Source organism: Cetorhinus maximus, unplaced genomic scaffold, assembly GCF_964194155.1.
Source record: "Cetorhinus maximus unplaced genomic scaffold, sCetMax3.hap1.1 HAP1_SCAFFOLD_961, whole genome shotgun sequence".
Taxonomy (NCBI): Eukaryota; Metazoa; Chordata; class Chondrichthyes; order Lamniformes; family Cetorhinidae; genus Cetorhinus; species Cetorhinus maximus.
Window position 1 is genome coordinate 1 of NW_027596903.1, and position 131854 is coordinate 131854.

At 50.5% G+C, this 131854-nt stretch overlaps 1 protein-coding gene across 1 annotated transcript; it reads right to left on the reverse strand.

Moving 5' to 3' along the window:
- Positions 1-21403: 21403 nt before the first annotated feature.
- On the reverse strand, positions 21404-113417 carry LOC144675345 (sodium channel regulatory subunit beta-1-like). The gene is made up of 5 exons (XM_078536177.1): positions 113256-113417; positions 97351-97594; positions 36745-36886; positions 34011-34122; positions 21404-21957 (listed from the first exon to the last, which is right to left on the reverse strand). Exons 1-4 carry the CDS (start codon positions 113355-113357, stop codon positions 34056-34058), a joined length of 555 nt encoding a protein of 184 aa, XP_078392303.1. The 5' UTR covers positions 113358-113417; the 3' UTR covers positions 21404-21957; positions 34011-34055.
- Positions 113418-131854: the final 18437 nt, after the last annotated feature.

Genomic DNA, 131854 nt, shown 5'->3' on the forward strand with positions numbered 1-131854 from the left:
TTTGTTTGGCTCTGTTCTGCTCTGTTTGGCACTCATTGGCTTTGTTTAGCTCTGGTTTTCTCTGTTTTGCTCTGTTTGGCTCTGTTTAGCTCTGTTTCACTCTGTTGTCTCTGTTTGGCTTTGTTTGGCTCTGTTCTGCTCTGTTTGGCTCTGTTGTGCTCTGCTTTGCTCTCTTTGACTCTGTCTTGCTCTGTTTGGCTCTGTTTGGCTCAGTTCTGCACAAATTGGACGTGCAATGCTCTGTGTGGCCCTCATTGGCTCTTTTTGGCTCTGTTTTGCTCTGTTTGGATCCATTTGGGTCTGTTTGGCTCTGTTGGGATCTGTTCGGCTCTGCTTTACTCTCTTTGTCTCTGTTTGGCTCTGTTCGTTTCTCTGTTGCTCTGTTTCGCTCTGTTTGGCTCTGTTCTGCTCTCCTTGTCTCTGTTTGGATCTCTTTGGCTCTCTTTTTCTCTGTCTGGCTCTGTTTTGCTCTGTTCTGCTCTGTTTGGCTCTGTCATGCTCTGTTTAGCTCCCTTTTGCTCTGTTTGGCTCTGTTTGACTCTGCTTGGCTCTGTTTTGCGCTGTTTGGCTCTGTTTGGCTCTGTCACGCTATGTTCTGCTCTATTTGGCTCTGTTTAGCTTTGTTAGGCTATGTTTTGCTCTTTTTGGCTCTGTTTGGCTATGTTCTGCTCTGTCTGGCTCTGTTTGGATCTGTTTGGCTCTGTTTGGTTCTGCTTTGCTCTGTTGTGCTCTGTTTAGCTCTGTTTTGCTCTCTATTGCTCTGTTTGGCTCTATTTTGCTCTGTTTGACCTTGTTGTGCTCTGCTTAGCTCTCTTTGGCTCTGTTTCACTCTGTTTGTGTCTGTTTGGATCTGTCCGGCGCTCTTTTGCTCTGCTTGGCTCTGTGTTGCTCTGTTTGTCTCTGTTTCACTCTGTTTGGCTCTGTTCTGCTCTGTTTGGCTCTGTTTGGATCTCTTTGGCTCTGTTTGTCTCTATTTGGCTCTGTTTTGCTCTGTTCGGCTCTGTTTTGCTCTGTTTGGCTCTGTTCTGCTCTGTATGGGTCTGTTTGGATCTCTTTGGCTCTGGTTGGCTCTGTTATGCTCTCTTTCGCTCTGTCAGGTGCTGTTCTGCTCTGTTTGGCTCCCTTTGGCTCTGTTTGGCTCTGTTAGGCTCTGTTTGACTCTGTTAGGCTATGTTTTGCTCTGCCTGGTTCTGTTTGGCTCTTTTTGGCTCTGTTACGCTCTGTTTGGCTCTGTTGCCGCTGTTTGGTTCTGTTTTGCTCTATTTGGCTCTGTTGGGCTTTGTTTGGCTATGTTAGGCTCTGTTTTGTTCTGTTTGCATCTGCGTGGCTCTGTTTGGCTCTGTTTAGATCTGTTCAGCTCTGTTTTGCTCTCTTTGGCTCTGTCTGGCTCTGTTTTGCTCGGTTTGGCTCTGTTTGACTCTGCTGGGCTTTTTATGCCTCTGTTCTGCCCAGGTTGGCGGTGCCATGATCTGTTTGGCACTCATTGGCTCACTTTGTCTCTCATTGGCTCTGTCTTGTTCTTTTCGGCTCTGTTTGGCTATATTTTTCTCTGTTGTGCTCGGTTTGGATCTGTGTGGCCTAGTTTTCCTCTATTTTGCTCTTTTTGGCTCTGTTTGGTTCTGTTTGGATCTGTTTTGCTCCGTTTGGCTCTGTTTTGCTACGTTGTGCTCTTTTTTGTTCTGTTTGGCTATGCAGGGCTGAGTTTTGCTCTGCTTGGCTCTGTTCTGCTCTGCTTGGCTCTGTTTCTCTCTGTTTGGCTCTGTTTTGTTCTGGCTTGAACTGTTTGGCTCTGTTTTGCTCTGTTTGGCTCTGTTTTGCTCTATTCGGCTTTGTTTGGCTTTGTTAGGCTGTGTTTCGCTTTGTTTGGCTCTGTTTGGCACTGTTTAGCTCGGTTTTGCTCTGTCTCGCACTGTTTGGCTCCGTTTTGCTCTGATTGGCTCTCTCTTGCTCTGTTTGGCTCTGTTTGGTGCTTTTTTGCTCTGTTTTGCTCTGTTCTGCTCTGTGTGGCTCTGCTTGCCTCTGTTGTGCTCTGTTTGACTCTGTTTTGCTATGTTTGGCTCCGTTTGGCTCTGTTGGGCTTTTTTTGCCTCTGTTCAGAACAGGTTGGCTGTGCCATGCTCTGTTTGGCACTCATTGGCTCTGTTTAGCTCTGGTTTCCTCTGTTTTGCTCTGTTTGGTTCCGTTTAGCTCTGTTTGACTCTGTTTGGCTTTGTCTGGCTCTGTTTTGCTCTGCTTGGCTCTGTTGTGCTCTGCTTTGCTCTCTTTGACTCTGTCTTGCTCTGTTTGGCCATGTTTGGCTCTGTTCTGCACAGGTTGGACGTGCCATGCTCTGTGTGGCACTCATTGGCTCTGTTTGGCTCTGTTTAGCTCCCTTTGGCTCTGTCTGGCTCCGTTAGGCTCTGTTTTGACTCTATTTGGCTCTATTTCGCTTTGTTTGGCTCTGTTAGGCTATGATTTACTCTGCTCGGCTCTGTTTGGCTCTATTTGGCTCAGTTATGCTCTGTTTGGCCCTGTTTGGCTCCGTTTGGCTCTGTTTTCCTCTGTTTGGCTCTCTTTTGCTCTGTTTAGCTCTGCATGCCTCTGTTAGGCTCTGTTTGGCTCTATTTGCTCTGTTTGGCTCTGTTTTACTCTGTTTTACTCTGTTTTGCTCTGTTTTGCTCTGTTTTCCTCTCTTCTGTTCTGTTTAGCTCTATTTGACTCCGTTTGGCTCTGTTTTGCTCTGCATTGCTCTGTTTGGCTCTGTTTGGCTCTGTTTGGGTCTGTTTTGCTCTGTTTGGCTCTGCTTTGATCTGTTCGGCTCTGTTTGTCTCTGTTTGGTTCTGTTTGTCTCTTTTTGGCTCTGTTTTGCTCTGTTGTGCTCTGTCTGGCTCTGTCTGATTCTGTATGGTTCTGTTTGGCTCTGCTTGGCACTGTTTTGCTCTGCTTTGATCAGGTTGTCTCTGTTTGGCTCTGTTTTGCTCTGTTTGGCTCTGTTGGGCTTTGTTTGGCTCTGTTCAGCATTGTTTGGCTCTCTTTTGCTCTCTTTGGCTCTGCCAGGCTCTGTTCTGCTCTGTGTAGCTCCCTTTGTCTCTGTTTGGCTCTGTTAGGCTCTGTTAGGCTATGTTTCGCTCTGCTTGGCTCTGTTCGGCATTGTCTGGCTCTGTTATACTCTGTTTTGCTCTGCTTAGCTCTCTTTGGCTCTATTTGCTCTGTTTGGCTCTGTTTGGCTCTTTTTAGCTCTGTTTTGCTCTATTTTGCTCTGTTTTGCACTCTTTTACTGAGTTTAGCTCTAACTGCCTCTGTTAGGCTCTGTGTGGCTCTATTTGCTCTGATTGGCTCTGTTTGGCACTGTTTGGCATTGCTTGGCTCTGTTTTTCTCTGTTTGCCTCTTTTCTGCTCTGTTTGGCTCAGTTTGCCTCTGTTCCGCTCTGTCTGGCCCTGTTGTGCACTGTCTGTCTCTATTTTGCTCTTTTTGGCTCTGTTTGTCTCTGTTTGGTTCTGTTTGGATCTGCTTTGCTCCGTTTAGCTCTGTTTTGCTACGTTGTGCTCTGTTTTGTTCTGTTTGGCTATGCAAGGCTCAGTTTTGCCCTGTCTGGTTCTGTTCTGCTCTGCTTGGCTCTGTTTCTCTCTGTTTGGCTCTGTTTTGTTCTAGCTTGAACTGTTTGGCTCTGTTTTGCTCTGTTTCTCTCTGTTTTGCTCTATTCGGCTTTGTTTGGCTCTATTTGGCACTGTTTAGCTCGGTTTTGCTCTGTCTCGCACTGTTTGGCTCCGTTTTGCTCTGATTGGCTCTCTCTTGCTCTGTTTGGCTCTGTTTGGCTCTGTTTGGTGCTTTTTGCTCTGTTTTGCTTTGTTCTGCTCTGTGTGGCTCTGCTTGCCTCTGTTTTGCTCTGTTTGTCTCTGTTTGGCTCTGGTTGGCTCTGTTTTGCTAGGTTTGGCTCTGTTTGGCTCCGTTGGGCTTTGTTTGACTCTGTTCAGCACAGGTTGGCTGTGCCATACTCTGTTTGGCACTCATTGGCTCTGTTTAGCTCTGGTTTTCTCTGTTTTGCTCTGTTTGGCTCTATTTAGCTCTGTTTGACACTGTTTGGCTCTGTTTGGCATTGTTTGGCTCTGATTTGCTCTGTTTGGCTCTGTTATGCTCTGCTTTGCTCTCTTTGACTCTGTCTTGCTCTGTTTGACTCTGTTAGGCTCTGGTCTGCACATGTTGGACGTGCCATGCTCTGTGTGGCACTCATTGGCTCTGTTTGGCTCTGTTTTGCTCTTTCTGGCTCTGTTTTGCTCCGTTTTGCTCTATTGTGCTCTGTTTGGCTGTGCCAGGCTCTGTTTTGCTCTGTTTGGCTCTGTTTTGCTCTCTTTGGCTCTCTTTGGCTCTGTTTGGCTCTGCTTTGCTCTGTTTGGATCTGATCTGCTCTGTTTGCCTCAGTTTCTCTCTGTTTGTCTCTGTTTGGCTCTGTTTGGCTCTGCTTTGCTCTGTTTGGCTCTGTCAGGCTCTGTCTGGTTCTATTTGCTCTGTTTAGCTCTGTTTGGCTCTCTTTTTCTCTGCTTAGCTCTGTTTGGCTCTGGTAGACTCTGTTCCATTCTGTTTGGCCTTGCTTAGCTCTGTTTGGCTCAGTTTAGCAATGTTTGGCACCGTTGGGCTTTGTTTGGCTCTGTTCAACACAGGTTGGCTGTGCCATGCTCTGTTTGGCACTCATTGGCTCTGTTTGGCTCTGGTTTTCTCTGTTCTGCTCTGTTTGGCTCTGTTTAGCTCTGTTTGACTCTGCTTTGCTCTGTTTAGCTCTGTTTGGATATGTTTGTCTCTGTCTTGCTCTGTTTGGCTTTGTTTGGCTCTGTTTTGCTCTGTTTGGCTCTGTTGTGCTCTGCTTTGCTCTCTTTGACTCTGTCTTGCTCTGTTTGGCTCTGTTTGGCTCTGTTCTGCACAGGTTGGACGTGCCATGCCCTGCGTGGCACTCATTGGCTCTGTTTAGCTCTGTTTGGATCTGTTCAGCTTTGTTTTGCTCTCTTTGTCTCTGTTTGGCTCTGTTCTGCTCTGTTTGGCTCTGTTTAGTTCTGGTTATATCTGTTTGGTTCTGTTTTGCTCTGTTTTGCTCTATTCGGCTCTGTTCTGCTCTGTTTGACTCTGCTTGCCTCTGTTTTGCTCTGTTTGGCTCTGCTTGGCTATGTTCAGCTCCCTTTTGCTCTGTTTGGCTGTGTTTGGATCTGTTTAGCTCTGTTTGGTTCTGCTTTGCTCTGTTGTGCTCTGTTTGGCTGAGTTTTGCTCTCAATTACTCTGTTTGGCTCTGTTTTGCTCCTTATGGCCTTGTTGTGCTCTGTTTGGCTCTGTTGTGCTCTGTTTGTCTCTGTTTTGCTCTCTATTGCTCTGTTTGGCTCTATTTTGCTCTGTTTGGCCTTGTTGTGCTCTGTTTGGCTCTCTTTGCCTCTGTTTGGCTCTGTTTTTGTCTGTTTGGATCTGTCCAGCGCTCTTTTGCTCTGCTTGGCTCTGTGTTGCTCTGTGTTGCTCAGTTTGGCTCTGTTCTGCTCTGTTTGTCTCTGTTTGGATCTCTTTGGCTCTGTTTGTCTCTGTTTGGCTCTATTATGCTCTGTTCGGCTCTGTTTTGCTCTGTTTGGCTCTGTTCTGCTCTGTTTAGGTCAGTTTGGATCTCTTTGGCTCTGGTTGGCTCTGTTTTGCTCTGTTTGGCTCCGTTGGGATTTGTTTGGCTCTGTTTGACTTAGTTTGGCTCTGTTTTGCTCTGTATGGCTCTATTTGGCACTGGTAGGATATGTTTAGTTCTTTTTGGCTCTGTTTGGCTCTGTTCGGCTCTGTTTGGCTCTGCATGCCTCTGTTTTGGTCTGTTTGGCTCTGTTTTGCTCTCTATGGCTCTGTTTGGCTCTGTTTTGCTCTGTTTGGCATTGTTTTGCTCTGTTTGGCTCTCTTTGGCTCTGTTTCGCTCTGTTTGGCTCTGTTCAGCTCTGTTTTGCTCTCTTTGTCTCTGTTTGGCTCTGTTCTGCTCTCTTTGGGTTTGTTTGGATCTCTTTGGCTCTGGTTTGTTCTGTTTTGCTATTTTTGACTCTGTTGGGATTTGTTTGGCTCTGTCTGACTCTGTTTGGCTCTGTTTTGCTCTGTATGGCTCTATTCGGCACTGTTAGGCTATGTGTAGCTCTGTTTGGCTCTGTTCTGCTCTGTTTTGCTCTTTTTGGATCTGTTCGGCTCTGTTTGGCTCTGCTTGCCTCTGTTTTGGTCTGTTTGGCTCTGCTTTACTCTTTATGGCTCTGTTTAGCTCTGTTTTGCTCTGTTTGGCATTGTTTTGCTCTGTTTGGTTCTCTTTGGCTCTGTTTCGCTCTGTTTGGCTCTGCCTGGCTCTGTTTGGCTCTGATGGGCTTTGTCTGGCTCTGATCAGCACTGTTTGGCTCTGCTTGGCTCTGCCAGGCTCTGTTTCGGTCTCTGTAGCTCTGTGTAGCTCTGCTTGTCTCTGTTGTACTCTGTTTTAATCTGTTTTGCTCTGTTTGGCTTTGTTTTGCTCTGTTTGGCTCTAGATGACTCTGTTTGGCACTGTTGTGCGATGTTTAGCTCGGTTTTGCTCTATTCGGCTTTGTTTGGCTCTGTTAGGCTGTGTTTCGCTCTGTTTTGCTCTCTTTGGCACTGTTTAGCTCGGTTTTGCTCTGTCTCGCACTGTTTGGCTCCGTTTTGCTCTGATTGGCTCTCTCTTGCTCTGTTTCGTTCTGTTTAGCTCTGTTTGGTGCTTTTTTGTTCTGTTTTGATCTGGTCTGCTCTGTGTAGCTCTGCTTGCCTCTGTTTTGCTCTGTTTGTCTCTCTTTTGCTCTGTTTAGCACTGGTTGGCTCTGTTTCGCTCTGTTTGGCCTTGCTTAGCTCTGTTTGGGTCTGTTTTGCTATGTTTGGCACTGTTTGGCTCCGTTGGGCTTTGTTTGGCTCTGTTCAGCACAGCTTGGCTGTGCCATGCTCTGTTTGGCACTCATTGGCTCTGTTTGGCTCTGGTTTTCCCTCTTTTGCTCTGGATTTATCTGTTTTGCTCTGTTTGGCTCTGTTTAGCTCTGTTTGACTCTTTCTTGCTCTGTTTGACTCTGCTTGCCTCGGTTTTCCTCTGTTTGGCTCTGCTTAGATCTGTTCAGCTCTGTTTGGCTCTGTTTTGCTCTGTCTAGCTCCCTTTTGCTCTGTTTGACTCTTTTTGGCTCTGTTCTGCGCTGTTTGGCTCTGTTTGGTTCTGCTTTGCTCTGTTGTGCTCTGTTTGGCTCTGTTCTGCTCTCTATTGCTCTGTTTGTCTCTATTTTGCTCTGTTTGGCCTTGTTGTGCTCTGTTTGGCTCCCCTTGGCTCTGTTTGGCTCTGTTTGTGTCTGTTTGGATATTTCCAGCGCTCATTTGCTCTGCTTGGCTCTATGTCGCTCTGCGTTGCTCTGTTTGGCTCTGTTTCGCTCTGTGTGGCTCTGTTCTGCTCTGTTTGGCTCTATTTGAATCTCTCTGGCTCTGTTTTTCTCTGTTTGGCTCTGTTTTGCTCTGTTCGGCTCTGTTCTGCTCTCTTTGGGTCTGTTTGGATCTATTTGGCTCTGGTTTGTTTTGTTTTGCTCTGTTTGGCTCTGGTGGGATTTGTCTGGCTCTGTCTGACTCTGTTTGGCTCTGTTTTGCTCTGTATGGCTCTATTTGGCACTGTTAGGCTATGTGCAGTTCTTTTTGGCTCTGTTTAGCTCTGTTTGGCTCTGTTCTGCTCTGTTTTGCTCTGTTTGGTTCTGCTTGCATCTGTTTTGGTCTGTTTGGCTCTGCTTTGCTCCTTATTGCTCTGTTTAGCTCTGTTTTGCTCTGTTTGGCATTGTTTTGCTCTGTTTGGCTCTCTTTGGCTCTGTTCCGCTCTGTTTGGCTCTGTTTTGCTCTGTTTGGCTCTGTTGTGCTCTGTCTGGCTCTGTTTCGATCTGTTTGGCTCTGTTTGGTTCTGCTTTGCTCTGTTGTGCTCTGTTTGGCACTCTTTGGCTCTGTTTCGCTCTGTTTGGCTCTGTTTTGCTCTGTGTGGCTCTGTTGTGTTCTGTTTGGCTCTGTTTGGCTCTGCTTGGCTCTGTTGTACTCTGTTTTGATCTGTTTGGCTCTGTTTTGCTCTGTTTGGCTTTGTTTTGCTCTGTTTGGCTCTGGATGACTCTGTTTGGCTCTGTTGTGCGCTGTTTGGCTCTGTTTGGCTCTGTTAGGCTATGTTTTGCTCTGATTGGCTCTGTTTTGCTCTGTGTGGCTCTGTTTTTCTCTGTTTGGATCTGTTTGGCTCTGTTTGGTTCTGTTTTGCTCTGTTTTGCTCTGTTTGCCTCTGTTGCGCTCTGCTTTGCTCTGTCTTGCTCTGTTTGGCTCTGTTTGACTCTGTTCTGCACAGGTTTGACGTGCCATGCTCTGTGTGGCACTCATTGGCTCTCTTTGGCTCTGTTTTGCTCTGTTTTGCTCTGTTTGGCTCTGTTGGGGTTTGTTTGGCTATGTTAGGAACTGTTTTGTTCTTTTTGCATCTGCTTGGCTCTGTTTGACTCTGTTCTGCACAGGTTTGACGTGCCATGCTCCGTGTGGCACTCATTGGCTCTCTTTGGCTCTGTTTTGCCCTGTTCTGATCTGTTTGGCTCTGTTGGGGTTTGTTTGGCTATGTTAGGCTCTGTTTTGTTCTTTTTGCATCTGCTTGTCTCTGTTTGGCTCTGTTTAGATCTGTTCAGCTCTGTTTTGCTCTCTTTGGCTCTGTTTGGCTCTGTTGTGCTCGGTTTGGTTCTTTTTGGCTCTGTTGTGCTTTGTATGGCTCTGTTCTGCACAGGTTAGCGGTGCCATGATCTGTTTGGCACTCATTGGCTCCGTTTGGCTCACATTGGCTCTGTTTTGCTCTGTTTGGCTCTGTTTGGCTATGTTTTGCTCTGTTGTGCTCTGTTTGGCTCTGTGTGGCCTTGATTTCCTCTATTTTGCTCTTTTTGGCTCTGTTTGTCTCTGTTTGGTTCTGTTTGGCTCTGTTTTGCTCTCTTTGGCTCTGTTTGGCTCTGTTGTGCTCGGTTTGGCTCTGTTTGGCTCTGTTGGGCTTTGTATGGCTCTGTTCTGCACAGGTTGGCCGTGCCATGGTCTGTTTGGCACTCATTGGCTCTGTTTGGCTCTCATTGGCTCTGTTCCGCTCTGTTTGGCTATGTTTTGCTCTGTTGTCCTCTTTTTGGCTCTGTGTGGCCTTGTTTTCCTCTATTTTGCTCTTTTTGGCTCTGTTTGTCTCTGTTTGGGTCTGTTTCGCTCTGTTTTGCTCTGTTCGGCTCTGTTTGGCTCTGTTTGCCTCTGTTTTGCTCTGTTTGGCTCTGTTTTGCTCTGTTTGGCTCTGTTGTGCTCTGCTTTGCTCTGTTTGTCTCTGTCTTGATCTGTTTGGCTCTGTTTGGCTAAGTTGGGCTTTGTTTGACTCTGTGCAGCACAGGTTGGACGTGCCATGCTCTGTGTGGCACTCATTGGCTCTGTTTGGCTCTGTTTGTCTCTGCTTTGCTCTGTTTGGATCTGTTTGGCTCTGTTCAGCTCTGTTTTGCTCTCTTTGTCTCTGTTTAGCTCTGTTTGGCTCTGTTTGGCCTGTGTATCTCTGTTTGGTTCTGTTTTGCTCTGTTTTGCTCTATTTGACTCTGTTCTGCTCTGTGTGACTCTGTTTGCCTCTGTTTTGCTCTGTTTGGCTCTGTTTGGCTCTGTTTTGCTATGTTTGGCTCTGTCTTGCTGTGGAGGAATAAAATACGCGTATAATTGTGAATGATTAAAATACACGTATAATTGTGAATGAAATAAGCTACACTTATAAATGGGAAAGGAAATTAAAATACATGTATAATGAAATCACTGTAGAATGTCCCCAAACAGTCACGCAGCCAGCACATAAATTAGCAAATCAAAGGGCCAGAGCTACCTTCCCAGACTAAGGGGCTCTGGATGTCAGATACGGTGGCAAAATCTAAGATTTAAAAAAAACTATTGTGTGAGCATTGCCCAGGATATGTAACCATTAACACTATCTATTTGCTGAACCATCAACATTGTCCTGTCTAATCGTTAAATTGTTAACACTGATCGCTATCCTTTGAAGCCATTTGAAACTATTGTAATTGCCCATGTTTCTGTCACGAACCTTTTGCTATATCTATGTGTGTAAAGAGGTGTTAGTTAGAGACTGGTTCACTCCGTTGTATGCGACTAGGCTCTCCATGATATCACGACTTTAATAAAGACTTCCTAGACAAGCCTCCAGGCTCTGAGTGTTCACTCCGTTTTTCCGTGACAAGGTCGAACTCTCCCGAGGCTAAGAGCTCTGTGCTTGCTCACAAGCAGGGCAGAGAGCTCATACTGAGTGAGACACAGCCAGGGTGAATGTGGCCATTGGCAATTTGGTGCTTAGTGGGAATTTGGTACGGAGGGGAAGAGGTGCTCTCTGCATTTTTTCTTTGCTATCCAACTTCTTAAATCTTCAGAGAGTGGTCTTGCCCTGCTACAGGATTAGAGTCTACAAGGGAGAAGAATGACTGGTAAGTAGTGGGTAAGGCCGAGTAAGTAGTTACTACTTTTATTGCTTAGAGTTTAAGGTATTTTTGTGGGTTATATGACACTAGGAAGTTCTGAGGAACAAAGGGACCTTGGCGTGTGTGTCCATAGATCTCTGAAGGTGGAGAAGCATGCTAGTGGGGTGGTGAAAAAGGCATATGGGACAAATGCCTTTATCAATCGAGGCATAGCTTACAAAAGTAGGGAGGTCATGTTGGAGTTGTATAGAACCTGGGTGAGGCCACAGCTGGGGTACTGTGTGCAGTTCTGGTCACCACGTTATAGGAAGGATGTGATTGCACTGGAAGGGGTGCAGAGGAGATTCACCACGATGTTGCCTGGGATGAAACATTTAAGTTATGAAGAGAGGTTGGATACATTTGGGTTGTTTTCATTGGAGCAGAGAAGACTGAGGGGCGACCTGATCGAGGTGTACAAGATTATAAGGGCAAGGATAGGGTGGATAGGGAGCAGCTGTTCCTCTTAGCTGAAGGGTCAGTCACAAGGAGGCATAAGTTCAAGGTGAGGGGCAGAAGGTTTAGGGGGGATGTAAGGGAAAACTTTTTTACCCAGAGGGTGGTGATGGCCAGGAATGGACTGCCTGGGAGGGTGGTGGAGGCGGGTTGCCTCACATCCTTTAAAAAGTACCTGGATGAGCACTTGGCACGTCATAACATTCAAGGCAATTGGCCAAGTGCTGGTAAATGAGATTAGGTAGGTAGGTCAGGTGTTTCTCACATGTCAGTGCAGACTCAATGGGCCGAAGGGCCTCTACTGCACTGTGATTCTGTGTGATTTTGTGATAGTTTGTATATTCTGTAGTAACGAGGAGTTGGCGCAGGAGGGAGGGTTTTAGATTCCTGGATCACTGGGACCATTTCTGGGGAAGGTGGGACCTGTACAAGCGGGACAGTCTACATCTGAACCAGAGCAGGACTAACATCCTTGCGGGCAGGTTTGCTAGTGCTGTTGGGAGGAGTTTAAACTAATTTGGCAGGGGAGGGGACACAGAGTTTTAGCAGAATAGGGATATGTCATAATACAGTAAAACAATCAAGTCAGAGGGAGCACAGCTGCATTAAGTTTCAGGGGAGAAAGGCAAGGCTGGATGTCCTCTACTTTAATGCCAGGAGTAATGCAGGTAAAACAGATGAGTTAAGGGTGAAGATTGACATGTGGAATTGTGATACTGTAGCCATTCCAGAGATGTGGTTGAGGGAGGGGCAGGATTGGCAGCTCAATATTCCGGGATATAGAATCTTCAGGCGAGGCAGGGAAAGGGGTAAAAAATGAGGAGGCGTTGCATTATTAGTTAAGGAATCAGTTACTGCAGTAAGGAGAGATGATATCTTGGAGGGGGCATTGAACGAAGTTTTGCAGATAGAGCTTAGGAATAAAAAAAGGGCTAACCACATTGTTAGGTGTTTATTATAGACCCCCAGATAGTCAGCAGGAAATTGAGGAGCAAATATGTGCACAATTTGCAGATGTAAATTGTGTAAAAACAATAACAATAGACTAATTATATTAGGTGATTTCAACATTAATTGGGATAGACACGCACTGCGGCCATCAGAGGCAGGGTCTCTAACACCACCAGCTGCCAGCAAGGTACTTTAGAAAGAGTCTGGAGAGTCCGAGGTCTGCAACTGGATGAAAAAGGAATGTTTAGCCATTCAGAAATCTGAAGAAATGAAGAATGCCTTAAACAACAACGTGGAAGAACAACAGGAGAAGATCAGGGAGACTCTGCTGAATTACAGAATTCAAGAAGAAGCGGCTTTCACAAAGAAATGGAAAACCTGTTAAAAGACGTTCACAGACTACAAGAATCCCTCAGGTCAAAGTCTGTCCCTCTGGAAAATTATGAAGAGAAACAGGAAAAATTTAAGGTCACTCTGAGCAAACTGAAGGACCAGTTGGCAGAGAAGATGCAGCAATGTTCAAGGTTCCAGGAGGAAGCCAACAGATACAAGAAGGAGACAGAAGAGCTGATGAATCAGCTGAGTGAAGCTAAAGAGGCTTTGATTACAAAGTAAAAGAACTTCCCAAGATTCGAGTAGATAATGAAATCATGGGGAGCTCAAATACCAAACTAAGACAAGTTGAGATTTCATCTGAGAGAAGTTTGGCTGACAGTGAAGTTAAAAATAAGATTAAGACTAAAGTCCGCGGTAGAAAGAAGACTAAAAGGGAAATGGTTCTGAAAAGATAATAAAAGGTGGGAATGAAAAAGTTTAACAGGTGAATCACTGGAAACTAAACTTGCTTGTTTCCTATTTCACTACAGAACAACACCGCCTCCCACAGACACACACACACACACACATACTACGACAGGAGCAACACCTGCAGAATTACTGATGTGAGGCTCTGTCTTCGAACAAGACTGATCCTGATACTTCCCAACTTGGAGGGGAAGGTGGAGAAAAGTCATGGAAACCACAAAGCAACTTGCGATTTGCATAGCCTTGAGAGACAATTTACTGTTGGAGAAGCAGTATGTGTAAGGAATTTCGGTGAAGGACCGAATTGGTTACCTGGTAAAGTGAGCCCTGTGACCAGACTATTGTCGTACCGTGTGGAAGTGCAGGGTTGGATCAACCATAAGCATGTGGATCATTTAAGAAGAAGGGAGATACCCCAACAAAATCATGTTCCATCTGTAACCATTGTTGAACGTGTGATTCTTGTTGAAGTTGCTCAACCAAGCATAGACATGCCCGCTGTCTCTGTCGGAGTGGAAGACACAGAACTGCCTGTGCCTAATGAGGTACTTGATTTTAATGCAGTTCCAGAGAATGTGGTTCCTGATAAAGAATCGGAAGTCGTGGGGCTACAACATTCCACGCGGATCAGGAAACCACCTGAAAGACTGAACTTGTAATTTCATAACCTGTGTAACCATTGTAATTTAATGAGATAAATATTCTTGTAAATACAAAATGTACAAAATAGTTAAAGGAGGAGGAAGTCTGTAATTATAGCTTTTATAAACGTTAGGGCTGTAGCTTTAAGAACAATCCTGTTGTAAGATCACATGATCGGTGTTAACCAATCAGTTAGCAGCATGGGGAATCTCTTAGGGAGAGTTCTTCTTTAGTTACAGAGCTTGATGCACAGGTGTAGCTGCTGCTGCAATCTTATAAATAAAGTTCAACATTTCCACCAAGAACGGTTGCCTGGAAAGCCAGCTCTATAATAATTTCGCAGCCTTTAACACTTCACTACACTGATCCATGCCAACACAGTACTCACCCTTCATGAGCGCAGCAAGTCGTTGAATCTTTTGCTGCACTGCACCCGTGTGCACCGCACAATGGTGTGGCTGCCAGCCTCTTTTTCTTAGGCCTCCTCCTTCCATCTCTGGGGACGAGGGTGTCCCTCTTGGCAGCCACCTCCTCCAAGAGCACCATGAGGCACTCATCCGAAAACCGGTGGGGGGGTGGAGGAGAGGGGGGGCCGAGTGCCCACCGGACCTGCCCTCCCGCCTGGCATCTCCAGCCGCTGTTGATGCCATAGCTTCTCTCGACAGAACGTAGAAGATATGTTCTTCCCTCGCAGCTGCCTGTGTCATTTTTAAACCACCCACCGGGTTGCCATTGGACCCGGTGCCCAACAGGACCCTAACCCGTCCGGCCCTTCCAGACCTTTGGGAAGGGGCGTTTCACGCTGGGCAGACCTTTATTGTCCATGTGCTGCCCTGTCTTTGACCCCACTGTGATACTCCTCTCTTTGTGATTCCCAATGTGCTGTTCCTGACCTTGTCCCCATTGTGCTTTTCCTGACCTTGTTTTTCCCAATGTGCTTTTCCTGACCTTGTTCCCATTGTGTTGTTCCTGACCTTATGATTCCCATTGTGCTTTTCCTGTCCTTGTTCTCATTGTCCTGTTGTGGACCTTCTGATTCCCATCATGTTCTTGCTGTCCTTGATTCCCATTGTGTTGTCCCTTTCCTTGTAATTCCCAATGTGTTGTTCCTGACCTTGAGATTCCCATTGCGCTGTTCCTCTCCTTGTGGTTCCCATTGTGCTTTTCCTGACCTTGTAATTCCTAATGTGTTGTTCCTGACCTTGTGATTCCCAATGTGCTTTTCCTCTCCTTGTTATTCTCACTGTCTTGTTCCTGACCTTGTGATTCCCAATGCTTCCCCTTTCTCTCCAGAGTTGGAATTCCCATGAATCACAATCGATCCATTTCTGGCCTTACCAATTCTTGAAGGAGTTTGGTGTCTCTACATTCACTCACTGGGGAATCCGCAAATATATTTCAAACACAGATTGATGGGGTTTTTTGTAATACGTCTTCCCAATTCTCAGCTGGTGGCCTGGGAGAGATAGTGGCGAGAGGCTGAGAGAGACTGAAGGTGCAAGACTGTGTGGGATGTGAGGCATGGGAGAGAAACTGATGGAGGGAGGGGTACAAAGACTGGGGGAGGGTGAGAGACTGGGGAAAGGAGGAGAAGGAAAGACTGGGGAGCAAGGGGGAGAGAGAGACTGGGGGAGGCGGGAGACAGACTGGGGGGTTAGGGGGAGACCGAGACTGAGGGAGAGAGGGGGAGAGTGAAAGAGACTGGTGGAGTGTGGGTCAGGGGGGCGGGGGGGGGGGAGAGAAATTCACTGGGAGAGGAAGGGGGAGAAACGAAGATTAAAAACAAAATACTGTAGATGTTGGAAATCTGAAATAAAAACAGAAAACACTGGAAAAACTCTGCAGGTCTGACAGCATCTGCGGAGAGAGAAATAGAGAGACTGGAGGAGAGAGGGGGAGCTAGGGAGACTGGGGTAGGGAGAGAGATAAAGAGGCTGGGGAAGTGAAGAGGAAGAGAGAGTGACTGGAGGCAGGTGGGGGAGAGAGAAAGATTTGGGGAAGGAGGGGGAGGGAGATAGCGGCTGGGAGAGAGAGAGAGACTGAGGGAGGAAGGGTGAGATAGAGACACAGGGGGAGGGAATTACAGACAGACTGGGGGGGGAGGGGAGAGAGAGATTGGTGGTGGGTGGGGCAGAGAGACTGGGGAAGGGAGGGATGTGTTGTGGGGAGGAGGGGAAGAGTGAGAGAGACAGAGTGTCTCAGGAGAAGAGACTTAGGAGGAAAGGGTGTGGTACGGAATGGAGAGAGTGAGGAGAGACAGGCTGAGAGAGAACGTAGAGAGACTGAGGGAGGAAGGAGGGAGAGTCTGAGGGAGGAGGGGGTGTGGTGGGATGCCCCATGCATGTGGGACAAGCGAGGAAGGGAGACTTGCTCCAATCTGAGTAATTTTCCTGTTACTTTTGTTTAAAAGTTTGCATATTAATTATTTCTGATGTTCCTCCCTGTCATATATTCCCAGAGATTATCCCAACATCTCACTATCAGCAGTATAGGCTGTACATCTTTTAACTACTGTGTTAGAAATGACAGTATTGTAGACGCAAGTGTTTATTGCTTATATTGTTGAAACAAATGTTTCTTGATTTATTTGTAAAGAAGGCGAGAGGATTTATGATGAAATTTTGTTTGATACCAGTAATACACCAGAATCAAGTTTCACTAGGGAAGAGCTGACTGCTGCAAGGAGGGCCCCTGACCCTCCCTCTGACCCCTAACTCTCACTCTGACCCTTGACCATCACTCTGGCCCCTGACCCCCACTCTGGGTTCTGATCCTCACTCTGACCCCTGACTCTCACTCTGACCCTTGACCATCACTCTGGCCCCTGACCCCCACTCTGGGTTCTGATCCTCACTCTGACCCCTGACTCTCACACTGAACCTGACACCCGTCTTCACCCACACCATGAAGCCCATTCTGACCCGACCCCTACACTGATCCCTGACCCTCAACCCCTGAACCCCTCTCTGACACATGACCACCACTCTGACCCTCACTCTGACCCCTGATCCCTGACCTTCACTCAGATCCCTAACCTTGATCCCTGAGTCACATACTGACTTCTGACCCTCACCTGCCCCATTAATGTCACTCTGGCATTCAATCTGATGCTGACCCGTAGTGTGACCCCTGACCCACACAAAGACCCCTGGCCCTCACTCTGACCCTGACATCCCCACCCTCACCCACATCCTGACCCCCTGATCTTCACTCTGACTCTTGATCTCACTCTGACCCCTGACCTCCATTCTAAACCCTGACCCTCACTCTGACCTTGACGTCCCACTCTCACCTACACCCTGGCCCCTACTCTGACCCCACTCTGACCCTAACCCTCACTTTGACCCCTGACCCCCATCCTGACACTCACCCTGACTCTCAATCTGGCCCTGACCCTCACCCATACCCTGCCCTGCACCTTGATCCCTCACCCTGATTCTAACTCACCCTCATTCTGGCTCTGACCTCCACCCTGACCCTAACCTTAGTTAATCCTTACCCTGATCCTCACCATATCTGCCCCTGGGAGGGGCCTATGACTGCCCGCAGGAGGTGCCCTTGTTTCCCCACAGTAGTGGTCACTCGCTGCCCTCTGCTCACAGGAGGAGCCCTTATCTGCTCTCTAACTGACCTGGGAGGAACCCCCAGCTGCCCCCAGAAGTGGTCCCTATCTGCTCTCTAACTACCCTGGGAGGGACCCGTAAAGCTGTTGGGAAAGCACTATGACCAGCTCTATGACAGAAAAGTTGGAGAGGCTTGCTGCACAAGTGGATTGGGAGCGTGAGGATGATGTATAAAACTGTCTGTTCACCAATACAGAACTTGTAAACCCTTCCTCCCTTCTGAAATTTTACTGATGTTAATGCCCAACCTTTGATCTGCCCATTTCTAGTTTAGCTTCTCACTCAACTACAGATTCCTGCACAGATTTGAACATCAGTACATATGAACAAGGAGCAAGAGAAGGCATTTCGGTCCCTCGAGCCTGCTCCACCATGTTATAAGGTCATGGCTGACCTGATAGTAACCTTAAATCTGCATCTCACTTACCCCCAATAACCTATCACCCCATCGCTTACCAAAAATCTATCCACCTCTGCATTAAAAATATTCAAAGACTCTGCTTCCACCGCCCTTTCTGGAAGAGAGTTCCAAACACTCACGACCCTCTGAGAGAAAGAATTTTGCCACATCTCCATTTTAAATGAGTGACGTCTTATTTTTAAACAGTGACCCCTAGTTCTAGATTCACCCTCAAGAGGAAACATCCTCTCCACATCCAGCCTGTCAAAACCCCTCAGGATCTTATATGTTTCAATCAAGCTGCCTCTTACTCTTCTAAACTCCAGTGGATACAAGCCTAACCTGTCCAGCCTTTCCTCATAAGACAACCCACCCATTCCAGGTATTAGTCTGGTAAACCTTCTCTGAACTGCTTCCAACGCATTTACATCCTTCCTTAAATAAGGTGACGAATACTGTACACAATACTCCAGATGTGGTCTCACCAGCGCCCTGTACAACTGAAGCATAACCTCCCTACTTTTGTATTGAATTCCCCTCACAGTAAATGATAACATTCTGTTAGCTTTCCTAATTTCCTGCTGTACCTGCACACTAACCTTTTGTAATTAATGCACTAAGACACCCAGAACCCTCTGTATCTCAGAGCTCTGCAATCTCTCGCCATTTAGATAATAAGCGTCTTTTTTATTCTTCCTGCCAACATGGACAATTTCACCTTTTCCCACATTATACTCCATTTGCCAGATCCTTGCCCGCTCACTTAACCTATCTATATCTGTTTGTAGCCTCCTTATGTCCTCTTCACAATTTACTTTCCTACCTATCTTTGTATCATCAGCAAATTTAGCAACCATCCCTTCAATCTCTTCATCTAAGTCATTTATATAAATTGTAAACAGTCGAGGTCCCAGCACTGATCCCTGTGGCCACACCATTCATTATATCTTGCCAACCTGAAAAAGAACCATTTATGCCTGCTCTCCACTTCCTGTTAGCCAGCCAATCTTCTATCCAGGCCAATATGTTAGCCCCTACACCATGGACCTTTATTTTCCGCAATAACCTTTGATGTGGCACCTTATCAAATGCCTTCCAGAAATCTAAGAACATGGTAAAATCATGGGACAGATTGTAAGTGCCTATTGGGAAAGTTGCCCAGGCTGGGGGAGAAAGGGTAGCGGCTGGGACGTGCTGAATAAAAGTGGAAAGTGGGTGGGGTGGGAAGGAGGGTGTGGGGGTTGAATAGTAGCGGGGAGTGGGTGGGAGTGAGGAGGGAATGAGGAGATGGGAGTTGAATGGTAGCAGGGATTGGGTGGGCTGGAGATGAGTGGAATATTGTTTAAATGAAGAGGGATTGCAGAACTCTGTGAAATAGAGGGATCTGGGTGTCCTTGTACATGAATCACAAACAGTTAGTATGTGGGTACAGCAAGTGATTAGAAAGGCAAATGGAAAGTTGCTGTTTATTGCGAGGGGTATGGAGTATAAAAGCAGAGATGTTTTACTGCAGCTGTAAATGTGACCACATCTGGAGAACTGTGTATAGTTTTGGTTTCCTTATTTAAGAAAGGCTATAAATGTGTTAGGAGAAGATCAGAGACGGTTCACTTGGCTAATTCCTGGGATGGGAGTTTGTCTTATGAGGAAAGGTTGGACAGGTTGCGCCTCTATTCACTGGAGTTTAGAAGAATGAGAGGTGATTTTATTGAAACATATAAAACCCTGAGGGGACTTGACAGAGTAGATGATGAGAAGATGTTTCCCCTTGTGGAAGAGGCTAGATCCAGGGGACATAGTTTAAAAATAAGGGGCCTGCCTCCCTGTTAAGACCGAGATGGGGAGGAAATTCTTCTCTCAGAGGCTGGTCAGTCTGTGGAATTCTCTTTTCCAGGGAGCAGTGAATATATGTAAGGCTGCGTTAGACAGATTTTTCATTGACAAGGGAGGGGTTATGGGGGGGTGGGGGGGGGGGGGGGTCGTCAGATCGGAAAGTGGAGGTAAGGCCACAATCAGGTCAGCCATGACCTTTGTCCCTGTTCTTTCTGCCACCTCTTTCTCTCACTCTCATCCTTTTCTCTGTCTGCAAAAACTTTGATTATTTGGCAACTTCGATGCAAGACTCATCCTAAAGTGCTGCATGAAAATATGTCCATCTAGGAGACTGAGGTACCCAGCCCACTGTTAGCATGTACTGTCTCTTTGTCTCCCTTTCTCTCCCTGTCTCTCTCCATGCCTCTTTTTTGCCTTCATCTCCCTTATCTCTGTGCCTCTCACCCTCGATCAGTTAACCTCTGTCTCTAACCCATCCCCATCACTCTTCAGTCTATTTCTTATCTTTGACCCTTCCTTTCCTCTTCACATATTTCGCTTTCATAAATACGCTGTCTATTTCCCTCCCTTCCCCCTCTTTGATGACTTTTCTCTTTCTTCATCCTCTCGTTCACTCTGTCTGTCCCTCGCTCTCACCTCCAACGCGTTTTCATTCACTCCACCTTCCAGCTCCAGTCTGGACTCCTGCCTCAAATCCTCACGTTCTGCTCCCTCACTGCCCACCTACCCAATGTGTCAGCTCTCTGCAGTCTCTAACCCTGTTTTCATCGCCCCCTTATGTTTGCTTCAAATAAAGATATAACAGGAGCACCGTACACCATTTATTTTTGTTATGAAAATTAAATGTATTTGTTCTGAGGCCAGTGGTCTGGCCAGGGTTCTAATGAAACAGTGTTTTACAATCATATCAAACCATGCTGCCTGTGTGGTCGAACACAAGCGCCACTCACCGAGGCGCTGTTACCGGATGACTTTGCGTTTCAGGGAAGCTACACAATTCACGGACATAACTGTGAGGCACAGAACTTGCCTACAATTCAGATATCGGCACAGCACAAGCCTTGAAGTTGCACATAGCTTCTGAAAAGTAGCAGCGCTGATGCCAACTCAGACAAGAGGTGAAGTTTGACATTGTTGTTTTGTGGATTAAACCATTGCTTGTTGTGCAGAAGGACATGGGCAAGGGACTTTGAACTTTCACCTCTGGTCAATCGCCCATTGGATAATATGAAGAAACTGCCAGCCTTTCACACCTTTACCCTAGGGTAGGGGACAGTCCTATTTCTGAATCACAACACATGCACTGGGCTGGGAGGTAGCATGTACCTGTGCTAAAAGGGGCATGGCATAAACATGGTGGTACAGCAAGTTGACCGGGAAGGTTCCAGAATTTGCCTCGGGCTTGAGAGAACTGCCCATTTACAATGCAGACTGAACTTGGGTAAAGGGCTAGCACCTGTAACCAGACAGTGAGACTGAGTGTGAGCAAGCAACCAGGACCTCAAGCCTGCACTTATAACCAAGCAAGCAGAGTAGGATCTGTGTGTATAATATAGGTGACCTAAGAAAAGAGACATAGTGTATCCTGTATCTCTGTATCCTGAAACCAGACTCATGGAGCCTGTGCGAAGGAACATAGTTCTGCTTGTAGCCTATGCAAGTTGCACTCACGGAGCCCGTGCTGAGGGTCATTAATACACTTTGAGGATGGGGGATTATCAATAACTCCAAAATATATCAGTTAGTACAGGAATAATTAAGATGCTGTTGTTGAAAGGACAATCTCTTTCCCCGTCTCTGGGACACAGCAGATTTCCTCTCCCGGTACTGAAACGCATACAGACAGCCGACTAGCTGCAGGTCAGTTTGTGGCTCTGCCCCTTCCCGGTTCAGTCCTAGTGTTCCTGAGCAGGAATCGATGTGACGTGTTAATCTGCTGCCAATTGAGAGTGTAGCCTATTTCCTCGGGAAGTACTTCAAATCTACATGTGAAAAGTTAACTGGTTTGCTAAAAGCCCCTGAGGACATTTGGAAGGTTTCTCTGATTGGACGGTTGGAATAAACTGAAATTTAAATAATTAATGGCCTAATCCTGGAAAACTGAGTTTCAGGAGTGGAAATAAACCATTCGGTTTCTTGAATGTCTTCTTCCCAATACTCATCCACCTGTCTTGTGTTCCCAGGACTTTGGGTTTATTTCAGATTTACAGGGTTTTTTTTTAACTTTACCATTTATATCTCATTCCAGACAACCCACCTGTGATTGTGGAGAGTGAGGAATGAAGAGAGAGACAGAGATGAATGAATGGTGTGAAAGTCTTTAACACAACAAGCAAGGAATGCATTTTATACAAGAACATTGCACAGACCCTAAAACTCTGCAGTGAATTAATTGGCAACTTCACCAAAAGAAAAAAAATTCAGCTTTTTTTGTCCAAATTTTTCAAGCATTTTTGTGGCATAAACAATTTGTTTAAAAAAAAAATCAAACTTGCATTGCAAGGTTGCTGCTAGATTGCTATCCTGTAGTGCAGTTCCAAGGCCACAGCTTATTCAGGTTGGCAAATTAGGAAGACCTTGTCAAGTGCAGTACTGTTTGCATTCGAACATGCTTGTTTTAATGTCTTAAACATTCTCTTGGAAGTGAAACTTGAATGGCATAAAAGAGTCGAGATGATGAAGTTTAGCTCCTCCAGGAAGCCGGAAGCTGATCACTCACACGGCCATTTCCTTTCTCAAGTCCTTTCTCTCTATTCCCAACATCTGCAAAAGAAGAAGGAGTAAACACTCATCATCGTTGCGATGCTCTCCGATAACTCCAAATATAGAAAATATCACACCAATGGGACATAAAAGTGCTAACCTGGGCTTTCTAGACACGATTGTCTCTGGCCTGGCATTTAACCCTCTCTACTTCCATTCATCATATATTACAGCAACAAACCGTCTTACTGATTAGTGCAATAGTTACACTGTGGGCTCCTGTATTTATTACACTGTGGGCTATTAACATATTACTGGTGCTTGTAGTAATTACACTGCAGGACATTAACATGTTACTGGTCACAGTAGGGATTACATTGCGGGATATTAACATAATCCAGATTATTGTAGTAATTTTGCTGTGCGCTATTAACACACTACCGGTTACCATAGTAATGATACTATGGGATAGTACATTCTATTGGTTAGGGCAGACTCGCCATCTTTGCTACAGCAAAATCCAGGCCAGTTTAATTTCAGAGCCAGTGTTGTCAGGGGTTGTGTCAAAAACTGTGCCCAGGTTTGAAGTTGCACACAGCTGCTTCTTAGTGCCGCGAGGTTGTGACCGAAGCCCTCTCTCTCTGCCTGCAGCAAGGCATCAGGGGCTAATGTTACTGCAGGAGGATGAGATGTCAGAGAGGCTCAAGTCCCCTCATGTACTTTCATGGAGCAGTTTGGGCCGGATTTTCACAAATCGAGGGGACTTGGGAGTCCTTTAAAAACGGCGGACAGGTTCCAGTTCTGGAATTCCCGACCCATCCCTGGGCTATCTGATGTTCAGCCGTGCCTGTAAATCGTGCCAGCTGGTTTGGAGCAATAGTCTGCACTCGGCACTCCAGACCCCGCTGGCTCCATTGTGGGGATAGTCGCGGCCGAATCTTCAATTTAAACAAAGCCAATTACATCGATCTGAAGGGGAAACTGGCTAAGGTTAATTGGGTAAATAGACTAAAAGGTAAGGAGGGAAATGAACAGTGGGGAACATTTAAAGAGACAATTCAAAATGTTCAACAAAAATACATTGCATTGAAAAACAAAAACTCAATGAGAAAGGCCCAAGGAGGAAGTTAAGGATAATATTCGATTCTATTATTAATATTAGAATGTTACAAGAACAGTAACGTGTCTGAGGATTGGGGGTGTTTTAGAAACCGGCAAAGGGCCACCAAAAATTGACAAAAAGGGAAAAAAAATAGAACGTGAGAGTAAAGTAGCCAAGCAAATAAAAACAGAATGCAAGAGCTTTTATAAATATATATAAAAAAGGAAAAGAGCCACGAAAGCCAATGTCCCTTAGAAGCAGAAACAGGGAAAATTATTATGGGGCCTGAGGAAATGACAAAGATACCAAACAAATGTTTGTGTGTGTCTTCACAGTAGAAGACACAAGCTTCACACCAGAAACGGAAGGTCACCTAGGGGTTAAAGGGAGCGAGGAAATCAAAGAAATTAATATCAGCAGAGAAAAAGTGTTGAAGTAATTTAAGGGACTAAAACCCAACCCAATCCCCAGGCCCTGATGACCTACACCCTCGGGCACTGAAAGAGATGTCTGCAGAGATCGTGGATGCGCTGGCTATGATTTTCCAAAATTCCCTAGATTCGGGAACTGTCCCATCAGATTGGAAGTTGGCAAATGTTCCACTGCCTTTCAAGAAAGAAGGAAGAGGGAAAACAGGGAACTCCAGGCCTGTTCGCCTAATATCAGTTGTTGGGAAAACGCTAGAATCTGTTATTAAGGAAGTCTTAAGAATGCACACAGAAACACAAAGTATTATTAGAACAAACAGTTTTACTGAAGGGAAATTCTGTCTGACAAATTTATTAGAGTCTTTTGAAGATGTAACTACAAGGGTAGATAATGGGGAACCAGTAGATGCAGTATACCTGGATTTCTAAAAGGATTTGATAAGGTGCCACAGCCACACAAAAGGTTAATAGGCAAGAGAAGGACTCATGGACTTGGGGGCAATATTTTAGCCTGGACAGAGGATTGGTTAACAGAGAGAAAGCAGAAAGTGGACATAAACAGGGCTTTCTCTACCTGGCAGGCAGTGAATAGTGGAGTGTCGCAGGGATCAGTGCTGGGGCCTCAGTTATTTACAGTCTATATTAATGACTTAGATGAAGAGACAGAGAGTAATATACCTAAGTTTGCTGATGATACCAAACCAGGTGGGAAGGTAAGCTGTGGGGAGGACACAGAGAAGCTGCAAAGAGATATAGACAGGTTAGATGAGTGGGCAACAAGATTGTAGATGGAGTATAATGTGAGGAAGTGTGAAGCTATTCACTTCGGTCGTAAGGATAGGAAATCAGTATTTTTTTTAAAGATTTGAAACTTGTAATATGTTGATGTTCAAAGAGACTTGGGTGTATTTGTACAAGGAACACAAAAAGTTAGCATGCAGGTACAGCAAGCAATTAGGAAGGCAAATAGCACGTTGGCCTTTACTGCAGGGGATTGGAGTACAACAATAAAGAAATCTTGCTGCAGTTGTACAGGGTTTTGGTGAGACCACATCTGGAATACTGTGTGCAGTTTGGGTCTCCACATTTAAGAAAGGATATATTTGTATTGGAGATGGTGCAGTGAAGGATCACTAGGTTGGTCCCTGGGCTGAGGGGGCTGTCCTATGATGAATTGGGCTCATATTCTCTGGGGTTTAGGAGAATGAGAGGCGATCTCATTGAAACATATAAAATTCGGAAGGGGTTTGATAGGGCACTGAGAGATTGTTTGTGCTGGTTGGGAAGTCTAAAACAGGGGGGCACAGTCTCAGGATAAGGGGCCGATCATTTAGGACTGAGATGAGGAGAAATTTCTTCACTCACAGGGTTGTGAATCTTTGGAATTCTCTACCCCAGAGGGTTGTTGATGCTCCAACATTGAATATATTTAAGGTTGATGTGGACAAATCTTTGGTCTCTCAGGGAATTAAGGGACATGTGGAGTGGGGGGAAATGGAGTTGAAGCCCAAGATCAGCCATGATCGTATTGAATGGTGGAGCAGACTCGATGAGCCGTATAGCTCCTGCTTCTTTCTCTGCCTACTGCTCTGCAATTTTCATTGAGTCGGACCAGGTTTTTAAAGAGTCACGATTCACAGCCCCTCAGAGGAGTTGTGAACCCTAGTCTGCATGAGAGGACCATTTAAAAGATGTTCAAAAGGTCCTCCTCATGACCCCCATGCCAAGGGTAGAACCCTCCACCCATCCCCCATGGCCCTTCATGCCCCCTATGCCAAGCTATGGTACTTCTATGCCCACTGACTTCCACCTCTTTGAGCTCAACTTTTCCAAAATATAAAAATCTTTCATGTTTTCCTATTGCTTCCACTTTCAGGTCAAATAAAGTTGAACAAACTTCCCTTGGTTACTTTTTTAAATTTTAATTCACAAGATGTGGGCTTCATTGGCTGGGCCAGCAATTATTGCCCATCCCTAGTTGCCCTTGAGAAGGTGGTGGTGAGCTGCCTTCTTGAACTGCTGCAGTCCATATGATGCAGGTACACCCACAGTGCTGTTAGGGAAGGAGTTCCAGGATTTTGACCCAGCGACAGGGAAGGGACAGCCATATATTTCCAAGTCATGAGGATGAGTGACTTTGTCCTTCTCCTTCTAGATGGTAGTGGTCATGGGTTGGGAAGGTGCTGTTGAAGAAGTCTTAGTGAATTCCTGCTGTGCAGGACTTATGAAACTTTTGAAAGTTGTACAAGCCCCTTAAGCTCTTTGAAAATTGGCATCTGAAAAGTCAATTCCTTACCTAATGCAAATTTCAACCCAATTTATTTACTTGTAATTCCAACTTCACCATAGCCTCTCATTACAAATGCATGCATCCAGCCCCTTTACCTTTCATCTCTCAACTCCCACAGACAAGCTGTCTTTACTAACCTTCCCCCAGTGTAATCACCCATGGACACACACACACAGCCTTCTATACAGAATACCACCATATTTCCAAAAATACATAAAAGAAGGTAACATCCATCTTCCCATCTCCCTCAATGCAAAAAAAAACATATTTCAAAAGACATTTTCATTTTCTCAGCTCATTTCATAATACTTTTTACACTTATCTATGCACAAAAAATATTGTACTATGGTCTACAAGCATCAACCATGAAAATATATAAATACAATATACAATTCTCTTGTAAGGATAACGTTCATTCCAGTCCATTCTCAATTTTCTAACATCCAAGTCCTTTAGAATTTAGGTTCTTGACAATGCATCTTCCATTAAATTCTCTCATCCAGCCTCATGTATAATTTTTAAATTGAGTAGTTGTAGCAACAAACTCCGGCAGAACAGCCTGGCATTTTTACCTCAAAACTTTTCCAGAAACTTCAAAGGATTGCGGTCCCTATAGAACCATAGAGCCATAGAAAGGTTACACTACAGAAGGAGGCCATTCGGCCCATCTTGTCCATGCCAGCCCGAGGACACCCAGGTGCCCTTTCTAAGCCCAACTTCCTGCACCCGGCCCATAGCCCTGCAGCTTACAGCACTTAAGGTGCAGATCCAGGTCATTTTTAAAGGAGCTTAGAGTTTCTGCCTCTACTACATACAAACGATTCTGAAGAGTTGCTTACAAAATGCTGCAAAGCTAAAAGCAAATTTAAAGTCTCTTTTTTTTAATGGCTGAATATTTCTTCTGATGCACATTCGACTTCTGTGAGAAATTCCCCACTGGTTTCTCAAGTCCCAGTTCATCTTCCTGTCACAACACAGACCAACACCCACATCACTGGCATCAACAGCCATCTTAAACTGCTTTGTATAATCGGGAGCGGAGGGAACAGGTGTAGTGGTTAGTGCAGCTTTCAAGGTGTAAGACGCAGTCTGACCCTCCTGTGTCCATTGGAATCTCCTGTTCCTTTGTAATAATGCAGTCAGTGGAGCAACTACTCTACTGACATTTGGCACACATTTCTGATAAGATCCACTCATGCCCAGAAATCTCCAAACTTCCCATTTCATTTAGGGCACTGGGAACTCTGCAATAGTTTTCACTTTTGTACCTCAGGGGGCTACTTGGCCATGTCCAACAGTGTGGCCTAAATATGTAACTTTTGCTTTCACAAATTCACCTTTAGCCAAATTTACAACCAAACTGGCTTCCTGTAGTTGGTCCTTCAAATGTCATGGATGTTCCTCCCAGGTTTGATTGAATACCATCAATATAGGCAGCACAATTGCTCAGTCCTTCATCACTTTGTTTTTTAGTCTCTGAAATTTTGCTGGTGCATTTTTCATGCCAAAGGCCATAACTTTGCATTGATATAGACCATCCAGTGTCACAAAGCTGATATGTCTTTTGCCCTTTCTAACAAGGGTACTTGCCAATATCCTCACAGCAAATCAATTTTTGGGATAAACGCTGACTGTCCCACTCTTTCGATACAATCCTCCAATCGTGGACTAGGATATGAATCCACCTTTGTTACTGTGTTTACTTTTCAGTAATCAATACACAGCCTTTGTGATCTGTCTGGTTTTGGCACCATTATAATTGGTGATCTCCAATTCCTGTGGCTGGGCTCTACGGTGTCATTTTCAAGCATAAATTCAATTTTTTTCCCGCACTTGAGCCAATTTTACTGGAATACTATTTCTAAATTCTTCCATAGTCATCATTTCGCTGACATTTTCAAAAGTCTTGCCTAACTTCAATGACCTAAACCATTGATCCCAGAGAGTAGCTTTTTCTCTTGAAAACTCTACAAATATCTGATGAGGTCCCTTTCTTATAGTCCCAAACTTAACTGATAAGCCTCAGGGTCAAGTTCATAAACATTTACTATTGCCCTTTTAACTACCCCGTAGTCGGCAGATTGCTACTCTGATAAGCTAGCATTCACAGTCATTGCTGTACCTAACAAAACACTCTGCAACATTATCATCCACGCATCTCTTGGCCAATTCCATTTTACAACTATCTTTTCAAATGAGGTGAACTATCATTCAACTCCATCCTCCATAAATTTAGGCACTAACCGAAGAGTTTTAATTAATTCAAAATCCTCAAAGGGATCAAAGTCCCCACCTGAATCACTATCTCTCCTTTCCTCCTTTTATCTAAGTTTCACCTTAGACAATTCATACTGCCTGGCGTCTTTCTCTCTCTGAAGCTCTTTATCTCTTTCCTCTCTTTTCCCTCAATTGTTAACTTCTCTCTCTGAAATTCAAGTTCAAGCCTTCGTGTTTCGATCTTTTGCAATCTCTTTATTTATCCAACTTTATTTCTTTTGCTTTCACAATTTCTCCTGCAATAACACACCTGGACAGCAGATGGCACCATCCCACAACATTTCCTTGGGTAGGTTCCCTAGGCTAACACTGACTTTTCCTCTCTCACCTGGACAAAGGTGACTGGTTTGTCCTGCACTTGGGTCTCAGAACCCACAGCACTTTTACTTACAGAACTCTTCTGAGTTTCTATCACTGCAATCGCTTTTCCATTTAATCTCCAACAGTTTGATCTTGCATCTCCAACTTTGTTACCATGGTAACATGCCTCCATTCTTCCTTCACCTCTACCTTCTACCTTTCCAACTTTAACTGGCTCCTTGTTTCTAACACTTTCACCATCACTAGGTAAATCATTTTCCTACTGCTCCATTCCCATTAGAGCTTTTTGTTTCTATTTCCTTTTTTCTATTTCCTTTAATCTACCCTTTTCCTTTCAAAGTTTTTCCATTTTTCTTTTTGTTTTTCTTCCAATTCAAGTCTTTTCAGTTCCATTTCTTTTTCAAGTTCAAACTTCTGCCTTTCTCTGTCACTTTCTATATCAAGCTGCTTCATTTTCCACTGACGTCTTACCACCCCCAGCTGTGACAGAATAGTTCTAGGTATCTCTTCCTCCAACTGTAAATGCTGAGTCAGTACATTAACTATATCAGCCTTATGGAATTCTGCTTTGATTTCTACCTGCACTTTGTCTGCTAGGTCTCTCAGCTCTCTCTCAGTCAGAGATTTCAAACACTCTACAGTCACATCTTCCATTCCCAGAAAAGTCTTGGCAGTTGCCAAAACCATGTTGCAGTCCGACCACTTTAAAAATCCCTCAACACAAAACTCCTGAGTTGATAACTCTCCTCATACACGTATCCTTTAAATTCACAAACCCAATTCAATCAAGGAATTTTAAATCCCACAAAGAGCCCCCAAATTTGTTACAGCCACAGCTGAAGATATTCGCTGAGCAGGCCAAATCCCAGAAAGAAGTTTGACTTACGTCAAAGCTCTTTGTTTCTGCTTTTTTTTTTAAATTAGGGGAAAACTACTAATCCCAAAAGCATAGAAACCCAGTAACACTTTTAGGGTTTTAAAATTAAAAGATTCATTAACAAGAAGAAAAAAATCTTAAACACACAAAGATGAAACTTACACAGTTCAAATGGCCTTACAAAACATTCCCCCAAAAAACACACGTGGTCAGAACACACATGTAAACTACATGGTAACAGCTCCCTTTTATTAACCTTAAAAATCCAGTAATATTACCCAAAGCAAAAAAACTGTGGCTACTTTAATAAAGTATACCACATGACTTCTCACTCTCTTCCACTCTGCTGTGAAAACCTGAAGGGTGTTCAGAAACAGGCTGCTTTCTGGAAACAAAGACGACTCTGGCTTGGAACTGGGTGGCTGCTTCAAAATCACAACTTTGCTCAGCACAGCGCTGGTCTCAGGACATCTCACATACACAGCCCCCTCAACTCAGCTGAACACCTCGCTTAAATATCCCCCCTCCCCCGTCAAACAGCCACCTCAACTCCGTTAAACATCTTCCTTTTATTTCCCTTTCATCCTAGGCCCCATTGTCCTAAGCACCTCTTTGAACACAAATTTTCCAAAGTATAAAAATCTTTCATGTTTTCCTATTGCCTCCACCATCAGGTCAAATAAAATGTAATAAGCTTCCCTTGTTACTTATGAAATTTTTGTAATCTGTAAGAGTCCCTTGAATTCCTTTTGAAAGTTGACAGCTAAAAACTCAAGACCTTACCTAGCAACTAATGTAAATTTTAAAACCCAACTTAGTTATTTCTAATTCCAACTTCACCATAGCCTCTCATTACACATGCATGCATCTAGCTCCTTTACCTTTCATCTCCCGGTTCCCTCAAACAAGCTTTCTTACTAACCTTCCCCCAATTTAATTACCCATGGACACACACACTCTCTCTCTCTCTCTCAAACATTCCTTACAGAATGCCTCCATATTCCCAAAAATACTTTGAAATGTTACATCCATCTTCACACAGCACAACCCGTTGGTAACTACCCAATTATGTAGAAAATTGTCCAGCTATGTCTTTTACACAAAGAGCAGGACAAATCCAACCTGGCCAATTACTGCCCCATCAGTCTACTCTCCATCATCAGTAAAGTAATGGAAGGGGTCATCAACAGTGCTATCAAGCGGCACTTGCTTAGCAATAACTTGCTCACTGACACCCAGTTTGGGTTCCGCCAGGGCCACTCAGCTCCTGACCTAATTACAGCCTTGGTTCAAACATGGACAAAAGAGCTGAATTCCCGAGGTGAGGTGAGAGTGACTGCCCTTTACATCAAGGCAGCATTTGATCGAGTGTGGCATCAAGGAGCCCTAACAAAACTGGAGTCAATGGGAATCAGGGGGAAAACTCTCCACTGGTTGGAGTCATAACTAGCACAAAGGAAGATGGTTGTGGTTGTTGGAGGTCAGTCATCTCAGCTCCAGGATATCACTGCAGGAGTTCCTCAGGGTAGTGTCCTTGGCCCAACCATCTTCAGCTGCTTCATGAATGACCTTCCTTCCATCATAAGGTCAGAAGTGGGGATGTTCGCTGATGATTGCACAATGTTCAGCACCATTTTCCACTCCTCAGACACTGAAGCAGCCCATGTCCAAATGCAGCAAGATCTGGACAATATCCAGGCTTGGGCTGACAAGTGGCAATAACATTCACGCCACACAAGTGCCAGGCAATGACCATCTCCAACAAGAGAGAATCCAACCCTTGCCCAATGATGTTCAATGTCATTACAATTGCTTAGTCCACACTATCAACATCCTGGGGCTTACCATTGACCAAAAACTGAACTGGACCAGCCATATAAATACTGTGGCTACAAGAGCAGGTCAGAGGCTGGGAATCCTGCGGTGAGTAACTCCACCTCCTGACTCCCCAAAGCCTGTCCACCATCTACAAGGCACAAGTCAGGAGTGTGATGGAATACTCCCCACTTGCCTGGATGAGTGCAGCTCCCACAACACTCAAGAAGCTCGACACCATCCAGGACAAAGCAGCCCCGCTTAATTGGCACCACATCCACAAACATTCACTCCCTCCACCACCGATGCACAGTGGCAGCAGTGTGTGTACCATCTACAAGATGCACTGCAGGAATTCACCAAGGTTCCTTAGGCAGCACCTTCCAAACCCATGACCACTACCATCTAGTAGGACAAGGGCTGCAGAGACATGGGAACACCACCACCTGGAAGTTCCCCTCCTAGTCACTCACCAACCTGACTTGGAAATATATCGGCCGTTCCTTCACTGTCACTGGGTCAAAATCCTGGAACTCCTCTCTAACAGCACTGTGGGTGTACCTACAACACATGGACTGCAGCAGCTCAAGAAGGCAGCTCACCACCACCTTCTCAAGGGGCAATTAGGGATGGGGCAATAAATGCTGGCCCAGCCAGTGATGCCCACATACTGAGAAATGAAGAAAAAAGATTATACAGGATTAAGTGATTTCAAGTGCTTGCAGTGTTTATTACTGATACTTTAAAGGATCTGGATAATTGACAGTTTTATTATGATTTTGCTCGAAATTGGGAGCATAAGGGGCCATGGTGGGTGGGTGGGGTGCCATAGCTTGGCATGGGGTGATGAGGGGCCATTGGGTGCAGGTGGGTGCATGGTGTCGGGCATGGGCAGTATGTGAGGGCTGGAGGACCATTTTAATCTGATAAGGGCCCACAGCAGCAAGGTTAGCAATTTAAACAGTCCGCCTCTCCAGCCGGCAGCCCCTGTGGCTGCTCCCCAGCTTGGCTGGTCTGGCTCCAGCCACAGCTGCCTCCCTGGCAATGAAATCGAGCCTTTGTGGGCGTTTCTCCTGAGGTGGATGAGCTAAGCTGGGAATTGTCTCAGCTTCTTGTGTCCACATCGAAGGTTAAAATCCAACCCATTCTCTTTGATCTAGAGACCCAGCTTGCGAATGAAGAACTACTTGCAATGTGTGTCTGAACGTGTTTCAAATATACAGAATTAGTTTCAATAATTGTTTGAATGTGATGGCCGACAGAGAACAAAGCTCCAAATAACAGGAATAAGGGTGTCGAACTGTGTTTTGCGACTGATGAAGGAACGTTGATCAGGTCACGAGAATCTACCCCATGGAATAAAAGGGACAGTAGAGACGTGAATACAGAATAAGAAGCAGAGAGTAATGGTCAATGGGTATTTTTCGGGCTGGAGGAAGGTTTGTAGTGAAGTTCCCCAGGGGTCGGTATTGGGACCCTTGCTTTTCCTGATATATATTAATGATACAGATCTTGGTGTGCAGGGGACAATTTCAATGTTTGTGGATGATATGAAGCTTGGGAGTGTTGTGAACTGTGAGGAGGACAGTGTGGAACTTCGAAAGGACATAGACAAGTTGGTGGAGTGGGCAGATAGGAGGCAGATGGCGTTTAATGTGGGGAAGTGTGAGGTGATGCATTTTGGTAGGAAGAACATGGACAGACAATATAAAATAAGGGGTGAAATTTTGAAGGGGGTGCAGGAGCAGAAAGACCTGGGGGTATATGTGCATAGATCATCGAATGTGTCAGGACAGGTGGAGAGAGCAGTTAATAAAGCAGATAGTATCCTGGGCTTTATTAATAGGGGCATAGAGTACAAGAGCAGGGAGGTTATGCTGAATTTATATAAGACACTCATTAGACCTCAGCTGGAGTATTGTGCACAGTTCTGGGTGCCACATTATAGGAAGGATGTGAACACGTTGGCGAGAGAGCAGAAGAGGTTTACAAGAATGGTTCCAGGGATGAGAAACTTCAGCTATGGGGATAGATTGGAGAGTTTGGGACTGTTCTCCTTGGAGAGGAGAAGGTAGCTGAGAGGAGATTTGATACAGATGTTCAAAATCATGAGGGGGCTAGACAGAGTAGATAGGGAGAAACTGTTCCCACTCGTAAAAGGATCAAGAATGAGAGGGCACAGATTTAAAGTGATTTGCAAAAGGAGCAAGTGTGAGGTGAGAAAAAACTTGTTCACACGGCGAGTAGTTGGGGTCTGGAATGCACGGCCTGGAAGTGTGGAGGAGGCAGGTTCAATCGAGGCATTCGAGAGGGCAGTGGATGATTATTTGAATAGAAACAATGTGCAGGGGGACGGGGAAAAGGCAGGGCAATGGCACTAGGTCATAATGCTCATTTGGAGGGCTGGTGCAGACACGATGGGCTGAATGGCCTCCTCCTGTGCTGTTAGAATTCTGTGAAGATTATTGCTGAGATGTCAGAACACGATATGAAACTCAGGATTTCTGATACCCGAGTGATGAGATCAGTTGAAATTAGGTCACTTTGGCCTCCAACTATTGCTTTCTTGCTGCTAACACAACCTACTTTTCATGATACAAATGAGATCTCAGCTTAACTTCTACTGGTCCCCCTCTCATCTCGGAACCAGGACAAGCCCCAGTTCCTGAGTTCTGATGTACGTTGATGTAGAGGGAATCTCTGAGGGAGTGCTGCATTGTTGAAGTGTTAAACTTCAGATACAAAGCTGTGATACCCTAATCTCCAGGCTCAGGCCCTCAAACACCAGCAAGAGCAGATTACGTGGCCATTTTGCACAGTTACTGTTTGTGGAACTTTGCTGTGAGCAAATGGGCCCAAATAACAGCACAAAGTGGACTTGAGAAAAGCATTTTGAATGGAAACACTTTTAGGATATCCTCTAACAGCGTGATAAGCTTCTGGAAGTGACTGTTTCTATTACACAAGGACATTCTGTGGATTGCAGCATTTTCCTCTACATACCCATGTTTAAAAATCCTCAGAAAACGTGATGTTGTCTGGCTGATGCTATTCCTCCACCTGCACCGCTGTACAGTTCTCTTTACTCTCAGACGTGATTGCCAAGTAATCCGAGCTGTGCGAGAAATCAAAACATTACACAACACTTACCACTGAGTTACAATTGTTCAACATGAACACAGCCTGTAGATCTATCGATCTGTAGATGTGAATTGCAACTTACTCCAGCCTCTTGTGGTGTTCTATTTTTTCCCATTGTCCCATGTTTAGAAGAGAATAAATTCACCTGTTTATTTGCTTTGCTATGTTGGGCTCCATTGGTTTAAAAACTTGCTCTCCTGATGTATTTTTCATTAAGACAATCATTACAGTTTTTGGCCATCTCCGAAATCTATTTAACCTACTCAGGGGGAGATGGTAGCGTAGAGCTCATATCACTGGACTCGTGATTCAGAGGTTCGGGGGACATGGGCTCCAATCCCATCGTGGCAGCTGGAATTGAAAGTGAGCCTCAGTCATTGGGACAATGAAACTACCATCAGTTGTCGTAAAAACTCATCTGGTTCACTAATGCCCTTTCGGGAGTGAAATCTGCCGTCCTTACCCGGTCTGGCCTACATGTGTCTCCAGATCTGCAGCAATGTGCTTGATTCTAAATCGGCCTAGCAAGCCATTCAGTTCAATGGCCATTAGGTACAGGCAATATATGTTGGCCATGTCAGTGATGCCCATATCCCAGGAGAAAATAATTTTATAATTTATCTCCCGCACAATTGCAGATACTTCACTCACATCCTGTTCAGTTTGTGTGCTAAAACTTGCAATTTAACACTGCGGTGAATAAGGGCAAACCTTCAGGGATGATAATATACCCTTGTCCCACCACATTACAGTAGAAGGTATATGGGTTGCCTCTGGATTGCACCTGGCCAGTTTGTTAGATATATCAGATTATATGCTCAAGCTAAATAACAAGTCTGTCTTATAAGTTAAAAAAAGGTCAGCAGATAACTTTCAAGTATTTCTGGAACCAAAATGGCAAAGTATTACAACGTTTAAAATCCTTTAAATCCTGAATTGGTATTAGAATATTAGAATACATCCCAAAGGTAAGACAGAACCAGAAAGACGCAATTCAGCCTCCCTCCATTCAGTGACATCCTCAATGATCCAGCTCCATAACCATTAAAAAAGACTTACCTAACAAAAATCTTTCAACCTTGTTTCCATATTTTCCATTGACCCCTCCCAGCACTGATAGCTTTTTGAGGGAGAATATTCCGGATTTGTACACCCCATGGCGTGAACGAGTTTTTCCTGACATAACCCCGAGTTACTTCAGTCTGAGTTTAAGGCCTTTCCCCCTTATTCTGGACTCACTCCTTCCCCAGTCCCAATGCAAATAGTTTCTCTTTATCGACCCTATTGAATCCTTTAATCATCTTAATCCCCTCAATTAGATCATCGCTTAATCTTCAAAATGTCCTCACAAACAAGGGTCTTACTAAACATGGTCTTGGGGATGAAACTTGGTTGCCAGGTGGTGCCATTGTCCTGAAGCTATTAATGTATGTAACATTATTGGAAACTATTTTTCTTTTAAAATAGAGGTTTAGTCTGTGGGTGTGTCTTAATTTGATTAAAGCCAGATAGTCTGGGTGCTTCAATGGGTACTAGTTTTGATATGGAAGAGAGATAGTGCGCATTTGGATTTTTTGAATAGAGCATTCAAGAAGTGGGGTGAAAATGGACACCTATCTAGCAGCTACCGAGCAATATGTTTCTATTACTATTCAAATTGGTACTATGAAAGGGGTTTTATTGTTAGAGAGGTTTAGTTCAGAGGCTGTTGATACAATGAGAATTTACATTCAATCGGTAGTGGTTGGTATAACTTCATCAGTTTTCGGGTGTGCAGGGCAGAGGCAATGTGAGGTGAACAGCAGCTGTAAGCCTCCAACTGGCACCACAGGAACCAAAGTGAAAAGAACCTCATTTTGAATTTGTCGGGTGAAAATGCTTTGCCTGGTGTTTGGTTAAGTCTATGGGTTGCTGTTGTGTTAATAGAGATTAATTTGGAAATTTGTTCAAAATTATGATAGTAGTAATTTGTAGTCATGTGTATATATATTTTAACCTGTGTAAATTAATAAAACGTTTCAATTAGTTTAATGTAAAGCCTCTAGAGATGGTGTTCTGATTCCTGAGTTTAGAGTCGCATCTCAAGCATCACATGTAAAATTATAGGTTATGACAGTTGTTTCAAGTTTCCCTCTGGGATTTTTAAATAACTCCACTTCACCAACTGCATCGGTCATAACAGCCAGTTTGTCAGTTCAGTGGCAATTCATAACAAGGCTGGTCACAAACATATTCCAGATGTAACTCTTGCAATGAACAGAGACTGGAAACTCTGAAAGTACAATATGCAACTTAAATTGTAGTAAGGGTAAAAATACCTGAGGTTTTTTTTTCAAACTGCTTCTGGTATACATCATTGCCAATAGGATTAAGCGTGTTCGCACTGTTAGCAACAAACACTAAAGACAATTTCAGTGCTCCCCTGTATTCTGAAGCAACACATTTAATGCATAGCTCATCTGCCACATTTCTGCATGTCAATATCTGATGGGAACTGCCCAGTAAACGATGGACCTGAGCCACATCTGTCACATCCATTGACAAGACTGAACTTGTCTCCAATGGCTCCCAATCCCACTGTTACTTTGATACTCACGCATTTTCTTGAATAGCTTCCTCCCCAGCTGCTGCAATCTTCTTATAACAGTAAAGCATCTCTGCAAACAGCCACAAGGTCAGGACCACATTCAGAAAGTACATCATAATTTCTCCAATGGTGGACGCAAGTTTTTTGTTTTCTGGATAAAAACAGAACGTGTTTCAAATAAAAATGATCAAACATTTAAGTGGTCAGAAAAATCACCTGAATCTCCAACAAGGTTGACATCAGCTAAGGAAAAACACTGGTGGGGGGTCTCACAGTATCTTCAAACGGGATCTGGGCATTGTTTGCTAGGCCAACATTTATTACCCAACTCTAATTTCCCTTCAGAAGTTCGTGTTGAGCTGCCTTCTAATCCTAAATCCAATCCTAATCCTAAACCCAATCCTAATCCTAAACACACCCCTAATCCTAAACCCAATCCTAATCCTAAACCCTATCCTAATCCTAAACCCAATCCTAATCCTAAACCCAATCCTAATCCTAAACACACCCCTAATCCTAAACCCAATCCTAATCCTAAACCCAATCCTGATCCTAAACCAAATCCTAATCATAAACCCAATTCTAATCCTAAACACACCCCTAATCCTAAACCCAATCCTAATCCTAAACCCAATCCTAATCCTAAACCCAATCCTAATCTTAAAAATACTCCTAATCATAAACCCAATCCTAATCCTAAACTCTATCCTAATCCAAAACCCAATCCTAATCCTAAACCCAATCCTGATCCTAAACCCAATCCCGATCCTAAACCCAATCCTAATCCTAAACCCAATCCTGATCCTAAACCCAATCCTGATCCTAAACCCAATCCTGATCCTAAACACTATCCTAATCCTAAATACAATTCTAATCCGAATCCTAAACCCAATCCTAATCCTAATCCTAAACCCAATCCTAAATCTAAATCCAATCCTGATCCTAAACCCAATCCTAATCCTAAACACTATCCGAACCCTAAACCCAATCCTAATCCAAAACCCAATCCTAATCCTAAACCCTGTCCTAATCCTAAACCCAATCCTAATCCTAAACACGCTCCTAATCCCAAACACACTCCTGATCCTAAACCCAACCCTAGTCCCAATCCTAAACACTATCCTAATCCTAAACACACTCCTAATCCTAAACTCAATCCAAATCCTAAACACACTCCTGATCCTAAACCCAATCCTGATCCTAAACCCTATCCTAATCCTAAATGAAATCCTAATCCGAATCCTAAACCCAATCCTAATCCTAATCCTAAACCCAATCCTAACTCTAAATCCAATCCTGATCTTAAACCCAATCCTAATCCTAAACACTATCCGAAACCTAAACACACTCCTGATCCTAAACCCAATCCTAATCCCAATCCTAAACCCTATCCTAATACTAAACACACTCCTAATCCTAAACTCAATCCAAATCCTAAACACACTACTGATCCTAAACCCAATCCTAATCCAAAACCCAATCATAATCCTAAAGCCAATCCTGATCCTAAACCCAATCCTAATCCTAAACCCAATCTTAATCCTAAACCCAATCCTAATCCTAAACCCAATCCTGATCCTAAATCCAATCTTAATCCTAAACCCATCCTAATCCTAAACACACCCCTAATCCTAAACCCAATCCTAATCCTAAACCCAATCCTAATCCTAAACCCAATCCTAATCCTAAACCCAATCCTAATCCTAAACACACCCTTAATCCTAAACACAATCCTAATCCTAAACCAAATCCTAATCCTAAACCCAATCCTAATCCTAAACCCAATCCTAATCATAAACACACCCTTAATCCTAAACACAATCCTAATCCTAAACCAAATCCTAATCCTAAACCCAATCCTAATCCTAAACCCAATCCTAATCATAAACACACCCTTAATCCTAAACCCAATCCTAATCCTAAATCCAATCCTAACCCTAAACCCAATCCTAATCCTAAACCCAATCCTAATCCTAAACCCAATCCTAATCCTAAACACACCCTTAATCCTAAACCCAATCCTAATCCTAAACACTATCCGAAACCTAAACACACTCCTGTTCCTAAACCCAATCCTAATCCCAATCCTAAACCCTATCCTAATCCTAAACTCAATTCAAATCCTAAACACACTCCTGATCCTAAACCCAATCCTAATCCTAAACCCAATCCTAATCCTAAACTCAATCCTGATCCTAAACCCAATCCTAATCCTAAAACCTATCCTAATCCTAAATCCAATCCTAATCCTAAACCCAATCCTGATCCTAAATCCAATCCTAATCCTAAACCCATCCTAATCCTAAACACACCCCTAATCCTAAACCCAATCCTAATTCTAAACCCAATCCTAATCCTAAACCCAATCTTAATCCTAAACCCAATCCTAATCCTAAACCCAATCCTAATCCTAAACACACCCTTAATCCTAAACACAATCCTAATCCTAAACCCAATCCTAATCCTAAACACAATCCTAATCCTAAACCCGATCCTAATCCTAAACCCAATCCTAATCCTAAACCAAATCCTGATCCTAAATCCAATCCTAATCCTAAACCCATCCTAATCCTAAACACACCCCTAATCCTAAACCCAATCCTAATCCTAAACCCAATCCTAATCCTAAACCCAATCCTAATCCTAAACACACCCTTAATCCTAAACACAATCCTAATCCTAAACCCAATCCTAATCCTAAACACAATCCTAATCCTAAAACCAATCCTAATCCTAAACCCAATCCTAATCATAAACACACCCTTAATCCTAAACCCAATCCTAATCCTAAATCCAATCCTAATCCTAAACCCAATCCTAATCCTAAACCCAATCCTAATCCTAAACACACCCTTAATCCTAAACCCAATCCTAATCCTAAACCCAATCCTAATCCTAACTCCAATCCGAATCCTAAACACAATCCTAATCCTAACCCCAATCTGATTCCTAACCCCAATCCTAACCCTAAACCCAATCCGAATCCTAAACGCAATCCTAATCCTAACCCGAATCTGATTCCTAACCCCAATCCTAACCCTAAACACTATCCTAATCCGAATCCCAAACCCCATCCTAATCCTAATCCTAAACCCAATCCTGATTCTAAACACACTCCAAATCCAACCCCAATCCTAATCCTAAACCCAATCCTAATCCTTAACCGCTCTCAAATTTAAAAAAACATTTCTAACTCTAAACTCATTCTAACTTCAAATGAGAGAGCAGAAAATAAAACACTGAGACTTTGGCAGACGATAAGAGAAGTTGTACTTTTGCATATGAGTGAGATCATCAACTGTGCTATCAAGCGGCACTTGCTTAGCAATATCCTACTCACTGACGCCCAGTTTGGGTTCTGCCAGGGTCACTCAGCTCCTGACCTCATTACAGACTTGGTTCAAACATGGACAATAGAGCTGAACTCCCGAGGTGAGGTGAGAGCGACTGTCCTTGACATCAAGGCAGCATTTGACCGAGTGTGGCATCAAGGATCCCGAACAAAACTGGAGTCAATGGGAATCAGGGGGAAAACTCTCCGCTGGTTGGAGTCATACCCAGCACAAAGGAAGATGGTTGTGGTTGTTGGAGGTCAATCATCTCAGCTCCAGGACATCACTGCAGGAGTTCCTCAGGGTAGTGTCCTCGGCCCAACCATCTTCAGCTGCTTCATCAATAACCTTCCTTCCATCATAAGGTCAGAAGTGGGGATGTTCGCTGATGATTGCACAATGTTCAACACCATTCACAACTCCTCAGATGCTGAAGCAGTCCATGTCTAAATGCAACAAGACCTGGACAATATCCAGGCTTGGGCTGACAAGTGGCAAGTAACATTTGAATCTCACAATTGTCAGGCAATGACCATCTCCAACAAGAGAGAATCTAACCATCGGCCCTTGACACTCAATGGCATTACCATCACTGAATCCCCCACTATCAACATCCTGGGGGTTATGATTGGCCAGAAACTGAACTGGACTAGCCATAGAAATACTGTGGCTACAAGAGCAGGTCAGAGGCTGGGGATGTGCAACGAGTAACCCACCTCCTGACTCCCCAAAGCCTGTCCACCATCTACAAGGCACAAGTCAGGAGTGTGATGGAATACTCCCCACTTGCCTGGATCAGTGCAGCTCCCACAACACTCAAGAAGCTCAACACCATCCAGGACAAAGCAGCCGCTTGATTAGCACCCCATCCACAGACATTCACTCCCTCCACCACCGACGCACAGTAGCAGCAGTGTGTGTACCATCTACAAGATGGTAGTAGGAGGGAAAATGCTAGAATCTATTATAAAGGATATGATAATCCTTGGATAATACTCTTCACTTTCTAATCTCTTACCATTTAGGAAATACTCTGCACATCTGTTCCCTCCACCAAAGTGGATAACCTCACATTTTTCTACATCATATTCTATCTCCCATGTTCTTGCCCACTCATTAAGTCTGTCCAAATCCTCCTGTAGCAGCTTTACATCTTCCTCACAACACACATTCCCACCCAGCTCTGTATCATCCACAATCAAATGTAGATCTGACTGGGCAGAGTTGGCATGGATCTGCCAATGGGAAATCATGTTTGATGAACTTGCTGGAATTTTTTGTGGATGTTACTAACAAAACTGATAAAGGAGATTCGATGGACGTGATACACTTGGATTTTCAGAAGGGCTTTTGATAAAATCCCCCACAGGAGGTTAATGAGCAAGATAAAAGCACATGGGATAGGAGGCAGTATACGGGCGGGGATAAGGATTGACTGACAGGCAGAAAACAGAGAGTAGGGATAAACGGGTCATTGTCACATTGAAAGGCTGTGCCTAGTGGGGTATCACAAGGACCAGTATTCAGGCTCCAGCTGTTTACCATCTATATCAATGATCGGGATGTGGGGGTTCAATGTAATATTTCCAGGTTCCCGGATGATACAGAGCTGGGTGGGAATGTGTGTTGTGAGGAAGATGTAAAGCTGCTACAGGAGGATTTGGACAGACTTAGTGAGTGGGCAAGAACATGGGAGATGGAATATAATGTGGAAAAATGTGAGGTTATCCACTTTGGTAGGAGGAACAGATGTGCAGAGTATTTCCTAAATGGTAAGAGGTTAGAAAGTGTGGATGTACAAAGGGACCTGGGTGTCCTTGTCCATAAGTCACTGAAGGTTAACAGGCGGGTGCAGCAGGCAGTTAGGAAGCTAATGGAGTGTTAGCCTATATCACAAGAGGATTTGAGTACAGGAGCAGTGAAGTCTTCCTTCAGTTGTATAGACGCTGGGTTAGACCGCACCTGGAGTACTGAGTGCAGTTTTACCCCATACCTCAGAAAGGGTATTATTGCCATAGAGGGAGCGCAACAAAGGTTCACCAGACTTGTTCCCGGGATGGCGAGACTGATGCTCCAATAATACAGCACTCCCTCAGTACTGACCCTCCGACAGTGCAGTGCTACCTCAGCACTGACCCGCCGACAGTGTGGCGCTCCCTCAGCACTGACCCTCCAACAGTGCAGCGCTCCCTCAGTACTGACCCTCCAACAGTGCAGCACTCCCTCAGTACTGACCCTCTGACAGTGCAGCGCTCCCTCAGTACTGACCCTCTGACAGTGCAGCACTCCCTCAGTACTGACCCTCTGACAATGCAGCACTCCCTCAGTACTGACCCTCTGACAGTGCAGCACTCCCTCAGTACTGACCCTCCGACAGTGCAGCACTCCCTCAGTACTGACCCTCTGACAATGCAGCACTCCCTCAGTACTGACCCTCTGACAATGCAGCACTCCCTCAGTACTGACCCTCTGACAGTGCAGCACTCTCTCAGCACTGACCCTGTGACAATACAGCACTCCCTCAGTATTGACCCGCTTGACAGTGCAGCTCTCTTATGAAGAGAGATTGGGGAAACTGGGCCTGGATTCTCTAGAGTTTCGAAGAATGAGAGGTGATCTCATTGAAACCCACAAAATACTTAAAGGGACAGACAGGGTGGGTGCAGCTGAGATGTTTCCCCCTGGCTGGGGAGCCTAGAACCAGGGGACACAATTTCAAAATAAGGGGGAAGACACTCAGGACCGAGAAGAGGAGAAATGTCTTCACTCAGAGGGTTGTGAATCTTTGGAATTCTCTGTCCCAGAGACTGTGGAAGCTCAGTCACTGAGTCTGTTTAAAACAGGGATTGGTAGGTTTCTAAATACCAATGATGTCAAGGGATATGGGGAGAGTGTGGGGGGAAAAGGCATTGAAGTGGATGATCAGCCATGGTCAAATTGAATGGTGGAGCAGGCTCGATGGGCTGAATGGCCTCCTCGTTCCTATGTTCCTATGTCCTAAGACAGGCGGCAGAAACTCACCAAGCCTCCTTAGACAGCACCTTCCAAACTGACTAACGCTACCATCTAGAAGGACAAGGGCAGCAGACACATGGGGAACATCACCACCTGGAAGTTCCCCTCCAAGTCACTCACCATCCCGACTTGGAAATATATCGGCCGTTCCTTCACTGTCGCTGGGTCCAAATCCTGGAACTCCCTCCCTAACAGCACTGTGGGTGTACCTACACCACAGGGACTGCAGCGGCTCAAGAAGGCAGCTCACCCACCACCTTCTCAAGCGGAAAATAGGCATGGGCGATATTGGGGGAGATGGTGTCACTGAACTAGTAACCCAGAGACCCAGTGTAATTCTCTGGGGATTTGGGTTCGAATCCTGCCACGGCAAATGGTGAAATTTGAATTCAATAAAAATCTGGAATTAAAAGTCATAAAAACCCATCTGGTTCACTAATCACTTTTAGGGAGAGAAATCTGCTGTCCTAACATCCTTGACTCCAGACCCACAGCAATGTGGTTGGCTCTTAACTGCCCTCTGAAATGGCCTAGCAAGCCACTCAGTTGTATCAAACCACTAAAAAGCCTAAAGGCACTGGAAACGACAACAGCAATCGCAGCCCTGTCGACCCTGCAAAGACCTCCTTACTAACATCTGGGGGCTAGTGCCAAAATTGGGACAGCTGTCTCACAGACTAGTCAAGCAACAGCCTGACACAGTCATCCTCTCAGAATCATACCTTACAGTTAATGTCCCAGACACCACCATCACCATCCCTGGGTATGTCCTGTCTCACCAGCAGGACAGACCCAGCAGAGGTGCCGGCACAGTGGTATATAGTCAGGAGGGAGTTGCCCTGGGAATCCTCAACATCAACTCTGGAACCCATAAAGTCTCATGGCATCAAGTCAAACATGAGCGGGGAAACCTCCTGCTGATTACCACGTACCGCCCTCCCTCAGCTGGTGAATCAGGGCTCCTCCATGTTGAACATCACTTGGAGGAAGCAATGAGGGTGGCAAGGGTGCAGTATGTACTCTGGGTGTGGGGACTTCAATGTCCATCGCCAAGAGTGGCTCGGTAGCACCACTACTGACCGAGCTGGCCGAGTCCTAAAGGATATGGCTGCTAGACTGGGTCTGCAGCAGGTGGTGAGGGAACCAACAAGAGGGAAAAACATACTTGACCTCATCCTCACCAACCTGCCTGCCTCAGATGCATCTGTCCATGACAGTATCAGTAGGAGTGACCACCGCACAATCATTGTGGAGACAAAGTCCCGTCTTCACATTGAGGATGCCCTCCATCGTGTTGTGTGGCACTACCACCATGCTAAATGGGATGGATTTCGAAAAATGCTAAGACTGGGCAACCATGAGGCGCTGTGGGCCATCAGCAGCAGCAGGGATGGAGAGTCAGGGTCGATGTTGAGGGTCAGGGTGGGCATTGAGGGTCAGGGTATGTGTTGAGGGTCAGGGTGGCCATTGAGGGTCAGGGTGGGTGTTGAGGGTCAGGGCTGTTGCAGAGGGTCAGTGTTGGAGTGTTGAGGGTTAGGGTGCTTGCTGAGGGTCAGGGCTGGTGTTGAGGGTGAGGATCTGTGCTGAGAGTCAGGATAGGTTTTGAGGGTCAGGATGGGTGCTGAGGGTCAGGGTGGGGGTTGAGGGTCAGGGTTGGTGTTGAGGGTCAGGGTAGGTGCTGAGGGTCAGTGCTGTTGTGGAGGGTCAAGGCAGGTGTTCAGGGTCAGGGTTAGTGTGCTGAGGGTCAGGATTGATGTTGAGGGTCAGGGTATGTGTGGAGGGAAAGGGAAGGTGTTGAGGGTCAGGGTGGGTGTTAAGATTCAGGGAAGATGTTGAGGATCAGGGTACTTGCTGAGGGTCAGGGTAGGTGTTGAGGGTCAGGGTTGGAGTGTGGAGGGTCAGGGTTGGGGTGTTGAGGGTCAGGGTTAGACTGTTGAGGGTCAGAGTTGGAGTATTGAGGATCAGGGTTGGAGTGTTAAAGGTCAGGTGTGGAATGTTGAGGGTCAAGGTTAGAGTGTTGAGAGTCAGAGTTGGAGTTTTGAGGGTCAGGGTTTGAAGTGTTGAGGGTCGGGGTTAGAGTGTTGAGGGTCGGGGTTGGGATGTTGAGGGTCAGGGTTAGAGTGTTGAGGGTCAGGTATGGGGTGTTGAGGGTCAGAGTTGGAGTATTCAGGGTCGGGACTTGGAGTGTTGAGGGACAGGGTTTAGAGTGTTGAGGGTCAGGGTTTGGAGTGTTGAGGGTCAGGGTTGGAGTGTTGAGGGTCAGGGTTGGAATGTTGAGGGTCAGGGTTGGAGTGTTAAGGGTCAGGGTTGGAGTGTTGAGGGTCAGGGTTGGAGTGTTGAAGGTCAGGGTTGGAGTGTTGGAGGTCAGGGTTTGGAGTGTTGAGGGTCAGTTTTGGAGTGTTGCAGGTCAGGGTTGGAGTGTTGCGGGTCAGGTTTGGAGTGTTGAGGGTCAGGGTTGGAGTGTTGAGGGTCAGGGTATGGAGTGTTGAGGGTCAGGGTTGGAGTGTTGAGGGTCAGGGTTGGAGTGTTGAGGGTCAGGGTTGCAGAGTTGAGGGTCAGGGTTTAGAATGTTGATGGTCAGGGTTTGGAGTGTTGAGGGTCAGGGTTTGGAGTGTTGAGGGTCAGGGTTTGGAGTGCTGAGGGTCAGACTTGGTGTGTTGAGGGTCAGGGTTGGGTTTATGAGGGTCAGGGTTGGGTTTATGTGGGTCAGGGTTGGAGTGTTGAGGGTCAGGGTTGGAGTGTTGAGGGTCAGGGTTGGAGTGGTGAGGGTCAGGGTTGGAGTGTTGAGGGTCAAAGTTGGAGTGTTCAGGGTCAGGCCTTGGAGTGTTGAGGGTCAGGGTATGTGTGGAGGGAAAGGGAAGGTGTTGAGGGTCAGGGTGGGTGTTAAGATTCAGGGAAGATGTTGAGGATCAGGGTACATGCTGAGGGTGAGGGTAGGTGTTGAGGGTCAGGGTTGGAGTGTGGAGGGTCAAGGTTGGGGTGTTGAGGGTCAGGGTTAGACTGTTGAGGGTCAGAGTTGGAGTATTGAGGATCAGGGTTGAAGTGTTAAAGGTCAGGTTTGGAATGTTGAGGGTCAAGGTCAGAGTGTTGAGGGTCAGAGTTGGAGAGTTGGGGGTCAGGGTTTGAAGTGTTGAGGGTCGGGGTTAGAGTGTTGAGGGTTGGGGTTGGGATGTTGAGGGTCAGGGTTAGAGTGTTGAGGGTCAGGTTTGGAGTGTTGAGGGTCAGAGTTGGAGTGTTCAGGGTCAGGCCTTGGAGTGTGGAGGGTCAGGGTTTAGAGTGTTGAGGGTCAGGGTTTGGAGTGTTGAGGGTCAGGGTTGGAGTGTTGAGGGTCAGGGTTGGAGTGTTGAGGGTCAGGGTTGGAGTGTTAAGGGTCAGGGTTGGAGTGTTGATGGTCAGGTTTAGAGTGTTGAGGGTCAGGGTTGGAGTGTTGAAGGCCAGGGTTGGAGTGTTGGAGGTCAGGGTTTGGAGTGTTGAGGGTCAGTTTTGGAGTGTTGAGGGTGAGGGTTGGAGTGTTGAGGGTCAGGGGTTGGAGTGTTGAGGGTCAGGGTTGGAGTGTTGTGGGTCAGGTTTAGAGTGTTGAGGGTCAGGGTTGGAGTGTTGAGGGTCAGGGTTGGAGTGTTGAGGGTCATGGTTGGAGTGTTGAGGGTCAGGGTTGGAGTGTTGATGGTCAGGATTGGGATTTTGAGGGTCAGAGTTGGACTGTTGAGGGTCAGGATTGGAGTTATGAGGGTCAGGGTTGGAGTGCTGAGGGTCAGGGTTGGAGTTTTTGAGGGTCAGGATTGCAGAGTTGGGGGTCAGGGTTTGGAGTGTTGAGGGTCAGGGATTGGAGCGTTGAGGGTGAGGGATTGGAGTGTTGAGGGTCAGGGTTTGGAGTGTTGAGGGTCAGAGTTGGTGTTTTGAGGGTCAGGGTTGGAGTGTTGAGGATCAGGGTTGGGTTTATGAGGGTCAAGGTTGGAGTGTTCAGGGTCAGGGTTGGAGTGGTGAGGGTCAGGGTTGGAGTCTTGAGGGACAGAGTTGGAGTGTTCAGGGTCAGGCCTTGCAGTGTTGAGGGTCAGGGATTAGAGTGTTGAGGGTCAGGGTTGGAGTGTTGCGGGTCAGGGTTGGAGTGTTGAGGGTCAGGGTTGGGATTTTGAGGGTCAGAGTTGGAGTGTTGAGGGTCAGGATTGGAGTGATGAGCGTCAGGGTTGGAGTGTTGAGGGTCAGGGTTAGAGTGTTGAGGGTCAGGTTTGGAGTGTTAAGGGTCAGGGTTGGAGTGTTGAGGGTCAGGGTTTGGAGTGTTGAGGGTCAGGGATTGGAGTGTTGAGGGTCAGAGATTGGAGTGTTGGAGGTCAGGGTTTGGAGTGTTGAGGGTCAGTTTTGGAGTGTTGCGGGTCAGGGTTGGAGTTATGAGGGTCAGGGTTGGAGCGCTGAGGGTCAGGGTTGGAGTTTTTGAGGGTCAGGGTTGCAGAGTTGGGGGTCAGGGTTTGGAGTGTTGAGGGTCAGGGATTGGAGCGTTGAGGGTCAGGGATTGGAGTGTTGAGGGTCAGGGTTTGGAGTGTTGAGGGTCAGAGTTGGTGTTTTGAGGGTCAGGGTTGGAGTGTTGAGGATCAGGGTTGGGTTTATGAGGGTCAGGGTTGGAGTGTTGAGGGTCAGGGTTGGAGTGGTGAGGGTCAGGTTTGGAGTGTTGAGGGACAGAGTTGGAGTGTTCAGGGTCAGGCCTTGCAGTGTTGAGGGTCAGGGTTTAGAGTGTTGAGGGTCAGGGTTTGGAGTGTTGAGGGTCAGGGTTGGAGTGTTGAGGGTCAGGGTTGGAGTGTTGAGGGTCAGGGTTGGAGTGTTAAGGGTAAGGGTTGGAGTGTTAAGGGTCAGGGTTGGAGTGTTGAGGGAGAGGTTTAGAGTGTTGAGGGTCGGGGTTGGAGTGTTGAAGGTCAGGGTTGGAGTGTTGGAGGTCAGGGTTTGGAGTATTGAGGGTCAGTTTTGTAGTGTTGAGGGTCAGGGTTGGATTGTTGCGGGTCAGGGTTGGAGTGTTGAGGGTCAGGGTTGGGATTTTGAGGGTCAGAGTTGGAGTGTTGAGGGTCAGGATTGGAGTGAGGAGCGTCAGGGCTGGAGTGTTGAGGGTCAGGGTTCGAGTTTTTGATGGTCAGGGTTAAAGAGCTGAGGTTCAGGGTTTAGAGTGTTGAGGGTCAGGGTTTGGAGTGTTGAGGGTCAGGGATTGGAGTGTTGAGGGTCAGGGATTGGAGTTTTTGAGTGTCAGGGTTGCAGAGTTGAGGGTCAGGGTTTAGAGTGTTGAGGGTCAGAGTTGGTGTGTTGAGGGTCAGGGTTGGAGTGTTGAGGGTCAGGGTTGGGTTTATGAGGGTCAGGGTTGGAGTGTTGAGGGTCGGAGTTGGAGTGTTGAGGGTCAGGGTGGGAGTGGTGAGGGTCAGGGTTGGAGTGTTGATGGTCAGAGTTTGGAGTGTTGAGAGTCACGTTTTGGAGTGTTGAGGGTCAGGGTTGCAGTGTTGAGGGTTAGGATTGGAGTGTTGAGGCTCAGGGTTTGGAGTGTTGAGGGTCAGGGTTGGTGTGTTGAGGGTCAGGGTTTGGAGCATTAAGGGTCGCGGTTGGAGTGTTGAGGGTCACGGTAGGAGTGTTGAGGTTCAGGGTTGATGTGTTGAGGGTCAGGGTTGGAGTGGTGAGGATCAGGATTGCTCTGTTGATGGTCAGGGTTGTAGTGTTGAGGGTCATGGTTGGAGTGTTGAGGGTCAGGATTGGAGTGATGAGGGTCAGGGATGGAGTGTTGAGGGTCAGGGTTTAGAGTGTTGAGGGTCAGGGTTTGGAGTGTTAAGGGTGACGGTGGGAGGGTTGAAGCTCAGGGTTGGAGTGTTGAGGGTCAGGGTTTGCAGTGTTGAGGGTCATGGTTGGAGTGTTGAGGGTCAGGGCTTGAGTGTTGAGGGTCAGGGTTTGGAGTGTTGAGGGTCAGGGTTGGAGTGTTGAGGGTCAGGGTTTGCAGTGTTGAGGGTCAGGGTTGGAGTGTTTAGGGTCAGGGTTTGGAATGTTGAAGGTCATGGTTGGAGTGTTGAGGGTCAGGGTTGGAGTTTTGAGGGTTAGTGTTGGAGTGTTGCGGGTCATCGTTTGGAGAGTTGAGGTTCAGGGTTTGGAGTGTTGAGGGTCAGGGTTTGGAGTGTTGAGGGTCAGGGTTGGAGTGTTGAGGGTCAGGGTTGGAGTGTTGAGGGTCAGGGTTGGAGTGTTAAGGGTCAGGGTTGGAGTGTTGATGGTCAGGTTTAGAGTGTTGAGGGTCAGTTTTGGAGTGTTGAGGGTGAGGGTTGGAGTGTTGAGGGTCAGTGTTTAGAGTGTTGAGAGTCAGGGTTGGAGTGTTGCGGGTCAGGTTTAGAGTGTTGAGGGTCAGGGTTGGAGTGTTGAGGGTCAGGGTTGGAGTGTTGAGGGTCAGGGTTGGAGTGTTGAGGGTCAGGGTTGGAGTGTTGATGGTCAGGCTTGGGATTTTGAGGGTCAGAGTTGGACTGTTGAGGGTCAGGATTGGAGTTATGAGGGTCAGGGTTGGAGTGCTGAGGTTCAGGGTTGGAGTTTTTGAGGGTCAGGGTTTAGAGTGTTGAGGGTCAGGGTTTGGAGTGTTGAGGGTCAGGGATTGGAGCGTTGAGGGTGAGGGATTGGAGTGTTGAGGGTCAGGGTTTGGAGTGTTTAGGGTCAGAGTTGGTGTTTTGAGGGTCAGGGTTGGAGTGTTGAGGATCAGGATTGGGTTTATGAGGGTCAGGGTTGGAGTGGTGATGGTCAGGGTTGGAGTGGTGATGGTCAGGGTTGGAGTGTTCAGGGTCAGGCCTTGCAGTGTTGAGGGTCAGGGTTTAGAGTGTTGAGGGTCAGGATTTGGAGTGTTGAGGGTCAGGGTTGGAGTGTTAAGGGTCAGGGTTGGAGCGTTGAGGGTGAGGTTTAGAGTGTTGAGGGTCGGGGTTGGAGTGTTGAAGGTCAGGGTTGGAGTGTTGGAGGTCAGGGTTTGGAGTATTGAGGGTGTGTTTTGGAGTGTTGAGGGTCAGGGTTGGAGTGTTGCGGGTCAGGGTTGGAGTGTTGAGGGTCAGGGTTGGGATTTTGAGGGTCAGAGTTGGAGTGTTGAGGGTCAGGATTGGAGTGATGAGCTTCAGGGTTGGAGTGTTGAGGGTCAGGGTTGGAATGTTGAGGGTCAGGATTGGAGTGTTAAGGGTCAGGGTTGGAGTGTTGAGGGTCAGGGTTTGGAGTGTTGAGGGTCAGGGATTGGAGTGTTGAGGGTCAGAGATTGGAGTGTTGGAGGTCAGGGTTTGGAGTGTTGAGGGTCAGTTTTTGAGTGTTAAGGGTCAGGGTTGGAGTGTTAAGGGTCAGGTTTGGAGTGTTGAGGGTCAGGGTTTGGAGTATTGAGGGTGTGTTTTGGAGTGTTGAGGGTCAGGGTTGGAGTGTTGCGGGTCAGGGTTGGAGTGTTGAGGGTCAGGGTTGGGATTTTGAGGGTCAGAGTTGGAGTGTTGAGGGTCAGGATTGGAGTGTTGAGGGTCAGGGTTGGAGTGTTGAGGGTCAGGGTTGGAATGTGAGGGTCAGGGTTGGAGTGTTAAGGGTCAGGGTTGGAGTGTTGAGGGTCAGGGTTTGGAGTGTTGAGGGTCAGGGATTGGAGTGTTGAGGGTCAGAGATTGGAGTGTTGGAGGTCAGGGTTTGGAGTGTTTAGGGTCAGTTTTGGAGTGTTGCGGGTCTGGGTTGGAGTGTTGCGGGTCAGGTTTGGAGTGTTGAGTGGTCAGGGTTGGAGTGTTAAGGGTCAGGGTTTGGAGTGTTGAGGGTCAGGGTTGGAGTGTTGAGGGTCAGGGTTGGAGTGTTGAGGGTCAGGGTTGGAGTTTATGAGTGTCAGGGTTGCAGAGTTGAGGGTCAGGGTTTAGAGTGTTGATGGTCAGGGTTTGGAGTGTTGAGGCTCAGGGTTTGGAGTGTTGAGGGTCAGGGTTTGGAGTGTTGAGGGTCAGGGATTGGAGTGTTGAGGGTCAGAGATTGGAGTGTTGGAGGTCAGGGTTTGGAGTGTTTAGGGTCAGTTTTGGAGTGTTGCGGGTCTGGGTTGGAGTGTTGCGGGTCAGGTTTGGAGTGTTGAGTGGTCAGGGTTGGAGTGTTAAGGGTCAGGGTTTGGAGTGTTGAGGGTCAGGGTTGGAGTGTTGAGGGTCAGGGTTGGAGTGTTGAGGGTCAGCGTTGGAGTTTATGAGTGTCAGGGTTGCAGAGTTGAGGGTCAGGGTTTAGAGTGTTGATGGTCAGGGTTTGGAGTGTTGAGGCTCAGGGTTTGGAGTGTTGAGGGTCAGGGATTGGAGTGTTGTGGGTCAGGGTTTGGAGTGTTGAGGGTCAGACGTGGTGTGTTGAGGGTCAGGGTTGGAGTGGTGAGGGTCAGGGTTGGAGTGTTGAGGGTCAAAGTTGGAGTGTTCAGGGTCAGGCCTTGGAGTGTTGAGGGTCAGGGTATGTGTGGAGGGAAAGGGAAGGTGTTGAGGGTCAGGGTGGGTGTTAAGATTCAGGGAAGATGTTGAGAATCAGGGTACTTGCTGAGGGTCAGGGTAGGTGTTGAGGGTCAGGGTTGGAGTGTGGAGGGTCAGGGTTGGGGTGTTGAGGGTCAGGGTTAGACTGTTGAGGGTCAGAGTTGGAGTATTGAGGGTCAGGGTTTGAAGTGTTGAGGGTCGGGGTTAGAGTGTTGAGGGTCGGGGTTGGGATGTTGAGGGTCAGGGTTAGAGTGTTGAGGGTCAGGTTTGGAGTGTTGAGGGTCAGAGTTGGAGTGTTCAGGGTCAGGCCTTAGAGTGTTGAGGGTCAGGGTTTAGAGTGTTGAGGGTCAGGGTTTGGAGTTTTGAGGGTCAGGGTTGGAGTGTTGAGGCTCAGGGTTGGAGTGTTGAGGGTCAGGGTTGGAGTGTTGAGGGTCAGGGTTGGAGTGTTAAGGGTCAGGGTTGGAGTGTTGAGGGTCAGGATTGGAGTTATGAGGGTCAGGGTTGGAGTGCTGAGGGTCAGGGTTGGAGTTTTTGAGGGTCAGGGTTGCAGAGTTGGGGGTCAGGGTTTGGAGTGTTGAGGGTCAGGGATTGGAGCGTTGAGGGTGAGGGATTGGAGTGTTGAGGGTCAGGGTTTGGAGTGTTGAGGGTCAGAGTTGGTGTTTTGAGGGTCAGGGTTGGAGTGTTGAGGATCAGGGTTGGGTTTATGAGGGTCAGGGTTGGAGTGTTGAGGGTCAGGCTTGGAGTGGTGAGGGTCAGGGTTGGAGTGTTGAGGGACAGAGTTGGAGTGTTCAGGGTCAGGCCTTGCAGTGTTGAGGGTCAGCGTTTAGAGTGTTGAGGGTCAGGGATTGGAGTGTTGAGGGTCAGGGTTGGAGTGTTGAGGGTCAGGGTTGGAGTGTAAAGGGTGACGGTTGGAGTGTTGAAGGTCAGGGTTGGAGTGTTGAGCGTCAGGGTTTGGAGTGTTGAGGGTCAGGGTTGCACTTTTGACGGTCATGGTTGGAGTGTTGAGGGTCAGGGCTTGAGTGTTGAGGGTCAGGGTTTGGAGTGTTGAGGGTCAGGGATGGAGTGTTGAGGGTCAGAGTTTGCAGTGTTGGGGGTCAGGGTTTGGAGTTTTGAGGGTCAGGGTTGGAGTGTTGAGGGTCAGGGTTTGGAATGTTGAAGGTCATGGTTGGATTGTTGAGGGTCAAGGTTTCGAGTGTTGAGGGTCAGGGTTGGAGTATTGAGGGTCAGTGTTGGAGTGTTGCGGGTCAGCGTTTGGAGAGTTGAGGTTCAGCATTTGGAGTGTTGAGGGTCAGGGTTTGGAGTGTTGAGGGTCACGGTTGGAGTGTTGAGGGTCAGGGTTGGAGTGTTGAGGGTCAGGGTTGGAGTGTTAAGGGTCAGGGTTGGAGTGTTGATGGTCAGGTTTAGAGTATTGAGGGTCAGGGTTGGAGTGTTGAAGGCCAGGGTTGGAGTGTTGGAGGTCAGGTTTTGGAGTGTTGAGGGTCCGTTTTGGAGTGTTGAGGGTGAGGGTTGGAGTGTTGAGGGTCAGGGTTTAGAGTGTTGAGGGTCAGGGTTGGAGTGTTGCGGGTCAGGTTTAGAGTGTTGAGGGTCAGGGTTGGAGTGTTGAGGGTCAGGTTTGGAGTGTTGAGGGTCAGAGTTGGAGTGTTGAGGGTCAGGGTTGGAGTGTTGATGGTCAGGCTTTGGATTTTGAGGGTCAGAGTTGGACTGTTGAGGGTCATGTTTGGAGTTAAGAGGGTCAGGGTTGGAGTGTTAAGGGTCAGGGTTGGAGTGTTGAGGGTCAGGGGTTGGAGTGTTGAGGGTCAGGGATTGGAGTGTTGAGGGTCAGAGATTGGAGTGTTGGAGGTCAGGGTTTGGAGTGTTGAGGGTCAGTTTTGGAGTGTTGCGGGTCAGGGTTGGAGTGTTGCGGGTCAGGTTTGGAGTGTTGAGGGTCAGGGTTGGAGTGTTAAGGGTCAGGGTTTGGAGTGTTGAGGGTCAGGGTTGGAGTGTTGAGGGTCAGGGTTGGGAGTGTTGAGGGTCAGAGTTGGTGTTTTGAGGGTCAGGGTTGGAGTGTTGAGGATCAGGGTTCGGTTTATGAGGTCAGGGTTGGAGTGTTGTGGGTCAGGGTTGGAGTGGTGAGCGTCAGGGTTGGAGTGTTGAGGGACAGAGTTGGAATATTCAGGGTCAGGCCTTGCAGTGTTGAGGGTCAGGGTTTAGAGTGTTGAGGGTCAGGTTTTGGAGTGTTGAGGGTAAGGGTTGGAGTGTTGAAGGTCAGGGTGGAGTGTTGAGGGTCAGGGTTGGAGTGTTAAGGGTCAGGGTTGGAGTGTTAAGGGTCAGGGTTGGAGTGTTGAGGGTGAGGTTTAGAGTGTTGAGGGTCGGGGTTGGAGTGTTGAAGGTCAGGGTTGGAGTGTTGGAGGTCAGGGTTTGGAGTATTGAGGGTGTGTTTTGGAGTGTTGAGGGTCAGGGTTGGAGTGTTGCGGGTCAGGGTTGGAGTGTTGAGGGTCAGGGTTGGAGTGTTGAGGGTCAGGGTTGGGATTTTGAGGGTCAGAGTTGGAGTGTTGAGGGTCAGGATTGGAGTGATGAGCGTCAGGGTTGGAGTGTTGAGGGTCAGGGTTGGAATGTTGAGGGTCAGGTTTGGAGTGTTAAGGGTCAGGGTTGGAGTGTTGAGGGTCAGGGATTGGAGTGTTGAGGGTCAGGGATTGGAGTGTTGAGGGTCAGAGATTGGAGTGTTGGAGGTCAGGGTTTGTAGTGTTGAGGGTCAGTTTTGGAGTGTTGCGAGTCTGGGTTGGATTGTTGCGGGTCAGGTTTGGAGTGTTGAGGGTCAGGGTTGGAGTGTTAAGGGTCAGGGTTTGGAGTGTTGAGGGTCAGCGTTGGAGTGTTGAGGGTCAGGGTTGGAGTGTTGAGGGTCAGCGTTGGAGTTTTTGAGTGTCAGGGTTGCAGAGTTGAGGGTCAGGGTTTAGAGTGTTTATGGTCAGGGTTTGGAGTGTTGAGGCTCAGGGTTTGGAGTGTTGAGGGTCAGGGATTGGAGTGTTGTGGGTCAGGGTTTGGAGTGTTGAGGGTCAGACTTGGTGTGTTGAGTGTCAGGGTTGGAGTGGTGAGGGTCAGGGTTGGAGTGTTGAGGGTCAAAGTTGGAGTGTTCAGGGTCAGGCCTTGGAGTGTTGAGGGTCAGGGTATGTGTGGAGGGAAAGGGATGGTGTTGAGGGTTAGGGTGGGTGTTAAGATTCAGGGAAGATGTTGAGGATCAGGGTACTTGCTGAGGGTCAGGGTAGGTGTTGAGGGTCAGGGTTGGAGTGTGGAGGGTCAGGGTTGGGGTGTTGAGTGTCAGGGTTAGACTGTTGAGGGTCAGAGTTGGAGTATTGAGGATCAGGGTTGGAGTGTTAAAGGTCAGGTTTGGAATGTTGAGGGTCAAGGTTAGAGTGTTGAGGGTCAGAGTTGGAGTGTTGAGGGTCAGGGTTTGAAGAGTTGAGGGTCGGGGTTACAGTGTTGAGGGTTGGGATGTTGAGGGTCAGGGTTAGAGTGTTGAGGGTCAGGTTTGGAGTGTTGAGGGTCAGAGTTGGAGTGTTCAGGGTCAGGCCTTGGAGTGTTGAGGGTCAGGGCTTAGAGTGTTGAGGGTCAGGGATTGGAGTTTTGAGGGTCAGGGTTGGAGTGTTGAGGGTCAGGGTTGGAGTGTTGAGGGTCAGGGTTGGAGTGTTAAGGGTCAGGGTTGGAGTGTTGAGGGTTAGGATTGGAGTTATGAGGGTCAGGGTTGGAGTGCTGAGGGTCAGGGTTGGAGTTTTTGAGGGTCAGGGTTGCAGAGTTGGGGGTCAGGGTTTGGAGTGTTGAGGGTCAGGGATTGGAGTGTTGAGAGACAGGGATTGGAGTGTTGAGGGTCAGGGTTTGGAGTGTTCAGGGTCAGAGTTGGTGTTTTGAGGGTCAGGGTTGGAGTGTTGAGGATCAGGGTTGGGTTTATGAGGGTCAGGGTTGGAGTGTTGAGGGTCAGGGTTGGAGTGGTGAGGGTCAGGTTTGGAGTGTTGAGGGACAGAGTTGGAGTGTTCAGGGTCAGGCCTTGCAGTGTTGATGGTCAGGGTTTAGAGTGTTGAGGGTCAGGGTTTGGAGTGTTGAGGGTCAGGGTTGGAGTGTTGAGGGTCAGGGTTGGAGTGTTGAGGGTCAGGGTTGGAGTGTTAAGGGTCAGGGTTGGAGTGTTAAGGGTCACGGTTGGAGTGTTGAGGGTGAGGTTTAGAGTGTTGAGGGTCGGGGTTGGAGTGTTGAAGGTCAGGGTTGGAGTGTTGGAGGTCAGGGTTTGGAGTATTGAGGGTGTGTTTTGGAGTGTTGAGGGTCAGGGTTGGAGTGTTGCGGGTCAGGGTTGGAGTGTTGAGGGTCAGGGTTGGGATTTTGAGGGTCAGGGTTGGAGTGTTAAGGGTCAGGGTTGGAGTGTTGAGGGTCAGGGATTGGAGTGTTGAGGGTCAGGGATTGGAGTGTTGAGGGTCAGAGATTGGAGTGTTGGAGGTCAGGGTTTGGAGTGTTGAGGGTCAGTTTTGGAGTGTTGCGGGTCTGGGTTGGATTGTTGCGGGTCAGGTTTGGAGTGTTGAGGGTCAGGGTTGGAGTGTTAAGGGTCAGGGTTTGGAGTGTTGAGGGTCAGCGTTGGAGTGTTGAGGGTCAGGGTTGGAGTGTTGAGGGTCAGCATTGGAGTTTTTGAGTGTCAGGGTTGCAGAGTTGAGGGTCAGGGTTTAGAGTGTTGATGGTCAGGGTTTGGAGTGTTGAGTCTCAGGGTTTGGAGTGTTGAGGGTCAGGGATTGGAGTGTTGTGGGTCAGGGTTTGGAGTGTTGAGGGTCAGACTTGGTGTGTTGAGTGTCAGGGTTGGAGTGGTGAGGGTCAGGGTTGGAGTGTTGAGGGTCAAAGTTGGAGTGTTCAGGGTCAGGCCTTGGAGTGTTGAGGGTCAGGGTATGTGTGGAGGGAAAGGGATGGTGTTGAGGGTTAGGGTGGGTGTTAAGATTCAGGGAAGATGTTGAGGATCAGGGTACTTGCTGAGGGTCAGGGTAGGTGTTGAGGGTCAGGGTTGGAGTGTGGAGGGTCAGGTTTGGGGTGTTGAGGGTCAGGGTTAGACTGTTGAGGGTCAGAGTTGGAGTATTGAGGATCAGGGTTGAAGTGTTAAAGGTCAGGTTTGGAATGTTGAGGGTCAAGGTTAGAGTGTTGAGGGTCAGAGTTGGAGTGTTGAGGGTCAGGGTTTGAAGTGTTGAGGGTCGGGTTTAGAGTGTTGAGGGTTGGGATGTTGAGGGTCAGGGTTAGAGTGTTGAGGGTCAGGTTTGGAGTGTTGAGGGTCAGAGTTGGAGTGTTCAGGGTCAGGCCTTGGAGTGTTGAGGGTCAGGGTTTAGAGTGTTGAGGGTCAGGGTTTGGAGTTTTGAGGGTCAGGGTTGGAGTATTGAGGGTCAGGGTTGGAGTGTTGAGGGTCAGGGTTGGAGTGTTAAGGGTCAGGGTTGGAGTGTTAAGGGTCAGGGTTGGAGTGTTGAGGGTCATGATTGGAGTTATGAGGGTCAGGGTTGGAGTGCTGAGGGTCAGGGTTGGAGTTTTTGAGGGTCAGGGTTGCAGAGTTGGGGGTCAGGGTTTGGAGTGTTGAGGGTCAGGGATTGGAGCGTTGAGGGTCAGGGATTGGAGTGTTGAGGGTCAGGGTTTGGAGTGTTGAGGGTGAGAGTTGGTGTTTTGAGGGTAAGGGTTGGAGTGTTGAGGATCAGGGTTGGGTTTATGAGGGTCAGGGTTGGAGTGTTGAGGGTCAGGGTTGGAGTGGTGAGGGTCAGGTTTGGAGTGTTGAGGGATAGAGTTGGAGTGTTCAGGGTCAGGCCTTGCAGTGTTGAGGGTCAGCGTTTAGAGTGTTGAGGGTCAGGGTTTGGAGTGTTGAGGGTCAGGGTTGGAGTGTTGAGGGTCAGGGTTGGAGTGTTGAGGGTCAGGGTTGGAGTGTTGAGGGTCAGGGTTGGAGTGTTAAGGGTCAGGGTTGGAGTGTTAAGGGTCAGGGTTGGAGTGTTGAGGGTGAGGTTTAGAGTGTTGAGGGTCGGGGTTGGAGTGTTGAAGGTCAGGGTTGGAGTGTTGGAGGTCAGGGTTTGGAGTATTGAGGGTCAGTTTTGGAGTGTTGAGGGTCAGGGTTGGAGTGTTGTGGGTCAGGGTTGGAGTGTTGAGGGTCAGGGTTGGGATTTTGAGGGTCAGAGTTGGAATGTTGAGGGTCAGGTTTGGAGTGATGAGCGTCAGGGTTGGAGTGTTGAGGGTCCGGGTTGGAGTAATTGAGGGTCAGGGTTAAAGAGTTGAAGGTCAGGGTTTAGAGTGTTGAGGGTCAGGGTTTGGAGTGTTGAGGGTCAGGGATTGGAGTGTTGAGGGTCAGGGATTGGAGTGTTGAGGGTCAGGGTTTGGAGTATTGAGGGTCAGGGTTTGGAGTGTTGAGGGTCAGAGTTGGTGTGTTGAGGGTCAGGGTAGGAGTGTTGAGGGTCAGGGTTGGGTTTATGAGGGTCAGGGTTGGAGTGTTGAGGGTCGGGGTTGGAGTGTTGAAGGTCAGGGTGGGAGTGGTGAGGGTCAGGGTTGAAGTGTTGAGGGTCAGAGTTTGGAGTGTTGAGAGTCATGTTTTGGGGTGTTGAGGGTCAGGGTTGCAGTGTTGAGGGTTAGGGTTTGGAGCATTAAGGGTCGCGGTTGGAGTGTTGAGGGTCACGGTTGGAGTGTTGAGGGTCAGGGTTGAGGTGTTGAGGTTCAGGGTTGGAGTGTTGAGGGTCAGGATTGCTCTGTTGATGGTCAGGGTTGTAGTGTTGAGGGTCATGGTTGGAGTGTTGAGGGTCAGGATTGGAGTGATGAGGGTCAGGGATGGAGTGTTGAGGGTCAGGGTTTAGAGTGTTGAGGGTCAGGGTTTGGAGTGTTAAGGGTGACGGTTGGAGGGTTGAAGGTCAGGGTTGGAGTGTTGAGCGTCAGGGTTTGGAGTGTTGAGGGTCAGGGTTGCACTGTTGACGGTCATGGTTGGAGTGTTGAGGGTCAGGGCTTGAGTGTTGAGGGTCAGGGTTTGGAGTGTTGAGGGTCAGGATTGGAGTGTTGAGGGTCAGGGTTTGCAGTGTTGGAGGTCAGGGTTTGGAGTGTTGAGGGTCAGGGTTGGAGTGTTGAGGGTCAGGGTTGGAGTGTTGAGGGTCAGGGTTGGAGTGTTAAGGGTCAGGGTTGGAGTGTTGATGGTCAGGTTTAGAGTGTTGAGGGTCAGGGTTGGAGTGTTGAAGGCCAGGGTTGGAGTGTTGGAGGTCAGGGTTTGGAGTGTTGAGGGTCAGTTTTGGAGTGTTGAGGGTGAGGGTTGGAGTGTTGAGGGTCAGTGTTTAGAGTGTTGAGAGTCAGGGTTGGAGTGTTGCGGGTCAGGTTTAGAGTGTTGAGGGTAAGGGTTGGAGTGTTGAGGGTCAGGGTTGGAGTGTTGAGGGTCAGGGTTGGAGTGTTGAGGGTCAGGGATGGAGTGTTGATGGTCAGGCTTGGGATTTTGAGGGTCAGAGTTGGACTGTTGAGGGTCAGGATTGGAGTTATGAGGGTCAGGGTTGGAGTGCTGAGGGTCAGGGTTGGAGTATTTGAGGGTCAGGGTTGCAGAGTTGGGGGTCAGGGTTTGGAGTGTTGAGGGTCAGGGATTGGAGCGTTGAGGGTGAGGGATTGGATTGTTGAGGGTCAGGGTTTGGAGTGTTGAGGGTCAGAGTTGGTGTTTTGAGGGTCAGGGTTGGAGTGTTGAGGATCAGGGTTGGGTTTATGAGGGTCAGGGTTGGAGTGTTGAGGGTCAGGCTTGGAGTGGTGAGGGTCAGGGTTGGAGTGTTGAGGGACAGAGTTGGAGTGTTCAGGTTCAGGTCTTGCAGTGTTGAGGGTCAGTGTTTAGAGTGTTGAGGGTCAGGGTTTGGAGTGTTGAGGGTCAGGGTTGGAGTGTTGAGGGTCAGGGTGGAGTGTTGAGGGTCAGGGTTGGAGTGTTAAGGGTCAGGGTTGGAGTGTTAAGGGTCAGGGTTGGAGTGTTGAGGGTGAGGTTTAGAGTGTTGAGGGTCGGGGTTGGAGTGTTGAAGGTCAGGGTTGGAGTGTTGGAGGTCAGGGTTTGGAGTATTGAGGGTGTGTTTTGGAGTGTTGAGGGTCAGGGTTGGAGTGTTGCGGGTCAGGGTTGGAGTGTTGAGGGTCAGGGTTGGGATTTTGAGGGTCAGGGTTGGAGTGTTAAGGGTCAGGGTTGGAGTGTTGACGGTCAGGGATTGGAGTGTTGAGGGTCAGGGATTGGAGTGTTGAGGGTCAGAGATTGGAGTGTTGGAGGTCAGGGTTTGGAGTGTTGAGGGTCAGTTTTGGAGTGTTGCGGGTCTGGGTTGGATTGTTGCGGGTCAGGTTTGGAGTGTTGAGGGTCAGGGTTGGAGTGTTAAGGGTCAGGGTTTGGAGTGTTGAGGGTCAGCGTTGGAGTGTTGAGGGTCAGGGTTGGAGTGTTGAGGGTCAGCGTTGGAGTTTTTGAGTGTCAGGGTTGCAGAGTTGAGGGTCAGGGTTTAGAGTGTTGATGGTCAGGGTTTGGAGTGTTGAGTCTCAGGGTTTGGAGTGTTGAGGGTCAGGGATTGGAGTGTTGTGGGTCAGGGTTTGGAGTGTTGAGGGTCAGACTTGGTGTGTTGAGTGTCAGGGTTGGAGTGGTGAGGGTCAGGGTTGGAGTGTTGAGGGTCAAAGTTGGAGTGTTCAGGGTCAGGCCTTGGAGTGTTGAGGGTCAGGGTATGTGTGGAGGGAAAGGGATGGTGTTGAGGGTTAGGGTGGGTGTTAAGATTCAGGGAAGATGTTGAGGATCAGGGTACTTGCTGAGGGTCAGGGTAGGTGTTGAGGGTCAGGGTTGGAGTGTGGAGGGTCAGGTTTGGGGTGTTGAGGGTCAGGGTTAGACTGTTGAGGGTCAGAGTTGGAGTATTGAGGATCAGGGTTGAAGTGTTAAAGGTCAGGTTTGGAATGTTGAGGGTCAAGGTTAGAGTGTTGAGGGTCAGAGTTGGAGTGTTGAGGGTCAGGGTTTGAAGTGTTGAGGGTCGGGTTTAGAGTGTTGAGGGTTGGGATGTTGAGGGTCAGGGTTAGAGTGTTGAGGGTCAGGTTTGGAGTGTTGAGGGTCAGAGTTGGAGTGTTCAGGGTCAGGCCTTGGAGTGTTGAGGGTCAGGGTTTAGAGTGTTGAGGGTCAGGGTTTGGAGTTTTGAGGGTCAGGGTTGGAGTGTTGAGGGTCAGGGTTGGAGTGTTGAGGGTCAGGGTTGGAGTGTTAAGGGTCAGGGTTGGAGTGTTAAGGGTCAGGGTTGGAGTGTTGAGGGTCAGGATTGGAGTTATGAGGGTCAGGGTTGGAGTGCTGAGGGTCAGGGTTGGAGTTATTGAGGGTCAGGGTTGCAGAGTTGGGGGTCAGGGTTTGGAGTGTTGAGGGTCAGGGATTGGAGCGTTGAGGGTCAGGGATTGGAGTGTTGAGGGTCAGGGTTTGGAGTGTTGAGGGTCAGAGTTGGTGTTTTGAGGGTAAGGGTTGGAGTGTTGAGGATCAGGGTTGGGTTTATGAGGGTCAGGGTTGGAGTGTTGAGGGTCAGGGTTGGAGTGGTGAGGGTCAGGTTTGGAGTGTTGAGGGATAGAGTTGGAGTGTTCAGGGTCAGGCCTTGCAGTGTTGAGGGTCAGCGTTTAGAGTGTTGAGGGTCAGGGTTTGGAGTGTTGAGGGTCAGGGTTGGAGTGTTGAGGGTCAGGGTTGGAGTGTTGAGGGTCAGGGTTGGAGTGTTGAGGGTCAGGGTTGGAGTGTTGAGGGTCAGGGTTGGAGTGTTAAGGGTCAGGGTTGGAGTGTTAAGGGTCAGGGTTGGAGTGTTGAGGGTGAGGTTTAGAGTGTTGAGGGTCGGGGTTGGAGTGTTGAAGGTCAGGGTTGGAGTGTTGGAGGTCAGGGTTTGGAGTATTGAGGGTCAGTTTTGGAGTGTTGAGGGTCAGGGTTGGAGTGTTGTGGGTCAGGGTTGGAGTGTTGAGGGTCAGGGTTGGGATTTTGAGGGTCAGAGTTGGAATGTTGAGGGTCAGGTTTGGAGTGATGAGCGTCAGGGTTGGAGTGTTGAGGGTCCGGGTTGGAGTAATTGAGGGTCAGGGTTAAAGAGTTGAAGGTCAGGGTTTAGAGTGTTGAGGGTCAGGGTTTGGAGTGTTGAGGGTCAGGGATTGGAGTGATGAGGGTCAGGGATTGGAGTGTTGAGGGTCAGGGTTTGGAGTATTGAGGGTCAGGGTTTGGAGTGTTGAGGGTCAGAGTTGGTGTGTTGAGGGTCAGGGTAGGAGTGTTGAGGGTCAGGGTTGGGTTTATGAGGGTCAGGGTTGGAGTGTTGAGGGTCGGGGTTGGAGTGTTGAAGGTCAGGGTGGGAGTGGTGAGGGTCAGGGTTGAAGTGTTGAGGGTCAGAGTTTGGAGTGTTGAGAGTCATGTTTTGGGGTGTTGAGGGTCAGGGTTGCAGTGTTGAGGGTTAGGGATTGGAGCATTAAGGGTCGCGGTTGGAGTGTTGAGGGTCACGGTTGGAGTGTTGAGGGTCAGGGTTGAGGTGTTGAGGTTCAGGGTTGGAGTGTTGAGGGTCAGGATTGCTCTGTTGATGGTCAGGGTTGTAGTGTTGAGGGTCATGGTTGGAGTGTTGAGGGTCAGGATTGGAGTGATGAGGGTCAGGGATGGAGTGTTGAGGGTCAGGGTTTAGAGTGTTGAGGGTCAGGGTTTGGAGTGTTAAGGGTGACGGTTGGAGGGTTGAAGGTCAGGGTTGGAGTGTTGAGCGTCAGGGTTTGGAGTGTTGAGGGTCAGGGTTGCACTGTTGACGGTCATGGTTGGAGTGTTGAGGGTCAGGGCTTGAGTGTTGAGGGTCAGGGTTTGGAGTGTTGAGGGTCATGGTTGGAGTGTTGAGGGTCAGGGTTTGCAGTGTTGGAGGTCAGGGTTTGGAGTGTTGAGGGTCAGGGTTGGAGTGTTGAGGGTCAGGGTTGGAGTGTTGAGGGTCAGGGTTGGAGTGTTAAGGGTCAGGGTTGGAGTGTTGATGGTCAGGTTTAGAGTGTTGAGGGTCAGGGTTGGAGTGTTGAAGGCCAGGGTTGGAGTGTTGGAGGTCAGGGTTTGGAGTGTTGAGGGTCAGTTTTGGAGTGTTGAGGGTGAGGGTTGGAGTGTTGAGGGTCAGTGTTTAGAGTGTTGAGAGTCAGGGTTGGAGTGTTGCGGGTCAGGTTTAGAGTGTTGAGGGTAAGGGTTGGAGTGTTGAGGGTCAGGGTTGGAGTGTTGAGGGTCAGGGTTGGAGTGTTGAGGGTCAGGGATGGAGTGTTGATGGTCAGGCTTGGGATTTTGAGGGTCAGAGTTGGACTGTTGAGGGTCAGGATTGGAGTTATGAGGGTCAGGGTTGGAGTGCTGAGGGTCAGGGTTGGAGTATTTGAGGGTCAGGGTTGCAGAGTTGGGGGTCAGGGTTTGGAGTGTTGAGGGTCAGGGATTGGAGCGTTGAGGGTGAGGGATTGGATTGTTGAGGGTCAGGGTTTGGAGTGTTGAGGGTCAGAGTTGGTGTTTTGAGGGTCAGGGTTGGAGTGTTGAGGATCAGGGTTGGGTTTATGAGGGTCAGGGTTGGAGTGTTGAGGGTCAGGCTTGGAGTGGTGAGGGTCAGGGTTGGAGTGTTGAGGGACAGAGTTGGAGTGTTCAGGTTCAGGCCTTGCAGTGTTGAGGGTCAGTGTTTAGAGTGTTGAGGGTCAGGGTTTGGAGTGTTGAGGGTCAGGGTTGGAGTGTTGAGGGTCAGGGTGGAGTGTTGAGGGTCAGGGTTGGAGTGTTAAGGGTCAGGGTTGGAGTGTTAAGGGTCAGGGTTGGAGTGTTGAGGGTGAGGTTTAGAGTGTTGAGGGTCGGGGTTGGAGTGTTGAAGGTCAGGGTTGGAGTGTTGGAGGTCAGGATTTGGAGTACTGAGGGTGTGTTTTGGAGTGTTGATGGTCAGGGTTGGAGTGTTGTGGGTCAGGGTTGGAGTGTTGAGGGTCAGGGTTGGGATTTTGAGGGTCAGAGTTGGAGTGTTGAGGGTCAGGATTGGAGTGATGAGCGTCAGGGTTGGAGTGTTGAGGGTCAGGGTTGGAATGTTGAGGGTCAGGGTTGGAGTGTTAAGGGTCAGGGTTGGAGTGTTGAGGGTCAGGGGTTGGAGTGTTGAGGGTCAGGGATTGGAGTGTTGAGGGTCAGAGATTGGAGTGTTGGAGGTCAGGGTTTGGAGTGTTGAGGGTCAGTTTTGGAGTGTTGCGGGTCAGGGTTGGAGTGTTGCGGGTCAGGTTTGGAGTGTTGAGGGTCAGGGTTGGAGAGTTAAGGGTCAGGGTTGGAGTGTTGAGGGTCAGGGTTGGGAGTGTTGAGGGTCAGAGTTGGTGTTCTGAGGGTCAGGGTTGCAGTGTTGAGGATCAGGGTTGGGTTTACGAGGGTCAGGGTTGGAGTGTTGAGGGTCAGGCTTGGAGTGGTGAGGGTCAGGGTTGGAGTGCTGAGTGACAGAGTTGGAGTGTTCAGGGTCAGGCCTTGCAGTGTTGAGGGTCAGGGTTTAGAGTGTTGAGGGTCAGGGTTTGGAGTGTTGAGGGTCAGGGTTGGAGTGTTGAGGGTGAGGTTTAGAGTGTTGAGGGTCGGGGTTGGAGTGTTGAAGGTCAGGGTTGGAGTGTTGGAGGTCAGGGTTTGGAGTATTGAGGGTCAGTTTTGGAGTGTTGAGGGTCAGGGTTGGAGTGTTGTGGGTCAGGGTTGGAGTGTTGAGGGTCAGGGTTGGGATTTTGAGGGTCAGAGTTGGAATGTTGAGGGTCAGGTTTGGAGTGATGAGCGTCAGGGTTGGAGTGTTGAGGGTCCGGGTTGGAGTAATTGAGGGTCAGGGTTAAAGAGTTGAAGGTCAGGGTTTAGAGTGTTGAGGGTCAGGGTTTGGAGTGTTGAGGGTCAGGGATTGGAGTGATGAGGGTCAGGGATTGGAGTGTTGAGGGTCAGGGTTTGGAGTATTGAGGGTCAGGGTTTGGAGTGTTGAGGGTCAGAGTTGGTGTGTTGAGGGTCAGGGTAGGAGTGTTGAGGGTCAGGGTTGGGTTTATGAGGGTCAGGGTTGGAGTGTTGAGGGTCGGGGTTGGAGTGTTGAAGGTCAGGGTGGGAGTGGTGAGGGTCAGGGTTGAAGTGTTGAGGGTCAGAGTTTGGAGTGTTGAGAGTCATGTTTTGGGGTGTTGAGGGTCAGGGTTGCAGTGTTGAGGGTTAGGGATTGGAGCATTAAGGGTCGCGGTTGGAGTGTTGAGGGTCACGGTTGGAGTGTTGAGGGTCAGGGTTGAGGTGTTGAGGTTCAGGGTTGGAGTGTTGAGGGTCAGGATTGCTCTGTTGATGGTCAGGGTTGTAGTGTTGAGGGTCATGGTTGGAGTGTTGAGGGTCAGGATTGGAGTGATGAGGGTCAGGGATGGAGTGTTGAGGGTCAGGGTTTAGAGTGTTGAGGGTCAGGGTTTGGAGTGTTAAGGGTGACGGTTGGAGGGTTGAAGGTCAGGGTTGGAGTGTTGAGCGTCAGGGTTTGGAGTGTTGAGGGTCAGGGTTGCACTGTTGACGGTCATGGTTGGAGTGTTGAGGGTCAGGGCTTGAGTGTTGAGGGTCAGGGTTTGGAGTGTTGAGGGTCATGGTTGGAGTGTTGAGGGTCAGGGTTTGCAGTGTTGGAGGTCAGGGTTTGGAGTGTTGAGGGTCAGGGTTGGAGTGTTGAGGGTCAGGGTTGGAGTGTTGAGGGTCAGGGTTGGAGTGTTAAGGGTCAGGGTTGGAGTGTTGATGGTCAGGTTTAGAGTGTTGAGGGTCAGGGTTGGAGTGTTGAAGGCCAGGGTTGGAGTGTTGGAGGTCAGGGTTTGGAGTGTTGAGGGTCAGTTTTGGAGTGTTGAGGGTGAGGGTTGGAGTGTTGAGGGTCAGTGTTTAGAGTGTTGAGAGTCAGGGTTGGAGTGTTGCGGGTCAGGTTTAGAGTGTTGAGGGTAAGGGTTGGAGTGTTGAGGGTCAGGGTTGGAGTGTTGAGGGTCAGGGTTGGAGTGTTGAGGGTCAGGGATGGAGTGTTGATGGTCAGGCTTGGGATTTTGAGGGTCAGAGTTGGACTGTTGAGGGTCAGGATTGGAGTTATGAGGGTCAGGGTTGGAGTGCTGAGGGTCAGGGTTGGAGTATTTGAGGGTCAGGGTTGCAGAGTTGGGGGTCAGGGTTTGGAGTGTTGAGGGTCAGGGATTGGAGCGTTGAGGGTGAGGGATTGGATTGTTGAGGGTCAGGGTTTGGAGTGTTGAGGGTCAGAGTTGGTGTTTTGAGGGTCAGGGTTGGAGTGTTGAGGATCAGGGTTGGGTTTATGAGGGTCAGGGTTGGAGTGTTGAGGGTCAGGCTTGGAGTGGTGAGGGTCAGGGTTGGAGTGTTGAGGGACAGAGTTGGAGTGTTCAGGTTCAGGCCTTGCAGTGTTGAGGGTCAGTGTTTAGAGTGTTGAGGGTCAGGGTTTGGAGTGTTGAGGGTCAGGGTTGGAGTGTTGAGGGTCAGGGTGGAGTGTTGAGGGTCAGGGTTGGAGTGTTAAGGGTCAGGGTTGGAGTGTTAAGGGTCAGGGTTGGAGTGTTGAGGGTGAGGTTTAGAGTGTTGAGGGTCGGGGTTGGAGTGTTGAAGGTCAGGGTTGGAGTGTTGGAGGTCAGGATTTGGAGTACTGAGGGTGTGTTTTGGAGTGTTGATGGTCAGGGTTGGAGTGTTGTGGGTCAGGGTTGGAGTGTTGAGGGTCAGGGTTGGGATTTTGAGGGTCAGAGTTGGAGTGATGAGGGTCAGGATTGGAGTGATGAGCGTCAGGGTTGGAGTGTTGAGGGTCAGGGTTGGAATGTTGAGGGTCAGGGTTGGAGTGTTAAGGGTCAGGGTTGGAGTGTTGAGGGTCAGGGGTTGGAGTGTTGAGGGTCAGGGATTGGAGTGTTGAGGGTCAGAGATTGGAGTGTTGGAGGTCAGGGTTTGGAGTGTTGAGGGTCAGTTTTGGAGTGTTGCGGGTCAGGGTTGGAGTGTTGCGGGTCAGGTTTGGAGTGTTGAGGGTCAGGGTTGGAGAGTTAAGGGTCAGGGTTGGAGTGTTGAGGGTCAGGGTTGGGAGTGTTGAGGGTCAGAGTTGGTGTTCTGAGGGTCAGGGTTGCAGTGTTGAGGATCAGGGTTGGGTTTACGAGGGTCAGGGTTGGAGTGTTGAGGGTCAGGCTTGGAGTGGTGAGGGTCAGGGTTGGAGTGCTGAGTGACAGAGTTGGAGTGTTCAGGGTCAGGCCTTGCAGTGTTGAGGGTCAGGGTTTAGAGTGTTGAGGGTCAGGGTTTGGAGTGTTGAGGGTCAGGGTTGGAGTGTTGAGGGTCAGGGTGGAGTGTTGAGGGTCAAGGTTGGAGTGTTAAGGGTCAGGGTTGGAGTGTTAATGGTCAGGGTTGGAGTGTTGAGGGTAAGGTTTAGAGTGTTGAGGGTCGGGGTTGGAGTGTTATAGGTCAGGGTTGGAGTGTTGGAGGTCAGGGTTTGGAGTATTGAGGGTGTGTTTTGGAGTGTTGAGGGTCAGGGTTGGAGTGTTGAGGGTCACGGTTGGAGTGTTGAGGGTCAGGGTTGGGATTTTGAGGGTCAGAGTTGGAGTGTTGAGGGTCAGGATTGGAGTGATGAGCGTCAGGGTTGGAGTGTTGAGGGTCAGGGTTGGAATGTTGAGGGTCAGGGTTGGAGTGTTAAGGGTCAGGGTTGGAGTGTTGAGGGTGAGGTTTAGACTGTTGAGGGTCGGGGTTGGAGTGTTGAAGGTCAGGGTTGGAGTGTTGGAGGTCAGGGTTTGGAGTATTGAGGGTCAGTTTTGGAGTGTTGAGGGTCAGGGTTGGAGTGTTGTGGGTCAGGGTTGGAGTGTTGAGGGTCAGGGTTGGGATTTTGAGGGTCAGAGTTGGAATGTTGAGGGTCAGGTTTGGAGTGATGAGCGTCAGGGTTGGAGTGTTGAGGGTCCGGGTTGGAGTTATTGAGGGTCAGGGTTAAAGAGTTGAAGGTCAGGGTTTAGAGTGTTGAGGGTCAGGGTTTGGAGTGTTGAGGGTCAGGGATTGGAGTGTTGAGGGTCAGGGATTGGAGTGTTGAGGGTCAGGGTTTGGAGTATTGAGGGTCAGGGTTTGGAGTGTTGAGGGTCAGAGTTGGTGTGTTGAGTGTCAGGGTAGGAGTGTTGAGGGTCAGGGTTGGGTTTATGAGGGTCAGGGTTGGAGTGTTGAGGGTCGGGGTTGGAGTGTTGAAGGTCAGGGTGGGAGTGGTGAGGGTCAGGGTTGAAGTGTTGAGGGTCAGAGTTTGGAGTGTTGAGAGTCATGTTTTGGGGTGTTGAGGGTCAGGGATGCAGTGTTGAGGGTTAGGGTTTGGAGCATTAAGGGTCGCGGTTGGAGTGTTGAGGGTCACGGTTGGAGTGTTGAGGGTCAGGTTTAGAGTGTTGAGGGTAAGGGTTGGAGTGTTGAGGGTCAGGGTTGGAGTGTTGAGGGTCAGGGTTGGAGTGTTGAGGGTCAGGCATGGGATTTTGAGGGTCAGAGTTGGACTGATGAGGGTCAGGATTGGAGTTATGAGGGTCAGGGTTGGAGTGCTGAGGGTCAGGGTTGGAGTGCTGAGGGTCAGGGTTGGAGTATTTGAGGGTCAGGGTTGCAGAGTTGGGGGTCAGGGTTTGGAGTGTTGAGGGTCAGGGATTGGAGCGTTGAGGGTGAGGGATTGGATTGTTGAGGGACAGGGTTTGGAGTGTTGAGGGTCAGAGTTGGTGTTTTGAGGGTCAGGGTTGCAGTGTTGAGGATCAGGGTTGGGTTTACGAGGGTCAGGGTTGGAGTGTTGAGGGTCAGGCTTGGAGTGGTGAGGGTCAGGGTTGGAGTGCTGAGTGACAGAGTTGGAGTGTTCAGGGTCAGGCCTTGCAGTGTTGAGGGTCAGGGTTTAGAGTGTTGAGGGTCAGGTTTTGGAGTGTTGAGGGTCAGGGTTGGAGTGTTGAGGGTCAGGGTGGAGTGTTGAGGGTCAAGGTTGGAGTGTTAAGGGTCAGGGTTGGAGTGTTAAGGGTCAGGGTTGGAGTGTTGAGGGTAAGGTTTAGAGTGTTGAGGGTCGGGGTTGGAGTGTTATAGGTCAGGGTTGGAGTGTTGGAGGTCAGGGTTTGGAGTATTGAGGGTGTGTTTTGGAGTGTTGAGGGTCAGGGTTGGAGTGTTGCGGGTCAGGGTTGGAGTGTTGAGGGTCAGGGTTGGGATTTTGAGGGTCAGAGTTGAAGTGTTGAGGGTCAGGATTGGAGTGATGAGCGTCAGGGTTGGAGTGTTGAGGGTCAGGGTTGGAATGTTGAGGGTCAGGGTTGGAGTGTTAAGGGTCAGGGTTGGAGTGTTGAGGGTCAGGGTTTGGAGTGTTGAGGGTCATGGATTGGAGTGTTGAGGGTCAGAGATTGGAGTGTTGGAGGTCAGGGTTTGGAGTGTTGAGGGTCAGTTTTGGAGTGTTGCGGGTCTGGGTTGGAGTGTTGCGGGTCAGGTTTGGAGTGTTGAGTGTCAGGGTTGGAGTGTTAAGGGTCAGGGTTTGGAGTGTTGAGGGTCAGGGTTGGAGTGTTGAGGGTCAGGGTTGGAGTGTTGAGGGTCAGCGTTGGAGTTTTTGAGTGTCAGGGTTGCAGAATTGAGGGTCAGGGTTTAGAGTGTTGATGGTCAGGGTTTGGAGTGTTGAGGCTCAGGGTTTGGAGTGTTGAGGGTCAGGGATTGGAGTGTTAAGGGTCAGGGTTGGAGTGTTGAGGGTGAGGTTTAGACTGTTGAGGGTCGGGGTTGGAGTGTTGAAGGTCAGGGTTGGAGTGTTGGAGGTCAGGGTTTGGAGTATTGAGGGTCAGTTTTGGAGTGTTGAGGGTCAGGGTTGGAGTGTTGTGGGTCAGGGTTGGAGTGTTGAGGGTCGGGGTTGGGATTTTGAGGGTCAGAGTTGGAATGTTGAGGGTCAGGTTTGGAGTGATGAGCGTCAGGGTTGGAGTGTTGAGGGTCCGGGTTGGAGTAATTGAGGGTCAGGGTTAAAGAGTTGAAGGTCAGGGTTTAGAGTGTTGAGGGTCAGGGTTTGGAGTGTTGAGGGTCAGGGATTGGAGTGTTGAGGGTCAGGGATTGGAGTGTTGAGGGTCAGGGTTTGGAGTATTGAGGGTCAGGGTTTGGAGTGTTGAGGGTCAGAGTTGGTGTGTTGAGGGTCAGGGTAGGAGTGTTGAGGGTCAGGGTTGGGTTTATGAGGGTCAGGGTTGGAGTGTTGAGGGTCGGGGTTGGAGTGTTGAAGGTCAGGGTGGGAGTGGTGAGGGTCAGGGTTGAAGTGTTGAGGGTCAGAGTTTGGAGTGTTGAGAGTCATGTTTTGGGGTGTTGAGGGTCAGGGTTGCAGTGTTGAGGGTTAGGGTTTGGAGCATTAAGGGTCGCGGTTGGAGTGTTGAGGGTCACGGTTGGAGTGTTGAGGGTCAGGGTTGAGGTGTTGAGGTTCAAGGTTGGAGTGTTGAGGGTCAGGATTGCTCTGTTGATGGTCAGGGTTGTAGTGTTGAGGGTCATGGTTGGAGTGTTGAGGGTCAGGATTGGAGTGATGAGGGTCAGGGATGGAGTGTTGAGGGTCAGGGTTTAGAGTGTTGAGGGTCAGGGTTTGGAGTGTTAAGGGTGACGGTTGGAGGGTTGAAGGTCAGGGTTGGAGTGTTGAGCGTCAGGGTTTGGAGTGTTGAGGGTCAGGGTTGCACTGTTGACGGTCATGGTTGGAGTGTTGAGGGTCAGGGCTTGAGTGTTGAGGGTCAGGGTTTGGAGTGTTGAGGGTCAGGATTGGAGTGTTGAGGGTCAGGGTTTGCAGTGTTGGAGGTCAGGGTTTGGAGTGTTGAGGGTCAGGGTTGGAGTGTTGAGGGTCAGGGTTGGAGTGTTGAGGGTCAGGGTTGGAGTGTTAAGGGTCAGGGTTGGAGTGTTGATGGTCAGGTTTAGAGTGTTGAGGGTCAGGGTTGGAGTGTTGAAGGCCAGGGTTGGAGTGTTGGAGGTCAGGGTTTGGAGTGTTGAGGGTCAGTTTTGGAGTGTTGAGGGTGAGGGTTGGAGTGTTGAGGGTCAGTGTTTAGAGTGTTGAGAGTCAGGGTTGGAGTGTTGCGGGTCAGGTTTAGAGTGTTGAGGGTAAGGGTTGGAGTATTGAGGGTCAGGGTTGGAGTGTTGAGGGTCAGGGTTGGAGTGTTGAGGGTCAGGGATGGAGTGTTGATGGTCAGGCTTGGGATTTTGAGGGTCAGAGTTGGACTGTTGAGGGTCAGGATTGGAGTTATGAGGGTCAGGGTTGGAGTGCTGAGGGTCAGGGTTGGAGTATTTGAGGGTCAGGGTTGCAGAGTTGGGGGTCAGGGTTTGGAGTGTTGAGGGTCAGGGATTGGAGCGTTGAGGGTGAGGGATTGGATTGTTGAGGGTCAGGGTTTGGAGTGTTGAGGGTCAGAGTTGGTGTTTTGAGGGTCAGGGTTGGAGTGTTGAGGATCAGGGTTGGGTTTATGAGGGTCAGGGTTGGAGTGTTGAGGGTCAGGCTTGGAGTGGTGAGGGTCAGGGTTGGAGTGTTGAGGGACAGAGTTGGAGTGTTCAGGGTCAGGCCTTGCAGTGTTGAGGGTCAGTGTTTACAGTGTTGAGGGTCAGGGTTTGGAGTGTTGAGGGTCAGGGTTGGAGTGTTGAGGGTCAGGGTGGAGTGTTGAGGGTCAGGGTTGGAGTGTTAAGGGTCAGGGTTGGAGTGTTAAGGGTCAGGGTTGGAGTGTTGAGGGTGAGGTTTAGAGTGTTGAGGGTCGGGGTTGGAGTGTTGAAGGTCAGGGTTGGAGTGTTGGAGGTCAGGGTTTGGAGTAATGAGGGTGTGTTTTGGAGTGTTGATGGTCAGGGTTGGAGTGTTGTGGGTCAGGGTTGGAGTGTTGAGGGTCAGGGTTGGGATTTTGAGGGTCAGAGTTGGAGTGTTGAGGGTCAGGATTGGAGTGATGAGCGTCAGGGTTGGAGTGTTGAGGGTCAGGGTTGGAATGTTGAGGGTCAGGGTTGGAGTGTTAAGGGTCAGGGTTGGAGTGTTGAGGGTCAGGGGTTGGAGTGTTGAGGGTCAGGGATTGGAGTGTTGAGGGTCAGAGATTGGTGTGTTGGAGGTCAGGGTTTGGAGTGTTGAGGGTCAGTTTTGGAGTGTTGCGGGTCAGGGTTGGAGTGTTGCGGGTCAGGTTTGGAGTGTTGAGGGTCAGGGTTGGAGAGTTAAGGGTGAGGGTTGGAGTGTTGAGGGTCAGGGTTGGGAGTGTTGAGGGTCAGAGTTGGTGTTTTGAGGGTGAGGGTTGCAGTGTTGAGGATCAGGGTTGGGTTTACGAGGGTCAGGGTTGGAGTGTTGAGGGTCAGGCTTGGAGTGGTGAGGGTCAGGGTTGGAGTGCTGAGTGACAGAGTTGGAGTGTTCAGGGTCAGGCCTTGCAGTGTTGAGGGTCAGGGTTTAGAGTGTTGAGGGTCAGGTTTTGGAGTGTTGAGGGTCAGGGTTGGAGTGTTGAGGGTCAGGGTGGAGTGTTGAGGGTCAAGGTTGGAGTGTTAAGGGTCAGGGTTGGAGTGTTAAGGGTCAGGGTTGGAGTGTTGAGGGTAAGGTTTAGAGTGTTGAGGGTCGGGGTTGGAGTGTTATAGGTCAGGGTTGGAGTGTTGGAGGTCAGGGTTTGGAGTATTGAGTGTGTGTTTTGGAGTGTTGAGGGTCAGGGTTGGAGTGTTAAGGGTCAGGGTTGGAGTGTTGAGGGTCAGGGTTGGAGTGTTGAGGGTCAGGGATTGGAGTGTTGAGGGTCAGAGATTGGAGTGTTGGAGGTCAGGGTTTGGAGTGTTGAGGGTCAGTTTTGGAGTGTTGCGGGTCTGGGTTGGAGTGTTGCGGGTCAGGTTTGGAGTGTTGAGTGTCAGGGTTGGAGTGTTAAGGGTCAGGGTTTGGAGTGTTGAGGGTCAGGGTTGGAGTGTTGAGGGTCAGGGTTGGAGTGTTGAGGGTCAGCGTTGGAGTTTTTGAGTGTCAGGGTTGCAGAGTTGAGGGTCAGGGTTTAGAGTGTTGATGGTCAGGGTTTGGAGTGTTGAGGCTCAGGGTTTGGAGTGTTGAGGGTCAGGGATTGGAGTGTTGTGGGTCAGGGTTTGGAGTGTTGAGGGTCAGACTTGGTGTGTTGAGGGTCAGGGCTGGAGTGTTGAGGGTCAAAGTTGGAGTTTTCAGGGTCAGGCCTTGGAGTGTTGAGGGTCAGGGTATGTGTGGAGGGAAAGGGATGGTGTTGAGGGTTAGGGTGGGTGTTAAGATTCAGGGAAGATGTTGAGGATCAGGGTACTTGCTGAGGGTCAGGGTCGGTGTTGAGGGTCAGGGTTGGAGTGTGGAGGGTCAGGGTTGGGGTGTTGAGGGTCAGGGTTGGACTGTTGAGGGTCAGAGTTGGAGTATTGAGGATCAGGGTTGGAGTGTTAAAGGTCAGGTTTGGAATGTTGAGGGTCAAGGTTAGAGTGTTGAGGGTCGGGGTTGGAGTGTTGAGGGTCAGGGTTTGAAATGTTGAGGGTCGGGGTTAGAGTGTTGAGGGTCGGGGTTGGGATGTTGAGGGTCAGGGTTAGAGTGTTGAGGGTCAGGTTTGGAGTGTTGAGGGTCAGAGTTGGAGTGTTGAGGGTCAGGGTTGGAGTGTTGAGGGTTAGGATTGGAGTTATGAGGGTCAGGGTTGGAGTGCTGAGGGTCAGGGTTGGAGTTTTTGAGGGTCAGGGTTGCAGAGTTGGGGGTCAGGGTTTGGAGTGTTGAGGGTCAGGGATTGGAGCGTTGAGGGTCAGGGATTGGAGTGTTGAGGGTCAGGGTTTGGAGTGTTGAGGGTCAGAGTTGATGTTTTGAGGGTCAGGGTTGGAGTGTTGAGGATCAGGGTTGGGTTTATGAGGGTCAGGGTTGGAGTGTTGAGGGTCAGGTTTGGAGTGGTGAGGGTCAGGTTTGGAGTGTTCAGGGACCGAGTTGGACTGTTCAGGGTCAGGCCTTGCAGTGTTGAGTGTCAGCGTTTAGAGTGTTGAGGGTCAGGGTTTGGAGTGTTGAGGGTCAGGATTTGGAGTGTTGAGGGTCAGGGATTGGAGTGTTGAAGGTCAGGGTTTGGAGTGTTGAGGGTCAGACTTGGTGTGTTGAGGGTCAGGGTTGGGTTTATGAGGGTCAGGGTTGGAGTTTATGAGGGTCAGGGTTGCAGAGTTGAGGGTCAGGGTTTAGAGTGCTGATGGTCAGGGTTTGGAGTGTTGAGGGTCAGGGTTTGGAGTGTTGAGGGTCAGGGTTTGGAGTGTTGAGGGTCAGGGTTTGGAGTGTTGAGGGTCAGGGTTGGAGTGGTGAGGGTCAGGTTTGGAGTGTTGAGGGACAGAGTTGGAGTGTTCAGGGTCAGGCCTTGCAGTGTTGAGTGTCAGCGTTTAGAGTGTTGAGGGTCAGGGTTTGGAGTGTTGAGGGTCAGGGTTGGAGTGTTGAGGGTCAGGGTTGGAGTGTTGAGGGTCAGGGTTGGAGTGTTAAGGGTCAGGGTTGGAGTGTTAAGGGTCAGAGTTGGAGTGTTGAGGGTGAGGTTTAGAGTGTTGAGGGTCGGGGTTGGAGTGTTGAAGGTCAGGGTTGGAGTGTTGGAGGTCAGGGTTTGGAGTATTGAGGGTCAGGGTTGGAGTGTTGAGGGTCAGGGTTGGAGTGTTGCGGGTCAGGGTTGGAGTGTTGAGGGTCAGGGTTGGGATTTTGAGGGTCAGAGTTGGAATGTTGAGGGTCAGGATTGGAGTGATGAGCGTCAGGGTTGGAGTGTTGAGGGTCAGGGTTGGAGTTTTTGAGGGTCAGGGTTAAAGAGTTGAGGGTCAGGGTTTAGAGTGTTGAGGGTCACGGTTTGGAGTGTTGAGGGTCAGGGATTGGAGTGTTGAGGGTCAGGGATTGGAGTGTTGAGGGTCAGGGTTTGGAGTGTTAAGGGTCAGGGTTTGGAGTGTTGAGGATCAGAGTTGGTGTGTTGAGGGTCAGGGTAGGAGTGTTGAGGGTCAGGGTTGGGTTTATGAGGGTCAGGGTTGGAGTGTTGAGGTTCGGGGTTGGAGTGTTGATGGTCAGGGTGGGAGTGGTGAGGGTCAGGGTTGAAGTGTTGAGGGTCAGAGTTTGGAGTGTTGAGAGTCATGTTTTGGAGTGTTGAGGGTCAGGGTTGCAGTGTTGAGGGTTAGGATTGGAGTGTTGAGGCTCAGGGTTTGGAGTGTTGAGGGTCAGGGTTGGAGTGTTGAGGGTCAGGGTTTGGAGCATTAAGGGTCGCGGTTGGAGTGTTGAGGGTCACGGTTGGAGTGTTGAGGGTCAGGGTTGGGATTTTGAGGGTCAGAGTTGGAGTGTTGAGGGTCAGGATTGGAGTGATGAGCGTCAGGGTTGGAGTGTTGAGGGTCAGGGTTGGAATGTTGAGGGTCAGGGTTGGAGTGTTAAGGGTCAGGGTTGGAGTGTTGAGGGTCAGGGTTTGGAGTGTTGAGGGTCATGGATTGGAGTGTTGAGGGTCAGAGATTGGAGTGTTGGAGGTCAGGGTTTGGAGTGTTGAGGGTCAGTTTTGGAGTGTTGCGGGTCTGGGTTGGAGTGTTGCGGGTCAGGTTTGGAGTGTTGAGTGTCAGGGTTGGAGTGTTAAGGGTCAGGGTTTGGAGTGTTGAGGGTCAGGGTTGGAGTGTTGAGGGTCAGCGTTGGAGTTTTTGAGTGTCAGGGTTGCAGAGTTGAGGGTCAGGGTTTAGAGTGTTGATGGTCAGGGTTTGGAGTGTTGAGGCTCAGGGTTTGGAGTGTTGAGGGTCAGGGATTGGAGTGTTGTGGGTCAGGGTTTGGAGTGTTGAGGGTCAGACTTGGTGTGTTGAGTGTCAGGGCTGGAGTGTTGAGGGTCAAAGTTGGAGTTTTCAGGGTCAGGCCTTGGAGTGTTGAGGGTCAGGGTATGTGTGGAGGGAAAGGGATGGTGTTGAGGGTTAGGGTGGGTGTTAAGATTCAGGGAAGATGTTGAGGATCAGGGTACTTGCTGAGGGTCAGGGTAGGTGTTGAGGGTCAGGGTTGGAGTGTGGAGAGTCAGGGTTGGGGTGTTGAGGGTCAGGGTTGGACTGTTGAGGGTCAGAGTTGGAGTATTGAGGATCAGGGTTGGAGTGTTAAAGGTTAGGTTTGGAATGTTGAGGGTCAAGGTTAGAGTGTTGAGGGTCGGGGTTGGAGTGTTGAGGGTCAGGGTTTGAAATGTTGAGGGTCGGGGTTAGAGTGTTGAGGGTCGGGGTTGGGATGTTGAGGGTCAGGGTTAGAGTGTTGAGGGTCAGGTTTGGAGTGTTGAGGGTCAGAGTTGGAGTGTTGAGGGTCAGGGTTGGAGTGTTGAGGGTTAGGATTGGAGTTATGAGGGTCAGGGTTGGAGTGCTGAGGGTCAGGGTTGGAGTTTTTGAGGGTCAGGGTTGCAGAGTTGGGGGTCAGGGTTTGGAGTGTTGAGGGTCAGGGATTGGAGCGTTGAGGGTCAGGGATTGGAGTGTTGAGGGTCAGGGTTTGGAGTGTTGAGGGTCAGAGTTGATGTTTTGAGGGTCAGGGTTGGAGTGTTGAGGATCAGGGTTGGGTTTATGAGGGTCAGGGTTGGAGTGTTGAGGGTCAGGTTTGGAGTGGTGAGGGTCAGGTTTGGAGTGTTCAGGGACCGAGTTGGACTGTTCAGGGTCAGGCCTTGCAGTGTTGAGTGTCAGCGTTTAGAGTGTTGAGGGTCAGGGTTTGGAGTGTTGAGGGTCAGGATTTGGAGTGTTGAGGGTCAGGGATTGGAGTGTTGAAGGTCAGGGTTTGGAGTGTTGAGGGTCAGACTTGGTGTGTTGAGGGTCAGGGTTGGGTTTATGAGGGTCAGGGTTGGAGTTTATGAGGGTCAGGGTTGCAGAGTTGAGGGTCAGGGTTTAGAGTGCTGATGGTCAGGGTTTGGAGTGTTGAGGGTCAGGGTTTGGAGTGTTGAGGGTCAGGGTTTGGAGTGTTGAGGGTCAGGGTTTGGAGTGTTGAGGGTCAGGGTTGGAGTGGTGAGGGTCAGGTTTGGAGTGTTGAGGGACAGAGTTGGAGTGTTCAGGGTCAGGCCTTGAAGTGTTGAGTGTCAGCGTTTAGAGTGTTGAGGGTCAGGGTTTGGAGTGTTGAGGGTGAGGGTTGGAGTGTTGAGGGTCAGGGTTGGAGTGTTGAGGGTCAGGGTTGGAGTGTTAAGGGTCAGGGTTGGAGTGTTAAGGGTCAGAGTTGGAGTGTTGAGGGTGAGGTTTAGAGTGTTGAGGGTCGGGGTTGGAGTGTTGAAGGTCAGGGTTGGAGTGTTGGAGGTCAGGGTTTGGAGTATTGAGGGTCAGTTTTGGAGTGTTGAGGGTCAGGGTTGGAGTGTTGCGGGTCAGGGTTGGAGTGTTGAGGGTCAGGGTTGGGATTTTGAGGGTCAGAGTTGGAAAGTTGAGGGTCAGGATTGGAGTGATGAGCGTCAGGGTTGGAGTGTTGAGGGTCAGGGTTGGAGTTTTTGAGGGTCAGGGTTAAAGAGTTGAGGGTCAGGGTTTAGAGTGTTGAGGGTCACGGTTTGGAGTGTTGAGGGTCAGGGATTGGAGTGTTGAGGGTCAGGGATTGGAGTGTTGAGGGTCAGGGTTTGGAGTGTTAAGGCTCAGGGTTTGGAGTGTTGAGGATCAGAGTTGGTGTGTTGAGGGTCAGGGTAGGAGTGTTGAGGGTCAGGGTTGGGTTTATGAGGGTCAGGGTTGGAGTGTTGAGGGTCGGGTTTGGAGTGTTGAGGGTCAGGGTGGGAGTGGTGAGGGTCAGGGTTGAAGTGTTGAGGGTCAGAGTTTGGAGTGTTGAGAGTCATGTTTTGGAGTGTTGAGGGTCAGGGTTGCAGTGTTGAGGTTAGGATTGGAGTGTTGAGGCTCAGGGTTTGGAGTGTTGAGGGTCAGGGTTGGAGTGTTGAGGGTCAGGGTTTGGAGCATTAAGGGTCGCGGTTGGAGTGTTGAGGGTCACGGTTGGAGTGTTGAGGGTCAGGGTTGAGGTGTTGAGGGTCAGGGTTGGAGTGTTGAGAGTCAGGATTGCTCTGTTGATGGTCAGGGTTGGAGTGTTGAGGGTCATGGTTGGAGTGTTGAGGGTCAGGATTGGAGTGATGAGGGTCAGGGATGGAGTGTTGAGGGTCAGGGTTTAGAGTGTTGAGGGTCAGGGTTTGGAGTGTTAAGGGTGACGGTTGGAGGGTTGAAGGTCAGGGATAGAGTGTTGAGCGTCAGGGTTTGGAGTGTTGAGGGTCAGCGTTGCACTGTTGACGGTCATGGTTGGAGTGTTGAGGGTCAGGGCTTGAGTGTTGAGGGTCAGGGTTTGGAGTGTTGAGGGTCAGGGTTGGAGTGTTGAGGGTCAGGGTTGGAGTGTTGAGGGTCAGGGTTTGGAGTGTTGAGGGTCAGGGTTGGAGTGTTGAGGGTCAGGGTTTGGAATGTTGAAGGTCATGGTTGGAGTTTTGAGGGTCAAGGTTTGGAGTGTTGAGGGTCAGGGTTGGAGTTTTGAGGGTCAGTGTTGGAGTGTTGCGGGTCAGCGTTTGGAGAGTTGAGCTTCAGGGTTTGGAGTGTTGAGGGTCAGGGTTTGGATTGTTGAAGGTCAGGGTTGGACTGTTGAGGGTCAGGGTTGGAGTATTGAGGGTCTTTGTTTGGAGTGTTGAGGGTCAGGGTTGGAGTGTTAAGGGTCAGGGTTGGAGTGTTGAGGGTCTGGATTGGAGTGTTGAGGGTCAGTGTTGGAGTGTTGAGGGTCAGGGTTGGAGTGTTGAGCGTCAGGATTGGAGTGATGAGATTCCGGATGGGAGTAATGAGGGTCAGGGTTTCAGTGTTGAGGTTCAGGGTTGGAGTTTTTGAGGGTCAGGGTTGCAGAGTTGAGGGTCAGGGTTTAGAGTGTTGATGGTCAGGGTTTGGAGTGTTGAGGGTCAGGATTTGGAGTGTTGAGGGTCAGGGATTGGAGTGTTGAGGGTCAGGGATTGGAGTGTTGAGGGTCAGACTTGGTGTGTTGAGGGTCAGGGTTGGGTTTATGAGGGTCAGGGTTGGAGTTTATGAGGGTCAGGGTTGCAGAGTTGAGGGTCAGGGTTTAGAGTGTTGATGGTCAGGGTTTGGAGTGTTGAGGGTCAGGGTTTGGAGTGTTGAGGGTCAGGGTTTGGAGTGTTTAGGGTCAGGGTTTGGATTGTTGAGGGTCAGGGTTGGAGTGGTGAGGGTCAGGTTTGGAGTGTTGAGGGACAGAGTTGGAGTGTTCAGGGTCAGGCCTTGCAGTGTAGAGTGACAGCGTTTAGAGTGTTGAGGGTCAGGGTTTGGAGTGTTGAGGGTCAGGGTTGGAGTGTTGAGGGTCAGGGTTGGAGTGTTGAGGGTCAGGGTTGGAGTGTTAAGGGTCAGGGTTGGAGTGTTAAGGGTCAGGGTTGGAGTGTTGAGGGTGAGGTTTAGAGTGTTGTGGGTCGGGGTTGGAGTGTTGAAGGTCAGGGTTGGAGTGTTGGAGGTCAGGATTTGGAGTATTGAGGGTCAGTTTTGAGTGTTGAGGGTCAGGGTTGGAGTGTTGCGGGTCAGGGTTGGGATTTTGAGGGTCAGAGTTGGAATGTTGAGAGTAAGGATTGGAGTGATGAGCGTCAGGGTTGGAGTGTTGAGGGTCAGGGTTGGAGTTTTTGAGGGTCAGGGTTAAAGAGTTGAGGGTCAGGGTTTAGAGTGTTGAGGGTCAGGGTTTGGAGTGTTGTGGGTCAGGGATTGGAGTGTTGAGGGTCAGGGATTGGAGTGTTGAGGGTCAGGGTTTGGAGTGTTGAGGGTCAGGGTTTGGAGTGTTGAGGGTCAGAGTTGCTGTGTTGAGGGTCAGGGTAGGAGTGTTGAGGGTCAGTGTTGGGTTTATGAGGGTCAAGGTTGGAGTGTTGAGGGTCGGGGTTGGAGTGTTGTGGGTCAGGGTGGGAGTGGTGAGGGTCAGGGTTGAAGTGTTGAGGGTCAGAGTTTGGAGTGTTGAGAGTCATGTTTTGGGGTGTTGAGGGTCAGGGTTGCAGTGTTGAGGGTTAGGATTGGAGTGTTGAGGCTCAGGGTTTGGAGTGTTGAGGGTCAGGGTTGGAGTGTTGAGGGTCAGGGTTTGGAGCATTAAGGGTCGCGGTTGGAGTGTTGAGGGTCACGGTTGGAGTGTTGAGGGTCAGGGTTGAGGTGTTGAGGGTCAGGGTTGGAGTGTTGAGGGTCAGGATTGCTCTGTTGATGGTCAGGGTTGGAGTGTTGAGTGTCATGGTTGGAGTGTTGAGGGTCAGGATTGGAGTGATGAGGGTCAGGGATGGAGTGTTGAGGGTCAGGGTTTAGAGTGTTGAGGGTCAGAGTTTGGAGTGTTGAGGGTGACGGTTGGAGGGTTGAAGCTCAGGGTTGGAGTGTTGAGCGTCAGGGTTTGGAGTGTTGCGGGTCAGGGTTGCACTGTTGACGGTCATGGTTGGAGTGTTGAGGGTCAGGGCTTGAGTGTAAAGGGTCAGGGTTTGGAGTGTTGAGGGTCAGGGTTGGAGTGTTGAGGGTCAGGGTTTGCAGTGTTGGAGGTCAGGGTTTGGAGTGTTGAGGGTCAGGGTTGGAGTGTTGAGGGTCAGGGTTGGAGTGTTGAGGGTCAGGGTTGGAGTGTTAAGGGTCAGGGTTGGAGTGTTGATGGTCAGGTTTAGAGTGTTGAGGGTCAGGGTTGGAGTGTTGAAGGCCAGGGTTGGAGTGTTGGAGTTCAGGGTTTGGAGTGTTGAGGGTCAGTTTTGGAGTGTTGAGGGTGAGGGTTGGAGTGTTGAGGGTCAGGGTTTAGAGTGTTGAGGGTCAGGGTTGGAGTGTTGCGGGTCAGGTTTAGAGTGTTGAGGGTCAGGGTTGGAGTGTTGAGGGTCAGGGTTGGAGTGTTGAGGGTCAGGGTTGGAGTGTTGAGGGTCAGGGTTGGAGTGTTGATGGTCAGGCTTGGGATTTTGAGGGTCAGAGTTGGAATGTTGAGGGTCAGGATTGGAGTTATGAGGGTCAGGGTTGGAGTGCTGAGGGTCAGGGTTGGAGTATTTGAGGGTCAGGGTTGCAGAGTTGGGGGTCAGTGTTAGGAGTGTTGAGGGTCACGGATTGGAGCGTTGAGGGTGAGGGATTGGAGTGTTGTGGGTCAGGGTTTGGAGTGTTGAGGGTCAGAGTTGGTGTTTTGAGGGTCAGGGTTGGAGTGTTGAGGATCAGGGTTGGGTTTATGAGGGTCAGGGTTGGAGTGTTGAGGGTCAGGCTTGGAGTGGTGAGGGTCAGGGTTGGAGTGTTGAGGGACAGAGTTGGAGTGTTCAGGGTCAGGCCTTGCAGTGTTGAGGGTCAGGGTTTAGAGTGATGAGGGTCAGGGTTTGGAGTGTTGAGGGTCAGGGTTGGAGTGTTGAGGGTCAGGCTGGAGTGTTGAGGGTCAGGGTTGGAGTGTTAAGGGTCAGGGTTGGAGTGTTAAGGGTCAGGGTTGGAGTGTTGAGGGTGAGGTTTAGAGAGTTGAGGGTCGGTGTTGGAGTGTTGAAGGTCAAGGTTGGAGTGTTGGAGGTCAGGGTTTGGAGTATTGAGGGTGTGTTTTGGAGTGTTGAGGGTCAGGGTTGGAGTGTTGCGGGTCAGGGTTGGAGAGTTGAGGGTCAGGGTTGGGATTTTGAGGGTCAGAGTTGGAGTGTTGAGGGTCAGGATTGGAGTGATGAGCGTCAGGGTTGGAGTGTTGAGGGTCAGGGTTGGAATGTTGAGGGTCAGGGTTGGAGTGTTAAGGGTCAGGGTTGGAGTGTTGAGGGTCAGGGTTTGGAGTGTTGAGGGTCAGGGATTGGAGTGTTGAGGGTCAGAGATTGGAGTGTTGGAGGTCAGGGTTTGGAGTGTTGAGGGTCAGTTTTGGAGTGTTGCGGGTCTGGGTTGGAGTGTTGCGGGTCAGGTTTGGAGTGTTGAGTGGTCAGGGTTGGAGTGTTAAGGGTCAGGGTTTGGAGTGTTGAGGGTCAGGGTTGGAGTGTTGAGGGTCAGGGTTGGAGTGTTGAGGGTCAGGGTTGGAGTTTATGAGTGTCAGGGTTGCAGAGTTGAGGGTCAGGGTTTAGAGTGTTGATGGTCAGGGTTTGGAGTGTTGAGGCTCAGGGTTTGGAGTGTTGAGGGTCAGGGATTGGAGTGTTGTGGGTCAGGGTTGGAGTGTTGAGGGTCAGGGTTGGAGTTTATGAGTGTCAGGGTTGCAGAGTTGAGGGTCAGGGTTTAGAGTGTTGATGGTCAGGGTTTGGAGTGTTGAGGCTCAGGGTTTGGAGTGTTGAGGGTCAGGGTTTGGAGTGTTGAGGCTCAGGGTTTGGAGTGTTGAGGGTCAGACTTGGTGTGTTGAGGGTCAGGGTTGGAGTGGTGAGGGTCAGGGTTGGAGTGTTGAGGGTCGGGGATGGAGTGTTGAGGGTCAGGGTTGGAGCGTTGAGGGCCAGGGTTGGAGTGTTGATGGTCAGAGTTTGGAGTGTTGAGAGTCTGGGTTGGAGTGTTAATGGTCAGGGTTGGAGTGTTGATGGTCAGGTTTAGAGTGTTGAGGGTCAGGGTTTGGAGTGTTGAGGGTCAGTTTTGGAGTGTTGAGGGTGAGGTTTGGAGTGTTGAGGGTCAGGGTTTAGAGTGTTGAGGGTCAGGGTTGGAGTGTTGCGGGTCAGGTTTAGAGTGTTGAGGGTCAGGGTTGGAGTGTTGAGGGTCAGGGTTGGAGTGTTGAGGGTCAGGGTTGGAGTGTTGATGGTCAGGTTTGGGATTTTGAGGGTCAGAGTTGGACTGTTGAGAGTCAGGATTGGAGTTATGAGGGTCAGGGTTGGAGTGCTGAGGGTCAGGGTTGGAGTATTTGAGGGTCAGGGTTGCAGAGTTGGGGGTCAGGGTTTGGAGTGTTGAGGGTCAGGGATTGGAGCGTTGAGGGTGAGGGATTGGAGTGTTGAGGGTCAGGGTTTGGAGTGTTGAGGGTCAGAGTTGGTGTTTTGAGGGTCAGGGTTGGAGTGTTGAGGATCAGGGTTGGGTTTATGAGGGTCAGGGTTGGAGTGTTGAGGGTCAGGCTTGGAGTGTTGAGAGTCAGGGTTGGAGTGTTGAGGGACAGAGTTGGAGTGTTCGGGGTCAGGCCTTGCAGTGTTGAGGGTCAGGGTTTAGAGTGTTGAGGGTCAGGGTTTGGAGTGTTGAGGGTCAGGGTTGGAGTGTTGAGGGTCAGGGTGGAGTGTTGAGGTTCAGGGTTGGAGTGTTAAGGGTCAGGGTTGGAGTGTTAAGGGTCAGAGTTGGAGTGTTGAGGGTGAGGTTTAGAGTGTTGAGGGTCGGGGTTGGAGTGTTGAAGGTCAGGGTTGGAGTGTTGGAGGTCAGGGTTTGGAGTATTGAGGGTGTGTTTTGGAGTGTTGAGGGTCAGGGTTGGGATTTTGAGGGTCAGAGTAGGAGTGTTGAGGGTCAGGATTGGAGTGATGAGCGTCAGGGTTGGAGTGTTGAGGGTCAGGGTTGGAATGTTGAGGGTCAGAGTTGGAGTGTTAAGGGTCAGGGTTGGAGTGTTGAGGGTCAGGGATTGGAGTGTTGAGGGTCAGAGATTGGAGTGTTGGAGGTCAGGGTTTGGAGTGTTGAGGGTCAGTTTTGGAGTGTTGCGTGTCAGGGTTGGAGTGTTGCGGGTCAGGTTTGGAGTGTTGAGGGTCAGGGTTGGAGAGTTAAGGGTCAGGGTTTGGAGTGTTGAGGGTCAGGGTTGGAGTGTTGAGGGTCAGGGTTGGGTTTATGAGGGTCAGGGTTGGAGTGTTGAGGGTCAGGGTTGGAGTGTTGAGGGTCAGGATTGGAGTGATGAGGGTCAGGGATGGAGTGTTGAGGGTCAGGGTTTAGAGTGTTGAGGGTCAGTGTTTGGAGTGTTAAGGGTGACGGTTGGAGGGTTGAAGCTCAGGGTTGGAGTGTTGAGCGTCAGGGTTTGGAGTGTTGAGGGTCAGGGTTGCACTGTTGACGGTCATGGTTGGAGTGTTGAGGGTCAGGGCTTGAGTGTTGAGGGTCAGGGTTTGGAGTGTTGAGTGTCAGGGTTGGAGTGTTGAGGGTCAGGGTTTGCAGTGTTGGAGGTCAGGGTTTGGAGTGTTGAGGGTCAGGGTTGGAGTGTTGAGGGTCAGGGTTGGAGTGTTGAGGGTCAGGGTTGGAGTGTTAACGGTCAGGGTTGGAGTGTTGATGGTCAGGTTTAGAGTGTTGAGGGTCAGGGTTTGGAGTGTTGAGGGTCAGTTTTGGAGTGTTGAGGGTGAGGTTTGGAGTGTTGAGGGTCAGGGTTTAGAGTGTTGAGGGTCAGGGTTGGAGTGTTGCGGGTCAGGTTTAGAGTGTTGAGGGTCAGGGTTGGAGTGTTGAGGGTCAGGGTTGGAGTGTTGAGGGTCAGGGTTGGAGTGGTGAGGGTCAGGGTTGGAGTGTTGAGGGTCGGGGATGGAGTGTTGAGGGTCAGGGTTGGAGCGTTGAGGGTCAGGGTTGGAGTGTTGATGGTCAGAGTTTGGAGTGTTGAGAGTCATGTTTTGGGGTGTTGAGGGTCAGGGTTGCAGTGTTGAGGGTTAGGATTGGAGTGTTGAGGCTCAGGGTTTGGAGTGTTGAGGGTCAGGGTTGGAGTGTTGAGGGTCAGGGTTTGGAGCATTAAGGGTCGCGGTTGGAGTGTTGAGGGTCACGGTTGGAGTGTTGAGGGTCAGGGTTGAGTGTTGAGGGTCAGGGTTGGAGTGTTGAGGGTCAGGATTGCTCTGTTGATGGTCAGGGTTGTAGTGTTGAGGGTCATGGTTGGAGTGTTGAGGGTCAGGATTGGAGTGATGAGGGTCAGGGATGGAGTGTTGAGGGTCAGGGTTTAGAGTGTTGAGGGTCAGTGTTTGGAGTGTTAAGGGTGACGGTTGGAGGGTTGAAGCTCAGGGTTGGAGTGTTGAGCGTCAGGGTTTGGAGTGTTGAGGGTCAGGGTTGCACTGTTGACGGTCATGGTTGGAGTGTTGAGGGTCAGGGCTTGAGTGTTGAGGGTCAGGGTTTGGAGTGTTGAGTGTCAGGGTTGGAGTGTTGAGGGTCAGGGTTTGCAGTGTTGGAGGTCAGGGTTTGGAGTGTTGAGGGTCAGGGTTGGAGTGTTGAGGGTCAGGGTTGGAGTGTTGAGGGTCAGGGTTGGAGTGTTAACGGTCAGGGTTGGAGTGTTGATGGTCAGGTTTAGAGTGTTGAGGGTCAGGGTTTGGAGTGTTGAGGGTCAGTTTTGGAGTGTTGAGGGTGAGGTTTGGAGTGTTGAGGGTCAGGGTTTAGAGTGTTGAGGGTCAGGGTTGGAGTGTTGCGGGTCAGGTTTAGAGTGTTGAGGGTCAGGGTTGGAGTGTTGAGGGTCAGGGTTGGAGTGTTGAGGGTCAGGGTTGGAGTGATGATGGTCAGGCTTGGGATTTTGAGGGTCAGAGTTGGACTGTTGAGGGTCAGGATTGGAGTTATGAGGGTCAGGGTTGGAGTGCTGAGGGTCAGGGTTGGAGTATTTGAGGGTCAGGGTTGCAGAGTTGGGGGTCAGGGTTTGGTGTGTTGAGGGTCAGGGATTGGAGCGTTGAGGGTGAGGGATTGGAGTGTTGAGGGTCAGGGTTTGGAGTGTTGAGGGTCAGAGTTGGTGTTTTGAGGGTCAGGGTTGGAGTGTTGAGGATCAGGGTTGGGTTTATGAGGGTCAGGGTTGGAGTGTTGAGGGTCAGGCTTGGAGTGTTGAGAGTCAGGGTTGGAGTGTTGAGGGACAGAGTTGGAGTGTTCGGGGTCAGGCCTTGCAGTGTTGAGGGTCAGGGTTTAGAGTGTTGAGGGTCAGGGTTTGGAGTGTTGAGGGTCAGGGTTGGAGTGTTGAGGGTCAGGGTGGAGTGTTGAGGTTCAGGGTTGGAGTGTTAAGGGTCAGGGTTGGAGTGTTAAGGGTCAGAGTTGGAGTGTTGAGGGTGAGGTTTAGAGTGTTGAGGGTCGGGGTTGGAGTGTTGAAGGTCAGGGTTGGAGTGTTGGAGGTCAGGGTTTGGAGTATTGAGGGTGTGTTTTGGAGTGTTGAGGGTCAGGGTTGGGATTTTGAGGGTCAGAGTAGGAGTGTTGAGGGTCAGGATTGGAGTGATGAGCGTCAGGGTTGGAGTGTTGAGGGTCAGGGTTGGAATGTTGAGGGTCAGAGTTGGAGTGTTAAGGGTCAGGGTTGGAGTGTTGAGGGTCAGGGGTTGGAGTGTTGAGGGTCAGGGATTGGAGTGTTGAGGGTCAGAGATTGGAGTGTTGGAGGTCAGGGTTTGGAGTTTTGAGGGTCAGTTTTGGAGTGTTGCGTGTCAGGGTTGGAGTGTTGCGGGTCAGGTTTGGAGTGTTGAGGGTCAGGGTTGGAGAGTTAAGGGTCAGGGTTTGGAGTGTTGAGGGTCAGGGTTGGAGTGTTGAGGGTCAGGGTTGGGTTTATGAGGGTCAGGGTTGGAGTGTTGAGGGTCAGGGTTGGAGTGTTGAGGGTCAGGATTGGAGTGATGAGGGTCAGGGATGGAGTGTTGAGGGTCAGGGTTTAGAGTGTTGAGGGTCAGTGTTTGGAGTGTTAAGGGTGACGGTTGGAGGGTTGAAGCTCAGGGTTGGAGTGTTGAGCGTCAGGGTTTGGAGTGTTGAGGGTCAGGGTTGCACTGTTGACGGTCATGGTTGGAGTGTTGAGGGTCAGGGCTTGAGTGTTGAGGGTCAGGGTTTGGAGTGTTGAGTGTCAGGGTTGGAGTGTTGAGGGTCAGGGTTTGCAGTGTTGGAGGTCAGGGTTTGGAGTGTTGAGGGTCAGGGTTGGAGTGTTGAGGGTCAGGGTTGGAGTGTTGAGGGTCAGGGTTGGAGTGTTAACGGTCAGGGTTGGAGTGTTGATGGTCAGGTTTAGAGTGTTGAAGGTCAGGGTTTGGAGTGTTGAGGGTCAGTTTTGGAGTGTTGAGGGTGAGGTTTGGAGTGTTGAGGGTCAGGGTTTAGAGTGTTGAGGGTCAGGGTTGGAGTGTTGCGGGTCAGGTTTAGAGTGTTGAGGGTCAGGGTTGGAGTGTTGAGGGTCAGGGTTGGAGTGTTGAGGGTCAGGGTTGGAGTGTTGATGGTCAGGCTTGGGATTTTGAGGGTCAGAGTTGGACTGTTGAGGGTCAGGATTGGAGTTATGAGGGTCAGGGTTGGAGTGCGGAGGGTCAAGGTTGGAGTATTTGAGGGTCAGGGTTGCAGAGTTGGGGGTCAGGGTTTGGAGTGTTGAGGGTCAGGGATTGGAGCGTTGAGGGTGAGGGATTGGAGTGTTGAGGGTCAGGGTTTGGAGTGTTGAGGGTCAGAGTTGGTGTTTTGAGGGTCAGGGTTGGAGTGTTGAGGATCAGGGTTGGGTTTATGAGGGTCAGGGTTGGAGTGTTGAGGGTCAGGCTTGAAGTGTTGAGAGTCAGGGTTGGAGTGTTGAGGGACAGAGTTGGAGTGTTCGGGGTCAGGCCTTGCAGTGTTGAGGGTCAGGGTTTAGAGTGTTGAGGGTCAGGGTTTGGAGTGTTGAGGGTCAGGGTTGGAGTGTTGAGGGTCAGGGTGGAGTGTTGAGGTTCAGGGTTGGAGTGTTAAGGGTCAGGGTTGGAGTGTTAAGGGTCAGAGTTGGAGTGTTGAGGGTGAGGTTTAGAGTGTTGAGGGTCGGGGTTGGAGTGTTGAAGGTCAGGGTTGGAGTGTTGGAGGTCAGGGTTTGGAGTATTGAGGGTGTGTTTTGGAGTGTTGAGGGTCAGGGTTGGGATTTTGAGGGTCAGAGTAGGAGTGTTGAGGGTCAGGATTGGAGTGATGAGCGTCAGGGTTGGAGTGCTGAGGGTCAGGGTTGGAATGTTGAGGGTCAGAGTTGGAGTGTTAAGGGTCAGGGTTGGAGTGTTGAGGGTCAGGGGTTGGAGTGTTGAGGGTCAGGGATTGGAGTGTTGAGGGTCAGAGATTGGAGTGTTGGAGGTCAGGGTTTGGAGTGTTGAGGGTCAGTTTTGGAGTGTTGTGTGTCAGGGTTGGAGTGTTGCGGGTCAGGTTTGGAGTGTTGAGGGTCAGGGTTGGAGAGTTAAGGGTCAGGGTTTGGAGTGTTGAGGGTCAGGGTTGGAGTGTTGAGGGTCAGGGTTGGGTTTATGAGGGTCAGGGTTGGAGTGTTGAGGGTCAGGGTTGGAGTGGTGAGGGTCAGGGTTGGAGTGCTGAGGGACAGAGTTGGAGTGTTCAGGGTCAGGCCTTGCAGTGTTGAGGGTCAGGGTTTAGAGTGTTGAGGGTCAGGTTTTGGAGTGTTGAGGGTCAGGGTTGGAGTGTTGAGGGTCAGGGTGGAGTGTTGAGGGTCAGGGTTGGAGTGTTAAGGGTCAGGGTTGGAGTGTTAAGGGTCAGGATTGGAGTGTTGAGGGTGAGGTTTAGAGTGTTGAGGGTCGGGGTTGGAGTGTTGAAGGTCAGGGTTGGAGTGTTGGAGGTCAGGGTTTGGAGTATTGAGGGTGTGTTTTGGAGTGTTGAGGGTCAGGGTTGGAGTGTTGCGGGTCAGGGTTGGAGTGTTGAGGGTCAGGGTTGGGATTTTGAGGGTCAGAGTTGGAGTGTTGAGGGTCAGGATTGGAGTGATGAGCGTCAGGGTTGGAGTGTTGAGGGTCAGGGTTGGAATGTTGAGGGTCAGGGTTGGAGTGTTAAGGGTCAGGGTTGGAGTGTTGAGGGTCAGGGTTTGGAGTGTTGAGGGTCAGGGATTGGAGTGTTGAGGGTCAGAGATTGGAGTGTTGGAGGTCAGGGTTTGGAGTGTTGAGGGTCAGTTTTGGAGTGTTGCGCGTCTGGGTTGGAGTGTTGCGCGTCAGGTTTGGAGTGTTGAGGGTCAGGGTTGGAGTGTTAAGGGTCAGGGTTTGGAGTGTTGAGGGTCAGGGTTGGAGTGTTGAGGGTCAGGGTTGGAGTGTTGAGGGTCAGCGTTGGAGTTTTTGAGTGTCAGGGTTGCAGAGTTGAGGGTCAGGGTTTAGAGTGTTGATGGTCAGGGTTTGGAGTGTTGAGGCTCAGGGTTTGGAGTGTTGAGGGTCAGGGATTGGAGTGTTGTGGGTCAGGGTTTGGAGTGTTGAGGGTCAGACTTGGTGTGTTGAGTGTCAGGGTTGGAGTGGTGAGGGTCAGGGTTGGAGTGTTGAGGGTCAAAGTTGGAGTGTTCAGGGTCAGGCCTTGGAGTGTTGAGGGTCAGGGTATGTGTGGAGGGAAAGGGATGGTGTTGAGGGTTAGGGTGGGTGTTAAGATTCAGGGAAGATGTTGTGGATCAGGGTACTTGCTGAGGGTCAGGGTAGGTGTTGAGGGTCAGGGTTGGAGTGTGGAGGGTCAGGGTTGGGGTGTTGAGGGTCAGGGTTAGACTGTTGAGGGTCAGAGTTGGAGTATTGAGGATCAGGGTTGGAGTGTTAAAGGTCAGGTTTGGAATGTTGAGGGTCAATGTTAGAGTGTTGAGGGTCAGAGTTGGAGTGTTGAGGGTCAGGGTTTGAAGTGTTGAGGGTCGGGGTTAGAGTGTTGAGGGACGGGGTTGGGATGTTGAGGGTCAGGGTTGGAGTGTTGAGCGTGACGGTTGGAGGGTTGAAGGTCAGGGTTGGAGTGTTGAGCGTCAGGGTTTGGATTGTTGAGGGTCAGGGTTGCACTGTTGACGGTCATGGTTGGAGTGTTGAGGGACAGGGTTGGAGTGTTGAGGGTCAGGGTTTGCAGTGTTGGGGGTCAGGGTTTGGAGTGTTGAGGGTCAGGGTTGGAGTGTTGAGGGTCAGGGTTTGGAATGTTGAAGGTCATGGTTGGAGTGTTGAGGGTCAAGGTTTGGAGTGTTGAGGGTCAGGGTTGGAGTTTTGATGGTCAGTGTTGGAGTGTTGCGGGTCAGCGTTTGGAGAGTTGAGGTTCAGGGTTTGGAGTGTTGAGGGTCAGGGTTTGGGGTGTTGAGGGACAGGGTTTGGGGTGTTGAGAGTCAGGGTTTGGAGTGTTAAGGGTCAGGGTTTGGGGTGTTGAGAGTCAGAGTTGGAGTGTTGAGGGTCAGGGTTTTTTGAGTGTTGACGGTCAGGATTGGAGTGTTGACGTTCAGGGTTGGAGTGTTGAGGGTCAGGGTTTAGGGTATTAAGGGTCCGGGTTTTGGAGTGTTGAGGGTCAGAGTTGGAGTGTTGAGGGTCAGAGTTGGAGTGTTGAGGGTCAGAGTTGGAGTGTTGAGGGTCAGCATTTGGAGTGTTGAGGGTGAGGGTTGGAGTGTTGAGGGTCAGTGTTTAGAGTGTCCAGGGTCAGGGTTGGAGTGTTGCGGGTCAGGTTTAGAGTGTTGAGGGTCAGGGTTGGAGTGCTGAGGGTCAGGGTTGGAGTGTTGAGGGTCAGGGTTGGAGTGTTGAGGGTCAGAGTTGGAGTGTTGATGGTCAGGCTTGGGATTTTGAGGGTCAGAGTTGGACTGTTGAGGGTCAGGATTGGAGTTATGAGGGTCAGGGTTGGAGTGCTGAGGGTCAGGGTTGGAGTTTTTGAGGGTCAGGGTTGCAGAGTTGGGGGTCAGGGTTTGGAGTGTTGAGGGTCAGGGGTTGGAGCGTTGAGGGTCAGGTTGGAGTGTTGAGGGTCAGGGCTTGAGTGTTGAGGGTCAGGGTTTGGAGTGTTGAGGGTCAGGGTTTGGAGTGTTGAGGGTTAGGGTTGGAGTGTTGCGGGTCAGGGTTGGGTTTATGAGGGTCAGGGTTGGAGTGTTGAGGGTCAGGGTTTGGAGTGGTGAGGGTCAGGGTTGGAGTGTTGAGGGACAGAGTTGGAGTGTTCAGGGTCAGACCTTGCAGTGTTGAGGGTCAGGGATTAGAGTGTTGAGGGTCAGGGTTTGGAGTGTTGAGGGTCAGGGTTGGAGTGTTGAGGGTCAGGGTTGGAGTGTTGCGGGTCAGGGTTGGAGTGTTGAGGGTCAGGGTTGGAGTGTTAAGGGTCAGGGTTGCAGTGTTAAGGGTCAGGGTTGGAGTGTTGAGGGTCAGGGTTGGAGTGTTGAGGGTCAGGTTTAGAGTGTTGAGGGTCGGGGTTGGAGTGTTGAAGGTCAGGGTTGGAGTGTTGGAGGTCAGGGTTTGGAGTCTTGAAGGTCAGTTTTGGAGTGTTGAGGGTCAGTGTTGGAGTGTTGCGGGTCAGGTTTGGAGTGTTGAGGGTCAGGGTTGGGATTTTGAGGGTCAGAGTTGGAGTGTTGAGGGTCAGGATTGGAGTGATGAGCGTCAGGGTTGGAGTGTTGAGGGTCAGGGTTGGAGTTTTTGAGGGTCAGGGTTAAAGAGTTGAGGGTCAGGGTTTAGAGTGTTGAGGGTCAGGGTTTGGAGTGTTGAGGGTCAGGGATTGGAGTTTTGAGGGTCAGGGATTGGAGTGTTGAGGGTCAGGGTTTGGAGTGTTGAGGGTCAGAGTTGCTGTGTTGAGGGTCAGGGTAGGAGTGTTGAGGGTCAGGGTTGGAGTGTTGAGGGTCAGGGTTGGGATTTTGAGGGTCAGAGTTGGATTGTTGAGGGTCAGGATTGGAGTGAGGAGCGTCAGGGTTGGAGTGTTGAGGGTCAGGGTTGGAGTTTTTGAGGGTCAGGGTTAAAGAGTTGAGGGTCAGGGTTTAGAGTGTTGAGGCTCAGGGTTTGGAGTGTTGAGGGTCAGGGATTGGAGTGTTGAGGGTCAGGGATTGGAGTGTTGAGGGTCAGGGTTTGGAGTGTTGAGGGTCAGGGTTTGGAGTGTTGAGGGTCAGAGTTGGTGTGTTGAAGGTCCGGGTTGGAGTGTTGAGGGTCAGGGTTGGGTTTATGAGGGTCAGGGTTGGAGTGTTGAGGGTCGGGGTTGGAGTGTTGAGGGTCAGTGTTTGGAGTGTTGAGGGTCATGGTTGGAGTGTTGAGGGTCAGGATTGGAGTGATGAGGGTCAGGGATGGAGTGTTGAGGGTCAGGGTTTAGAGTGTTGAGGGTCAGGATTTGGAGTGTTGAGGGTGACGGTTCGAGGGTTGAAGGTCAGGGTTGGAGCGTTGAGGGTCAGGGTTTGCAGTGTTGGGGGTCAGGGTTTGGATTGTTGAGGGTCAGGGTTGCACTGTTGACGGTCATGGTTGGAGTGTTGAGGGACAGGGTTGGAGTGTTGAGGGTCAGGGTTTGCAGTGTTGGGGGTCAGGGTTTGGAGTGTTGAGGGTCAGGGTTGGAGTGTTGAGGGTCAGGGTTTGGAATGTTGAAGGTCATGGTTGGAGTGTTGAGGGTCAGTGTTTGGACTGTTGAGGGTCAGGGTTTGGAGTGTTGAGGGTCAGATTTGGAGTGTTGAGGGTCAGGGTTGGAGTTTTGAGGGTCAGTGTTGGAGTGTTGCGGGTCAGCGTTTGGAGAGTTGAGGTTCAGGGTTTGGAGTGTTGAGGGTCAGGGTTTGGGGTGTTGAGGGACAGGGTTTGGGGTGTTGAGAGTCAGGGTTTGGATTGTTGAGGGTCAGGGTTTGGGGTGTTGAGAGCCAGAGTTGGAGTGTTGAGGGTCAGGGTTGGAGTGTTGAGGGTCAGGGTTTCGGGTATTAAGGGTCCGGGTTTTGGAGTGTTGAGGGTCAGGGTTGGAGTGTTGAAGGTCAGGGTTGGTGTGTTGAGGGTCAGAGTTGGAGTGTTGAGGGTCAGAGTTGGAGTGTTGAGGGTCAGAGTTGGAGTGTTGAGGGTCAGCATTTGGAGTGTTGAGGGTGAGGGTTGGAGTGTTGAGGGTCAGTGTTTAGAGTGTTGAGGGTCAGGGTTGGAGTGTTGCGGGTCAGGTTTAGAGTGTTGAGGGTCAGGGTTGGAGTGTTGAGGGTCAGGGTTGGAGTGTTGAGGGTCAGGGTTGGAGTGTTGAGGGTCAGGGTTGGAGTGTTGAGGGTCAGGGTTGGAGTGTTGATGGTCAGGCTTGGGATTTTGAGGGTCAGAGGTGGACTGTTGAGGGTCAGGATTGGAGTTATGAGGGTCAGGGTTGGAGTGCTGAGGGTCAGGGTTGGAGGTTTTGAGGGTCAGGGTTGCAGAGTTGGGGGTCAGGGTTTGGAGTGTTGAGGGTCAGGGATTGGAGCGTTGAGGGTGAGGGATTGGAGTGTTGAGGGTCAGGGTTTGGAGTGTTGAGGGTCAGAGTTGGTGTTTTGAGGGTCAGGGTTGTAGTGTTGAGGATCAGGGTTGGAGTGTTGAGGATCAGGGTTGGGTTTATGAGGGTCATGGTTGGAGTGTTGAGGGTCTGGGTTGGAGTGGTGAGGGTCAGGGTTGGAGTGTTGAGGGACAGAGTTGGAGTGTTCAGGGTCAGGCCTTGCAGTGTTGAGGGTCAGGGTTTAGAGTGTTGAGGGTCAGGGTTTGGAGTGTTGAGGTTCAGGGTTGGAGTGTTGCGGGTCAGAGTTGGAGTGTTGAGGGTCAGGGGTGGAGTGTTAAGGGTCAGGGTTGGAGTGTTAAGGGTCAGAGTTGGAGTGTTGAGGGTCAGGTTTAGAGTGTTGAGTGTCGGGGTTGGAGTGTTGAAGGTCAGGGTTGGAGTGTTGGAGGTCAGGTTTTGGAGTCTTGAGGGTCAGTTTTGGAGTGTTGAGGGCCAGGGTTGGAGTGTTGCGGGTCAGGGTTGAAGTGTTGAGGGTCAGGGTTGGGATTTTGAGGGTCAGAGTTGGAGTGTTGAGGGTCAGGATTGGAGTGAGGAGCGTCAGGGTTGGAGTGTTTAGGGTCAGGGTTGGAGTTTTGAGGGTCAGGGTTAAAGAGTTGAGGGTCAGGGTTTAGAGTGTTGAGGGTCAGGGTTTGGAGTGCTGAGGGTCAGGGATTGGAGTGTTGAGGGTCAGGGTTTAGAGTGTTGAGGGTCAGGGTTTAGAGTGTTGAGGGTCAGGGTTTGGAGTGTTGAGGGTCAGAGTTGGTGTGTTGAGGGTCAGTGTTGGAGTGTTGAGGGTCAGGGTTGGGTTTATGAGGGTCAGGGTTGGAGTGTTGAGGGTCGGGGTTGGAGTGTTGAGGGTCAGGGTGGGAGTGGTGAGGGTCAGGGTTGGAGTGTTGAGGGTCAGAGTTTGGAGTGTTGAGAGTCAGTTTTTGGAGTGTTGAGGGTCAGGGTTGGAGTGTTGAGGGTTAGGATTGGAGTGTTGAGGCTCAGGGTTTGGAGTGTTGAGGGTCAGGGTTGGAGTGTTGAGGGTCAGGGTTTGGAGCGTTGAAGGTCGCGGTTGGAGTGTTGAGGGTCACGGTTGGAGTGTTGAGGGTCAGGGTTGAGGTGTTGAGGGTCAGGGTTGGAGTGTTGAGGGTCAGGATTGCTCTGTTGATGGTCAGGGTTGGAGTGTTGAGGGTCAGGGCTTGAGTGTTGAGGGTCAGTGTTTGGAATGTTGAGGATCATGGTTGGAGTGTTGAGGGTCAGGATTGGAGTGATGAGGGTCAGGGATGGAGTGTTGAGGGTCATGGTTTAGAGTGTTGAGGGTCAGGGTTTGGAGTGTTGAGGGTGACGGTTCGAGGGTTGAAGGTCAGGGTTGGAGCGTTGAGGGTCAGGGTTTGGAGTGTTGAGGGTCAGGGTTGCACTGTTGACGGTCATGGTTGGAGTGTTGAGGGTCAGGGCTTGAGTGTTGAGGGTCAGGGTTTGGAGTGTTGAGGGTCAGGGTTTGGAGTGTTGAGGGTCAGGGTTGGAGTGTTGCGGGTCTGGGTTGGGTTTATGAGGGTCAGGGTTGGAGTGTTGAGGGTCAGGGTTGGAGTGGTGAGGGTCAGGGTTGGAGTGTTGAGGGACAGAGTTGGAGTGTTCAGGGTCAGGCCTTGCAGTGTTGAGGGTCAGGGATTAGAGTGTTGAGGGTCAGGGTTTGGAGTGTTGAGGGTCAGGGTTGGAGTGTTGAGGGTCAGGGTTGGAGTGTTGAGGGTCAGGGTTGGAGTGTTGAGGGTCAGGGTTGGAGTGTTAAGGGTCAGGGTTGGAGTGTTAAGGGTCAGGGTTGGAGTGTTGAGGGTCAGGGTTGGAGTGTTGAGGGTCAGGTTTAGAGTGTTGAGGGTCGGGGTTGGAGTGTTGAAGGTCAGGGTTGGAGTGTTGGAGGTCAGTGTTTGGAGTCTTGAAGGTCAGTTTTGGAGTGTTGAGGGTCAGTGTTGGAGTGTTGCGGGTCAGGGTTGGAGTGTTGAGGGTCAGGGTGGGGATTTTGAGGGTCAGAGTTGGAGTGTTGAGGGTCAGGATTGGAGTGATGAGCGTCAGGGTTGGAGTGTTGAGGGTCAGGGTTGGAGTTTTTGAGGGTCAGGGTTAAAGAGTTGAGGGTCAGGGTTTAGAGTGTTGAGGGTCAGGGTTTGGAGTGTTGAGGGTCAGGGATTGGAGTTTTGAGGGTCAGGGATTGGAGTGTTGAGGGTCAGGGTTTGGAGTGTTGAGGGTCAGAGTTGCTGTGTTGAGGGTCAGGGTAGGAGTGTTGAGGGTCAGGTTTGGGTTTATGAGGGTCAGGATTGGAGTGTTCAGGGTCGGGGTTTAGAGTGTTGAGGGTCAGGGTGGGAGTGGTGAGGGTCAGTGTTGGAGTGTTGAGGGTCAGAGTTTGGAGTGTTGAGAGTCAGGTTTTGGAGTGTTGAGGGTCAGGGTTGGAGTGTTGAGGGTTAGGATTGGAGTGTTGAGGCTCAGGGTTTGGAGTGTTGAGGGTCAGGGTTGGAGTGTTGAGGGTCAGGGTTTGGAGCGTTGAGGGTCGCGGTTGGAGTGTTCAGGGTCACGGCTGGAGTGTTGAGGGTCAGGGTTGAGGTGTTGAGGGTCAGGGTTGGATTGTTGAGGGTCAGGATTGCTCTGTTGATGGTCAGGGTTGGAATGTTGAGGGTCAGGGCTTGAGTGTTGAGGGTCAGGATTGGAGTGATGAGGGTCAGGGATGGAGTGTTGAGGGTCAGGGTTTAGAGTGTTGAGGGTCAGGGTTTGGAGTGTTGAGCGTGACGGTTGGAGGGTTGAAGGTCAGGGTTGGAGTGTTGAGCGTCAGGGTTTGGATTGTTGAGGGTCAGGGTTGCACTGTTGACGGTCATGGTTGGAGTGTTGAGGGACAGGGTTGGAGTGTTGAGGGTCAGGGTTTGCAGTGTTGGGGGTCAGGGTTTGGAGTGTTGAGGGTCAGGGTTGGAGTGTTAAGGGTCAGGGTTTGGAATGTTGAAGGTCATGGTTGGAGTGTTGAGGGTCAAGGTTTGGAGTGTTGAGGGTCAGGGTTGGAGTTTTGAGGGTCAGTGTTGGAGTGTTGCGGGTCAGCGTTTGGAGAGTTGAGGTTCAGGGTTTGGAGTGTTGAGGGTCAGGGTTTGGGGTGTTGAGGGACAGGTTTTGGGGTGTTGAGAGTCAGGGTTTGGAGTGTTGAGGGTCAGGTTTTGGGGTGTTGAGAGTCAGAGTTGGAGTGTTGAGGGTCAGGGTTTTTTGAGTGTTGACGGTCAGGATTGGAGTGTTGACGTTCAGGGTTGGAGTGTTGAGGGTCAGGGTTTCGGGTATTAAGGGTCCGGGTTTTGGAGTGTTGAGGGTCAGGGTTGGAGTGTTGAGGGTCAGGGTTGGTGTGTTGAGGGTCAGAGTTGGAGTGTTGAGGGTCAGAGTTGGAGTGTTGAGGGTCAGAGTTGGAGTGTTGAGGGTCAGCATTTGGAGTGTTGAGGGTCAGGGTTTGGAGTGTTGAGGGTCAGTGTTTGGAGTGTTGAGGGTCAGGGTTGGAGTTTTGAGGGTCAGTGTTGGAGTGTTGAGGGCCAGCGTTTGGAGTGTTGAGGGTCGGTGTTTTGATTGTTGAGGGTCAGGGTTTGGAGTGTTGAGGGTCAGGGTTGGAGTGTTGAGGGTCAGGGTTTTAGTGTTGATGGTCAGGGTTTGGAGTGTTGAGGGTCAGGGTTGGATGCTGAGAGTCAGGGTTGGAGTGTTGAGGGTCAGAGTTTTTAGTGTTGAGGGTCAGGGTTGGAGTTTTGAGTGTCAGGTTTGGAGTATTGAGCATCAGGGTTTGGAGTGTTGAGGGTCAGGTTTTTGGGTGTTGACGGTCAGGTTTCGGAGTTTTGAGGGTCAGGTCTTTGGGTGTTGACGGTCAGGTTTCGGAGTTTTGAGGGTCAGGGTTTGGGGTGTTGAGGGTCAGGGTTGGAGTGTTGAGGGTCAGGGTTGGAGTGTTGAGGGTCAGGGTTGGAATGTTGAGGGTCAGTGTTTGGAGTGTTGAGGGTCAGGGTTGGTGTGTTTAGGGTCAGGGTTTGGAGTGTAGGTCAGGGGTGGAGTGTTGGGGTCAGGGTTGGAGTGTTAAGGGTCAGGGTTGAGTGTTGAGGGTCAGGATTAGCGTGTTGAGGGTCAGGGCTGGAGTGTTGGGGGTCAGGGTTTGGAGTGTTGAGTGTCAGGGTTTGAAGTGTTGAGGGTCAGGGTTTGGAGTTTTGAGGGTCAGGGTTGGAGTGTTGAGAGTCAGGGTTGGAGTGTTGAGGGTCAGGGTTTGGGGTGTTGAGTGTGAGGGTTTGGAGTTTTGAGGGTCAGTGTTGGAGTGTTGATGGTCAGGGTTGGAGTGTTGAGGATCAGGGTTGGAGTGTTGAGGGTCAGGGTTGGAGTGTTGAGGGTCAGGCTTTAGAGTGTTGAGGGTCAGGGTTTTGGAGTGTTGAGGGTCAGGGTTTGGGGTGTTGAGGGTCAGGGTTTGGGGTGTTGTGGGTCAGGGTTGGAGTGTTGAGGGTCAGGGTTTGGGGTGTTGAGTGTCAGGGTTTGGGGTGTTGAGGGTCAGGTTTTGGAGTGTTGAGGGTCATGGTTTGGGGTGTTGAGTGTCAGGGTTGGAGTGTTGAGGGTCAGTGTTTGGACTGTTGAGGGTCAGGGTTTGGAGTGTTGAGGGTCAGATTTGGAGTGTTGAGGGTCAGGGTTTGGAGTGTTGAGGCTCAGGGTTGGAGTGTTGAGGGTCAGGGTTTGGAGTGTTGAGGCTCAGGGTTTGGAGTGTTGAGGGTCAGGAATTGAGTGTTGACAGTTAATATCCATATTCACTCAAAGCTATCCCGGCTTCCAGTCCCAGCCCATGTTCCTGAGTCTCACAGAATTCTCTCCTTCTCTTTGGTACCAACATCTCTTTGCCCATCTTCTCTCCTTCATTATTTGCTGCATTTTTGGCTGTTACAACCTTCCTCTGACTATCGCTGCTTCTGGAATCCTGTTGTCCAGCTTATCCATCGGACAGTTCCCAAATTTACTCAGATTCTGAGCCTTGTCCTTTCTACTCCCTCATCAGAGATTGCTGAGGCTGATGTTCTAAAGTCCAACTCCATCCCCAATGGACTCTACCCTCCCGGCTGGCCCCACCTCCTCTCTCGTGGTCGCATCTTTTATCCTTCACAGTGCCTGAGAGGCTCAGCCTGTTCTCTCCTTTCCCCCGCCTTTAGCATTATAATTACCAACTTTACCGATTGGAACTGTGCTGTGAGAATCTCTACATTCTTCATGTGTCCCATAAAAAGATCAATCAGTTAGGCTGCACGCCCAGTACCTGTGGCCACCACGTCCAGTTTGATGGTTTTGTTTATTTGAGTGAAGAATATGAATTCTCCATTCCGGTAGTTAAAGGTTCTGTTGAAGTAGCAGCGATATGTCCCAGCATCACCGAAGCTCACATTGTGCAGAATTATTGTTGCTTCCTGGATATCGTCTGTTTGCTTGCTCCCTAACCACTGAATCCGATTCGCGAACGCACCATATGCGATGTCCACATCTGGGAAAGCATACTCATATATCTGGAAAAAAACACAAGGTCTGAAATTATTCCACTTCAGCTTTCTCTATATTGGTCCAAATATTGTATGAATCCTGGGTGAAAATACTTCTGAAACACAATTCTGAGAAGATTAAGCCTGCTTCAGATGAAATGAGGTGCTTTTGAGAGAAGTGGTGAGAGTTATACAGCGGCCATTCTGGGCACAGTAAGATTCTAGACACTGTAATGAAATTAAAGGCCAGCGGATCAGTTTAGGATGATCGTAGTCGAGTGAGGAATAGAAGCCGGCAATACAGCCTCCTTTCAAACAGTGCCATAAAATACAATTCATGTCCTAATACAGTGTTCCCTCATTACTGACCCTCCGACAGTGCAGCACTCCCTCATTAGTGACCGTCTGACAGTGCAGCACTCCCTCATTAGTGACCGTCTGACAGTGCAGCACTCCCTCAGTACTGACCCTCTGACAGTGCAGCACTGCCTCATTACTGACCCTCCGACAGTGCAGCAATCCTTCAGTACTGACCCTCCGACAGTGCAGCGCACCCTCATTACTGACCCTCCGACAGTGCAGCAATCCTTCAGTACTGACCCTCCAACAGTGCAGCACTCCCTCAGTACTGACCCTCCGACAGTGCAGCGCTCCCTCATTACTGACCCTCCGACAGTGCAGCAATCCTTCAGTACTGACCCTCCGACAGTGCAGCGCTCCCTCATTACTGACGCTCTGACAGTGCAGCAATCCTTCAGTACTGACCCTCCGATAGTGCAGCACTCCCTCAGTACTGACCCTCCGACAGTGCAGCACTCCCTCATTAGAGACCGTCTGACAGTGCAGCACTCCCTCATTAGTGACCGTCTGACAGTGCAGCACTCCCTCAGTACTGTCCCTCTGACAGTGCAGCACTGCCTCATTACTGACGCTCCGACAGTGCAGCAATCCTTCAGTACTGACCCTCCGACAGTGCAGCACTCCCTCAGTACTGACCCTCCGACAGTGCGGCACTCCCTCAGCACTGACCCTCTGACAGTGCTGCACTCCCTCAGTACTGACCCTCTGACAGTGCAGCACTCCCTCAGTACTGACGCTCCGACAGTGCAGCACTCCCTCAGTACTGACCCTCCGACAGTGCAGCACTCCCTCAGTACTGACCCTCCAACAGTGCGGCACTCCCTCAGCACTGACCCTCTGACAGTGCTGCACTCCCTCAGTACTGACCCTCTGACAGTGCAGCACTCCCTCAGTACTGACCCTCTGACAGTGCAGCACTCCCTCAGTACTGACGCTCCAACAGTGCAGCACTCCCTCAGTACTGACCCTCTGACAGTGCAGCACTCCCTCAGTACTGACCCTCTGACAGTGCAGCACTCCCTCAGTACTGACCCTCTGACAGTGCAGCACTCCCTCAGTACTGACGCTCCAACAGTGCAGCACTCCCTCAGTACTGAGCCTCTGACAGTGCTGCACTCCCTCAGTGCTGAACCTCGGACAGTGCAGCACTCCCTCAGTACTGAGCCTCAGACAGTGCAGCACTCCCTCAGTACTGACCCTCCGACAATGCAGCACTCCCTCAGCACTGACCCTCTGACAGTGCAGCACTCCCACAGTACTGAGCCTCTGACAGTGCAGCACTCCCTCAGTACTGACGCTCCGACAGTGCGGCACTCCCTCAGTACTGACGCTCCGACAGTGCAGCGCTCCCTCAGTATTGACCCTCCGACAGTGCAGCACTCCCTCAGTACTGACCCTCTGACAGTGCAGCACTCCCTCAGTACTGACCCTCCGACACTGCTGCACTCCCTCAGTACTGTCCCTCTGACCGTGCTGCGCTCCATCAGTACTGACCCCCGGACAGTGCTGCTCTCCCTCACTACTGACCCTACAACAGTGCAGCACTACCTCAGTGCTGACCCTCCGACAGTGTAGTACTCTCTCAGTACTGACCCTCCGACAGTGCAGCACTCCCTCAGTACTGACCCTACAACAGTGCAGCGCTACCTCAGTGCTGACCCTCTAACACTGCAGAACTCCCTCAGTACTGGCCCTCCGACAGTGTAGTGCTCCCTCAGTACTGTCCATATGACCATGCGTCGTTCCATCAGTACTGACCCTCAGACAGTGCAGCACTCCCTCAGTACTGACCCTCCGACAGTGCAACACTCCCTCAGTTGTGACCCTCCAATAGTGCAGCGCTCCCTCAGTACTGACCCTCCGACAGTGCAGCACTCCCTCAGTGCTGAACCTCGGAGAGTGCAGGACTCCCTCAGTACTGAGCCTCCGACAGTGCAGCACTCCCTCAGTACTGACCCTCCGACAATGCAGCACTCCCTCAGTACTGAGCCTCCGACAGTGCAGCACTCCCTCAGTACTGACCCTCCGACAGTGCAGCACTCCCTCAGTAATGACCCTCCGACAATGCAGCACTCCCTCAGTACTGACCGTCTGACACGGCAGCACTCCCTCAGTACTGACGCTCCGACAGTGCAGCACTCCCTCAGTACTGACGCTCCAACAGTGCAGCACTCCCTCAGTACTGACCCTCCGACAGTGCGGCACTCCCTCAGCACTGACCCTCTGCCAGTGCAGCACTGCCTCATTACTGACCCTCTGACAGTGCAGCACTCCCTCAGTACTGACGCTCCAACAGTGCAGCGCTCCCTCAGTACTGACACTCCGACTGTGCGGCACTCCCTCAGCACTGACCCTCTGACAGTGCAGCACTCCCTCAGTACTGACCCTCTGACAGTGCAGCACTCCCTCAGCACTGACCCTCTGGCAGTGCAGCACTCCCTCAGTACTGACCCTCTGACAGTGCAGCACTCCCTCAGTACTGACCCTCCGACAATGCAGCACTCCCTCAGTACTGACCGTCTGACAGTGCAGCGCTCCCTCAGTACTGAACCTCCGACAGTGGAGCACTCCCTCAGTACTCACCCTCCGACAGTGCAGCACTCCCTCAGTACTGACGCTCCACAATGCAGCACTCCCTCAGTACTGACCGTCTGACAGTGCAGCACTCCCTCAGTACTGACGCTCCGACAGTGCAACACTCCCTCAGTACTGACCCTCCGACAGTGCAGCACTCCCTCAGTACTGACGCTCCGACAGTGCAGCACTCCCTCAGTACTGACCCTCCGACAGTTCAGCACTCCCTCAGTACTGACCCTCCGACAGTGCGGCACTCCCTCAGCACTGACCCCCTGACAGTGCTGCTCTCCCTCACTACTGACCCTACAACAGTGCAGCACTACCTCAGCGCTGACCCTCCGACAGTGTAGTACTCTCTCAGTACTGACCCTCCGACAGTGCAGCACTCCCTCAGTACTGACCCTACAACAGTGCAGCGCTACCTCAATGCTGACCCTCTAACACTGCAGAACTCCCTCAGTACTGGCCCTCCGACAGTGTAGTGCTCCCTCAGTACTGTCCATATGACCATGCGTCGTTCCATCAGTACTGACCCTCAGACAGTGCAGCACTCCCTCAGTACTGACCCTCCGACAGTGCAACACTCCCTCAGTTGTGACCCTCCAATAGTGCAGCGCTCCCTCAGTACTGACCCTCCGACAGTGCAGCACTCCCTCAGTGCTGAACCTCGGAGAGTGCAGGACTCCCTCAGTACTGAGCCTCCGACAGTGCAGCACTCCCTCAGTACTGACCCTCCGACAATGCAGCACTCCCTCAGTACTGAGCCTCCGACAGTGCAGCACTCCCTCAGTACTGACCCTCCGACAGTGCAGCACTCCCTCAGTAATGACCCTCCGACAATGCAGCACTCCCTCAGTACTGACCGTCTGACACGGCAGCACTCCCTCAGTACTGACGCTCCGACAGTGCAGCACTCCCTCAGTACTGACGCTCCAACAGTGCAGCACTCCCTCAGTACTGACCCTCCGACAGTGCGGCACTCCCTCAGCACTGACCCTCTGCCAGTGCAGCACTGCCTCATTACTGACCCTCTGACAGTGCAGCACTCCCTCAGTACTGACGCTCCAACAGTGCAGCGCTCCCTCAGTACTGACACTCCGACTGTGCGGCACTCCCTCAGCACTGACCCTCTGACAGTGCAGCACTCCCTCAGTACTGACCCTCTGACAGTGCAGCACTCCCTCAGCACTGACCCTCTGGCAGTGCAGCACTCCCTCAGTACTGACCCTCTGACAGTGCAGCACTCCCTCAGTACTGACCCTCCGACAATGCAGCACTCCCTCAGTACTGACCGTCTGACAGTGCAGCGCTCCCTCAGTACTGAACCTCCGACAGTGGAGCACTCCCTCAGTACTCACCCTCCGACAGTGCAGCACTCCCTCAGTACTGACGCTCCACAATGCAGCACTCCCTCAGTACTGACCGTCTGACAGTGCAGCACTCCCTCAGTACTGACGCTCCGACAGTGCAACACTCCCTCAGTACTGACCCTCCGACAGTGCAGCACTCCCTCAGTACTGACGCTCCGACAGTGCAGCACTCCCTCAGTACTGACCCTCCGACAGTGCAGCACTCCCTCAGTACTGACCCTCCGACAGTGCGGCACTCCCTCAGCACTGACCCTCTGACAGTGCTGCACTCCCTCTGTACTGACCCTCTGACAGTGCAGCACTCCCTCAGTACTGACGCTCCGACAGTGCGGCACTCCCTCAGTACTGACCCTCCGACAGTTCAGCACTCCCTCAGTACTGACCCTCCGACAGTGCGGCACTCCCTCAGCACTGACCCCCTGACAGTGCTGCACTCCCTCAGTACTGACCCTCTGACAGTGCAGCACTCCCTCAGCACTGACCCTCTGACAGTGCAGCACTCCCTCAGTACTGACGCTCCGACAGTGCAGCACTCCCTCAGTACTGACCCTCTGACAGTGCAGCACTCCCTCAGTACTGACCCTCTGACAGTGCAGCACTCCCTCAGTACTGACCCTCTGACAGTGCAGCACTCCCTCAGTACTGACGCTCCAACAGTGCAGCACTCCCTCAGTACTGAGCCTCTGACAGTGCAGCACTCCCTCAGTACTGACCCTCCGACAGTGCAGCACTCCCTCAGTACTGACGGTCCGACAGTGTGACACTCCCTCAGTACTGACCCTCTGACAGTGCAGCACTCCCTCAGTACTGACCCTCTGACAGTGCAGCACTCCCTCAGTACTGACCCTCTGACAGTACAGACATTCCTCAGTACTGACGCTCCGACAGTTCAGACCTCCCTCAGTACTGACGCTCCGACAGTGCAGCGCTCCCTCAGTATTGACCCTCCGACAGTGCAGCACTCCCTCATTACTGACCCTCTGACAGTGCATCACTCCCTCAGTACTGACTCTCCGACAGTGCAGCACTCCCTCAGCACTGACCCTCCGACACTGCAGTACTCCCTCAGTACTGTCCCTCTGACCGTGCTGCGCTCCATCAGTACTGACCCCCGGACAGTGCTGCTCTCCCTCACTACTGACCCTACAACAGTTCAGCACTACCTCAGCGCTGACCCTCCGACAGTGTAGTACTCTCTCAGTACTGACCCTCCGACAGTGCAGCACTCCCTCAGTACTGACCCTACAACAGTGCAGCGCTACCTCAGTACTGACCCTCTAACACTGCAGAACTCCCCCATTACTGGCCCTCCGACAGTGTAGTGCTCCCTCAGTACTGTCCGTATGACCATGCGTCGTTCCATCAGTACTGACCCTCAGACAGTGCAACACTCCCTCAGTAGTGACCCTCCAATAGTGCAGCGCTCCCTCAGTACTGACCCTCCGACAGTGCAGCACTCCCTCAGTGCTGAACCTCGGACAGTGCAGCACTCCCTCAGTACTGAGCCTCCGACAGTGCAGCTCTCCCTCAGTACTGACCCTCCGACAATGCAGCACTCCCTCAGTACTGACCCTCCGACAGTGCAGCACTCCCTCAGTACTGACCCTCCGACAGTGCGGCACTCCCTCAGTACTGACCCTCCGACAGTGCGGCACTCCCTCAGTAATGACCGTCTGACAGTGCAGCACTCCCTCAGTACTGACGCTCCGACAGTGCAGCACTCCCTCAGTACTGACGCTCCAACAGTGCAGCACTCCCTCAGTACTGACCCTCCGACAATGCAGCACTCCTTCAGTACTGACCCTCCGACAGTGCAGCACTCCCTCAGTACTGACCCTCTGACAGTGCAGCACTCCCTCAGCACTGACCCTCTGACAGTGCAGCACTCCCTCAGTACTGACCCTCCGACAGTGCAGCACTCCCTCAGTACTGACGCTCCGACAGTGCAGCACTCCCTCAGTACTTACCCTCTGACAGTGCAGCACTCCCTCAGTACTGACCCTCTGACAGTGCAACACTCCCTCAGTACTGAGCCTCTGACAGTGCAGCACTCCCTCAGTACTGACAGTCCGACAGTGTGGCACTCCCTCAGTACTGACCCTCTGACAGTGCAGCACTCCCTCAGTACTGACGTTCCGACAGTGCGGCACTCCCTCAGTACTGACCCTCCGACAGTGCAGCACTCCCTCAGTACTGACCCTCTGACAGTGCAGCACTCCCTCAGTACTGACCCTCTGACAGTGCAACACTCCCTCAGTACTGAGCCTCTGACAGTGCAGCACTCCCTCAGTACTGACAGTCCGACAGTGTGGCACTCCCTCAGTACTGACCCTCTGACAGTGCAGCACTCCCTCAGTACTGACGTTCCGACAGTGCAGCACTCCCTCAGTACTGACCCTCTGACAGTGCAGCACTCCTTCAGTACTGACCCTCTGACAGTTCAGACCTCCCTCAGTACTGACGCTCCGACAGTGCAGACCTCCCTCAGTATTGACGCTCCGACAGTGCAGCACTCCCTCAGTATTGACCCTCTGACAGTGCGGCACTCCCTGAGCACTGACCCTCTGACATTGCAGCACTCCCTCAGTACTGACCCTCGGACAGTGCAGCACTCCCTCAGTACTGACACTCCAACATTGCAGCGCTCCTTCAGTACTGACCCTCCGACAGTGCAGCACTCCCTCATTACTGACCCTCCGACAGTGCAGCTCTCCCTCAGTACTGACCCTCCGACAGTGCGGCACTCCCTCAGTACTGATGCTCTGACAGTGCAGCACTCCCTCAGTACTGACCCTCCGACAGTGCAGCACTCCCTCAGTACTGACCCTCCGACAGTGCGGCACTCCCTCAGTACTGACCCTCCGACAGTGCAGCACTCCCTCAGTACTGACGCTCTGACAGTGCGGCGCTCCCTCAGTACTGACGCTCCGACATTGCAGCACTCCCTCAGTACTGTCCCTCCGACAGTGCAGCGCTCCCTCAGTACTGACCCTCCGACAGTGCAGCACTCCCTCAGTACTGACCCTCCGACAGTGCAGCACTCCTTCAGTACTGACCCTCCGACAGTGCAGCACTCCCTCAGTACTGACCCTCCGACAGTGCAGCACTCCCTCAGTACTGACCCTCCGACAGTGCAGCACTCCCTCAGTACTGACCCTCCGACAGTGCAGCACTCCCTCAGTACTGACCCTCCGACAGTCCAGTGCTCTATCAGTGTTGCAGTGGGGAAATGTACTCCACTTTTTTCACAATTTTACAGCAGCTCTGATACAGCTGTTGGTCTCACCATATAATTCTGTTGCAATATTGCACCCAAAGTGTGATGTGTTGCATCGGGACACTCCATTCAACCCCATGGTAATCTCAATGGTTAACAGATGGAATACGCTCATGTATGACACTGATGATTATACACTACTGATATCAGTCAGTTATGTAACAGAAACAAAAATAGCTCGAAAAACTCAGCAGGTCTGACACCATCTGCGGAGAGGAACACAGTTAACGTTTCGAGTCCACATGACTCTTCATCAGAACTCAATGTCGGTTATGTGTTAGACTTTCGAGAGAGAGATTGGATCAATGTGCCTACCCTTTAACCTATCCAGATGTATTACTAATAAACCAGTGTTTAGCAGATAACAGAGTATGTCTACAATCTGCCTAGGAACCTAGTCCCACTTCTCGAGTCCAAGATAGAAGCACCCAATCTCAGAACATGATGACAGTGATGGAAAGGACAGATTGGTGTTATTGTTGGCACCACAGGGTGAAGAAACCTTTGAAGGCAGCTATAAGAGATTTCAGCGATAGGAGGATGTGCATTGGAGAGAGGTAACCATGACTTAATTAGCACATTCCTTAGATAATATCACCACCTTCAACACCTCCTTATACTTTTGTCTGTGACATCTTTTGGTTATCTCCACCTATCACTGGCCCTCTATCCAGCTCTACTTGTCCAACCCCCCCTTAAACCAGCTTATATTTCACCTCTCTTATATATTTCCTTAGTTCTGTTGGAGTGTCATTCGGACTCGAAACGTTAACTGTGCTCCTCTCTGCAGATGCTGCCAGACCTGCTGAGTTTTTCCAGGTATTTTTGTTTTTGTTTTGGATTTCCAGCATCCGCAGTTTTCTGCTTTTAACCATGACTGTACCTGGTGAGCAACCCCTGCCCTTATCCCACCATGAGGTTCAGCAGAAAGGCCAGCAGCTTCTGGCTTTCACACAAAAGCTTCACGTTAATCCCTTTCTTTACGCAATAGGTTCAGTAGCAGATAACGTTCTTCTAAGGCAAGGGATGTAGCAGTGCACCGGGCTCTTCGAGTCCATTCGTAAAGCCTTTGATACATATTTTACCCAAAAGCAAAACTCAGTAAGGCAATGAGCATATTTTAAGCAGCGCTCGCAATGCCTTGGGGAATCGATTGAATTATTTCTGACTGACATATTGCCCGCCTAGTTCTTGTGGACACGGGATGCTGAGGGGCAAACTATTTCGTGATTAGACGCGGGTGCCAGGGATGAAAAACGCTCCGACTTTCCACAGAGCAAAGATGATCTTACGTTGGGTCAAGCGGTCCAGTATGCGGAACAGGCCAGGTTTAGAGCTTTGAATCGGGCTATAATTCAAGGCAACTCCAAAGCTTCACATGACTCTGTAGGTTGGGTAGGCCCACAGGCCGCAGCTCCACCCACAGGGAGGCCTTCAGAACCAAGCAGGAGGGCGGGAAACTCTGCGCCGGCAGCCATTTTGAGATACTTGCATTTTGGCTCGAAAACCCAGGACTGGCCAGCAGAGGGCACTGAATGCTTCCTGTAAGACTAAACTGGACATTTCAAACACTGCTGCAAATCCGAGAGTTTTAATCAAAGTCGAAGACCAGAAAGTGTTTAAGAAGCAAATTCCTTCCGAGAAATAGAAAGGCAAGAAAAAGATGACATTACAGAGTTCCTGGGGGAAGGAGATGGTCTTAATCCAGACTGCTGCTCAGTTACAGTCCACGTTCAAGGCTTTAATTATACTTTTAAAATTGATACTGGAGATGCTAACACATCAGCAGATGACCTCGACTGGCTTCAGCCAATAACCTTTATCCATCAGGCATCAAGCTCCAAGCTCCAAGCGGCATAGACCCTCCAATCAAAGGCAGGATCACTGCTGCTGAGGGAGTTTATATACTCAGCAGTAAGTCCCTCTCTGTCACACAGCCACCATCCACTAGGCCCTGGGCAGAGATTGAAGTTATGAACCTCTCAGTTCTTCCCAAAGTAAGGCCAGAGGTGGCAAATTCAGGAAACACTGCAGCAGACGATGATGGTCCACATGAAGACCTGCTGGAACTGAACTGGCTCTTCCTAGAGAGTGAGGAGGAAGAATCCCTTGGAGTACTGAGTGGCCTCTTAGAGACTGAGGTCCTGGAGGTTGATTCATCTTTCCCATTGATGAGTGGAGTTCTGTTGTCTTTTTTGTTGAGTTAGCTGTGTTTATAGTCGTTGAGCAGCACCCAGATCCTAGTTCCACCGAAACTACCAATATTTTGCCCACTTTATCTCCTGTTGTCCATGAAGGGCCTTCTGCAGTGAATGCCTGCCTGAGTCCACAGAGGATGACACTCCAAACAGCTGGTACCTTCCAGGGTGAAGGTCAATTGATGCCCATTCTTCAGTCCCAGCTGAAAGTCTTCTACCCTCTAGGCCTTGAAGTCAGGACAGAATCTGCAGCAGAATCTTCAGCACTTCAGAAGCTGCAGAACCCTGGACAGCAACCTTGCCCCAGAACGGATCGTCGACAGGGAATTCCCCTCATTACGGAAGACGAGGCTGCATTGTCCCCCATATCCTCTGCAATTCTTCCCATTGCCTGGGGTGGAGCAGCCTCATGCAGAGGGAAGTGTGGCTCTCTTACCACTGCCTGCAGAGAGTAGACAATTCTCCCGGAGTCTCACTGGAGAATCAGCTCTTCTTCCTTTCACCACAGTCCTACAGGAAGTTGGTCGCTTTTTCCTTCATCGTCATTGTTCATTGACATCTCAAATCTTCTACGCCTTTTCAGTCCATGATACAGCATGCAATGAAACAGCTGTGATAGTCTTCTCTGGAGTTGAAGATCATTCCTCTTCTGAAGCTCTTTCCCTGGGTGCTTTGGGGGAATGTCCTGCGAGTGTCCTGAATTCTTCTCTTCTGGTCCCAGATTCTCTTCCGTCTTCTCTTTCGGACCAGACTTTCAATGAAAAGTCTTTGCTGCCCTTGCAGTTTAGTCATCCTGTAACCTACACTAAGCTACCCATTGCCAATAGCAATGCTGATAAAGCGTTGCCCGACTCTGTCTGATCAGATGCAGAAGAAAACTCTGATGTCTCCGAGACGTCTTCCCACAGGCGCGAGAATACTGTGGGAGATTGAATCCCCCAGCACTGTGGCTTGGGAAGCGGAAGATTTGGAGTTGGAGTCGGCTGGGATCTATGGTTGTGAAAAGGGAGTTACAGAAATGTAATGTTCATGGACAGACACTTGGAGAGAGGTGTAGTATAAAGGGTTAACAGATGGGATATACTAATGCATGATGGAGAAGATGATGTACTACTGACATCAGTCAGTCATGTGTTTGGCTTTTGAGAGAGAGGTTGCAGTCATTGCCCAGGAGCATTGTGCCTACTCTTTAACCTGTTTCGATGCAGCATTTAAACAAGTGTTAAGCAGATAGCAGAGTATGTCTACAGTCACCTAAAAACCAAGTCCCAAGCTTAGATTCCAAGAAAGCAGGACCCATCTCAGAACACCCATCACATCCCAGCGCACTATCACACCCCAAACACACCCTAGTATACATCAGTAAAATCTACCACTCCCCAACACACGTTCGGGCACCCCAGCACACTTCATCACACCTCGCATTACCCTAATGACCACCAGCACACTCCATCACACCCCAGCGCACCCTAATTTACCCCAGCACAACCTATTGTACACCAGCACAACCTAGTGTACCCCAGCACACTCCATCACACCCCAGCACACCCTAATTTACCCCAGCACAACCTAGTGTACCCCAGCACACTCCATCACACCCCAGCACACCCTAATTTACCCCAGCACAACCTAGTGTACCCCAGCGCACCCTAATTTACCCCAGCACAACCTATTGTACCCCAGCACAACCTAGTGTACCCCAGCACACTCCATCACACCCCAGCGCACCCTAATTTACCCCAGCACAACCTAGTGTGCCCCAGCACAACCTAGTGTACCCCAGCACACTCCATTGCACCCCAGCACACTCCATCGCAACCCAGTATACTCCATCACACCCCAGCACACCCTAATTTACCCCAGCACAACCTAGTGTACCCCAGCACACTCCATCACACCCCAGCACACCCTAATTTACCCCAGCACAACCTAGTGTACCCCAGAACACCCTAATTTACCCCAGCACACTCCATCACACCCCAGCACACTCCATCGCAACCCAGTATACTCCATCACACCCCAGCGCACCCTAATTTACCCCAGCACACTCCATCACACCCCAGTATACTCCATCACACCCCAGTATACTCCATCACACCCCAGCGCACCCTAATTTACCCCAGCACAACCTAGTGTACCCCAGCACACTCCATCACACCCCAGCACACCCTAATTTACCCCAGCACAACCTAGTGTACCCCAGCACACTCCATCACACCCCAGCGCACCCTAATTTACCCCAGCACAACCTAGTGTACCCCAGCACACTCCATCACACCCCAGTATACTCCATCACACCCCAGCACAACCTAGTGTACCCCAGCACAACCTAGTGTACCCCAGCACACTCCATTGCACCCCAGCACACTCCATCACACCCCAGTATACTCCATCACACCCCAGCACAACCTAGTGTACCCCAGCACAACCTAGTGTACCCCAGCACACTCCACTGCACCCCAGCACACTCCATCACACCCCAGTATACTCCATCACACCCCAGCGCACCCTAATTTACCCCAGCACAACCTAGTGTACCCCAGCACACTCCATTGCACCCCAGTACACTCTATCGTACCCTAGCACACTCCATCGCACCCCAGCACACACCATCATAACCCAGCAAACTCTATCACAGCCCAGCACACTCCATTACAGCCCAGCACATCTTAGTGCACTCCAGCAAACTCCAACACATCCCAGCAAACTCCATCACACTCCAACACACCCTAGTGCCCCCCAGCACTCTCCATAACACCTCACCACACTACATAACAACCCACCACACTCCATCACATCCCAGCACCACTAGTGCCCCAGTACAACCAAGTGCACCCCAGTAAACACCATCACATCCCAGCGCACTCCATCACATCCCAACAAACTCAACCATGCCCCAGCGCACCCTACTCCATTCCATAGTGAACCCCACCACACTTTGACACATCTCAGCACACCCTAGTGCATCTCAGCGCACCCCCAACACACTCTAGTGAACCCTAACAAACTCCATCAGACCCCAGCACACTCCATCACACCCCAGCACACTACATCACAGCCCAGCACACTCCATCACAGCCCAGCACACTATATGACAGCCCAGCACACCTTAGTGCATCTTGGCATATCCCCAACACACTCTATTGAACCCTAACAAACTCCATCAGACCCCAGCACACTCCATCACAGCCCAGCACACTCCATCACAGTCCAGCACACTCCATCACAGTCCAGCACACTACATCAGAGCCCAGCAAACCCTAATTTACCCCAGCACAACCTAGTGCACCCCAGCAAACTCCACCACACACCAGCACACTCTTGCAAGTCTTGCTGCACCCCAGCACAGCCCAGCATACTCAACCACAGCCCAGCACACTTCACACACATCCCAGCAAACTCCATCAGACCCCAGTACACTCCATTACACCCCAGCACACTCCATAAAAGCCCAGCACACTCCATCACAGTCCAGCACACTCCATCAGAGCCCAGCACACCCTAATTTACCCCAGCACAACCTAGTGCACCCCAGCAAACTCCACCACACCCTAGCACACTCTAGCAAGCCTTGCTGCAACCCAGCATAGCCCAGTATAATCCATCATACCCCAGCGCACCCTAATTTACCACAGTACACTCCATCACACCCCAGTATACTCCATCACACCCCAGCGCACCCTAATTTACCCCAGCACAACCTAGTGTACCCCAGCACACTCTATCGTACCCTAGCACACTCCATCGTAGTCCAGCACACTACATCAGAGCCGAGCACACCCTAATTTACCACAGCACAACCTAGTGCACCCCAGCAAACTCCATCACACCCCAGTACACTCCATCACACCCCAGCACACTCCATCACAGCCCAGCACACTTCACACACATCCCAGCAAACTCCATCAGACCCCAGTACACTCCATCACAGCCCAGCACACTCCATCACAGCCCAGCACACTCTAGCAAGCCTTGCTGCACCCCAGCACAGCCCAGCATACTCAACCACAGCCCAGCACACTCCACACACATCCCAGCAAACTCCATCAGACCCCAGTACACTCCATCACTCCCCAGCACACTCCATCACAGCCCAACACACTCCATCACAGCCCAGCACACTCCATCACAGTCCAGCACACTACATCAGAGCCCAGCACTCCCTAATTTACCCCAGCACAACCTAGTGCACCCCAGCTAACTCCATCACACCCCAGCACACTCTAGCAAGCCTTGCTGCACCCCAGCACAGCCCAGCATACTCAACCACAGCCCAGCACACTTCACACATATCCTAGCAAACTCCATCACACCCCAGCACACCCTAGCAAGCCTTGCTGCACCCCAGCACAGCCCAGCATACTCAAGTACACCCCACACACCCTAGAATACCCCAGCACACTTCACACACACACCAGCACAATCCATCACATCCCAGCACACTCCAACACACCCTAGCACACTCTAGTGCACCCAGCACATTCCATCAGAACCCAGCACACCATAACGTACCCCAGCACACCTCAGCAAGTCTTGCTGCACCCCAGCATGCCCCAGCACACACCATCACACCTCAACACAGCCTAGTGTACCCCAGCACACTCCACACACACCAGCATACTCCATCACACCCCAGCACATTCCATCACATCCCAGCACACTCCATCACACCCCAGCACACTCCATCACAACCCAGCACACTCCATCACATCCCAGCACACTCCATCACACCCCAGCACACTCCTCACACCCCAGCACACTCCATCACATCCCAGCACACTCCATCACATCCCAGCACACTCCATCACACCCCAGCACCCTCCATCACATCCCAGCACACTCCACCACACCCCAGCACACTCCATCACATCCCAGCACACTCCATCACACCCTAGTGCTCCCAGCACACTCCATTGCACCCCAGTACAACCTAGTGTCCCCCACCACACTCCATCAAATTCCAGCAGACTTCATTACATCCCAGCACATCCTAGAGCACCCAGAACACTTCATCACATTCCAGCACACTCCATCACACACCAGCACACTCCATCACACACCAGCACACTCCATCAAATGCCAGCATACTCCATCACACACCAGCACACTTCATCACACACCAGCACACTCCATCACACCCCAGCACACTCCATCACACCCCAGCACATTCCATCACACACCAGCACACTCCATCACACCCCAGCACACTCCATCACACACCAGCACACTCCATCACACACCAGCACACTCCATCACACCCCAGCACACTCCATCACACCCCAGCACACTCCATCACACCCCAGCACAATCCATCACACACCAGCACGCCGTTGTGTACCCCAGCACACTCCAACAGACCCCAGCACACTCATTCAGACCCCACCATACTCCAGTGCACTCGAAAACACTGCATCACATCACAGCACACCCTAGTGCCCCCCAGCACTCCCGTGTGTACTCCATCACGCCCCAACACCCCTCAGTGCCCTCCCCCAATGTTGCATTGTGCACCCCATAAGCTATGAAGAAATATACAACCAATTAGTGTCAAGAACCAATCATTTCCATTCAATTAGTGTAAAGAACCAATAGTTTCTTCTGCATCATATGAAACAAGATGAGGCTAAGCCTATCGAGATGGGAATAACTGCCCTCTAAGACCCTCTGTGTCCATCTTGGAGGCAAATTCAGGATGTTTGTTTTCCCTCCTTATGTTAGGAATACAGGAGAGAGAGTGAGGCGTATTATAATATCCCCAAGCCTCAACTAATTCCAAATGAGGGCAGCTTGAAGAGGGCTCCTCTACCACCCGTTGGCAAAGTTACAGAGGTTGGCAGAGCAGCAAGCGAAACAAGGAACATCTGGCTCACACATCAGAAATACCAGGGAAGAGGAGCTTTCCCTACCTTGTAAAAGGTCTCATTTTTCAATGGACGGAAGACCCACTCAGTAACAGTCGTGGCCTCAGTTTCACCACGTTTCTTGCATGAGATGCATCGCATTTTCATGGTCCGACCTTTGACAGCTTCAGTATCTGATTCAACCTCAACACATCCAGGATTGGAACAATCCGCTAAACAAAACCAAATAGAACACTGTAAAAGAGTGGGCTCTGAGGAACAAAAACCACAAACACTGGAGACAAGGCCCTTAAACCCTGGGGACAAGGCCCTCACACCATGGAGACAGAGCCCTTGAACCCAGCAAAGGCCCTAAAACGCTGGGGACAAGGGCCTCAAACCCTGGGGACAAGGGCCTCAAACCCTCAGGAAAAGGCCTTCAAACCCTGGGGACAAGGCCTCAACCCCAGGGGACAAGGCCCTTGAAACCAGGAGAAAAGGTCCTTAAACCCAGGGGACAAGGCCCTCAAACCCTGGAGACAAGGTCATTAAACTCTGGGGATAAGGCGTTCAATCCCTGGAGACAAGGCCCTTAAACCCTGGAGACAAGGCCTTTAAACCCTGCGGACAAGGCCCTTAAACTCTGGAGACAAGGACCTTAAACATTGGAGATAAGGCCCTTAGACCCAAGGGACAAGGGCCTCAAACCCTGCGGACAAGACCCACAAACCCTGGAGACAAGGCCCTCAAACCCTGGGGACAAGGGCCTCAAACCCTGCAGACAAGGCCCTTAAACAGTGGAGACAACGGCCTTAAAACCTGGAGACAAGGCCCTCAAACCCTGGAGACAAGGCCCTCAAATCCTGGGGACAAGGCCCTTAAACCCTGGGGACAAGGCCCTCAAAGCCTGGGGACAAGGGCCTCAAACCCTGGGGACAAGGCCCTTAAACCGTGGGGTCAAGATCCTCAAACCCTGGGGACAAGGCCCTTAAACCATGTGGACAAGGGCCTCAAACCCTGCGGACAAAACCCACAAACCCTGGAGACAAGGCCCTTAAACCCTGGGGACAAGGCCCTCAAACCCTGGAGACAAGGCCCTTAAATCCTGGGGACAAGGCCCTTAAACCCTGGGGACAATGTCCTCAAACCCTGGGGACAAGTCCCTTAAACCATTGAGACAAGGGCCTCAAACCCTGGGGTCAAGGCCCTCACACCATGGAGACAAGGCCCTTGAACCCAGCAGAAAAGGCCCTTAAACGCTGGGGACAAGGGCCTCAAACCCTGGGGACAAGGACCTCAAACCCTGGGGACAAGGGCCTCAAAACCTCGGGAAAAGGCCCTTAAACCCTGGGGACAAGACATCAAACCCAGGGGACAAGGCCCTTGAAACCAGAAGAAAAGGCCCATAAACCCAGGAGACAAGGGCCTCGAACCCTGGAGACAAGGCCCTTAAACAGTGGAGACACCAGCCTTAAACCCTGGAGACAAGGCCCTCAAACCCTGGAGACAAGGCCCTCAAACCCTGGAGACAATGCCCTCAAATCCTGGGGACAAGGGCCTCAAACGCTGGGGACAAGGCCCTTAAACCCTCGGGACAAGGCCCTCAAACCCTGAGGACAAGGGCCTCAAACCGTGGGGACAAGGTCCTCAAATGCTGGAGAATAGGCCCTTAAAATCTGGAGACAAATCCCTCAAACCCTGGCGACAAGGCCTTCAAACCCTGGGGACAAGGGCCTTAAACCCTGGGGTCAAGGCCCTTAAACCCTGGGGACAAGGCCCTCAAGCAAGGGTGACAAGGCCCTTAATCCCTGGAGACAAGGGCCTTAAGCCCTGGAGATCAAGGGCCTCAAATCCTGGGGTCAAGGGCCTGAAATTCTGGGGACAAGACCCTTAACCCTGGGGACAAGGCCCTTGAACCATGGGGACAGGGAGCTTAAACTCAGAGGAGAAGGCGCTTAAACCCTGGAGACAAGGCACTCAAACCCTGGGCACAAGGGCCTCAAACCCTGGGGACAAGGCCCTTAAACCCAGGGGACAAGGCCCTCAAACCCTGGGGACAAGGGCCTCAAACCCTGGGGACAAGGCCCTTAAACCGTGGGGACAAAACCCTCAAACCTTGGGGTCAAGGCCCTTAAACCATGGGGACAAGGGACTCAAACCCTGGGAACAAGGCCCTTAAACCCTGCGGACAAGGCCCTTAAACTCTGGAGACAAGGACCTTAAACATTGGAGATAAGGCCCTTAGACCCAAGGGACAAGGGCCTCAAACCCTGGGGACAAGACCCACAAACCCTGGAGACAAGGCCCTCAAACCCTGGGGACAAGGGCCTCAAACCCTGCAGACAAGGCCCTTAAACAGTGGAGACAACGGCCTTAAACCCTGGAGACAAGGCCCTTAAACCGTGGGGTCAAGATCCTCAAACCCTGGGGACAAGGCCCCTAAACCATGGGGACAAGGGCCTCAAACCCTGCGGACAAGACCCACAAACCCTGGAGACAAGGCCCTTAAACCCTGGGGACAAGGCCCTCAAACCCTGAAGACAAAGCCCTTAAATCCTGGGGACAAGGCCCTTAAACCCTGGGGACAATGTCCTCAAACCCTGGGGACAAGTCCATTAAACCATTGAGACAAGGGCCCCAAACCCTGGGACAAGGCCCTCACACCATGGAGACAAGGCCCTTGAACCCAGCAGAAAAGGCCCTTAAACGCTGGGGACAAGGGCCTCAAACCCTGGGGACAAGGACCTCAAACCCTGGGGACAAAGGCCTCAAAACCTCAAGAAAAGGCCCTTAAACCCTGGGGACAAGACATCAAACCCAGGGGACAAGGCCCTTGAATGCAGAAGAAAAGGCCCATAAACCCAGGGGACAAGGGCCTCGAACCCTTGAGACAAGGCCCTTAAACAGTGGAGACACCGGCCTTAAACCCTGGAGGCAAGGCCCTCAAACCCTGGAGACAAGGCCCTCAAACCCTGGAGACAAGGCCCTCAAATCCTGGGGACAAGGGCCTCAAACGCTGGGGACAAGGCCCTTAAACCCTGGGGACAAGGCCCTCAAACCCTGGGGACAAGGGCCTCAAACCGTGGGGACAAGGCCCTTAAACCCAGGGTACAAGGGTCTCAAACCCTGGGGACAAGGCCCTCAAATGCTGGAGAATAGGCCCTTAAAATCTGGAGACAAATCCCTCAAACCCTGGCGACAAGGCCCTCAAACCCTGGGGACAAGGGCCTTAAACCCTGGGGTCAAGGCCCTTAAACTCTGGGGACAAGGGCCTTAAGCCCTGGAGATCAAGGGCCTCAAATCCTGGGGTCAAGGGCCTGAAATTCTGGGGACAAGGCCCTTGAACCATGGGGACAGAGAGCTTAAACTCAGAGGAGAAGGCGCTTAAACCCTGGAGACAAGGCACTCAAACCCTGGGCACAAGGGCCTCAAACCCTGGGGACAAGGCCCTTAAACCCAGGGGACAAGGCCCTCAAACTCTGGGGACAAGGGCCTCAAACCCTGGGGACAAGGCCCTTAAACCGTGGGGACAAAACCCTCAAACCCTGGGGACAAGGCCCTTAAAACATGGGGACAAGGGACTCAAACCCTGGGGACAAGACCCTTAAACCCAGGGGACAAGGCCCTCAAACCCTGGGGACAAGGCCCTTAAACCCTGGAAACAAGGGCCTCAAACCCTGGGGGCAATGCCCTTAAACCCTGGGGACAAATCCCTCAAACCCTGGGGTCAAGGCCCTTAAACCCTGGGGACAAGGCCCTCAAGCAAGGGTGACAAAGCGCTTAAACCCTGGAGACAAGGGCCTTAAGCCCTGGAGATCAAGGGCCTCAAATCCTGGGGTCAAGGGCCTGAAATTCTGGGGACAAGACCCTTAAACCCTGGGGACAAGGCCCTTGAACCCTGGGGACAGGGAGCTTAAACTCAGAGGACAAGGCGCTTAAACCCTGGGGACAAGGGCCTCAAACCCTGGGGACAAGGGCCTCAAACCCTGGGGACAAGGGCCTCAAACCCTGGGGACAAGGCCCTTAAACCCTGGAGACAAGGACCTTGAATCCAGCAGAAAATGCAGCTAAGCCCTTGGGACAATGGCCACAAATCCAGGAGACAAGGCCCTTGAAACCAGAAGAAAAGGCCCTCAAACCCTGGGGACAAGGCCCTCAAACCCTGGAGACAAGGCCCTTAAATCCTGGGGACAAAGCCCTTAAACCCTGTCGACAATGGCCTCAAACCCTGGGGACAAGTCCCTTAAACCATTGAGACAAGGGCGTCAAACCCTGGGGACAAGGCCCTCACACCATGGAGACAAGGCCCTTGAACCCAGCAGAAAAGGCCCTTAAACGCTGGGGACAAGGACCTCAAACCCGGGGGACGAGGGCCTCAAAACCTCAGGAAATGGCCCTTAAACCCTGGGGACAAGACCTCAAACCCTGGGGACAAGGCCCTTGAAACCAGCAGAAAAGGCCCTTAAACCCAGGGGACATGGCCCTCAAACCCTTGGGACAAGACCCTTAAACGCTGGGGAAAAGGCGCTTAAACCCTGGGGACAATGTCCTCAAACCCTGGGGAAAAGGCTCTTAAACCATTGAGACAAGGACCTTAAACACTGGGGATAAGGCCCTCAAACCCTGGAGACAAGGCCCTCAAACACTGTGGACAAGGCCCTTAAACCCTGGGGACAATACCTCAAATGCTGGGACAAGGCCCTTGAAACCAGCAGAAAAGGCCCTTAAACCCAGGGGACAACGGCCTTAAAGCCTGGGGACAAGGCCCTTAAACCCTGCGGAAAATGCATTCAAACCTGGAGACAAGGCCCTTAAACCCTGGAGACAAGGCCCTTTAGCCCTGGGGACAAGGCCCTTAAACTCTGGAGACAAGGACCTTAAACCTTGGAGATAAAGCCCTTAGACCCAGGGGACAAGGGCCTCAAACCCTGGGGACAAGACCCACAAACCCTGGAGACAAGGCCCTCAAACCCGGGGGACAAGGGCTTCAAACCCTGGAGACAAGGCCCTTATACAGTGGAGAAAATGGCCTTAAACCCTGGAGACAAGGCCCTCAAACCCTGGAGACAAGTCCCTCAAATCCTGGAGACAAGGCCCTCAAACCCTGGGGACAATGGCCTCAAACCCTGGGGACAAGGCCCTTCAACCCTGTGGACAAGGCCCTTAAACCGTGGGGACAAGATCCACAAACCCTGGGGACAAGGCCCTTAAACCATGGGCACAAGGGCCTCAAACCGTGGGGCCAAGGCCCTTAAACCCTGGGCACAAGGGCCTCAAACCCAGGGGACAAGGCCCTCAAGCAAGGGCGACAAGGCCCTTAAACCCTGGAGACAAGGGCCTTAAGCCCTGGAGATAAAAGGCCTCAAATCCTGGGATCAAGGGCCTGAAATTCTGGAGACAAGGCCCTTAAACCCTGGGGACAAGGCCCTTAATCCCTGGGGACAAGGCCCTCTACCGCTGCAGGCATGGTCCTTAAACCCTGGAGACAATGCCCTTAAACCCTGGAGACAAGGGCCTTGAACCCAGCAGAAAATGCACTTAAGCCCTGGGGACAAGGCCCATAAATACTGTAGACAAGGCCCTCAAACCCTGGAGACAAGGCCCTTAAACCCTGGAGACAAGACCCTTGAAAGCAGCAGAAAAGGCCCTTAAACCCTGGGGACAAGGCCCTCAAACACTGGGGAGAGGCCATTAAACCCTGGGGAGAAGCGCATCAAACCCTGGGGGCAAGTCCCTCAAACCCTGGGTACAAGGCCGTTAAACCCTGGGGACAAGGGCCTCAAACACTGTGGACAAGGCCCTTAAACCCTGGGGATAAGGCCCTTAAACCCTGGGGACAACGCCCTTAAACCCTGGTGACAAGGCCCTTAAACCCTGGGGACAATGGCCACAAATCCTGGGGACAAGGCCCTTGAAACCAGAAGAAAAGGCCCTTAAGCCCTGGGGACAACGCCCTCAAACCCTGGAGACAGGCCCTTAAACCCTGGGGACAAGGGCCTTAAAACCTGGGGACAAGGGCCTTAAAACCTGGGGGCAACGCTCTTAAACCCTGGGGACAAGGGCCTCAAACCCTACGGACAAAGCCCTTAAACCCTGGGGACAGGGCCCTCAAACCCTGAGGACAAGTCCCTTGTACCCTGGGGACAGGGAGCATAAACTCAGAGGACAAGGCGCTTAAACCCTGGGGACAAGGGCCTCAAACACTGGGGACAAGGGCCTCAAACCCTGGGGACAAGGCCCTTGAACCAGAAGAAAAGGCCCTTAAGCCCTGGGGACAAGGCCCTCAAACCCTGGAGACAAGGATCTTAAACCCTGGGGACAAGGCCCTTAAACCCTGGGTACCAGGGTCTCAAACCCTGGGGACAAGGCCCTCAAACCCTGGAGACAAGGGCCTCAAACCCTGGAGACAAGGGCCTCAAACCCTGGGGACAAGGGCCTTAAACACTGGAGACAAGGCCCTCAAACCCTGCAGACAAGGTCCTCAAACCCTGGAGACAATGCCCTTAAACCCTGGAGACAAGGGCCTTGAAGCCAGCAGAAAAGGCACTGAAGCCCTGGGGACAAGGGCCTCAAATCCTGGGGACAAGGCCCTTAAACCGTGGGGACAAGGGCCTCAAAACCTGGGGACAAAGCCCTTAAACCCTGGGGACAAGGCCCTCAAACCCTGGAGACAAGGCCCATAAACCCTGGGGACAAGGGCCTCAAAACCTGGGGACAACGCTCTTAAACCCTGGGGACAAGGCCCTCAAACTGTGGGGACAGTGCCCTTAAACCCTGGGGATAAGGGCCTCAAACCCTGAGGACAAGGGCCTCAAACCCTGGAGACAAGGCCCTTAAACCCTGGAGACAAGGGCCTTGAACCCAGCAGAAAAGGCACTTAAGCCCTTGGGACAAGGGCCTCAAATCCTGGGGACAAAGCCCTTAAACCCTGAGGACAAGGCCCTTAAACCCTGGGGACAATGGCCACAAATCCCGGGGACAAGGCCCTTTAAACCTGAAGAAAAGGCCCTTAAACCCTGGGGACAAGGCCCACAAACCCTGGAGACAAGGCCCTTAAACCCTGGGTACAAAGCCCTTAAACTCTGGAGACAATGTCCTCAAACCCTGTGGATAAGTCCCTTAAACCACTGAAAAAAGAGCCTCAAACCCTGGGGACAAGGCCCTCACACCTTGGAGACAAGTCCCTTGAACCCAGCAGAAAGGCCCTTAAACGCTGGGGACAAGGGCCTCAAATCCTGGGGAAAATGCTCTTAAACCATTGAGACAAGGACCTTAAACACTGGAGACAAGGCCCTTAAACCCTGGAGACAAGGCCCATAAATACTGTAGACAAGGCCCTTAAACCCTGGAGACAAGGCCCTTAAACCCTGGAGACAAGGCCCTTGAAAGCAGCAGAAAAGGCCCTTAAACCCTGGGGACAAGGCACTCAAATCCTGGAGTCAAGGTCCTTAAACCCTGGGGACAAGGCCCTCAAACACTGGGTACAAGGCCCTTAAACCCTGGGGACAAGGGCCTCAAACACTGTGGACAAGGCCCTTAAACCCTGGGGAGAAGCGCATCAAACCCTGGGGGCAAGTCCCTCAAACCCTGGGTACAAGGCCCTTAAACCCTGGGGACAAGGGCCTCAAACACTGTAGACAAGGCCCTTAAACCCTGGGGACAAGGCCCTTAAACCCTGGGGACAAGGCCCTTGAACCCAGCAGTAAAGGCCCTTAAACGCTGGGGACAAGGGCCTCAAATCTTGGGGACAAGGCCCTTAAACGCTGGGGACAAGGGCCTCAAATCCTGGAGACAAGGCCCTTAAACCCTGGGGACAAGGCCCTTAAACCCTTGGTACCAGGGTCTCAAACCCTGGGGACAAGGCCCTTAAACCCTGGAGACAAGGGCCTCAAACCCTGCAGACAAGGTCCTCAAACCCTGGGGACAAGGCCCTTAATCCCTGTGGACAAGGCCCTTAAACCCTGGAGATAACGCCCTTAATCCCTGGGGACAAGGCCCTCTACCGCTGCAGGCATGGCTCTTAAACCCTGGGGACAAGGCCCTCAAACCCTGGGGACAAGGCCCTTAAACCCTGGAGATAACGCCCTTAAACCCTGGGGACAAGGGCCTCAAACTCTGGGGACAATGCCCTTAATCCCTGTGGACAAGGCCCTCAACCCCTGCAGACATGGCCCTTAATCCCTGGGGACAAGGCCCTCTACCACTGTAGGCATGGCCCTTAAACCCTGGGGACAAGGCCCTCAAACCCTGGGGACAAGACCCTTAAACCCTGGGGACAAGGCCCTCAAACCCTGGGGACAAGGGCCTCAAACCTTGGGGACAAGGCCCTTAAGCCGTAGGGTCAAGGCCCTCAAGCCCTGGAGACAAGGCCCTTAAGCCGTAGGGTCAAGGCCCTCAAGCCCTGGAGACAAGGCCCTTAAAACCTCTGGACAAGGGCCTCAAAACCTGGAGACAATGCCCTTAAACCCTGGAAACAAGGCCTTTAAACCATGGGTTCTAGGCCCTTAAACCCTGGGGACAAGGTGTGCAACCCTGTGGACCTGGCCCTTAAACCCTGGGTACCAGGGCCTCAAACCCTGGGGACAATGCCCTTTAACCCTGGAGACAAGGCCCTTAAACCCTGGGTACCAGGGCCTCAAACCCTGGGGACAAGGCCCTTTAACCCTTGAGACAAGGCCCCTAAACCCTGGGTACCAGGGCCTCAAACCCTGGGGACAAGGCCCTTTAACCCTAGAGACAAGGCCCTTAAAACCTGGGACAAGGGCCTCAAACCCTGGGGACAAGGCCCTCAAATCCTAGAGAGTAGACCCTTAAACCATGGGACAAGACCCTTTAACCCTGGAGACAACGCCCTTAAACCCTGGAGACAAGACCCTTTAACCCTGGAGACAACGCCCTTAAACCCTGGGGACAAGAGCCTCAAACCCTGGGGACACGGGCCTCAGACACTGGGGACAAGGCCCTTAAACCCTGGAGACAAAGACCTCAAACCCTGGAGACACGGGCCTCAGACACTGGGGACAAGGCTCTCAGACACTGGGAACAAGGCCCTTTAACCCTGGGGACAAGGGCCTCAAAACCTGGTGACAAGGTTTCAGTCTTTGGGGACATTCACCCTTAATCCCTTTGCAAATTGGACTCAATCCCTGGACAATAGTGTCCTCAACCCTGGTGACCCTAAAGCCATCATTAAGTCAGTAATGTAACAGAGTTTAACAGATATCTCAGTGAGGTGAGATTTTAATACAGGTACATATTCTGGTGGGCAGAATGTGAACCCATGATTAATTCCTTGAGCTTCTGTGTGAATTAAAAATTCAACAAAATGCTATTTCTAGCCGATGTTTCTCGTCGGGTGAGATGAAAAGGGCTGACTGATCGGAACCGATGCCACAGAGACAGGGGAGTCTCACAAAATGTTGTCAGGACCTCATTCACTAAGACACTAATTGCAGACGTTCTGCTATGTACCAGGGCCTCCCAGCAGCACAGGATTGTGCAGGACTCATGGGCTTTCTCTGTGATAGCTAATTCTGAAAGATTGAATGCTCTTTAACTGGATGAGAGCACAAAAAGTTGGACAAATTCTGTCTGACTGGCCACAGCCATATTCTATTGCAGAGGATGAAAGAATGTTTCATTCCTGCAGCAATTAAACAGGCAAGTTCAGAGCCCTCCTGTTCAGTATCGATTTGAATGGACTTTCAATTATTGATATCAGTCTAATGGATCAGTGCTCACTGAGAAAACACGTGCGTGGTGACAAATTCAGATGTTTATTCGTTGCAGGAATGAGGTGGGCTGAACTGACCATTCTCTGAGGTTCACGGTTAAACTGGTTTCTATCTGGATGACTATTTGATGGAGGTGATCTGTTGCGGACTGGAGGAAAAACAGAAGTTAGGAACGGTTTGAAAACAAACTATTGGTGACTGAGATTACTGGCCTGAATTGATGAGGCCCTAACTTCAGAGCTTCTGATTAAGCTCCTCGAACATTTCTGGGTCGTACTTTGTTGTTTATTTCCAAGCTGTTCAGAGGCAGCCAGCAATAAAACAATTATTTTCTACTTATATCGAAACTGATTGACCTCATTCTGTGCCCTAGTCAGCCGTGATGTTCCATCAGAGCTCGCGCTGCGATTTTGAAGGTTATGCTGCTTCACTGTTTGACTGTGTCTGTGTCAACAGCCTCAGGCTCCTCTCTGCAAAATCCCTCTCTAAATATATTTCGCCAAATCAATTATTCATCAGCTGCCATCTCCAGAATTGGAACAGCATTTTAAGGCTGTGTCACTGATGCTGTTTAAATCAAACAGAGCTGGACCATTAATGTTCGGCTAGTTCTGGGTGTGTGGTTTCCAGACCTGAGCCATGGCGATGGGCCTAGAGGATCCATTCTGTTCTGGATTCTACAAATGTTTAAGCTCCAAATGTTAAAAGCTGGTAGCTGCTATCAATAATATAGCAACTTAAAATGGCTCCTGGTGAGATACTATATTGTATGAAGGGGAATGGGGGTACATAGAGCCTTACCTGATGCACAGTGAGCAGAGAGAGCTGGATGCAGACAAATGTACATAGAATACTTTATTTGCCATCATTTATGGCTCCCAATTTCTTACTGTGAATACAGGGCTCAGGTTCTGCAAACCAGGTGCAGGTTAAAAGTGCAAAGTTAGATATTCTTTACGGTCCTCCACTGAATCAGTTAATGATGCAGCACAGAAAGGGGCCATTTGGCCCATCGTGCCTGTACTGGCTCTTTGAAAGGTCTATCCCATTAGTCCCCATTGTCCCCCCTGCTCTGTCCCCCATAGACCTGCAAATTCTTCCTCTTCGAGTATTTCTCCAATTCCCCTTTTGAAAGTTCCTATTGAATCTGCTTCCACCGCCCTTTCAGGCAGCACCTTCCAGATCACATAAGGACATAAGAAATAGGAACAGGAGTAGGCCATTCGGCCCCTCGACCCTGCTCTGCCATCCAATAAGATCATGGCTGACCTCCTTATCTTTCGCGTTCCACATTCCCATCTATCCCCGATAACCTTTGATTCCCTTGCCTAACAAGAATCTCTCTGCCTCTGCCTTAAAAATATTCAGTGACCCCGTCCCCACCACCTTCTGAGGCAGAGAGTTCCACAGTCACACAACCCTCAGAGAGCAAAAAACTCTCCTCATCTCTGTCCTAAAAGGGTGACTCCTAATTTTAAACCAGTGCCCCCTAGTTCCGGACTCACCCACAGGAGGAAACATCCTTTCAACATTCAGGGTCCTGTACATTTCAATCAAATCACCCCTCACTCTTCTAAACTCCAGTGGAAACAAGCCCAGTCTGTCCAACCTTTCCTCATAAGATAACCTAACCTGTGTAAAAAAACAAAATCCTCCTCATCTCCCCCTCTGGCTCTTTTCCCGATTCTCTTCAATCTGTGTCCCTCTGGTTACCGACCCTCCTGTAGCTGGAAACACTTTCTCCTTATTGGCTCCATCCAAACCCCCTCTTGATTTCGAACGCCTCTTTTGGGCCTATAGTTGACCAGAGGGTAACTTTGGTCATGGAGCAAATGATGCTTTCAGAAGTCACCTGGCCAAACTGCTGAGAAATTATTCCATAAAGTTACAGAAAACATACAGGGCGTTCGATCCAGATGGTCAACGCCAATGTTTCTACCCCACATAAAATTCCTGCCACTCCAATTTCCTCTTTCCATCCTGCCCTTGTTATCCTATTATTCCTTTTCTCCCTCTCGTGTAGACATCACTCCTCCCTCTGGACTGTTTTATGAGGAAAGATTGAGGAAACTGGGCCTATATTCTCTAGAGTTTCAAAGAATGAGAGGTGATCTCATATAAAATTCTTACAGAGGGTGACAGGGTAGACATGGATAGATGTGGATTCCCTGGCTGGGGATTGAGCACCGGGGGATACAGTCTCAGAATAAGGGGCAGCTATTGAAGACTGAGATGAGGAGGAATTTCTTTACAGAGGGTGGTGAACCTTTGGAATTCTCTACGCTAGAGGGCTGCGGAGGCTCAGTCATTGGGTATGTTCAAGACAGAAATCGACAGATTTCTGATTACTAATGACATCAAGGGATTATGGGGATAGTGCGGGAAAGTGGCGGTGAGGTAGGAGATCAGCCATGATCTGTTTGAATGGTGCAGCAGGCTCAAGGGGCTGAATGGTCTCCTCCTGTTCCTGTGTTTCTCTAAACGGGTCAATGCGTTGGGCCTCAATGTTCCAAAGGCAGCAGTGTTTTCCTCAGTGACAACACTCACCTTCCTCTGACACAACAAAGCACTGGCTTCTTTAGAAACTGAGCTCTGTGTCTATGAATATGAGGCATGAATGCAGGACTGGTCAGCGGATCAGGAGGTAAGCAGAAGACAGTCTAAAGAGGAACTGAACTGTATTGGGGATTCCTCCCACTCCCTGCTATCTAAACAGAAAGAAAGGGTTTGGAATTCTAAAACCCATTTCATGCCCCAAAGGTCTTGGTTCCAGCCACATTGAGGAGCAGCTACAATTGGTTATGATTTTTTCATTCATTCACAGGATGTGGGCTTCGCTGGCTGGGCCAGCATTTATTGTCCATCCCTAGTTGCCCTTGAGAAGGTGGTGGTGAGCTGCCTTCTTGAACCGCTGTAGTCCATGTGGTGTAGGTCCACCCACAGTGCTGTTAGGGAGGGAGTTCCAGGATTTTGACCCAGCGACAGCCAAGGAACAGCCGATATACTTCCAAGTCAGGATGGTGAGTGACTTGGAGGGGAACTTCCAGGTGGTGGTGTTCCCGTGTATCTGCTGCCCTTGTCCTTCTAGGTGGTAGTGGTCGTGGGTTTGGAAGGTGCTGTCTAAGGAGCCTTGGTGAATTCCTGCAGTGCATCTTGTAGATGGTACACACACTGCTGCTACTGTGCATCGGTGGTGGAGGGAGTGAATGTCTGTGGATGGGTTGCCAATCAAGGGGCCTGCTTTGTCCTGGATGGTGTTGAGCTTCTTGAGTGTTGTGGGAGCTGCACTGATCCAGGCAAGTGGGGAGTATTCCATCACACTCCTGACTTGTGCCTTGTAGATGGTGGACAGGCTTTGGGGAGTCAGGAGGTGAGTTACTCACTGCAGGATTCCTAGCCTCTGACCTGCTCTTGTAACCACAGTATTTATAATGGCTAGTCCAGTTCAGCTTCTGGTCAATGGTAACCCCCAGGGTGTTGATGGTGGGGGACTCAGTTATGGTAATGCCATTGAACATCAAGGGGCGATGGTTAGATTCTCTCTTGTTGGAGATGGTCATTGCCTGGCACATGTGTGGCGTGAATGTTACTTGCCACTTGTCAGCCCAAGCCTGGATATTGTCCAGGTCTTGCTGCATTTGGACATGGACTGCTTCAGTGTCTGAGGAGTTGTGAATGGTGCTGAACATTGTGCAATCATCAGCGAACATCCCCACTTCTGACCTTATGATGGAAGGAAGGTCATTGATGAAGCAGCTGAAGATGGTTGGGCCGAGGACACTACCCTGAGGAACTCCTGCAGTGATGTCCTGGAGCTGAGATGACTGACCTCCAACAACCACAGTATGCACATGGTAAAATCAAATGACAATGAGATGAATCTGCTTTTCTTTGGTGGTGTTAGTTAAGGGATAAATGTAGGCCTGGATATCAGGATACAGGAATTTTATATCTCCAGAACAGGCAGGCAAGACTTTGTTTTGTTATCTGAAAGACAGCTGCTTTGACAATGTAGCACTCCCTTTGTTCTGCACTGAAAAGTGAGCTACAGAACTCGAGTGGCTCTTACAAGATAGAATTCTGACTTGAAGACAGGCGGACTACTAACTGCCAGGGTAGTGCAGTGGCAATGTCACTGCACTAACAAACCAGAAGCCAGGCTAATACTCTGAGAGTTCTGGGTTCAAATCCCACCCATTGTGAAATATAAAGCTAGTCTCAGTGATGGTGATCATTAAACCATTGTCAGTTATTGTAAAAACACATCTGGTTCACTAATGTCCTTTAAGGAGGGAAATCTGCTGTCCTTACCTGGTCTGGCCTACATGTGACTCCAGACCCACAGCAATGTGGGTAACTCTGAAATAGCCTAGCCAGACACTCAGTTGTAACAAACTGCTACAGACACAAAAAAGGAATGAAACTAGACAGACCACCCGGCATTGACCTGGGCACCGGAAACGACAACAGCAATCTCAGCCCTGTCGACCCTACAAAGTCCCCCTTACTAACATCTGGGGGCTAGTGCCAAAATTGGGACAGCTGTCTCACAGACTAGTCAGAGGTGGCGGCACAGTGGTAAACAGTCAGGAGGGAGTTACCCTGGGAGTCCTCAACATTGACTCCAGAGCCCAGGAAGTCTCATGGCATCAGGTCAAACATGGGCAAGGAAACCTCCTGCTGATTACCACGTACCGCCCTCCCTCAGCTGATGAATCAGTGCTCCTCCATGTTGAACACCACTTGGAGGAAGCACTGAGGGTGGCAAGGGTGCAGAATGTACTCTGGGTGGGGACTTTAATGTCCATCACCAAGAGTGGCTCGGTAGCACCACTACTGACCGAGCTGGCCGAGTCCTAAAGGACATAGCTGATAGACTGGGTCTGCAGCAGGTGGTGAGGGAAAAACATACTTGTCCTCACCAACCTGCCTGCTGCAGATGTATCGCTAGGAGTGACCACCGCACAGTTCTTGTGGAGATGAAGTCCTGCCTTCACATTGAGGATACCCTCCATCGTGTTGTGTGGCACTACCACCGTGCTAAATGGGATAGATTTCAAACAGATCGAGTAACTCAAGACTGGACATCCATGAGACACTGTGGGCCATCAGCAGCAGCAGAATTGTACTCGAAGACAATCTGTAACCTCATGGCCTGGCATATCCCCCACTCTACCATTACCATCAAGCCAGGGGATCAACCCTGGTTCAATGAAGAGTGCAGGAGGGCATGCCAGGAGGAGCACCAGGCCTACCTAAAAATGAGATGTCAACCTGGTGAAGCTATAAATCAGGACTACCTGCATGCCAAACAGCATAAGCAGCAAATGAAGTTCAGAGCTAAGCAATCCCACAACCAATGGATCAGATCTAAGCTCTGCAGTCCTGTCACATCCAGTTGTGAATGGTGGTGGAGAATGAAACAACTCACTGGGAGAGGAGGCTCCACAAATATCCCCATCCTCAATGATGGAGGAGTCCAGCACATCAGTGCAAAAGATAAGGCTGAAGAATTTGTAACAATCTTCAGCCAGAAGTGCCAAGTGGATGATCCATCTCGGCCTCCTCCGGAGGTCCCCAGCATCACAGATGCCAGTCTTCAACCAATTCGATTCTCTCCACGTGATATCAAGAAATGGCTGAAGGCACTGGATACTGCAAAGGCTATGGGCCCTGACAATATTCTGGCAATAGTACTGAAGACTTGTGCTCCAGAACTTGCCGCGCCCCTAGCCAAGCTGTTCCAGTACAGCTACAACACTGGCATCTACACGGCTATGTGGAAAATTGCCCAGGTATGTCCTGTACACAAAAAGCAGGACTAATCCAACCCTGCCAATTACCGCCCCTTCAGTCCACTCTCCATCATCAGCAAAGTAATGGAAGGGGTCATCTACAGTGCTATCAAGCAGCACTTGCTTAGCAATAACCTGCTCACTGACACCCAGTTTGGGTTCCGCCTGGGCCACTCAGCTCCTGAGCTCATTACAGCCTTGGTTCAAACATGGACAAAAGAGCTGAACTCCCGAGGTGAGGTTAGAGTGACTGCCCTTGACATCAAGGCTGCATTTGACCGAGTGTGGCATCAAGGAGCGCTAGCAAAACTGAAGTCAATAGGAATCAGGGGGAAAACTCTCCACTGGTTGGAGTCATACCCAGCACAAAGGAAGATGGTTGTGGTTGTTGGAGGTCAGTCATCTCAGCTCCAGGACATCACTGCAGGAGTTCCTCAGGGTAGTGTCCTCAGCCCAACCATCTTCAGCTGCTTCATCAATGACCTTCCTTCCATCATAAGGTCAGAAGTGGGGATGTTCGCTGATAATTGCACAATGTTCAGCACCATTCGCGACTCCTCAGATACTGAAGCAACCCATGTCCAAATGCAGCAAGACCTGGACAATATCCAGGCTTGGGCTGACAAGTGGCAAGTAACATTCGCACCACACAAGTGTCAGGCAATGACCATCTCCAACAAGAGAGAATCCAACCATCGCCCCTTGACATTCAATGGCATTACCATCACTGAATCCCCCACTATCAACATCCTGGGGGTTACCATTGACCAGAAACTGAACTGGACTAGCCACATAAATACTGTGGCTACAAGAGCAGGTTAGAAGCTGGGAATCCTGCAACAAGTAACTCACCTCCTGACTCCCCAAAACCTGTCCACCATCTACAAGGCACAAGTCAGGAGTGTGATGGGATACTCCCCACTTGCCTGGATGAGTGCAGCTCCCACAACACTCAAGAAGCTCAACACCATCCAGGACAAAGCAGCCCCGCTTGATTGGCACCCCATCCACAAACATTCACTCCCTCCACCACCGACACACAGTAGCAGCAGTGTGTGTACCATCTACAGGTGCACTCCAGGAATTCACCAAGGCTCCTTCGACAGCACCTTCCAAACCCACGACCACTACCACCTAGAAGGACAAGGACAGCAGACACATGGGGAACACCACCACCTGGAAGTTCCCCTCCAAGTCACTCACCATCCTGACTTGGAAATATATCGGCCGTTCCTTCACTGTCGCTGGGTCAAAATCCTGGAACTCACTTCGTAACGGCACTGAGGGTGTACCTACACCACAGGGACAGCAGCGGCTCAAGAAGGCAGCTCACCGACCACCTTCTCAAGGGGCAACTATGGAATGGCAATAAATGCCGGCCAGCCAGCGACGCCTACATCCCATGAATGGATAAAAAATAATCTCTGTGACCTCCTCCAGCCCCTACGCCCCTCCCTATCTCTGTAACCTCCTGCAGACCCTACAACCTTCCCTATCTCTGTAACCTCCTGCAGACCCTACGCCCCTCCCTATCTCTGTTACCTCCTGCAGACCCTACAACCCTCCCTATCTCTGTTACCTCCTGCAGACCCTACACCCCTCCCTATCTCTGTAAGCTCCTCCAGCCCCTACAACCCTCCATATCTCTGTAACCTCCTCCAGCCCCTACAACCTTCCCTGTCTCTGTAACCTCTTCCAGCCCCTACAACCCTCCCTGTCTCTGTAACCTCCTCCAGCCCCTACAACCCTCCGAGATCTCTGCGCTCCTCCAATTCCGGCCTCTTGAGCATCCACCGATTCCTATCGCTTCATCATTGGCGGCCGTGCCTTCAGCTGCCTGGGGGCCCTGAGCTCTTGAATTCTCTCACTCTCTCCCCTCCTTTAAGATGTTTCTTTAATCAAGGTTTTCATTATTAATCCTAATATCTCCTTTTGTGCCTTTGTATCGAATTTGTTTGATGATCCTGCTTTGAAGTAGCTTGGGACATTTAACTGTTTACAGGTGTTATATAAAGGCAGGTTGTTGGTGTGTGCAGGTACTGACTGTCTGAAATTCCTTGAAATTCTGAAATGGTGAGCTGGAAGTTCAAGGACTTTTTTTATCCTTGGTTCGTGCAAGAGCCTGTGTAATGAGTGAAAAGTATGTTCGTGGGACAAATGGTGAGGACGTTGTAGGATTACAAAGAAACGTAATGCAGGCTTTTTGATTCAGATAAGTTGTTTGTATCTCGGCTGAAATCAAGACAGTCGGCATTGTTTCCAACCCAGACTCATTCCATCTAATGGTCTCAAGTGTGGGTCTACACCCTCCCTCGCTCTCCCCGCAAACTCTGAGTTTTTCACAAACTCTGGGTATCCCCATCCCTCAAACAGCCATTAAACTCTGGGCTTTTCCCCTTTCCTCCCTCAATCTCCCCCAAACTCTGGGGTTTTCCCCTCTCTCCCTCACTCTCTCCCTCCACCCCTCTCCCCTCAAACTCCCTCCCTCAATCTCTGACAGCACCTTACAAACCCATGACCACTGCCATCTAGAAGGACAAGGGCAGCAGACACATGGGGAACACCACCACCTGGAAGTTCCCCTCCAAGCCACTCACCATCCTGACTTGGAAATATATTGGCCGTTCCTTCACTGTCGCTGGGTCAAAATCCTGGAACTCCCTCCCTAACAGCACTGTGGATGTACCTACACCACATGGACTGCAGCGGCTCAAGAAGGCAGCTCACCTCCACCTTCTCAAGGGGCAATTAGGGATGCGCAATAAATGCTGGGCCCAGCCAGCGACACCCACATCCCGTGAATAAATAAAATAATCTGTGGGTGGGAGAGGAGGACAGAGAGAGTTTGACAGAAGAGTTAAACGGGGACTTAGAAGATCCAAAGTCAGGGAGATTGAGGGAGGGAGGGAGGGACAAGACCTCAAGTTTGAGGGGAGATGGAGGGAGGGGACCCAGGGTTTGAGGGGAGATTGAGGGAGGGAGGGAGGAGACCCATAGTTTTAAGGCAGGGAGGGAGTGGCCCTGAGTTTGAGGGGGGAGCGAGGGAGGGAAGGGAGAGCGAGGTAGGGAGGGGAGAGTGAGGGAGGGAAGAGTTCTGAAATTTGAGGGTGGATTGAGGGAGGGTGGGAGAGAGGGA

Bases quoted from the DNA above. Each gene is read 5' to 3' on its own strand.
- LOC144675345 (XM_078536177.1), bottom strand. From the start codon at position 113,357: ATGAAAATGCGATGCATCTCATGCAAGAAACGTGGTGAAACTGAGGCC. The intron at 97,595-113,255 runs GTAGGGAAAGCT...GTTTTTTTCCAG, and splicing joins AAAATGAGACCTTTTACAAG to ATATATGAGTATGCTTTCCC. The intron at 36,887-97,350 runs GTACTGGGCGTG...GTTTTTATCCAG, and splicing joins ACTGGACGTGGTGGCCACAG to AAAACAAAAAACTTGCGTCC.